The sequence below is a fragment of the Chelmon rostratus genome, chromosome 12, assembly GCF_017976325.1.
Source record: "Chelmon rostratus isolate fCheRos1 chromosome 12, fCheRos1.pri, whole genome shotgun sequence".
Classification (NCBI taxonomy): Eukaryota; Metazoa; Chordata; class Actinopteri; order Chaetodontiformes; family Chaetodontidae; genus Chelmon; species Chelmon rostratus.
Window position 1 is genome coordinate 1,308,562 of NC_055669.1, and position 144,179 is coordinate 1,452,740.

At 41.2% G+C, this 144,179-nt stretch overlaps 3 protein-coding genes across 3 annotated transcripts; all 3 read left to right on the forward strand.

Annotated features, from left to right (window-relative positions):
• Positions 1-25,164: 25,164 nt before the first annotated feature.
• Positions 25,165-109,363, forward strand: LOC121614794 (disks large-associated protein 1-like). Its single transcript, XM_041948869.1, has 16 exons — positions 25,165-25,918; positions 25,955-26,288; positions 26,355-26,574; positions 37,181-37,395; positions 56,293-56,488; positions 61,901-62,183; positions 88,813-88,937; positions 91,617-91,742; positions 94,926-95,084; positions 95,422-95,504; positions 97,977-98,022; positions 99,310-99,561; positions 100,490-100,622; positions 101,105-101,196; positions 101,554-101,706; positions 109,139-109,363. Exons 1-16 carry the CDS (start codon positions 25,165-25,167, stop codon positions 109,361-109,363), a joined length of 3,396 nt encoding a protein of 1,131 aa, XP_041804803.1.
• LOC121614792 lies at positions 38,507-46,156 on the forward strand. Its single transcript, XM_041948867.1, has 6 exons — positions 38,507-38,580; positions 39,386-39,442; positions 42,228-43,269; positions 43,414-43,569; positions 44,182-44,271; positions 45,278-46,156. Exons 3-6 carry the CDS (start codon positions 42,256-42,258, stop codon positions 45,587-45,589), a joined length of 1,572 nt encoding a protein of 523 aa, XP_041804801.1. The 5' UTR covers positions 38,507-38,580; positions 39,386-39,442; positions 42,228-42,255; the 3' UTR covers positions 45,590-46,156.
• Positions 109,364-131,206: 21,843 nt separating the features above from the next.
• Positions 131,207-132,241, forward strand: ptf1a (pancreas associated transcription factor 1a). The gene is made up of 2 exons (XM_041949953.1): positions 131,207-131,825; positions 132,039-132,241. Exons 1-2 carry the CDS (start codon positions 131,207-131,209, stop codon positions 132,239-132,241), a joined length of 822 nt encoding a protein of 273 aa, XP_041805887.1.
• Positions 132,242-144,179: the final 11,938 nt, after the last annotated feature.

A 144,179-nucleotide genomic window follows, 5' to 3' on the forward strand; every position in this document is an offset into this window, starting at 1 on the left:
TGCATTGCAACCCCCGTGTTAGAAACAAGATAATAATAAAGATAAGAAAGATTAGAAAGAATAAAATTAAGATACTAGAATAAAATAAGCCAACATGCAGTAAAAATATGGGTAAATGCAATAAAAATATACCAGACATAAAAATATAATCAGACAATAAATATATACTAAAACAATTAACAATAAAAAGTACAAACAGCAGCTGAAATATACTAAAATGTATATACTGAATGCAAATGGCTGAACATTTAGTGTGTGTGCACTTAAATGTTAAGTACACAGAAGGTCCAGGTAGAGGTGTAATAGTGCAGTGTGCAGTGGTTCACAGTTCTCACAGTCTCTCACTCCAGTGAGGGGCTGCTGGGGGTCACCTGTCACCTGGTGCTGCTGCAGGACTAGGGGCTGGTGCTGCTCCTCCAGCCGGTGTAGGTGTGTAGCTTTTCTGCTGCCTGATGTGTCGAAGCGGGCAAAGAAGCTGTTTAAGGTGTCAGGCAGGGTGGGGTCGTGGCTGGCGAGCTGAGTGTTAGGCTTGTAGTCCGTCATGGTTCTGATGCCTCTCCACATGTTCTGGGGGTTGTTGTTATTGAAGTGATCTTCAGTTTTGTTTTTGTACAGGAGCTTGGCCTGCTTAATTCCCTTCTTCAGCTCTGCTCAAGCCCTGCTATAAGCCAGCCTGTCTCCAGATCTGTAGGCAGTCTCCCGGGCTTTCAGCAGGGACCGCACTGTGCTGTCCAGCCATGGTTTCTGGTTGGGAAACACTGTGATGGTGTTTAACGGGGAGGACAGCATCAGTGCAGAACTGAACATAGGACAATACAGATGATGTGTACTCCTCAAGGTCTGCCTCTTCTCTAAACACAGTCCAGTCTGTCAGCTCGAAGCAGTCCTGGAGTGCAGAGGAGGCCTCCTCAGTCCATATCTGTACTGTCCTGGTGGTCGGTGTTCTGCAGGCCAGAGGCTTGTAGGCAGGAATAAGTTTCACTGGGATGTCAAGGCATTTAAGTATGTCCAGTAGGTTTCTGATGGGAATGCATAGGGTATTTTTCACACAAACCTGGAGACTTTAAGTGTCTTTGTGATTTCTGGTTTTGGGATTATATGTCACATAATCAAAAACAGAATGTGTCGAGATGTTTGCTCCAATGGCCAAAAATCCTATAAAAATCCAGAACTGCCAATAAACAGTCCTTCTCAGTGATTTATAACACTGCCCCAAAGGGCCTAATTGCACCAGCAATATTGGGAGATATTAAACAGAGAGTTACCACAGTATGAACAGAAGTCTGATGGCTGAAAAACTCACATCCACTCACTCTGTCGTCATTTTACAAAAAAGGAAAAGAGAGCTGTCATGGTGTGGTCCTCCAGTAGCAGTGTTCTGCACTAGTCGAGTCCACATGATACACACAGCACTGTCCAGAAAATCTCAGCGTATCAGTGAAACAGTGACCTTGGCTCCAGTAGAAGTTGCTGTGTTGTACGTCTGAGGCGTGTTATGGTGTAGCAGAGGGGAATCTGCCTCAGACAGCCAACAGGGGGGTTGTGTTATTTATGAGTAGGTGCACGCTTTTGGGAGCTAATCATCTCAGTGGTTTAATATGATAATCCATTAAACCGTTTTAATCCCTGCCCTCAGCCAAAACATCTCAACAAACAGAAGATTCTGCTCAACAGCCTGAAACACAAAACAGCCAAAACACTGTCGACTTGTGACTTAAAAGAGGTCATCACTGTGGCGACTTGAAAAGCTACACAAAAACAGCATTGAAGAACTTGTATCCTGCAGGTTACGCAAGATCCTACATTTTTTTCTGTCATGCTGAGGAATGCACACAAGAACAACCACACATGCCAAATACTACTGAACGCAGCAGCTAGTTTCCAGTGGTCATCTTCTGTGGTGTATAGTCCACAGCCTGCAGGAGTAGTAGGCATCGACTAGCCACTGTTTTTGGCTTTCATGTAATCTTCCTTACATAAAACTTTTGCATTGGTAATTGCATTCAAAATAAGTATGGCTGCGTATTAAAGGCCAGTATTTTCTTGGTGCCAACCAAAGTGTGGGAGTCTGCATATCACAGACTCTCTGTTGAAAAACTGTTCAGTCCTTGATGCTGGTATTAAAAGCTTCAACAGATACTACTCTTTACTTAGTCTTTGATCAGATTCGTCCGGATTTACATGTTTTTTTTGGCCTTTTGGAACCGTATCATCGTATTTATCAAGCAGAAACTTCAGCCACTCTGGCTGGTGAGTGAGAGGATTTTCTATCATCGTAAAATGATTATCTTTGTGTGTTAGACTGCTCAGATAAAAACAAAATGTGGGTTCGGTGGTTTGTTCACATCATCCTGGTAGTGGTGCAGCGCTGCTTTCCTCAAGACAGCCAGGCCCTAATGTGCAGCGTTCTGCTTCATGGGGTGTCCAATTGAAAATTAGAGTGTGTGGAAGTGAAAAATGAATTGACCACACTGGTGAGTGACTCTGAGCTCCGGCACTGAGGCTGACAAAACACTTGGTTTGGCCATGAGCTCCAATGCTTAAGAATCCATTATCTCCCCTCTGTCTTTCTCTTAGAAAAGAGCTAAACATTCGAAACAGGTAGAAGTATTCATCCTCTTCTAAAATGACAAACACCGCTGGTGGCAGGTCATATCAGCTAAATAGCTATTAAATAACTGTCTGTGCAGCCAGTGTCTGTGTGTGCGTCTGTACTCAGCCAAAGATTGTTTGTGAGGGAAGAAAGTCCACTCTGTAACTCTACCGTACGACCATGAGTGGAGTGTTTCTGTACTTCCAACTATAACAGAGTGATACTCGTGTTAGTTTCAAGAGTCCCATTCTCAAAGTTCATCTTTCATTTTAACCTTAATATCAACTTAATATTTTTAAACCTGGATCTGAAAAATAATGTGTGTCAGATTTAGTGTGGAGTGATGGGCAGCACAGTTCCTTTCAGCGTACTGAATCATTAGAGTCAGTTCATTAAAATGATTTGTTCAAAAGATTCATTCACTGAATTGTTCGGTGCTTGACCACGGCTCGGACACATAGTCCCAGTCACTGATCCGTTCAGCTCAGCTCGCTAACTGCTGAAGTGAGAACAGTCGCTCGTGAAGGATAAACCAGTCAGCTGAGAATTAGGTTGGATAAAGATGTAAAAAATGTTTGCAAACTGAAAGCTGCCTGAACAAAGTCCTACCCAAATTATGTTTAGCATGCATATTTTCACGACATCTTATTACGAACAAAATACTAGGTGCTACTACGTAAAGAGCTGAGGACAGTGGAGGGAAAGGGGCGGGCTCGAGCAGCTCAGTACGTTCAGTCAGCCAATCCCTGGACATGTACGCCGCCTGGCAGTAATCCACTGTTGACTCTGATGTTGCAGAAGAGTTCTGAACACCAAATATAATTTCTTTTGGAAGATTAACTTTGGTCTCAGAGTTCAGGTCAATTCAATGAGTCAATATAATCAGTCTAGTAAAAAAGTCTTGTTTGCCAGATAGAAAAAAAACACACTGACACAGTAAGAGACACACTTTCCAAGCAGATTTAGACAGAAAAGCACAAAAGCAAAATAGAAAAGAGTGAGAATTTAAAAATGATTCAATTTGTTTCTGCCAACTTGGGTTGTCTGAAGGTTCATGTTTGAATGTTTAACGTTGAATAACAGCGCTGCCTCTGCGGACTTTTGGGTCTTGTTGGGCTGCAATTAACAATTATTTCATTATCGATTAATCCACTGACCACTTTCACGATAAATCAATCAATCGTTCAGCCTATAAGATGTCAAAAAAATGTGAAAACTGTTCAAGACAATTTACCAAGTGGCATCTTGCTTCTTTTGTCTACAGTGAGTTTATCATGTGTATCTTTTACTGCATCTCACCTTCGATGCCAATGAAAACTAAAAAGTGTTGAGAGACACAACTGGTTTCAACTCTAATCACCGGAGCCCAGCTGAGCTGCTGATGTCAGCCAGGATAATGCAGTCCCAGTTGCATCCCGATCTCAACTTCCCAGCTTTAAACTCCCTGAGTGCTGGTTGAAACTCCATGTTTCAGGTTGTATTGTCTTATCGTCAGACTGCGGCTCATATTTCTGTCCTACATTGCAGTAAATAGAAGCTTCATGAAACCCAATGTATCTTAAAATAGCAAAGCATGGTTTTAATATGTAAATCTGCGTGTGGCGGAGCGTGCTTCCAGTCAGCTGTTTGAAGTGCAGCAGCTCTCTGATCCTTTTATCACACACAGTATAGGCGAGAATAGGCTAAACACACGTCTGCATGTTTTAATGAGCTTGTTTCCAGGCAACAACTTCATCAGGTTTCCGCCAGAGTAAAGACAAAAAAAAAACTTAATAGGGGCCCCTGGGTGTCATTTCCTGTCATCAGCTGTGGGACAAATCTGAGACGGTTAACAAATTAATCTGTGAGACACAGGAGCTAGAAATTGCTTATTTGTAGACAATTAGACACCTGCTGTTGCTGTGTGTGTCTCTGTGTGTGTGTGTCTGTGTTTAAACACAATGCTGCTGCCACCACAGCTGATGGCCAATGGAGAAGAGCCTGAAGAAGCACAGCCTCTGAAAATTTGTGATCATGTAAAATCCACGCATTCAAAAAGCCTTGACTACTCTGAGAAATTCACACGCAGGTTTCCACTGCACTGGGCTTGACTGAATCCAAATGGAATGATTATTGTTTTGAAACATGAAGAAAAGACTTCAGAGTTGCGTGCATAGCGTCATAAAGATCTGCATAGGCCTGTCCTGCATCCACTCTTACCTGCAGGGTTTATGGGATGGTCCTGTCAGTGGGAACATTGTGGCGGTGCTAAACACAGGAGTGGACACAGTGTCAAAGCAGTGAGACCTAATTTGACTCAGCAATGGTAGATTACAAATGGAAATCACCTGTGAAGGCTTGTCTGTTCCCATGTGACATGAAATGGCCAATGAATGATGAGATTTGTTTTTTGAAAAGCCAACTGTTTCACTCAGTCCCTTTTTCACAATGGTGAAGACGAAGAGCTTCTGAAGAAACAAGAAATGCCGTTGTTTACAAACTTAAGAGCTCCAAAGGATAGAAAACCATTTCCAAAGAGCTTGGCATCCCTGTGTCAACAGTGCGTAATGTTATGAAGAAATATTTGAAGCATGGAACTGTCAAGAACATCCCTGGGCGAAAGGCTAAGAGAAATATCAATGAGAGAAGTCGTCGGAGGTTGTTGCAATTGGTGGCAGAATCACCTCAGGTAACATCTAGAGAGCTGCAGGCCCACCTCGAACAGTCTGGGGTAACTGTTTCAAGAAGCACCGTCAGGCGCACACTCAACACTGCAGGGCTATTTGGGCGGAGGCCAAGGAAGACCCCATTGTTGAAAACAAGACACAAAAGGGAGCGTCTGGATTTTGCGAAAGAGAACCTGGACCAGCCACAGTCCTTCTGGGAGAATGTGCTGTGGACAGATGAGACAAAAGTAGAACTTTTTGGCAATTCTTACAAGCAGTATGTTTACAGGCGCCGCAATGAAGCATTCAAAGAAAAGAACACCATACCAACAGTCAAGCATGGTGGAGGATCCATTATGCTGTGGGGCTGCTTTGCTGCGTCTGGGACTGGAGGCCTTGCCCGTATCACAGGGATTATGAACTCTGAAGATTATCAGCAGATTTTGGAACAAAATGTCCTGCCCAGTGTAAGAAAGCTTGGGTTGAGGCGAACATCTTAGGTACTCCAGCAAGACAAAGACCCCAAACAGACATCTAAAAGCACACAAAATGGATTGAAAACACAAAATGGACTGTTTTGAAATGGCCAGCAATGAGTCCTGATCTCAACCCAATTGAGAATCTTTGGGGGGAGCTGAAATCTGCCATTGACAAAAGAAACCCTTCAAATATCCAGGACCTAGAACACATAGTGAAGGAGGAGTGGGAGAAAATACCACAAGACAAATGCAAGAAGCTCATTGATGGCTACAGGAGACGTTTGGAGGCCGTCATCGCTGCCAAAGGGTGTGCAACCAAATACTAAGGAGGGGTGCCAATACTCATCCACCTGCTGTATTTCTGTTTTTTTGTTGTCTTTGAAATTCCAATGCCTATTTTGAGGGAAAACAACTTTTCAGTTGCTTTGGACCTTCATTTAAACAATCTTGGTATTGCAAATTGTGTCCGTTTCCATTTATTTATGGAGAAATTAGAAAGATTGTGAAAAAAATTAAGGGGTGCCAATACTAACAGGCGGCGCTGTACCTCGGGCTGCACTGCTCATTATTGTCATTCATGATTAATATTTGATTGATCAGTTATTTTTGAATGGATGGCTCAGTCTATAAAGTGTAAAAACATAGAAGGAAATGCTCATCATAATGTCCCAAAGCACAATGTGGCCAGAGACATTCAATTCTATGTCACTCACAATGTATACACAAAACAAAGTCCTGCATCAAACTGGAACCAACATGTTTTACATTTTGTGTTAACAAACGACTATTGAATTATCTGAATATTAACTGAATTAATAGTTTCAAAATCAGCACCAGTTTGAAATATGTAGTAAACCTTGTTGGTTGATAGCTCCTTGGGCACTGTAAAGTGGGGTTCAGGGGGTAGTATTCACCACAGAGTAAGGTCTGACAGTGATAATGATTTTAATCTTGATTCAAACAGAATAAATCCACTTCAATCTGCCTGAAAGCTAGGTAGGTGATTGTATGTATGTTGTTTAGCTGCATGAACAATAATACCAATACTCATACATTATTATATAGTATTTTCATTTGCTAGACTCGAGGGAGCTAACAGCTATCTTAACCTGTTCCCACTGCATGGACACTAATTAACAGGAATCTCAGTTCAAACTCTGAGATAATGTAGTTTCTCTCTTTGTTTTCAATGCTGTGCAAAAACTGCAAAGGCAGAACAGGCACTGGATGTCCGTGAACTAACAGAGCCCTGGTACCCTGGCTGTCGGCCTGCTCTTAGCAGTATATCGCAAGCCATATAAAATCTGATGGAACTGAAACCATTTTCTCTATAACTGTAACCTAAACTAAGATGGTGAGCATGGTAAACAGTGCTTGCTAATCATCACCATGTCAGCATTGTGAGCATGTTAGTGTGAGAATGTTAGCATTCCACCATCCATGAATGGCATGGAACTTTGCACTGACATTACACACACTGTACATAGCCTACTCCTGGGTATGGATATACGTATATACGTATGTGTATGTATAGAAGTAACTCTACATGCTTTATTTTGTTTTATTCTATTCTAATTGTGTTTAGCATGAAGCGGCTACAAATTCCATTTCATTGTGCAACCCTGAGTAATAAATGAACCTTCATAACTTGATTTAGCTTAAAGTGCAGATGTGCCGAAGTACAACCTGCAGGCTAGTTCTGCTAGTTTGGCTTTGACTCAGACTTGTTAACATACAGCTGTGGTTATTTATAGCACTTGTGTTATAGAATAAACACATGTACATCATCTTCAAACTCAATTGTTATAGTGTTCATATTCAGTTTATGCATTGCTGTGTGTAGCATCAAAAGGCCATAAACACAGTGAAATGAAGTGATACATTCAGTGTAAATGAAAAGAAAAATATTGAATACAACAAGTACAGCACACTAACTCAGCACACCAATGGTGTACACAAATAACATAATTAAAGATCAGTAACATATGGTTTACTGAAGGACAATCTTATCTTATATTTTCACATATGATGTGCTGATCACGTCTTGTCTTGTAGACCTGTTGGAGGTTTAGCTGTGCCACTGACTGATGCAACGATCCCTCAGTGGAAATCAGAGTCAAAGTCATCTGGAATGCAGTCTATTTGCCAACAGGAGAAACACTTTTGGAATATAGCTGAAATACTTGGGAATAGCTTGTGCACATACTGTAAAATACTTATATTAGCTGTTTTCTTGCTGTGTTTAATTCCTTACATAGTAAAAATCTTATGCTGCAACCACTCACAACATCACATTTACATGTTTAACATTCTGTTGTCATCCCTCTTTCAACTAGTAACAGTTAAACATCACACAGTCCGTTCACAAACGTGGCAATGCAAATACATACAGGACAGCTGAGCACATTTGATGTCGGGAGAGCGCAGGCTGCTGTATGTGAACAGTAACCAGCAACACAGTTGTGGTGTGTTTCCTTTGAAATGGGAAGTCAGAATTTTGGAGTTACCAGTCAGAAATTTAAAGTGAAATGGCCCCTGAAGTCTGATTTTTTGAACAGTAGTATTATTTGTTAGACAACTGAATTTGTCTATTACTAAGATGTGTTGAAAAGGCACTACAGGTCACACCATAACCAATCAAATGGCTGCCAGAGGAATATGAAGGACTTGATATCCTGATATTTCATTATCCTGATGTTTTCTTTACACTTGTGTGAGCTTTGACCAGACAAAGATCTGATTATGTCATGGTAAAGGGACTCAATATTTCACATATGTAACTGTGGTACCTGTGTGTCTATGTCTGTCTGTGTTTGTGCTGTTTTACGTCGTGTGTGTGTGTATGTGTGCACATTGTGTCTCCTCCTAGACAACTGGAGTGAATGTGAGACCAGATATACAGAGATGTCAATCCCTTCCAGTTAGCAACAGCTCTACAATGATGGGGATTTAAAGGAGGTGAGTGAGCATGGACATAAACTCATTATCTAACTCTCATATATACATTTTTTTTTCATTGTCGCTACCTTCATGATCTTCTTGATCCGTAATTTGCTGTTTGGACTCACATAGTCAGCTTTACTTTTAGTTTGCTTCCATTGGTCTGGACATGAGTTTCACTCTCTATTTTTAACAGGCAAATGTAACCCAGAATACTGAAGGGCTTCACACTGGTGAATCTGCTGGTTAGACTTTTGTTTGCAGAATAGTAGCCCCCTTCATACACCTGAGTGCAGTAGCACTCTCAGTTGTCTCCATTTGGCTGAAATGTGCACTGGCAGGCAACGGTTCAAACTCAGAGAAGAGTTGTAGCATCTTTTCCTCATCTATTTTTGGTTGATTTTGTGTTGATGATATTAAACACATCACTTTGTGTCAGAGAATAATATAGATTTTTAAATGAAGTATTATATTTGCCTTAATTCAAGAGACTTTCTTTTTTTGATCGAAATTCCATTTGAAAAAGAGATGGCTATCTCGAGGACAGAAAGCGTTGTGTGTTGTTTTTAGTTTTAATGTTGCAAGTGTCGTCTTTAATGTGAGCCCTTTAGAGTTTGTGAGTCCCCAAAGTGTTATGTTAGCCAAGATTAACCTGCAGGAGCTTCTGAGGGGTCATGCAACTTTGCTGCTAAAGAGAAGAGGAAATCAATTCATGATGAGTGAAAACAAGTCAGAGGTGCAGGAGCTGACCGTGGGCTATTGGACCAATCCGTTTCGGCTAGCTGGTTGTGAGGGCACTGTGAATCATCAGGACTTTCAAACTGTCTGACTGAGGCCACTGACTGACCAAGCCAAATTCAAGGCTGGTTGGAAGGCTCATTATTATTATGAGTATGTGCTAGTTCACTGTGTGCCAGCACTGGGCCGAAGCTGAAGCCAACATGTAGTTTGTCAGTAAGATCACAATCCGCCATAACAGCTTCAGTGCTGTTGGTGCAGCAGTTCTGCATTCTTTATGCTTATACACTCAGTTATTCCATTTTTTTCTTTTAATTTGTCACCAGTCCATACATGGGCCAGTGCTGTCTTACAATTTGGATGTGGATTCAAGAATTTAAAGTTATTAGTTAACTCTCCAGTTCATCTGAGACACACAACTAGCTCGAGTATAAATTATCTAATGATGCACAAATACTGTAAAAATAACCCTAAGACGTGCAGTCTAAAGTAATCAGTCTATCAGAGTTTGTGAGGAATATGACAGGAGAAGATAGGCGTTAAAGATATGATTCACGCTTCTTTCACAGTCATCTGGTCGTTTTGGTCCCCACCTCCTTCACACATCCCACCACTGAGCTGTTCCTTTCTATCTGTCTGTATATTGTAGGCTTCACAGGCATGCACAAACCCAGGATTTAATTTCTGAGTAGCAGAGAGCAGCTCTGCATCTCTGTGCAGAAGGGGAGCAGGTACTGAGAGAGAGAGAGAGACAGGGAGAAGCAGGTTAAGCCCACGCTCTTCTCGTCTCTTCTCAACCCTGTTCTAAAGGCTGAGTTGAATCATAACAGTCAGTGGGCGAAAAGGAAGAGAAAAAAGATCCTTTCCACACAGATTCTGACGTACATCTCTAGTCGGTTGGGGGTCGTATGGATGGGATGATGGGAGAAAAGGGAAGAGAGGTAAAAATGAATAGGGAGTTGTTGATAGCCTCCAGCAGTGTCTCTCCCTCCCTCCATGGGATTTTAATGGCTGTTTTGTTTCTGCGTAAAATCTATTCAGTTGGATGTAGTCCTCACAGCTTTCTTCAGTGCAGCACTAAAGTTTGGTCAGAAATACTTACATCAATTGACTGTATATAGCAAATTGCTCTACAGGTCGATTTGCCATTAAAGGCTCTTCTCTGGGAGGGAGCTCTCAAAGAATGCAAGCAGCAGAAGGGAAAAACTAATCCCAGAGCATTAACACAGAATTCAGACATAACACTGAACACTGAGTCAAAGCAGTCAGTTGACATTCACTGATAACACCATGGCATTCTGCAAACTTGTCTACTGCTACGCTGTATGATAATCTCTCTACATGTGACAAGAACAGTGTGTCAGGTCACTGTAAATTGTGTTGCATTTAATTCCAGTCGTAAGGTACATCTGAAACTAGTCTTCCCCTGAACTGTTGAAGTAAACCTCTCCTGTGATCTGCTGTTGTGGTTGTTCCCTTTGAACTCCACTGAGAATGTTAAATAGCTCAATAACTTAGAAAACAAAAAGACAAAAATGTCATTATAAGTGGAAATACGTGCAATGATTCCTTGCTTGTGTCATATCAGTTACTGTAATTATGAGTCTCTGGGTTTTAAATAGTGTTCACGTCAACATCTTGTAATTATGACTTGGCACTTAATAATAAAAACATGAATGTCGTACATTAGCCAGAGATGGTTGGTCAATAATGAAATAATATAATGAAAGCCAAATTCAACTGATGTAGTGTTATATTGTAATTGTATTGATGACATGAACACTCATTGACGTCAGAGTCTTTCTAACCTCTACCATCCATCCCATACAATATGAGACATGGCCTTCCAGGTGTCTCTGATCTTTTCATATAAATTGCAATGGTTGGTGCAATAGTATCTTGAATGGCAATCCACTGGGTTAAAGATCTAACAAGTCCAACCAATTAAGGTTGGTAAATGGACTGTAGCCTGCATTCACCCATTCACACGTGGTAGCTAGGCCATCTGCTTATTACGAGCATTAACACATTCACACAACTTGGGGTTCAGTATCTTGACTGCTGAGGCCAGGGATCGAACCCAAACCTTCGCCACAGTCGCCCCCAAGTCAGCAGATATTTTTCAGCAATCCCTTTCTGTCCATCTTCTCTTTATGACCGGTACTGCATTGTTTACATTTTGGATTGAGCCCTCACTGACCCTTTCAACAGAAATTACATGACGTCACAGTCATAATAACATTGTGCCATTGGACCTTTAAGAATAATGACAGCAGCATGAGCATACAAGATATCCAGTCAAATTTAGGTAGTTCAAATGATCAGCAGGTAGCCATTCGCTCAGGGCATGGATTTGTGTGGGAACATTAGAACAAGCTTTAAGTTAATAAAAAAAAAAAAAAAATGGTGATAATCAAAAGCACACTGCTGGACAAACCTGAATCATAAACTTTTGTTTGTGGTGGGTGAAATGGTTTACCAGACAGTATCCTCAACATCAAAGTGGACATTGCAGTGCTCAGTTAAAAAATCAGCATTGGGTGGATTGCATAGATTAGCGTTATTTCACAAATTTTAATAAAAAGATACTTTTGATAGGATTCGTTGTCAGTAAATTGGGTTCATATATTCATGCTCCTCTCAGAACTCTGGCTATCCTATTGCTTTTCCTCATTTCATCATTATAGGACCAAATTTCAGTCCATCCAGTACTTTATGTCCAAATATCTGTAAAACTAAGGACATTACCATTAGCCTCAGCAGTACTTGGGCTAAAACAGACTCATGTAGGCTGCTAGGTGAGTTGATTGTGGTGCACAACTGAAAAAAAAAAAATCTTCAGTCTGGTACCGCCTTTGATTATACAGTATATAAAAGATGGGTTTATAGACTGCCAATGACTACCAGTCTGGCTTCAAGCCAAAGAACTGGACAGAACTGTTTCCTGCCTCTTGGTATTTGAACAGTGAGCTTGAGTTTCCTTTATGAAGATTTGCTTCTGAGTGGCCAAGAATCAATTCTTTATCTGTTGGTGGCATTGAGGAAAACTGTTGTGCACCCATTTGCAAAAACTGTGGAGAAGCTGTTGTAATCTGATCCTGTAAATCTATAATACTGAAGTTCACACAAAGACAGATGAAACACTCAGTGCTAAGCTTTGCAGGGTTTGCAATGTACAGCATCTATTTTGACATCCCAACCATTAAGAAATCCCTCCCCCTTGACTCTAGTGTGTAACATGTGCTCTACAGACTGACATATAATATACTTGGCAGCTGACACATTGTTCTCAGCTGATTAATAATTGTTCATCCCATGGAAATTATGAATATCTACAAAAAATGCTGTCCAAACATCTAATAATCTGGACTAAGGGTGGTGTGACAAGACAATCATGTTACTCTCTTCTTTAATGTCATTTTTCTTTTCAGCAAAGCCCATTATTCTTCCCTCTCCTCATCCTGAGAGTGGTGGCTGTTTCATTTTTCAACTTATCAGTTAAAATATATGGCAAAAATATCTGTGATAAAACAATTATATTGGCTATATCAAATAATTTTATGTCCTATCTTTGAGTCAGTGACTTTTCACACTGGAAAAGTGACACACATATGTTCAAAAATGTTAGTATGCATACAAAGTCTGCTTAGATCTGAGTGTGCTGTTACTGATTGATATATCAAGGTGTGCCTCACCATCTGTTTTAGGATCACTGATGTTCTTACTATGAATTAATAATAGATGTTCCTCTGTCAAACACCCAGCATATAATTTCTGTGTAGATGATACAACTATTTATATAGTCGCTACCCTTGTGCACTTAGGCAACAATTGATTCAGTCTACAGTCTTGTCAGTGCTGGACTATGTTGGATATTATTTACATACATAAGGGTAACATGTGGATGATGTTACTCTTCAGATGTTCTTCATCAAATCGCTCTGTGATTTATATCAGGAGATGGCTTTCACTGTGGTTGGTAGGGGAATGTAAGTTGGCCTTCCCTGTCAGTTAAAAGAGGCTTGTACTTCTGAGTATGGATTTATAAAGCCCTTTTGGAAAACAGTCCATTTATCTTGAGTTTATTCGACAATATAGAGAAATTCAGCATTCTGGGGCTCCAAAATACAAAACAGAGCGCAGTAAAAAGTTGTTTAAATGTTTTGATCCACTCAGGTAGAATAAGATTAAGCAGGATTTTGTCAGGCCGATACTGGAATGAGGACTCAGATGCAGAGATAGCAAAATCCACAGATTTATTTAAACTGGGTTCAGAGATCTCTTCGCAGAGTGAAACCAAAATGGCTATGAAATTACTCTAGGTAAATTCTAACAAGATATATCATGAAAAAACAATAAAGTAACAAAAAACGCTCCACAAGGAGGATAAGGAAAGAACGACTATAAATGTATTAAACAAAGAACAAAAAATGCTCCACAAGGAGGAAGAAACAGACGGCTATGAAAGACCTAAAGAACTTAACTAACAGAACAGAAACAAAAGATCACTCCTGAAAACACGGAGGAAAATATCACGACTATGAAATACAAACAAAACAAAAGAACAATCTAACAAAGAACTGAAAATCGGCTATAAACTAGCGATAACAAAACAACAAAACTATAGAAATTACAACAAAATCGAAGAGGATCAAATGACATGAAGGCCATAATTCTGTGGCTGTGAACAAAGGAAGCACAAGTGAATCGACCAAAGGACAAAGACACACTGACACAAGACAAGGGAGACGCCGACTATTTAACACGTGGAGGGTAATCAGGAACAGGTGGAGACAACAGGTGATCGGGGCGGACACACAGGTGACACATGAGGAGGGGCGAGTGCTCTGAAACAAGAGGAGAGTTAGACCTTCAAAATAAAACAGGAAATGATGAGACAAAAAACCCAAGACGAGACAAACCTCTCCACGGTGCGACAGATTTAATGGTGGACCACTGGATTTCTTTGGCAGATTTTAAAATTTTAATTGATTGTCCAATATTGACTATTCCTGCACCTGCAATAGTGATATCTTAGTGTGGTAACAACTTGGCTTTTGTTCCTTATTGTTGTAATTCGGTGATGATTTAATGCTTTTTTAATGCCCTTACTTTTATCCTGATCCTTATTTTGCAGTCTTGTAAATTTTATTGTTGGATTTTTGTATGCTTTTGTTGTCATGTGTACACAGGGTACCCATGCTTAAAGAGAGTGAACTGCTCACTCTGCACACAAAGGAAATGGAAGTGATATTCACACCTGTAAAAATGCAAGATAAATTCCTTGTGGTGGTGAGACAGCTCCAGGAAATTCCAGAAAGATGTAGAATGTGTGTCTACTTACAGTAGCTGACAGCTATATGACATAAGACAAAAAAAAAAAAAAGCATTGTATCATGGCTCATGTTCAGACACATCCAGTCTGTGTTAGAAAAAGCCACATGCCTGTGCTGTTAATAGACAGTGGTTTCTATGGTACCAGCTGAATATATATTTTTAGCATCCAAAGGACAATACATTCAATGTGTGTGTTTGTGTATTCATGTAGGTGTAACTGGAAGGGCAGCACCAAATTTTGTGGAATGCAGGACGTATAAAGAGTGTTTGCCATTTTAAATTTCTGTTCACTCATGTCTGTTTCACATACTGCTGTGGTTACCATGGTGACACATCCTTTCTCTTTTTGGTAATGTGCAAGGCAAGGAGAGACAGAAAGAGAGACGTGAAAGTGAAAGCGAGAGAAAAATTCTGGAAAAGACACACATACGTGCGGGCGCGCACGCACACACACACACACACACACACACACACACAGACAAACACACACACACACACACACACACACACACACACACACAGTTGCATGTTGTTTTAATGTTTTTCCTTCCCAGTGGACGTCACATGGTGGCCATGTTTGATTTATGATGCAACTGCAGTGGGAAACCCTGAAGATGACAAATTTGATTCAAAATCAGTCCAATAAGACCAGATATTTAAATTATTTTGATGAATTACTATTCGCTATAAAATCGTTCTTTGACTGGACAAATGGGATGGAGCAGCTCAACATTTCAACCTGTAGGATAGTGTACGGTATACTGGTGTCAATCTTGCGCTGCAAACAGCAGGGGCAAAAAAAGGCAACGTCGGTCAGTTAGTCTGCAAGAATTTCTCCATCACCAACACTTTTTATCACATTTTATCCATTAATTTGTTTTGCATTCATCAACCCAAATCTATTTGGTGACCCCTACCTTTCCTGTAGGACTACCATCAAAAATATCCTTTATTATATAAGGAGTATTGGTCATTAAAATCACTGACAGTATTGAGGCTCTCCAGAGCATGAACCTTTTCCTCTCGCACCATCCTTATTACAGCCCTACTGCTGATTAGTCTACAGTTACTTCCAACACATATTTTGTATTGTGGGCTGCAATGCCCACAGTGCTGGGCAGCGGAGAGGCTGAGGAGCCTCTGGTGGGTTTCCCAGACGGTAGCTCCAGGACAGGATCAGCCTGGGAACTGGCTGTCCAGAGCAAGGTCCAGCAGAAACAAGACCAGGGAGCTAGACAACAGGGAGTCAGATGACAGGGAAGAGAGGAACTGGCTGGAGGCTAGCAGGCTACTGTCTAGCTGACTCAGGAGTTGGAGCTGGCAGGAGGCTAGTGGGCTGGATGCTAGCATGCCCAGATGGAGACTGGTCGGTAGCAGGCTGGACGCTTGCAGTCCAAAGTGCAGACTGGAGGCTATCTGAAAAGATTATTAGTACCCGATAACAATTTATCCATGTCTGGAATTTCCAAAAACCAGGGCTCAGAGTTGATTGTGTTTTTAAAAGAAGTTATGACCCTCAGCTTATCCCCAATGTCCACGACACTGTTCAAACAAAAGGAGAAATTATCCATGGTGGATTTCACCTCCTCAGGTTTCTAGGGAGGGAAGCTGATGACCACTGGGTCCATTTTTGGCTCGATCATTCTGTCACAGTTTTGCAATGAGGACCCAAATGCAGACTATGATGAATGAAGCAGATTTGTTTTATAGGATAGCAAGGAAATGGTGGTGGAATGAAAGAGGAGGTAGATGGCTGAAGCAGAGGGCAGGAGGGTGAAGAGGCAGGACTGACTGGGCAGGGTGGCAGACAGGCAAATGAATGATGATACTAAAGCAAACAGGAAAACATTATGGTTAGCTTACAACACAAGAAAATTATAAACTAAGAATAATAGAGACTCCTCAAGAGTCAATTACGTAGTGACTGAAACAATGATCTGGACACACACACACACACAGGTGAAAACAGGAGACACAGGAAGAGAAGACCACAGGAAAACACTGGAAGGAAATAACCAGAGGCATGGTCATGGCCATGGCAGCCTGGCCTGTAGTATCACAGTGTTGTACTGCAGGATTTGATTTGATGTCACTTTAAATACTGAGTTGTGTGGGTTGTCCCTCTACCGCAGGCATCTCAAACCGGTTCCATAAAGGGCCGCGTGGCTGCAGGTTTTCATTCCAACCCAGGAGGAGCACATCAGGCCAACCAATCAACATCAAGGGATCACTTAGTTATCAACTGAAGACTGAGATCAGCTGATTAATTGATTCCAGCCAGGTGTGCTCCTCCTTGGTTGGAATGAAAACTTGCAGCCACGCGGCCCTTTATGGAACCGGTTTGAGATGCCTGCTCTACCGGCTATCTCAGCTACAAATATCATGAACCTCATCACGGGTTCACAGAAACTTATATGGAAGGTTTCAGTTCACCACTGAGATCCATCAGCCTCCACTCAAACAAAATTACCTGAGGTCCTCTGAGGTAAAACACTTTTTTCAGTCATCTTAATATCAGTCTTCACTTACATACTATGTAGGTGGTTAAGCCAATTGCGAGGTTGCACACAAAATAACAATTAGCCTAAATGTGGAATTCGTTAATAATTATTCTACTTGTCTATCATGAGGGCAGTAGGAGAGCCAAACTGCATGAAAAATTAAAGTAGCATGTCGTTAGAAAATGCCATCAACAAGTTCTGAAACATTAAAATAAAAGCACTAATTGACTTGTTTATCATTTCAAGCACTATGTAGTAATCCTATAATATCAATGCCATATCCTATACATAACAGTGTACATAGCTTGTAACTTACAACTGCCGCTGTTGTTCAATTCAGATGATAGCTGCCAAATTTATTCTTATCTTTTGGGCTTAATGATCTCACCACAGAGTAATGTTAACTTGATACCAGCATCTTAAACGTAGATACAAAGCTAGTATAAAAAGACGATACTTGATACTACGGCAAAAAGAAAAAAATATATACAATTGTAATAATCTTAATTATTAAACACATTACATTACTGTAATGTTGCTTCACTTGTCGACTCAGTACAGTGTTAACAGTGACAGGTCACTCACTGGCTGTTCTGGCATGCTTAGTGCCACTTCTTATGCCTCTGCCTCCAGTCATGTCGTGGGATTGTTGCTGAATAGAGGACTGAAACAGTCACAGGATGAGGACCATTTGATTTTCCTCCCTTTTGTTTCATCCGTGCAGCCTTGGGTTGATTGTAGACCTGATTTCCAAACAGTGTCAAGTTAAAGATTGCACACTTTATTATTTCAAGAAAGATTACTTTTTTATTTCCATATTTTACAGTTTTACAATAAAAAAAAAATAATAATAAATTGAAAAGGACCCAAAGCAAAAGTTTGGGCACCCTGCATGGTTGGTACTTAGTAATACCACTTTGGCAAAGATCACAGCTTGTAAATGCTTTTTGGCGCCAGCTAAGAGTCTTTCAGTTCTTCTCTAGGGGATTTCAGCCCATTCTTTCTTACAAAGGTCAAAGTTCTGTGACATTCTGTGAGGTTCTTGAGGCAGTCTTGATCTCTTTTGAGATCTACAGAGCTACAGATTTTTGATGGTGTGATTTTGAACAAACCATAGTCATAACAAGCTGATCATGGTCTGAGACCTGGGTGAAACTTATGAGAGCTCAAATCTTTTGGGGTGCCCAAACTTTTGTATGGTCCTCCTTTCCTTCATTTTAGTTTATAATTGTACAAAAAAAATATAAATAAATAAAATAAACTTTGTTTATTATTGTTTAAATTAAATAGGCCCCTAGGTCTTAGGCCCCTAAATGCGAATAAATGTTGTTAACCCCCCACCCCCCATAAAATTAGTACTGAACTTTGTTAATGAGGTAGATCCCTTGTGTGTGTGCCGCCGTATGGAAGAAAATGCCCATCAGGCTACATTAAACGCGTATCCTGTCTGCCTCCAGTGCTGGTATCCACCCTCAGAGGGTGACTCAAAGGCTTTTTGTTCGCCTGCTTCCATTTAGCCCAAAATAACTTGATCTCAGCCCTATTTTCATTTCTCCTTCCACCTACACACACAGCATCAACCCAGCCTGCTGGGCACATACGGCTCTTTGAAAAATACAGGAGGTGATGGTAAAAGATGGGTGGGGGTGGGGGCTTCTGCTGTCAATCTCTCATCTGTTTTTATCTCTTCCATGTAATGTTATAGAGTTCTTTTCCTCCATTCCTCTTCTTCTCACATAGCTTCCCCCTTTTTTCCCTCCCTCCTAGAAATTTGCATTCAAGTTGTATAAATAGCTGTTCTCCAATGCAGAGCATGATGTGTTCTTGCTCTTCCTAATGTATTTTGATTATAGGAAAGCATATTGGGAGCTCTCTGCGGAACTGATAAGTAAATGTTAGCCTACATTCAGTCAGAAATAATAAAAATCATTACAACAGTAATCAGGTTTTGAGGACACCAATTGACACCCTGGTAGTGGTTTTTGTTGTCTTCTTTTTGTAGCTCTGTCTGTTTCTGAATGCCATGATTCCTCACCAGCTTCCCACTCACCAATGCTGCCAGTTGTGCTTAGAATTTAACATGAGTTTCTATGGGCAGCACTTTGATCAGGGCTTTGGATTGGCATAGATAAACATTTTTTTGTTCAATTAGAGAAGCCTCTCCACATGGACTACATGTGCTGTTATGTGCTGTCCCTAGCTGAGGAAGCAGAAACATATTCCAATGTTTGGATTACATATAGTCTTGATCTGGGAATCATGACTGATTGGACCAAGTTCAACCAAGTCAGTTCTAGTTTTGGCCAGTTGGTGTTGTTGCAAACTATACCTTAAAGCAGGCATGTCCAAACCATTCCATAAAGGGCCGTGTGGCTGCAGGTTTTCGTTCCAACCAAGGAGGAGCACACCAGGCCAACCAATCAACATCAAGGGTTCCCTTAGTTATCAGCTGAAAAGTGAGATCAGCTGATTAAATGAGTCCAGCCTGGTGCGCTCCTCCTTGTTTGGAACGAAAACCTGCAGCCACACGGCCCTTTATGGAATAGTTTGGACATGGCTGCCTTAAAGGATACAAAGGATACTGCTGACAGTGCATGAACTTCTGGCAAAAATGTTAGGACATTAAAAGTACTTAGTGGAAATTGCTGTGAGTGAACACCAGGGAGTTGCTCATTAGCCACATTCATGCTAAGACAGTTAAATCTGTAAACGTTTCACTATCTATAAAAATGCTGCTACATAACAAGTTTTCTCCATTGAGGCCTCCTTAGCAGAACAACTACATGTATGTATGTAGCAATACAAATGCACAGAAATCCTATCATCTCAGCAGCTGATAAAAATCCTAATCGTGAAGTCAGGAGGACTAACATGTATTGGTGTAATACTGTACTCTGAGCCATGTAGAAAGTGTTAACTAAAGTGTTAGCCAGAATCCTCTGTGTTGTATGCCAAAAGATACGCACAGCACTTTGAACAAATCTTAGTCCACGTTAAACCAGCATTTTTCTACGCGAGAGAGATTTTCATCCACAGCGTCCAGATTGGATTAATCTCTTAACTGTGTTGTATGCCTGCACAGTCAGGGCCGAGGGCCTGTGTAGGAACTGTGGCACCCAGTGCATACCGGACCCCAGCCGCTCCGTCCTCATACCACTTCACCCTCCTCCAATCCACGTCACAGACTTCGGACCCAGCCCGCCTCCTCACCCAACAGGTGAGGAGGCGGGTTTTCAACACAAGCCTGTTTTCAACACAAGCCAGCCATCACTGCTGAGGGGGAAGCTGGAAGGAGCTGGAGTAGACTGTCACCTGGCTGCCTGGACCATCGACTACCTCACCAACAGACCCCAGTATGTGAGGCTTCGCGACTGTGTGTCGGATGTGGCAGTTTGCAGCACCGGGGCTCTGCAGGGTACTGTGCTCTCTCCTTTCCTCTTCACCCTCTACACATCGAACTTCAGACACAACACAACCAGCTGCCACCTCCAGAAGTTCTCCGATGATACAGCCATCGTTGGATGTGTATCACAGGGGAACGATTTGGAGTACAGGGAAGTCATCGCTAACTTTGCCAACTGGTGTGGACTAAACCACCTGCACATCAACGCTAGCAAAACCAAGGAGATGGTGATAGACTTCCACAGGAAAGCACCACACCACTAAAGCCACTTGTTTGGAGTATGTAGGACATTATTGAGGACTTTTTATGACTCTGTGGTCGCATCTACAGTCTTTTACGCAGTGGTCTGCTGGGGCTGTGGAAGCTCTGAGAGGGACAGAAAGAGACTCAATAAACTGTACAGCTGGCTATGTCCTGGACTGCCCTCTGGACACCACTGAGGATGTAGGTGAGAGAAGGATGTTAGCCAAGCCGACATCAATCATGGACAACCCCTCCCAACCCCTTCATGACATAGTGAGGGCCCTTAGCAGCTCCTTTAGTAATAGAGTGATGCATCCACTGACGGGGATCTCCTACTGCCTCGCCAAGGACCAGATACTGACTGGATCAGGGTCACATTATGATTTTTTTGCCTAATTCTTAACTCTTAATAATATCACCAGAAGAGTTGAGTCCAGGGAGCTTTATTCTCTTCACAGATCAAAAAGCCCAGGCAAGTCCTGCCAAACAATGCCCAAATTCTGTTCTGCGCATCACCTTTTATACTATTGTCAGGGGGCTTGGCCATACAGTTTGGCCACATCCTTTTTATCAAGTTACATCTTTACTCTGATTTTATTGGTGTTTTCATAGAGGGGGGTCTTCCCCTTTAATGCATAATGAATAATCTCTTACCTAATTTCTACTGGTAATTTTCCACTGTAGCTTTTGGAGATTTTCCACTGAGATCCCTTTGGCATCAGTATCTATTGGGATCTTAGGAACTTTCCAGATCGCTGCTTTGTACTTGGTTAAGCAAGTTATCGCCACTCTTGTGTTTTTATTGGTGTCCAGCCAACTCTGAGGACATTTAAAAAAAAAAAAAAGATTTATACAACAGAACATAGGCCAAGCAAAACAGAGATAGTACTAACTAAACAGACATATGACTCACTTAGTAAACAGAAATTTCACTAAATAAACAGAGATGTGATTTCTTAAGTATACAGAGTTAAGAGTAAGTTTGACTCCAGTAGATAACATGTACTGAGGTCCTCTTCATGTGCCTGCCTCCCCCATGTCCCTGAGCACAGAGTGAGCACATAGTGGAGTGGCACAATCTTGTCTTTTAACCGTCAGATCTGACACTACACCACCCTGTAACAAGGAACCCTACCGCAGGTCCTTCAGTCCATCAGCTGTCAGAGTGTTTTCAACTCCAGCGTTGCTTAATGTAGCACTGGGTCCATATTCTGACTGTCTTTTGCAGTGATGTATGCTTTATCATACACAAATTACATTGCAATAATTACTTTCTTTGTTCACCCTCATTCTTTATTCACTCTCATTGAGTACTCTACCTGTCAGTACATACTGGTACTACTGTGATATATATATTTGTTACTGTGCAATATCATAAATGCTGTAGTCACCTTATCCACCGTGCAGATGTCCTTTATCCCACTGGATGAATGAGAATTTCCACAGACAGATTACTATGGGATCGATATGTCACACACTTTTTAATGGACTTAAGTGCACAGAGAATAAAAGTCCAGCAGACCACAGTTTTAACTGTTTTTGACTGCCTGCTTGATTAGGGAAAATCCCTGCAAATCTGTTAACTTGATTGTAAGATTGCTTCCTGAACGGTTTATGAATAAGAGATGGATTTAATAGTAGTTTAGCTTTGAGTAGTTGAAGCTTGAAATCATGCTAGTATTTCATGTCTGCTATCAAATAGTCCTGTTGTAGGCCCATTTGCTTTTACACATCAAGTTGGATTGTGGGCTGTACTGAACTCAGTTACTGTGTGTGTGTGTGTGTGTGTGTGTGCATGTGTGTGTGTGTGTGTGTGTGTGAGAGAGAGAGAGAGAGAGAGAGAGAGAGTTACTGGGAGTTACTCTAGCTTGTTATCAGCGCCTCTACCAGTGGAGCTGTCAGGTTATGTTAAGCAGTTGTGTTATGGGCCAAGTAGGACAGAGGAAACTCACACTCGCTCATACAGTATATACACACGTACCTATCCCACAGCTCCACCACAAATGCAAGAGCATTAAGCAAGTACACACACAACCATGGATGTTGCATACACACCAATACTGTGGCCCTGCATGGCTGTTCATCTGTAATAAAACTGCCTTGCGAGCAGTCTGATCCCCGGAGCCTTTTCCCAAAGTCGCCTGGGATGTGAACTCGCTGTTATATAAGGTCAGAGAGAGGGGACTTCTTCCAGTACTGTTACCTGCACTAATGGGTGCAGGCTGAATGGATGTGTTTGTCTCGTACACTTTGTAGAAATGAAAAGACAGGCCTTGAACTGAAAAAAGCCATCCACTTTTAATCCTTATCATCCCTCTGTTTCCTGTGTTTATGTTTAGATTTATTGGACTGAAACCAAATCTGTTTGGCTTGTTCTTGGTTACCAGCTGAGCCACTCAGGGCCTTTGTGTGTGGGACTAAAGTTGATGATGAGCGGGCTTGCAGGTCAGAGTTCACCTTCATGCAACTTTGACCATGTGGATGTGCACGATCAGCCAGTAGAAACACTTATGCCCCACAGTATGTTTGAAAAATGGAGAAGTCATTACTCTGGTGTGTTATAACCCTGATAGTAATACATTACACTACTAGGCTACATTCTGCAGCATTGTTTTTATAAGCTGTTTTAAGTCTGTGATCACTTTGCTGGATATTTATTTATTTATAACCTCCACAGGAATCATGGCATCACAATCATGTTTCAACACGAGTATAGATCAGTTTCTTTCAGTGGAAGGGTAAATTCACTGTACCTTTAAGCCTTCCCCAAGCAGTGACTTCTTCTCTATTAACAGTTAAGCTAATCACAGCCTTTATGGGTAGGACTAAAATTGAATGCTGTTAGGTAACACCTTTTTCATGGTTACCAACGAGGAACTCAGGGCCGTTGTGGGAGGGAATAAAGGCAATGACATTATCAAGCCATTTCAGAGTTACACAGATCAGGATATCTGAAGTGAATTTATCTTATAGTATTAGCAGGCTGTTATAAACACTTTGTCATTCTAGCTATTTTATTAACATTCAGCTCCTACATGCCACATGTTGTATGGAAGTTGGCTCAAGCAAACATGCAAGTTTGCATGAGAAAGTGAAGAAAATGTGTGGATAACAGGTAGGTCTCCACAACCAAAAACACAAACGTTTGAAGCTTTTGAAATTTAATCCACTCATCAACATTTGTCTAGCATCAGTCTGGTTTTCAGACTAATCAAGTTGCTGCAAGCACTCCTGTTTTCTATCCGGCAAAAAAACCCCAAAAAAACCAAACCAAAACAAAACAAAAAAAAACATTATTTAAGTTGTACAGGTTATACACCTGTGTCCATTCCAAAAGAAAGTCTTAGACTGGCAGCTTCCACCACACAGCAGCTGGAACCACTGTGTATTTTGTTTTTGGTAACATAATGTAGAACAACAATTTTATTTCAACTCATGATAGGGTGGCTCATGAGTTTGCACTGTTGCCACATCGCAAGCAAATTCTGGGTTTGAATCCCGAAGCTGTTCTGTGTGAAGGTTGCATGTTGTCTGCGTGTCTTTTTGGATTGGCTCTGGTAGCTCAGCCAAAAGACATGCAGCTTAGGTGAACTGGAGAATCTAAATTACCATTAAGTGTGAATATGTTATTATATCTATGTGTGATAGCCTGGCAGCCTGTTTAAGGTCTACCTTGGATGACAGCCTAATGTATTCTGGGGCAGGTTCCAGTTTCCCGAATTCTACACACAATTAACAGCTAGAACGGAATAATGACACTAAAAAGCTAAACTGATTACTTGAAACACAAACACGTTTGTTCCTCCTTGCTGGTTTTCTTTAGGTATGCACTTCATATCTCCAGGTTTTTCCCAGTTTACGAATGGCTTGCGTATCTTTAGTTGATTGTGATGTTTTGATGATCATCAAACTCTGAAGGAGGCCATGGGACAAGATCTTGGTCCCATTAAACATGACTGTGGGGCACATGTGGATGCTATAATGAAAGGTCAAGAGCTGAAACATCTAAAACACTCTTATAATTGAGTTGAACCCAGAAGGTTGTGTCTTGTTACATGTAATTTGGCCCTATATCATTCCCATGTTATCACTTTTTTTTTTTTTTTTTGGATTTATTGCCTTGTATTAACTGTTTATCTTATGGCTCCTCTCTCTTCCCTGTCTTCCAGAGTCTGCATCTCTCCTCTCAGGGACAGTCTTCTGCAGCCCTTCTCTGGTCACAGGCCTGCCTGGCATCTCTCATCCATATCATTCCTCTTTCCATCCACCCATTCTTTCCCCTGTCATGAAAGGCCTGTCCAGTAGTCGGAGTCACCATCATGTGGTCTCCTACGAACCATCGTATGATCCACTGGGTCACCATGTTGACTGCAAGCCATATTTGATCAGTCAGAATGACATGCCTGTACCCATTCCCATGCCGCATCCAGCTGAGCTGCCCTACTACAATGCTCAGCGTACCTCGTACCCCTCTGACAGCAACAGCATCGTCCCATACGGAACCTTCCCAAGGAGGTGCCACTCCACCTCCTCATCTCACCATCCTGAGGTAAAGGATGAGTGTATGGCCATGGTACCATATGTAGGAGGAGGAGGGGGAGGAGGAGGTGGAGGGGGCTATGGAGGTAAAACGCCCACCCGGGTACCAGCAAACTTTGCAGACCCGTTTGAGCATCAGCCATCATTTTCCAGAGATGGTTACCATACACTGCAGTACAAACGAGGAGTGTTGGCCAACAGTGGGGGGATGGGGGCCAACAACAACAACAGTGACAGCCCAGGGAGAATTCGCCACCTGGTCCACTCAGTCCAAAAACTCTTCACCAAGTCACATTCATTGGAGGGGCCACACCACACACAGTCCACCAAGGGGGCCAATAATGGGAGCGTTAATGGTGGTGGTGGTGGTGGTGGTGTAGGAGGTGGTGGTGGTGGTTCAAGGGCCAGCCCAGAAGGTGAAACTCCACCAGTGGGAGTGCGCCACCGGAAGCGCAGCAAGAGTCGTGAACGCTGTCGATCAGCGGAGCCCAAGCATCGAAGCCACCACCACCACCACCACCAGCTCCACGGCTCAGCATCTGCTCCGGGCTCCGGATATTGGAGCTCAGATGACAACCTGGAACGGGAGCTGTGTCTCTACCACCCTCACCACCACCAACCTCCACCCTCACCCTCCATTTCCCCCTCGCCCATTGCCATGACAATGGGCCGGTACCCCGGCAATAATCCTGACAAGTTCCCCCAGACACCCCTCCCCAGTCTCTCCTCCTCACAGTCCCAGCAGTACTTCATGATGGACCCTTACGCCACACTCAACGAGCACACACACGCCCACACTCACCATGTCCACACACACCACCATTCTGCACTCAAAGCCTCCCGGAGCAACAACGATGTGAAGTATGCAGCGTCGTCGGCATGTGTGCCAGTTAGTGGTAGCAGCAATAACAGCGGTGGCGGTATCGGTGGAGGAAGTGGCCCCTTGCTGCCACTGGGCCTTGTGGACGGGCCCCTTGTGAAGAAAGGGGCATGGTCGTCGAGCCTAACGGTGAGCAGGGCCCGAGAGGTCTACACCAACAACAGCAGCCACAACCAGCTACGGTCCAGCGCAGGAGCCGGTAACCTAAACCTAGATAGAGCTCTAGTCAAATCTAAGGGCAGTCAGCAGCAGGAGCGCTCTTGCCATTTCTTACAGGTAAATAATTCCTCCCCAACTCCCATCCAAAACCAGTCGATTCACCCTTCTCCCCTCTGTTGCATTCCTTTTCTCCACAACTTACTTTCTTCACCAATGTTTCCTCTAAGTCAGTGGTGTCCAGTCCCATGAGACATCAGGTTTTCAGTCCTACCAAATGCTACACTCTGACTTTCCTGACGGACACCTTCAGTTAGTTGGAATCCATTACTTGAACAGACAGGTGGCCATTCTACAATTTACAGCTGAAAAAAGGAAAAGTCTGCCAACGGGGGTCAGAGAACCGTAACCAGCTGCTGGTCATCCAGCGCCATCTTAAATTATGTTTGAGTTGTGTAGGTCATGAAGTGCTAGTTTTGCAGGAATGTCCTGTCAAATTTTTTGATTACTATATTGCCAGAATAATTTCAGGGAACTGGATGTTAGCTTCTTTGAAAGTTCCCAGAAGGATCTGTAATAAATAGATATTACATGTCTTAGTACAGTGAAAATACAAGTAATACTGACATTAATCACTGCTATAGATTAGATTGGACTTTATTGATCTCACAATGGAGACCATAATATACATCAGAGATATCATTTAAACACCAATTGGGGAAGTTAACAAACACAAAATATTGCAATGCATGAATTTAAAATTAGACGTGCAGAGAAAGGTGACATATTATAAAGAGTGAAAAAGTCCACGTAGGGAGGAGGTCAAGGTGGATGGATGAGTGAAACACAGTACTTATGTATTTAACTTATGTAACATCACTTATGTAACCTCCTTTTCCTTTCATCATGTACATGACCTATTTAACATACTGAACTTTCCTACCAAATAGTTTTGGTGCCCAAACCTAAGCAAACTGTGGCTTTTTCACAACGTAAACCATCCATTAGAAAGGTTCTGTGGCAGAGCATCTCCTACACAAGCTAAAGCAGGGGTGGGAACCTTTTCTCTATCAGGCGCTGTTTCAATTTCAATTCAGGCTTATCATGCAGATGCAGGAGCAGAAATTGTATTGGGTTGCCCTCTCCAATTAATATTTTGTGATTTTGTGCATCTAGCCAGAAGCACAGTCCCCTGTATTGTAACTAACTATATGCTGAACTGGAGCAATCTAAAACTCTACAGTCCCCTATAGTCAGTGAGTAGAGTAATCAAATATGTGTGTTGTTTCTTATAATGTGTTGTGGGAATTTTCAGGGCAGCTCATATCAGAATGCATCTCGTCATGGCTCCATGTTCACCAAAACTTTTAGGGCATGCATTTCATGCTGTTCTAAATCAGCTATTTTGATAAATGCAACTTTATATGACAGCCCTGCCGGGGATCAGTGGATGCATCCCAGTTTGGGCACCAAAGTACCTGCATTGCTTTAGTGTTTGGTTGGAATGATGAGTCAGATTTACATGGCGAGCAATCATGACTGGATATCACTGGCTAAGGCTGGGGAGACACTAGAGCTCTTAAGATGAGGGCTTTCTTTGGACAGAGGGGTTTGAATTGTTCTAGATGACATTAAAAACACATACCGTAGTTCCTCAACCAAATGCTGGTAGTCAAAGAGCCAGCTCTCGATTAATGGCCAGGGGTATGGTCAACACAGACAAATGAAAGCAGCCCCTAATGGCCAGGGAAAAAAAGGAAGGCACATCACGTTAGTTTAATAAATTCAACAGCAAGATGGATTACTCATCTCAAGTGTTTTTGCCCAATTTCAGTCGCTGCAGGTGTATGTGTGTTAATGTCTGGGCCAAACTGTATTTTGTAGTAACATGCAAGTGCCATGAGAAGTGGAAACCTTGCCCATATTTTCACAGCACATTCCTGCAAATGTTTCACAAAAAAGCTTTGTTAAAAAAATAATTGTTTATTTCCACTAAAATGCTATTTTTTTTTATTTTGGAATAAGCACAGCAAGAGTTTGTATTAACAGCTTAATGCAGTAAGTACTTATCAGACAGAGGGCATTAGAAATAAAGGCCTGTCTCTAATATAAGCCTGCTTCAAATAAAGGCCTGTTACGGTCTGCAGTGGAGGTAACTAAAGGGTCCCATCACTATTTGAGGACATATGGCATAACAGTAAATTTATACCATCCAGTCATTCACTGCTGTGTCTATGCCTGGGATCACTGACTGCCAATGGACACTTTGATCTTAGAAATGTTTCAGTAAATGGATTTAAATCATTCAATCTATTCAAATAATTTGATCAATATAAATCATTTAATTTAAAATGATCTAGCTAGTAAGTCATATTAAGAATTAAGAGAATATAAGAATTATTGTCATTATTGCTTAATCACTTGGTTTAAGTAATGTCAGAACACAAGAATTGCCCTTCACAATTTCTGAATCCCAAATGATGTCATCAAATTACTTCTTTTGTCCAACCAACAGTCCAAAACCCAAAGAAGATAAGACAAGAAAAACTTATCAGCTATTAAAATAGTTAGGTGAGTTAGTTAAGAAAAAGCCATGTGGAAGCTATAATTGATGGCTAGAAAATTACCTTTATCTTATTAAAAAAGTAACCAAACCCAAATCTGTGTCTACTGGTGAAAAGCAGCTACTGAACTGTACTTCCTCTACCATCTGCTGTGTTGCTTTGGACAGAGCAAGGCAAAAGTCTCTGTCCAGATTGGTTCACATAGCCTGCTATACAAGTTTATGAAAAAGCCATATAAACCGACATCACCACATTCGTCGTGGATGTTGGATTAAAAAGACAATTTCCAAGCGCTGCGATGGTAATCTATCAGTATGATGATGCATATTAAATTAATATCATTATATTTTCATTCTTCACAAACAATTACTATACCAGATGTTTTTACTTAGTTGATCTGGTCTGATTTACTAAAATGAAAAAAATATTTTATTGACACTATTATTTGGAAGAATTAACTTGTAATTAATAGTGAACCCATGTCATGGGAAACTGGACTGTGCCATGTAAATATTGGTCAATGTTTGGTGGACTGCTGTAGAACAAATTCAGTGAAGTCATTTTCTTCCAGCTCTGTCAGGCCTTCACACTGTACAATAGTTTTAAAACAGATATGTGATTAAATGCAGGCCTGTGGTGATCACAAGCAGCAGATGCCAATTTATAAAATGTAACACACTCACAATTCTGGAGGACAGGAATTAGAACTAAAAAATACTAAAAAAGACCTGCAGCTTTGTGATGCTTCAGCACTTGGTGAGGCTGGCAGAAGGAAAGGTGGCAGAACAAAGTCATTCTTGGTTGTTGTTTTGTTTTTTTTGTTTTTTTGTTTTTTTTTTACAGTTGTCAATTTTATGATACTATGACTACTTACTTGATACTTGACTTGTTCAAACCAAACACCAGACCAAATACTATGAAGTCTAACATCTGGTGGTGAAAAGCAGGTACTGAAGTGACCCTCCATTATTGGTTGGTGTTGGTGCCATCCACTATTCTTGTCAGCAGGAAGTAGGTGTGAGTTCTGTGGATAGAATCTATCATGTAATTTACTCTGGATAACATTATGGAGTGCATTTTGTGTTAACTTTGTGTAAACTGCTTACAAATAGATAAATCTAGTGAAATAAATACCTGACAACTCAAAGCATCAATGTAAAAATCCTGCTTATAAAGTATTGCCATGAAGTAGTCATGCTTAGGAGTTTTGGAACATTGCCAGCAATGGTCCAACACAGTCAGATATATCAAAGGGATAGAGACATCGAGGCAGCCTCATCCTGGCACAAAAGACCGGTCAAGAGCAGATAACTGGTTTAGTGTTTGGTTTCACCACCAGTCAGGAGTTTTCACACAGATACAATTACACGGTTTTGGTTACTTTTCTCACAGAATAACAGACCAGAACATAATCAGCAGTAGTGTTAAACATCCCAGAATTGATCCTAACTAGAGTTAATTTGCGCTCCAACCTATTGTTAACTGTTTCATGTGTATTCAGTGTCAGATAATAAAATGTTGTAGTGCATCCACAGCCTTAGAGGGAACATTGCCTACCACCAGTCTATTACTCTGATCTCCCAAAGAATCCCACTGCCTCCTCCTCCTCTTCTGCACTACTCCCCCCCTCCTGCCTTTCCTCCACTCACCTGACATACTCCCACATTTCTTATCCACTCAACCCCCTGCCACCCACCAACCCACTTCCACCTCCTTTACTTCCTCTTGGTTTGGAGAGCCTTCCTCTTCCTTCTCCTCTTCCTCCTCTTTCCTCCTTTTGAGTTGAAGAGAGAAGTAAGTGCAGAGCCAGTAGCAGCCTTACTCTCTGAATGCTAGGTAATGACTCATGAATGAACTCATGAAACACAAAATCCTTTCCTGTTTGTAGACCTCATTTTTAATTTAGTAGTGATTCCCTTCCTGCCTCTTTACCAGTTATCTTGCCTTTCCTCACAGATATTGTCTTGATGACTTGTTGTGTTGTGCTATGCCGTGCTGTTTTTTGAAGTACTGTGTTGAGCTGTGTTGGGGAGGTATTTAACTACGTATAAAGTAGTAGAGTTAAAGTATTTTTGGTATTTACCCAGTAGCAGTTCAACTAAATTTGAATAGGATTAGAGTTTACCAATTTTTGCTTAGCTTTTTTGAGGAGCCAAAATTCCGTTGTGATGTCAACAAGATGGTCTAATTAAATTATGAAGGACCATAGCAAAGGTTTTACATGTTTAAAGATCCTCTGTGGAGTTATTGACCTCTGTAGAGGTGCTGCAGAGCTGTTTTTCTATAAGTGGATCTCTGTGTTCTTTATCTTGTGCTTGTGCATGAGGATGCACATGCATGTGCAAGTGTGTGATGCCAATAGTCTCACACTATCACTGATGAACAGGTGGCAGTAACATGCCAAGATATGCAGCAATGCACCAGCAAAGGTTGGGAGGAAGAAGACTGCAGCTAGAAATGTAAAAATGTTAGATATAAAATACTTGCATGAGGAAGGAAATGTATTCAACACATTTGTGCTGACCTCAACAATATACTCGGTTTATTTTGGTGAGAAACACTGAATGTAAACATAACTTTTGTTTGTTAACAAGAAAACTCCACAGGGGACCTTTGAACATGGAAAACCTTTGCTATGGTCCTTCATAATTTATTTTGAACATTGTGTTGACATACTTAACATACTTAAGTTACGACACATACGCAACAGTAATTTACTCCTTTCTATACTGTTGACTGAAAGAACAAAGAAAAATCTGTTTTGGTGACACCCCTAAATAAATTCTGTATCTGGGAAATACTGAGAAGTCAAATGATAGATGTAGTTCAGCTCCAAGTTCCAGTGTGTAGTCACAAGTACTTGAAAAAGTTAAATGGCCTCCCCAGCACCTGCTGGTGTTGTTTGTTTGTGACCTGTACTGTGGTGTGTGGGATAATCATGTGTCTGAATGTGTGCGGATGGTTGTTCTGATACATTTCAAACAATGTTAAATCAGTACAAGTCCTGTCATACTCACCAGTCTGCGGTTCTGACTTTCTCTGTCTAATGATGCTTAATCACCATTAAGCTCCTGTCAATAAATGTCTGCACAGATGTCACAATAAAAGCCTACTGCCACCTCAAAGGACAAAAAAACAAACAAAAAACCTGCAAAGATGAGTGAAACCAGCACTGGTGAAGATGACTCTGTTGTGCTGATGGAATTTCTTCACTATGTGAGCCACAGCGTATTATACCATAGGCAATTCCAGTGCCCTGGACGTTTTGTACATGTTTGTCATACAAACATATTTAGTTCTTTTAACTGAACTGTAATTAACCAGTTATGTTTGAAAATCCCAAAAGCTTATTTGAAAAAAAAGTCCCAATGTTCCGACAGTATTTCCAAAAATCACCCGAAGACTCCTGTAAACACAAAAATATTCTGTACACTGCATGATTTTAACCCTTTTTGTGTTTTTCAAACACCACTAGTTAATTATCATTGAGAGGATCCAATGGTTACTTTTGTGGCCCAAATGTATGCTAATACATGCATGGCACAAACTGGGGCTACTCTGGTGGAATGGATCATCAGAAGTGCTGTGTATTTCAGGATCATGTAGACCTGAGTGGGTAGGAGTCAGAGAGATCATTTAGTGGCTCAGACATGTTTCACAGCCTCTCTCTCTCTCGCTCTCTCTTTGCCGTCTGTCAGTCTCAACAAGCAGCAGTGTGACTCATTTATTAACTGTGATACAGACATTTATTCCAAAATACTGACAGACAGTGAAAGCACACTTTTTGTTTAGTTGTCAGTGTCTTTTGTAAACAATGCACCATGTAGGAAATGAGGGCATATGCCGTGTTCTGGCCAGTTTTGTGTTCATTGCCTCTGCTGGTAAAATTAAAGGCAGGAACAACAATAGAGAACAGACTGCTCATTCCAAACATTGTTAAAAGGTGAAAGTATTCATGAATGTACACTAATGTTAATACATTTAAGAAGCTGTCCATGAATAAAATAACCAGTCAGGAATGTCTGTTTGTAGTGTAATTAAATACCTGAAAGATCAAGGCGCTTCATCAAATTGATGCAGAAATCATATGAAATCCAATATTGTCATAAATCAGTCCAGCTCATTGATTGCCCACAACTGTCTAACATACCCAGAGATATGAAAGGGAGCGATACCTCAGTATAAATGGCATGTCAACATCTGACAGCTGACAAATTAATATCCTCACATAGCACTTATTGTATGCTGGAATAACCTACACCCTGGTTTTGATTAATGAAAATACATGATTTACATACACATGATATTTTGAGACAAATTGCATTTGTAAAAAAAAAAAGAAAAAGAAAATCTGTTGTCCCTACATTAGAGGTTATTACCTGAATGAGCTTTAGTTTAGACATTGCTTTTTGACTGACAGTACTGAGTCAGTTACAGCTCTAATTGTGCTACTGTTCCACTATGTTTAAGCATTCAAAATGATGTCATAGTTTTCATTTGTTGCCACAGTGACTGCTGTACAGGAAAACGACAGGCACAGGTATGGTTAGGGAAAGATTGTGATCATAGTTAAAAACAAAGCAAAACTTTGTGGGCCAAACCTCCTGTTCTGATGTCCTTCAAAGTGGACAGGGATTGGACGATAGGGCAGGGCATTCATTTGCTATTGGGCTCGAAAGTGTGAAACAGCCCAATGAGTTTCATTCAAATACCACCCAGATCATGATTTTGTAGAGATTGTTGATTGAACTGCAGATCAGACATCTAGTGAAACTGATTTAAGTAAACAGCACTGAAGTACTTACAGAGAGAGAGTTTCAGGATTCTTCTAGTCTAAAACACAGGCTAAAAAAAGAATACAAATTCAAAAGCTCCACATGAAAAGGACAGCTGAGGAAAAAACTACGTTTCCCTTTCAAACAATACTGTCATCTTTGATTGTGGCAAACATCAGCTCCAAGCAACACATCAGTGTTAAGAGAACACATTAAAGCTGTCCCTTTGGCTATGAATGTTCAACCTGCAAATTATTGTCTTCTGCATCTCAACAGCACAGCTTCTGGCTGCACTGTTACCGTACCTGTTATTTCTAATGCTGCTGCCTTAAGCTACCAAAACAGCCAAGTGTTGCCAGGGAAACAATTTACAGCTATAATAAAAAATACACACTAAATGCTCTGGACATACTGCATACACACTGAGGCACTGTGCATATCACATGCACACTGGCTTATTTCTTAACACATGGACAGCGTATCGGTTGTATTGTTAAACTGCAAAAAAATACATGAAATCTCCAACAAACAGCATCTGCACTAATGACAGTGTAACCCAGAGAAAGCAGTGCTCCACTGTTCCTCAGCCATTACAGTAGGATGAGTGTTGAGCTGCAGTGGAAGTGCGTGGGTGAGAGGCGCTGCTGATGCTACTGCAGCTGGTCCTTTCCCCGCATTCTCTTTTTATAGCCAAACTGCTCATTTGTGTCTCTTTGACGTCACACACACACACACACATACACTGCGCACGGGCACACACACACACACACACACACACACACACACACACACACACAGCCTCTTTCCCCTGGTGATTCATATATAATTAGTCAGAGTTGCGGTGCAATTCTCCTGCTGTCTGTCTTGGTTATTATCTGACAAATTCTCACACCCTGGCCTCTAGTTTGAAGACAGTAAATGCTCATAAGTTTGACACACGGTGCTGGAATTGCTCCAGCTGGCACAAACATACAAAGAAGGTGTTGCTGATTAAAAATAATGAGCTGTGTTGGCCTCTATATGCACCAACTATAGACTATACACTACATACAGGATATTGACATCATGCTAAACATACAATTATTACCGGTATAGTTTCAGTTTAGGAGGCTTGCTGAGACCCAGCAGTCAGCAAACCAAAGACATCTGTTCACATTTACTGTAGCCCATGTATTGGCTTCAAGAAGATCTAAGGACAAACAATAATGAGAATAATAAACAAAACTAACAATTTTAGTATCAACATGCCCCCTTAATATATTGTAAAACCACTACCCACAGCCACTGATACTCCCAAAGCTGGGACAGATTTTTCTAGCATCCCTTCATCTTTACCCCGACGACAGAACTCAGTCTTCAGACGCACTTCTGCATTGTAGACAAAGATGACGTTGCTTTGCACTGCAGGGTGCATGGAGCAAAAGATAAGATCAGTGATTTTTTACAGATTTCCTGGAGGATGTAGAGGGCAGCATAGCTTGATTTTCCCTTTGAGGAGCTGCTCTTGCAATGAACACTATTGATTGGGACCAGAATCAATCAACAGTATAAGAGTGTACATATAAATAAATCACTTCAAATTATGAAATTTATTAAAGATTATTATAGTTCAGCCTTATGAAGACAGCACGTGCTATAGACCCTTGTCTCACCTGACATTTAGACACACACAGGTGTATCTACAGTGATAATATTAATAACAGCTGTATTCCAATACAGGTGTACCATTTCCAGGGTCCTGGTGTTGTGCCTGCTGGCTGTCTGTCATGACTTAGTGGCACAGCTAAATGGAGTGGAGCCTCATGACTGTTATTAGTTCCACCAGTGCGTCTCCTTCATTAAGTCAACATGTCCACTGTGAGAGAGGGCTATACAACCTGTAGTTTTATTAGCCAGCTCTGTTGTTTGGATGTCTTTATTATCCATAACGGTGGAAGCAAAGAAGCTCTTAATAAATGATTCTTAATGTTTGCTGGCTCAGTTTGTTGTTAGGAGAAACGTTGGCAGCGCAGGGCCATAAAATGGGCTTATTATTATCACTTGCATAATTTGATGATCACTTCCATTCCCGTCTCCTGTGTAATATTCCTGTCTCACGTCCATTGCATTTTAACAGGACATTTCATTGGTGCCAATGTCAAACTCAGAGAACACAGTTATTATAAGTAAGTAGTTATTAGCCAGTTGCACCAATTAACCACCCTCAAACTACAGGCCTCTGCTGTTTCTCTTTATTGATTCCTTTAATTTGCGGTATTCTCTGTATTGTCTTTGTATTACTTCTCTGTTTCTCTGAGAAATACCACCCGTAAAGGCTGAAACAGTCTACATATAGTATTGTTGTCTAGTAGTTGTAGCACTAGTACTGCTTTATTTTAAGGTTTTAAAATAGCATTTCTAAATATAACCTTAAACATTTACACAGTATTACCTCAGATTGTTGGACAGTATTATTAATGTGAAGAAACAGATTTCACAATTTAAAAAGGAACTAGATCTGTAGCAAGTAGTTTATCAAATTGTTTAAATGCCACAGTGAGCAGCCCAAACTGATTTCCATTCACTTGTATTGGGGTAGAAAGCTCAGAGACAGATACCTCACAGCTGAATAATAGAACTATCTGACAGGGTAGATGCCACAGAGGGAAGTGAGAAAAAAAGTTTTCTGTGATTGGGTGACCCACCTCTTTAAGAGTCTTCTGAAAAAACAAATATCCTCTTTTATCTCTTTACCTCCACGTTTTTCTTCTCAAAGCTAAAACTTTGGTGCTGCATCTTTCTGATCATTTGCAAATTTTGATCAGTTCATTTACTTACCTTTGTGCAGTTGTTGTCAGTACACCAAATCTCACCCCACATAAAAAGTTTTTCTGTAGTAACAACCCTCATGTTAGTTCAGTGCAGCAATGTGTGTGTGTGTGTGTGTGTGTGTAAACACACGCACATGAATGCACGTACACCAATTATACACTCCCCTGTGCTTACGTATGGACACAGTTTGTGAACTGAGCTGACTCCTGGAAAGCAGATGTATGAATTAGCCGTAGAGAATATTCAGACTAACCCACGTAGACCCATACACATTACTTACACTAATTAGCCAACAGACTTTACCACAGTAGTGTGTGAACTGTGTATGGGTGCATGTGTGTAAGAGAGTGATGGATTGAGAAAACGTCACTGTGTTGTAGTCTTAGTCCAGTCTGTGTTTTTGGATGCAATAATCTCTGTATTGTGATTATCGTTGTTCTGCATGCTAGCTCTGTTTTTAGAGGCTCCATGTACCATCAGGACAGTTTAGTTAGCCAGTTTGGTGGCTGGGACTCAGACAGCAGTGAGGCGGATCGTCCTGACACTGTTTCTCTGTCCTCTCCGCCCGGTCATCAGGTACCTCAGGATGAGTGGAGCGGCTTCTCTCCGTTGGGGAAGGAGGACGACATCCCCTGTCGGAGGATGAGGAGCGGCAGCTATGTCAAAGCCATGGCGGAGGACGACAGTGGAGACTCTGATGGGAGTCCTAAACCCTCTCCCAAGATCCAGGCACGCCGGGCCAGCTACCTGAAAGCCACACAGCCATCACTGACTGAGATGACCACTCTGCAGTAAGATCACCTCTGTCTTCCTTTCCTAACATTGTACTGTATATTAATGTCAGACCTGAATCTCAACCACTCACAAGGTTCAGTTTCTTTTCGACTTTTTTTTACTCCATGTATAAATATGGCTGAAAAGTCATAATTAAGACAACGTAAAACTTTATGAAAATGGTGTATAGAAGTTTTCAAAGACCAAACAGTTATATTTCATTGTAGTCCTCCATAAACATCATAGACAGTTGTGGATATCTGGAATCAAAAGTAGAAAGAAGAAACTATAGTTGTGGATAAATGTGCCCCTGGAGTTTAAGGTCTTGCAGTGATCATGTTATAATCATCACATATTTTTAAATTTAACTGTAGCAATTCTTTGAGCAACAGCATTTGGTACAGTGTGGTAGGAAACAGACGCTTCTCAGAAACATACTATTGTTACCTGACTTCATGAATTAAATAAAATCTTTTTTTTTTTTTGAAGTTTACTTCACACTGTGCTCCTTATCCATGATGAAGAGTGCATTTGGTGTCCTTGTCACTGAAGCCATGTCACAGTCATGTGAAGCCTGCAGTAGGATGTGGTGTTTGCCTTAACATCAGTAACTCGAGCTCGTTGGCATGAGCCTGAACTCATATCAGTAAGAACCAGAGGTGGACACGACAGTAGCTGCACATTATAGCAATTGATCTGTTTTTCATTACCTTGGCAGTGAACTTTCAGAGAGGATTTGTCTACCAGGTCACTAATGGAAATAATTTGTGAAATGATTATGCTACCTTCATAAATACATTTGAATAGTCCAATAGAAGCATACACTGAAAAAAGTGATTTTTTGGTCCTGTAATTATTACTTCAATTATGTATATAATTCTACAAAAAAATATCATTTCAGTGCTTCTACTTTAAAATATCAGATTTCATGCTGTGTGTTACTTGGTGATTGTTTGTAACAATGTATCCTCAATTTTGTATATACATTTTACCCTTTATTCCAAGTAATATTGACTAAACATTACATTAACTTTATTAGTTGATATGTGCAAGTAAAATGTACTTGGGTGATATCAGTGAACCTGGCAACCTTCTTTGCGGAGCGTGACGTCAGCTGAATGGTTCCGCTTGCGGACATGTGCGGACATGAACCAGGATAGCTCGGTCACCATTGGGATTTTCAGCTACATATAACCACGGAGGTAAGTCTTAAACTTAACAAACTGTCTACGTCCCGTTCGCCGCGTTCCTTATTTGCGTACGTCCCTGCTCCAGCACTGAAAACAGTGCGCTAGCATCTTTTTTTCTTTTTTCCGCTAGCTAACAAGTTAGCTAAGGTTAGCGCAAGTGTCGTCCTTTTTGCCCGGAGAGGTACCATAGAGGATGCCATGGTTTTATCAGTACCGCCCGCACCCGCAACATGTGTATTACACTCCCGCCCGCACCAGCAAAACACTGAGAATTTATGCCCGCACAATAATAGAAGTGAATTGATTGTGTGTCTTCTCCTGTCCCGCAGGAGAAAACACGTCATTTTATAGGCTATTAATCGATACTCATGGGGATGTTTGATTCGTTTCCCAGGGCTGCGTGTCTTTGACGCACTGGTAGAGACCTTGTTTTAGCTTTATTTCGATTTCAGTTGTTGACTCCATCATCGTGTCACTCCCGCAGTGTTTTTTTTTTTAGCCGCCCGTTCCCGCCCGCAGCAACATTCAAACCGCCTGCTCCCGCGAGATTTGTATAATAACTTTGCTCTAAGGAGCTGTAGTGTAACAATAGTGTCATGTCATATATCAGTAGTTTCCTGCTGGTTAGACTCCCAACTAGCGAGAGTCTACAACCATGTGACATATCTTTTCTCTTTTTTTCTGTAATTAAATTATTAGAAAATGAAATGTATGAAATATTGTAGCAGATTTTAAAGTTCCAATATGCATCCTAAAGCATGAGTTAATAGAAATTAGTTTAAAAAGCACATAGATAACACTTTTTTCCCCTTTACAGAACCTAGAAGGACATATGCTCATCACTCTGCAACTTTGAGTCCACAGCTGATAGGAGGTAAGATCAAAGTGGTAATGAATAGGAACACAGAACACAAGTTCAGTTTTAATATATTGAATTTGTATGTTTCAGGTGCAATGAGATGGGTGTGTAAGATGTGTAGGTTTGAATCAGAGAAGAGGGGAGCATTGTTAAAACACTACAGACTAAAGCATGGACATGGCGGTCGCAGCCAGTCAGTTCCTTGTCTCCACACTGATTGCCCCTGCTCATTTAAAACATTCAATGCCCTTCGGACCCATTTGTCTCGGCAACATGCACAGATGACACCGCAAAGTGGACCTCTTTTATTTTCTTGTCTACTTTGCTCCTCTGGTTTTTTTAATTCAGAGAAGCAGTATTTTGAGCATCTTGGCAGCCATTTGAGAAAGTTTGAACTCGTAGCATGTGTCTTCAAAAACTGCAACTTCAGCACAAACATTTATTCAACATTCGCTACCCATAGACACAGAAAGCACCATTCACACTCCCCTGATGATTTTAAAACGGAAGTCTTAAAACAACCCTCTGAATCCATTTCGGCTCAGGAAGAGACCTGTGTGGAAGAAAGCTCGGAGCTTTTGGGTGAGGAACCACAGGAGTTGACCAAAGATATAAAAGAGAGGTTTGGTCATCTCTTTTTGAAGTTGGAGAGTACTTTCAATGTCCCAAACAAATGTATTGATGAAATAGTAGATGAACTTCAGTTTATATCTACATGTGCGTCTGGTCCACTTTTAAAAGAGGTGGTTGTGTCCACTTTGATAAATGTGCATAAATGTGATCTGGATCCAGCTGTTGTTTCAGATTTGGTAAAAAATCTTTGTGACTCACACCCTATAAGCACTACCTTGGGGACAGATGGGCCTTTCGCAACACAGTACAAGAGGAGAGAATTCTTGAAAAAACATTTCTCAGTTGTTGAACCCGAAGAACACATACTTGACAAAAAGGAGGGCAAAACCTTCCAATATGTTCCAATATTGCCCTCCTTGATGCAGGTCCTAAGCAAAACTTTTCAAGAAAAGACATTTGAATGTGGAAAAAATTCTGAAAATAAGTACCAGACATTTCGTGATGGATCTCACTACCAGAAAAATGATTTTTTTTCTGTGAAAGAGGACAGAGTCAGTCTAATACTCTATATCGATGACTTTGAGGTATGCAATCCTCTCGGGACATCACGAAAAAAACACAAAGTCACCACTGTATATTGGGTGTTGGGAAACATTCCAGTGCACTTGCGGTCCACATTGGCTTCTATCTATCTGGCAATTCTGTGTAAGGCTGAAGATACCAAGCAGTTTGGATTCCACAGAATTTTAGAGCCACTCTTAATAGATATTCAAAGCTTGGAGGAAGATGGTCTCTTTATTCCAGAGTTAGGCAAAGCCATTAAAGGAACTGTGGTCAGTGTGGTGGCAGATAATTTGGGGGCCCACTCCGTGGCAGGATTTGTGGAGAGCTTCACAGGATCTTACGTCTGCCGATTTTGTGTTGGGGAACGATCAACATTTCAGTCCAGTGAAGTGAGATCTGGGTCTTTTCAACAAAGAACTGAAGATCAACATGCACTGCATGTACAGACAGCTGTGTCTAGTCCAAGTCACACACCTTGCTATGGTGTGAAAAAACAGTGTGCATTGTCACAAAAACTTAAACATTTTCATGTGACATCTGGTTACCCTCCAGATGTTTTACATGACACTCTGGAGGGCATTGTTCCTGTGGAACTGGCTTTGTCATTTGATATCCTGATCAAGAAAAAATACTTTTCTCTCATGGAACTCAATAATGCCATTCGTGATTTCCCATATAAGTGGAGTGATAAAACCAATCGCCCTCATCTCATTCCTGCTAACTTTACCACTCGAAAATCAGTGGGCGGAAATGCACATGAAAATTGGTGCTTATTGCGACTGCTGCCTCTGATAATAGGTTTAAAAGTACCTGAACATGAGCCTGTATGGGAGATGTTGATGACATTGAAAGACATCGTGGACCTTGTCATGTCTCCAGTCCACACAGAAGAAAGCATCTGCTATCTTGACAGTATGATTGCAGAACACCGAAGCAGATTCCTTGATGTTTTTCCCCAAGAGACACTCAAACCCAAGCACCATTTCCTGGAACACTATCCTCAGCTCATTCGGGAATTTGGCCCTGTTGCTGCCCTTTGGACAATGAGATTTGAGGCCAAACACAGCTTTTTTAAGAGAATCGTCAGGCACACAGGTTGTTTCAGGAATATCTTGCTGTCCCTTGCAAATAAGCACCAGCTCATGGTTGCTTACCATCAGTCACATGCTGTCAAACCATCACTTGCAGTCACAAAAACAACAGAGGTCTCTTTAGATGTACTTAAGGATGATCTAAAAGACCTGGTGAAATGCAGATTCCCATCTGTTACAGCTGTGCACATTGCAAATAATGTGTTCTTTTTAGGCACCAACTATGCAGTGGGAATGTTATTGTGTTGTGGCTCCACTGTAGGATTGCCTGATTTTTCTGAAGTGTTGCAGATAATGGTGATTTGTGACAAACTGACTTTTTTTGTGAGACAACAAAACACATGGTACAACGAACACCTCAGGAGTTACGAACTGGAGAACACAGCCAGTGTGCAGCTACTTGAGCAAAGAGAGCTTAAAGATTTTTATCCCTTGGCTGCTTATACTCTTGCTGGAAAACGACTGACAACTTTGAAGCACCACATTTGCCTCTCCTTTTAAGTAAGACTTGAGTAGCTAGAACTAGAGAAGGTTGTTGTACCAATTAATGTCTCTGTGTCTTTTTTTCTCAGTTTTTTGAAGCACCTTCTTCCATTTGAGATGGCCACCCCAGTGAAGCTGCGGATCATCTTTGGCGAGGATGACATTCGCAAACTAGTTCTGCCTTCAGGCATCCCAGGCACAATTCAGGACCTCACTGATGTTATTCAAGAGACATTTCGCATTACAGGATCATTCACTGTACTGTATCAGGACATGGATTTTGGTGGTCAGTTTTTCACTTTGACCTCAATTGAGGAAGTACAAGATAAGGCTACCCTCAAACTTGTAATGGCTGAATCAGTAGTCTTAACTCTCAGCCCTGTAGAATCCCTAGTACCCCAGTCTTCTGATGCAAGCTCTTGCCATTCATCTGGATCTCAGGACACAATCCTGCTTTCCCACCAAGATGAAAGTGGAACATCTTACAGATCTAAGCCATGGCCAACTAATTTTGAAATACCACCTTTTTCTTATGATGTTGAACTTGTACTGGAAGCTGGAAACCAGGCTTATGAAAAGGAAGGCACACTGTTGATCAACCCGAGAGTAACAAGTAGCATACTTGACAAGCTATCAGAGAAAATATTTTGCTTCACAGCATACCCAACTGGTGTCCAGATTTTAGCTGTAGCTAAAGCCTTGGTAGAAAAGTACCCATGCCTCAAAGAGCCAGGGTCTTTTAATGGCTTATATGGCTGGCAACAGAGGATCAAGTATAAAATGGGCAATTACCGGGCAAAGTTAAGAAGTTGCCAGCTAGCTTTTCCAGAACTGGAGGTTAACACACTGAAGAGACGATGCGCCAATGAAGAAGGTTCCTCTAAAGGCATCAAAAGGCCAAAGAAAGCTGAAGTGAACTACCTGCCACCACTGCCATTAGGTGAGACAGAGGAAACTGTAGAGAAGGAGAGACTAGATTTGCTCAAGGAAATAAAGAAGAAGAACAATGGGAAGATAATTAATGAGAAAATGGAGAAGTCTTTTGCAGTCAGAAGAATAGAGGTTGTAAATCACTGCCCCACCGTTCAAGACCTCATGGAACGATGGCCTTCTCTGTTCAGTGAAACTCAGGTAACTCCAGTTCTTTCTTTTAGTTACTGTATATCACACTACATTTGTTTTTTCTGATGGCGACTTGTTCATGCAACAGCTAAGTGTACTTAGGGTTTGTTGAGTCATCTTGATATGATTTTGTGTTTATATCTCTCGTTTCAGATCAAAGAAGAGTTCAAAAGAATAACCACAATTCATCTGGAGCGAACCTTTTTGTCCAAACTGGACAGGCACACCACCAAACTCGTGGAGATATTTCGGAAGAAGGGCGGGATTGCAGGAATGAAGATTCGACCAATGTTGAACTCACTGAGTGAGGTAAATATTTTAATTAATTTAATTGCATCATCTAATGTTGACATCGTACACACTGAGAATGTGTTGCTGATTTTTATTTTGATCAGTGTTTAATTATTTGGATGCACTGACGGGACTGCATTTTTAATTTCGTTGTACTGGTTACAATGACAATAAAGTTCTATTCTATTCTGTTGGCCTCAAACTTTTCTCTTTATCTCATCACTGTGGCCACAATTTACCGCATGATTTCTCCCATAAATGTAGACAAACTTGTCCTCTCTCATAGTATGTGCTCCAAAAACCAGAGACATTTACATAATTTTCATCATGAGTCTTTGAGTGCGTCCAGATTTGTTTCTGCTGCTCCTAGACTCTAATACTAAATTTTCAGACAGAGACAATCAGAAGGGGCTCCAGTGTGATACTGGCTGTCACAACAGCAGCCCTGAGGGACATAACTTTTGTTTTGTTTGGTGTGTTTATCACCTACTTTAGTGTCAAAGTTCAACACACATGCACATGTAGAACGCTGTTGCAAGTTTATATTCCCTATAGGTAACTCTCTGTTTACATTTATATGTGCTGTTTTGTTTTGTTCTCTGTAATAAATGTTCTTATCTTTTTTAACAGCAACACGTCGAAGGCAGAAGAGACATCATCATCCGTTGCTTGGTTGAGTTCCTTGGAGAGTCTGCAGAGGAGCTGATCAAAGACTACCAGGTAAATTTTATGATTTTTGGATGAGGTCGTCTGGCCTTATAATCTGATGTTTACTTCTGATATTATCTTTCGCGGTAAAACTTGTTTATTCTGATAATAAATAAGGGCATAGACATGAACTGGCAATTTTTGACCTTTATTTAACCAGGTAAATCAACTGAGAACTAGTTCTCATTTACAATGATGGCCTGGGCCAAAGGCAACAACATAGCAAATACAGATGCAAAACTACAATACAATACAATATTAATGGCAGTGTGTCCCATTTTTGACTGATATGGCATCTGACATTTTTCTAAGAATTTTTTTTATGAATTTGTTTTGAAGATCAAAGCCACAAGGCTTAGTCCATGGTTCTCTGCACTGAATTGTGGTTCACTGTTGTTTATTTATATTTTCATGCATTTCTTTACACTAACCTCCAACAATCCCCAGACCGACCTGCAGTTCTAGACGCCTTCTTTTTCTCGACAGTGTAACCTACTGGACAGCAGCAAAACTACAACTAAATCAGCCTCTCACAAAAATATCACTTATTGAAACAAGTTACATTTTTAAAGTTTTATTGCACCCCCATAAAAATACAAAGATGTAAGTGTTGATGAAGCATGACACTTCATGGATTAGTGTGATTCTGATGAAGCTAAAAAAAAGTCTCAACAACAGTTTTGTCAGTCGGCATCTAAACACGTCACTCTGCCAGTAGTGTGGTGTTTAGACCAGAGGGAAAACAAATGTGCGAACACAAACTGCACAGCCTTGGTCCACACTCTCACCTCTGGTCGTCTGGCCATAGTCTTGTCCCTCGTGAAAATCAAGGTGTCTAGAACTGTGCGTCCAGAACAGCAGGTCTGAGTCTGCAGTCTCTGAGTCTGCAGATACACCGTACTCAACAATCCACACATTTTTTAACTGTTTCATGTCATTCAACCTCCCTTTCACAAACTGTATTTGAAATCTAGTCTCAGCCACTGATTTGTAGTTGTGGCTGTATGTCTTTTTACAGAATGTCAGCCAAGAAGCAGTGAAAGAGGACTGCAGTCAACACATCATGAAGATCATTGTCATCCATCCGAACGGGGCACAGGAAAATCAAGATTCCAGCTATGTGTCGGTAATCGTAGAGGGGAAAGAGGTTCTGGAGGACTGCAGAAGTGTGGCAAATGCTTGCCTGCTGCTCATGGGTGTCATCTATGCAGTCAATTTAAGTTACCCACTGAAACTGAAATACACATTTGAAGTATTTCAGAAACTGTTTCTTGAGCTTGACATCCTTAAAATGTCTTCAAAAGTCCAGGCTCTCCACAAGAAACTCTGAGCATGAGTGTTTGCAGTGTTGCAGTGTTTCGAGTCTTTGTGCTTATGTCCCATAAAGGAAAGTTGTTGTTTTTTTCTTTCCCCGCATTTCCTGTCAGTGATCACAGCGATCCACTACCAGACAGTGTTGATAGACACATTATACATGTGCTGTTCTCTGTTCTGAGATTTAAAAGCAAGCAAATCATTACAGTACATGGACTCTAAATCATCAACATGTTTACAGTATGTTGCAGTTATGATAATGTTTTCTATTCAGTCAATTTAAGGTTCCCATTGAAACTGAATACACACTTGAAGTGTTCACAAGTGTGAGTGTTTGCACAAGTGTCCCACATAAGAAATGTGGATTTTTTTGTTTTTGTTCACCTTTCCTGTCAGCAATCACACCAATCTACCACCAAACATTGTTGATAGAAAGTAAGACGTTACATGGACTCTTTAAATCGTTAACATCTTTATGTTTGCAGTTATGATAATGTTATGTAGATATTTTAAATATCTATGCCAATTTAAATGGTAAATAAAGAGTGCATTTGAATTATTGGAAAATGTTTCTTTACTCTGTTTCACAGAAATAGCAAAAAATGTTTATTGTAATGTCAAGTAGTAAATTAGATTTAAATCAAGTAAATATTACTTAATCATTTTGTAGAATAAAACAAAGAAAAGTTTAGTTAAATAAGAATAAGAAACGCCCAGAATATTTAACTGGATTTTGCAATTAGATGCAATGGTAATTGAGTAAAATTTACTATCAATAGGTGAGTACTTGTTGTGGACATTGCTTGTGAGGTTTACTTGAGTATTTCTTGTAAAAACAATATGTTACTAGGAAGTAAATGCTACTTAAAATATCCTGAGTAAAAATTACAAGGCCTTTCTGTGTGGAAAACGTTGCCTAGCTTTTTTTAAGTAAATGCCACCCCAAATTTGTTTCAGTGTATGTTACTGTAGGCCTGACTTTCTCTGGGATGGTCATTCAGTTTAGAAGAAAATCTTGTGTGTTTACCACATTGAGGATTTCTTCAACTTCTTCGATTTTTAATCTGACAGGTTTAGTTTGTTAACATGGAGTCTGGAAACCTCTATTAGGCAGAATTTAAATTTAACCCGCTTGTTTTCATTGGCTGAAACTAATATTCATTTGATGAATCAACTTCAGAGGATTAAGGGTCTGAAGGAACTAAACCCAATCATACTCTTAAAAGCACATTTTTTGGATGAAGCAGCGTAGCCCTGATACGGCCGCTAGAAGTAGGCTTGTTTGTCCCGTCAATCGTAACGATAGTGATATAAGTCTGTCCATTCAACTCCGTGGTCCACAGCAGCACATGATCAGACAGACCTGAAGGGTCAGGTGGTGCTGTCCCGCCTAGGGCATAAATTTAGACAGCATCCAGACAGTGACGGTCTTCATGGACTAACTTTGTGCATCTTAAAATATACACTTGTCATTTGTGAACATTTCTACTGCCAGAGTAACACAACCTCTGTGTGTGGTGTATATGTCGTAGTGGAATATATCAGGCCCATTAGACATCCTTGTGTTGTGTGTGTTTTTTTTTTTTTTTTTTTTATTTGTCAGTTTTTTAAGTTATATTTTATATTTTTTTATTGTTGTATCTAAATCAACACTCTACACTTAATCATTTCCACGTGGCTACACTCTGCAGCCTAGTATGAATTATGTAGACCATTGTAGACCATTACTGTGTTGTCTTTATGTTGTTGTTTTCTCAGAAAGTACCCAAATTAAAGCTTAAAAGTTTTCAGCTCTTAACCAGACCTGATTAACACCATCACACCATTAGTTTTAAGTTTTGATCAGAAGTTGCATCCACATTTCTCACGGTAAATACTACTATAAACACATTTCCTTCATATCCAATGCAATATTTACTTATGATGGCAGCAGCCTACTATTTTAGGCTGCACCATTTAATGCTACAAGTAAGAAAAGAGAGCATACCCACAGAGTCAGTGACAGCAAGAAGATGACTCACAGGCCGGACCCCACAATGGAATTGAAAATGAGCAGGGAGAGCACTTCAGTGGAAGCCACAATGTCAGAGGTAGAAGAAAGTTAACTGTGGATATGCCCTGATGGCTGGAAGAAGGTCACTGACAGCAAGGGCCTTAAAACACAATGGAAAGAAAGATGCTTGGGAGCAGGTGAAGAGGGTGGGCCAGGGACACCACACCGATTAGTATTTATTAAGAAGTCAATCAAATGAGTCAGGTGAAGTCAAACAATTAGCTCATTCAGCTAGTAGCTAGTAGAAGTTTGCAGGGCAAAGCCAGGTTAGTGGTGAGAGTAGGCAGCCAAGGAAAGAGGTGAGCAATGGACAGAACCCCAAAGTGAACTGGCCTTGGTCTAGTAAGAAAGGGCACATGGGCAATTGCTTATTCAGATCTGGGACTGCTGAAAGGGATGATGTGAAGTTTGAAAATTAGAAAAGATGGGAGCTTTGATTCATGTATATGGCATGACAGTGTTAGTCAAGGAGGCAACAGTAGAATGATAGGCTTGACCAAGAGCAAAGGCAACTTAAAAGGCAGTGGAGGAACAGTACAGGTAGTGAGAAAGAAGGCTTTAATGTGCTGCAGAATGACCTCAAATCGAGGTTGACAGCTGCTGTAGCTGCGTGTCTGATCAACTGCTCTGGATTTCAAAATTGATATCACTCTTGTTGGCTTCCATTTACTGGGACAATTCCACTGGTAATGGAAAGGTTGATGATACAAAAGTTTGACAAAAAGGCTGCCCTTGGACTGCCCCTGACAGGCTTTTTGTCCATTGCTTTAACTGCCTGATTGAATAAGGATGTGGGGTGTCTGAGTGTAGATGGTGATACTTGAACCCATGCTGTCATACAATATGAAAAATGAGAGAAAATCACTGAGTGCTTGAATAGCTGGGCTGCCTGAGTGGGTATATTGTGCCTGATTATTTTGAAACTATTGGGTCTTGGTTGGGTCTTACTGTTTTTGAAATTCTCCATCAAATTTGAGTTGTCGATTTAAGATTATTTCTAAAAACTTCAATCATTCACATCCTCTATTTTTTCATTCCATATTTTGTTTTTGAAATTTTTTATGTCAGCCCTAATTTCCGGTGGAGAAATATATAGAAACTACAAGATTATGTTGCACTCACTGTTGGACATCATCCAAGTATGCAGTGAGGAACTCCACGGTTTTGCAGGGTGACTTAGCTGCTGCATACATGACCGTGCCATCTGCTTAAAGCTGGCAACCAGTTTCTGTAAGTAGGCCATTTCTAAACAGGCTGGAAAGCAGCAGACCAAGAATTGAACCTTGAGGAATACCCATTCTTTTGTTAAAAGGGATGACTTTTCTTGATCAACTTTCACACATTGCTCTCTAGTTTGAAGATATGACTCAAACCAATCACCTGCTTGTTTAAATGATGACTGTAATCACTACAGTCATCATTTTACAGCCATATTATCCATATCATGGCAGAAAACGTTCAGCTGAGTTAAGATAAATGATAGCCCTTCTTTACTTTAGGACATGTAGGTCAGTCACTCCAGCAAATTTCAAGAACTTTGTCTGTATCTTCAAGTGCAAAACCCATCAAATGCTAGGATGAAACTGGCTCTCAGGAGGAAGGGAAAACCAAGAGTTACATCTGCTGCAGAGGATAACTTCATTACCGTTGGTGTGTTTCCACAAATGTATTTTTATATGTGTTTTTTAATATCTCATTAGACAAGGTTGATAGAAAACATTTGAAAAGACTTGCTCAATTTTGCAAAAATGCTTTAACACTCATCTGTTGATGGAAACACCCCCAAACAGCACTTTCTTTTTTCCCCTTTTTTGCAACATTTCACACGTTTGCTTCAAATTAGCTTGACAATTGAATGGAAACATGGCTCCTTACCAGCCTATTTTCTGACAGTGATTTAGCCTCTAGGACAAAGGGTAATGTTTCGGGGTTTCTGGTGTACTCAGCAGATCCAAATACCGGATATCCGGGCAAGACTTCATCTTCCGTGCGCTGGTCGTTGTTCTATTGGCTATTCCATTAACAGTCACATTAGCAGTTTGACTTTCAAATTCAACAACAGCTTGACATTTTGGATAATCTCTGTAAACAGATGTATGCATATTGATGCAGATCAATAAATAAAAAATAGCTAATACAAAGCTAAATCATTACAATAGGCGATGGATTCCGAGACTCCATTTCAGCCAATGCATTACACTCCTTTGCTTTAAGCATCGACTATTTACCTGCATGCAATTAAAGCCAACTCAAAGGTGACTGTGCAATACTACTGGGACCACAATGGAAATCATAACTGAGTGGCTACCTCCATGGCTGAAAGATGATGGCAATGCAGAAATGCCAAAAAGTGCAGTTCTTCAAATGACTCCTTGATGCTTGCTCCAAAAACAAGTCTATCTCATAGATCCAAAAATGAAATAACCAAATGAATCAAATTATTATTAAAGCTTAAAGTTCTGCATAATTACGGTCATGGCTGCTTTGAGTGACAGCTAGCTGCCAGGTTTCAGCAACCAGGCTTCATTTGGCCCACCTCAGCTCCCGTCATGCTCCACGTCTTACCCAATTTTTGGATTAACCTGGAGTTTGGTGGAGTAAGGCTCTGCCAAGATGGTGATGGCTGGAGCTACTGTTGTGGTAGAATTTGTTTATTATGCAATATGCACCGCTAATTCTTGGAAGTGGAACAATGAACTTCACAATGAAACCTATGGGTGACATCACAGAGACTACGTCCATATTATATACAGTCTATGACCAGAACCCCTATGTCCCTTACCCACAGTTTCTGCATGCAAATGCTGATATCTGTTTAAGAGAGTCCACATAAGTGCTTCACAGACTTCAAATAGCAGACAAATCTGAGAGAAGACTGCTTTAATCAGGCCTTTTTGGTTGGATTGCTGCAAATAAAGCATGTTATTGTGGCCGCTTACATCCCACCGCGGGCTAATGCTAAGTTAGCATTAGAGGAGCTGTACTGCCTGATCAGCGGGCAGATGAACGACAACCCGGAGGCGGCCGTGATTGTGGCGGGGGACTTTAATCACGTTGAACTGAAGGCGGTGTTTCCCAAATTTCATAAGTACATAAAGTTTCCTACCAGAGACAGTAACATTTTGGATCAAGTTTACTGCAACATCCCTGCTGCTTACAAGGCTGCAGCAGCTCCACACCTGGGCATGTCAGACCACATCTCCGTGAAACTCATTCCTGCCTACAAGCCTCTGGCCTGCAGAACAAAGCCGACCACCAGGACAGTACAGATATGGACTGAGGAGGCCTCCTCTGCACTTCAGGACTGCTTCGAACTGACAGACTGGACTGTGTTCAGAGAAGAGGCAGACCTTGAGGAGTACACATCATCTGTATTGTCTTATGTTCAGTTCTGCACTGATGCTGTCCTCCCTGTTAAGACCATCACAGTGTTTCCCAACCAGAAACCATGGCTGGACAGCACAGTGCGGTCCCTGCTGAAAGCCCGGGATACTGCCTACAGATCTGGAGACAGGCTGGCTTACAGCAGGGCTCGAGCAGAGCTGAAGAAAGGAATCAAGCAGGCCAAGCTCCAGTACAAAAACAAAATTGAAGATCACTTCAAGAACAACAACCCACAGAGCATGTGGAGAGGCATCAGAACCATAACGGACTACAAGCCGAACACACAGCTCACCAGCCACGACCCCGCCCTGCCTGACACCTTGAACAGCTTCTTTGCCCGCTTCGACACATCAGGCAGCAGAGAAGTCACACACCTACCCCGGCTGGAGGAGCAGCACCAGCCCCTCGTCCTGCAGCAGCACCAGGTGTCATCCACCCTGAGGAGGATCAACACCCGCAGAGCTGCAGGACCGGATAAGGTGTCAGGCAAGACTTTGAGGACATGCGCTGACCAGCTAGCAGGAGTGTTCCTGGACATTTTCAACCTGTCCCTGCAGCTGTCCACGGTTCCTGAGTGCCTCAAGTCCTCCACCATCATTCCGGTACCGAAGAAGACATCCATCACCTGCCTGAATGACTACCGGCCTGTTGCACTGACCCCGGTAATCATGAAGTGCTTTGAGCGGATTATTCTCAGGTACATCAGAGACTTCATCCCCTCGGACCTAGACAGCCTTCAGTTTGCTTACAGAGGGAATCGGTCCACAGAGGATGCTGTCTCCATCACCCTGCACACAGCCCTGACCCACCTGCAGCAGCCCAACACCTACGTCAGGATGCTATTTGTAGACTTTAGCTCAGCTTTTAACACCGTCATCCCAGACAAGCTGGCGCTGAAGCTACACACGGTGGGTCTGCCTGCGTCTCTGTGCCACTGGATCAGAGACTTTCTCACCAACAGGCCTCAGGTGGTGAGAATAGGGAACATCACATCATCCCCTCTGGTCCTCAGCACGGGCACGCCACAGGGTTGTGTGCTCAGCCCAGCCCTCTTCACCCTGTTCACTCACGACTGTGCTGCCATCCACCCCACCAACACAGTCGTGAAGTTTGCGGACGACACTACAGTAGTGGGTCTCATCTCAGATAACAACGAGACCCACTACAGAGAGGAGATACACCAGCTCACCCAGTGGTGTTCAGCCAACAACCTGGTGCTGAACACAGGAAAAACCAAGGAGGTCATTGTGGACTTCAGGAGGTCCAGGAAGACGGATCACGCCCCCCTCCTCATGGACGGAGAAGTGGTGGAGCGTGTGGACAACATCAGGTTCCTGGGCCTCCACATCGCATCTGACCTCTCCTGGTCCATGAACACCTCCCGCCTGGTGAAGAAGGCACAACAAAGGCTCTTCTTCCTCAGGAAGCTGAAACGGGCTGGACTCTCCTCTCGGTTGCTCGTTAACTTCTACAGGGCCACAATTGAAAGCATCCTCTGCCTCAGTGTGACAGTGTGGTATGGCAGCTGCACGGCACAGGAGAGGAAACAACTGGCACGGGTGGTTAAAACTGCACAGGGCATCGTGGGCTGCCCCCTCCCTGACCTAGACTCTATATATGAAGGTCGGGTCAGAAAGAGGGCGAGATCCATCGCCACGGACCCCAGCCACCCGGGCCACAGACTGTTTGTACCGCTTCCATCAGGAAAGCGGTACAGGAACATCCGCACCACCACTAACAGACTGAGGGACAGCTTCTTCCCCAGAGCTGTTAGAGCTGTCACCCCCAGCAGCCCCTCACTGCAGTGAGAGACTGTGTGAACTGTGAACACTGCACACCGCACTTTACACCTACACCTACACCTCTACCTCCACCTGCACCTTCTGTGTACTTGACTTTTATGTACACACATATACTATAATTATATACATTTTAGTATATCAGCACATTTCAGTTTCATTGGCATATTTTATTCTGTCGGAACATTTCACTGTGTATATTTTATATTTTATTCTGCTTGTATATTTTATTCTGTTTGCACATTTCACTTCCATATTTTATTGTTTATTGTTTAGTATATTTTATTGCCTAAGTATATTTTCATTCTGTTATATTTTTAATTGCTTCACGAATATTTTTTTTTTATTGCATGTTGGTTTATTTTATTTTATTGTAGTTATCTTAATTTTATTCACTCTTTCTAGCCTTATCTTTCTTACCATCTAACATGGGGGTTGCAATGAAAATTTCATTGACATGTGCAATGACAATAAAGACTCTTGAATCTTAAAGCACTACTGAGGGACACCAAGAAGAAGAAGAGAATTGCTTGGGCCAAGAAACACCAAAAATGGACATTAGACCAACTGAAGTCTGTATTTTGGACTGATGAGTCAAAATTTGAGTCAATTTTTGGTCCCAAATGCTGTGTCTTTGTGAGATGCAGAGACGGTGAACGGATGGTAGGAGGAGGAGGAGGTGTGATGGTGTGGTGGTGCTTTGCTGATGACACTGCTTGCGATTTACTCAAAATTCAAGGCACACTTAACCAGCATGGCTATAATAGCATTCTACAGTGACATGCCATCCTCTCTGTCTGTGCTTAGTGGACCATCATTTGTTTTTCATCATGACAATAATCTAAAACACACCTTCAGGCTGTGTAACCCCACCTAAACCAAACTGAGATGAGCTGAACCACAGAGCTTACTGTGAACAGCTAAGCGACTAAAAGAAGAAATAATTTCCAAGCACAATGTTAAAGTTGACACATTTCTTCAATAGATTACTTTTGTATTTCTGTCTTTAACGGTTTCAAAATAACATAAAAGGAAAGGCGCCTGAAGCAAACGTTTTGGCACCCTGCATGGTCAGTACTTAGTAACACCCTCTTTGGCAAGTGTCACAGCTTGTGAAGGCTTTCTGTAGCCAGCTAAGAGTCCTTCACACCCTCCCTCCAGGATTGTCACCCATTCTTCCTTTGAAAAGGGTCTCTAGTTCTGTGAGATTCTTGGGCCGTCTTGCGTGCTCAGCTCATTTGAGATCTATCCACAGATATTCGGACAGGACTCGTTTCCAAATTGCATCAGGCTTGTTTCAGTGTTCCTTTGCAAACCTCTGACTGTGGATTTTATGGCGAGGACACAGGATAGGTTGTCTTCTGATGATCTTCCATGAAGGTCATATTTGCTCAGGTGTTGCTGCACAGTGGACAAGTACAACACCACAAGAGTCTGCCAAATTTTCATGAAGGTCTTTTTTTGATTTGCCATTTCAGCAATCTCATGAGTTATCTTGGAAAGTTTTCTTGGTCTTCCAGACCTCAGCTTGATCTTCAATGTTTCTGTTAACTGTCTTTTCTTAATTACATTATGAACTGAGACTACCTGAAAATGCCTTGTTATTTTCTTATTATTTTGCTTTTTTAATTGCTGGGCACCTGCTTAGGGGAGCATGCCTGCTTGGCCTTTCCTGAAAAGTTGTCTGAGAGCTCAGACGTCTTAGCAAAACAAAAATAATGCACACCTGCTTAAAATGTGGAAGAGGATGTTTCATCTTTAACTCTCAGTAGATCTTGTGCTCACTTCACCATTCACAGTAACAGAAATTTTGACCAGGTGTGCTCAAACTTGTGCATGCCACCGCAACGGGTACTCCTGTAGAAAGCACATTCCAGGTGAAACTAAACTATAAAACATATCTTGCTTGACACTGTTTTTGTTTGCCACATGGGCTTTAAAACATGTTTACACATGCTACGATGTTTAATACTTTACCCTGTTAGCAATATTTTCATTTGAAATGGTCTTTACTTAAGTGGACGAAATCTAAATTGTAACATATCATCATGTTGTTGATGCTTAGAGAGACTACGGTGATAGAAACTACATGCCTGTCACACTGGGGTGAGGTTTGTCTCATCTTTGGTTTTCTTTCTTGTCATTTCCTGTTTTATTTTGAAGGCCTAACTCTCCTCTCGTTTCAGAGCTTTCAGAGTTTTGTTGTTTTGTTATCGATGGTTTATAGCCAATTTTCAGTTCTTTGTTAGATTTTTCCTCTGTTTCGTTTGTATTTCATAGTCATGTTATTTTCCTCCGCGTTTTCAGGAGTGATCTTTTATTTCTGTTCTGTTAGTTAAGTTCTTTAGGTCTTTCATAGCCGTTTGTTTCTTCCTCCTTGTGGAGCGTTTTTTGTTACTTTATTATTTTTTCATGATATATCTTGTTAGAATTTACCTAGAGTAATTTCATAGCCATTTTGGTTTCACTCTGCGAAGAGATCTCTGAACCCAGTTTAAATAAATCTGTGGATTTTGCTATCTCTGCATCTGAGTCCTCATTCCAGTATCGGCCTGACAGTAAAAACACTCATGAAGAGTATAATGACACGAAGGCAATAATTCTGTGGCTGTGAACAAGGGAAGCAAGGGTGAATCGACCAAGGGACAAAGACACACTGACACAAGACAAGCGAGACGCCGACTATTTAACACTGAAACGAGAGGAGAGTTAGGCCTTCAAAATAAAACAGGAAATGACAAGACACAAAACCCAAGACGAGACAAACCACACCATGGTGTGACAATACGTAATACTGTGGTCAAAAATGACCATAAAATGACTTTGAACAGCTCCTCATTATAGAAGTGTGTGTTTGATAAGGTTCCAAACCTGTGAAGAAGAAAATAGGTGTTTATCATATGTTGCATGGCAATGGCATGTCTTAGATTAGTCATATATGGTAAACAGAGTCCCTTTAAATGAACAAGAAGGATATTATGACAAGCAGCTGCTACAGTTATAGAAAGAAAATCTTATATGTATCATTTTGGAACTTTCATAAGTTAGATGCTTCTAACTTTCTTATGTCAGATTTAGTCTGGCTCTGCCAGCTACAGTGGTGATACAAACTCTGAGCAATGCAGTGGTGGGGGAAATAGAGAGGAGGTGTTCAGAGCCAATGTTGACATTTGGAAAAAAACAGCTGAGATCAATTTTTATTTTAAACAACTCAGTTCTACTGTAATATTTAAGTGGCCAGCATTATTAGTATTTATCCTGGCTAATCCACTGTTGGCCTGTAAATGGGTCAAATATCTTGACAGTTATTAAAAATATTTCTGATATGTTTAGGGTGCTAGATATTTAAATATTATTTTGATGGATTTCTATTTTTCATTTTGTCATTTTCTACACTGCCACATGCTCTAACTGAAGTAGAGTATTACAAAGTTCAGGGATAACCTTGTGTGTAACTCTGCATCTCTGTCGTCCCTGTGTCAGGATTTCGACAGAGCACTCCCCCAAACTTCAGATCCGGAGCCACAGTTACCTGCGTGCGGTGAGTGAGGTTTCAATCAATAGAAGCCTGGATACCCTGGACCCCAAAACCCTCCTCGACCCCAAATCGCTGCTGTCCTCACCCCAATACCGCTCTCGAAATGAAAGCTACATGAGGGCCATGAGCACCATCAGTCAGGTTGGTTGCCAACACTGCTGCCTTTATATTTAAAGTATGCCTCACCCAGTCATTTCACCACAGATACACACTGGCTTGGATGGACGTAATAGTGTTTGAACACATTTTCATGCACTCTGCTGTAAATTGTAATGTGTGGAGAGTTATCTATACCAGATTGAGAAAACCCTTGACTTTCACTTACTGGCATTATTTTTACAGATTTGTGTTGATTTGTTCATCTGGGAGATGACTCCAAGCACATGCAACCTATTGAGAGTTTGGGCTGGTTTTATACACAGAATTACTAGTTGTATATATTTCATGTCTTTGAAGAACAGGTTCACTGTTTTCCAACACAGGCCTCAATACAATATGCACCATCATTAATAACCATGCATAACACAATTTACCTATACCTTCATTGTTGAAACACTCACCATTGTCGTGCAGCTTTGCTTTGGGCCAAATGAGGAACTGCTTTGGAAATCTGGGTTGTTTCAAGATCCACTTACTCGATTGTTCTGGAGCTTCTGGTTGTATCACATGGTCGTCGTCACGTGCTTGGTTTGAAGGTTGAAAGGATTGAGATAAGATGCTTCAGAGGGCTGAGTTTTAGAAAATGAAGCTATTAGTAAGGCTCTGTTATGCCCAGAGGTGTAGTGGTGCTTATGCACAAGTATGGTGTCTACTCAACTGTGGGCAGGGGAATTTACCAAACACCCACCTAAAAATAGCCTGAGATGAGTATCAGTGTCCATCTTGCAATACAAGGCTACAGCTAGTCATGTTACACTCTTTCATGCTATTTGGTAGGCTTTGTTGTTCCCTGACTTTAGCCTCCAGGGAAAATGTTCTATTAGGCAACTGAGATCTTGTTCTAAGCAGGTGCTCAGTCAGAATACTGCATTTATGTTGGAATGTCGTTTTAAATACTGGTGATGGGATGAAATATTATCTAAGGAGGTCTAGTTTGAGTTCCATGAGACAGGATTGTGGCTTGTGGAAAGTTATTTCATACTATTCATCATGACAGTTGTGAAGTAAACGTCAGAAAATGGCCATTCACATTAAAGTCATTCACCAGCATGCATTTGATTGACCCGCACAGTGCCTTGCCAGATAACATTGCACTGGCTCCTTGGCTGTATTCAACTGAGGACTGTGTTGCTTTTTATGTAGCGCTGATCTCCTCCCACCTTCCAAGCCCCCACTACACCACTGGTTATGTCTATCATAAATGACAGGACTCAGTGCAGTCCTGGTTGAAAAACAGTGGACCTGTCCTTGTTTGAAAATGGTTTCAAATACTGTCTGAGCCCATATCTGTGCACAGTGCACCACCAGCATTTCTGCACAGCAAGGTCTAGGCTGAGGAGACTGAAAGTCATGTTTCCAACTCCACAAACCATTCATCATTTTTCCTAAAGGTTATATATGGTAATATTCTAGATTTTTCTTCTTGTCAACAAATGTGCAGAGCCAAACCAACAATGAATGTATCCTACTAACAAGTATTCTGTGTGTATCCAATGCCTGATGTATGTTATTCCTCTGTGCCATAGGACTCCACTGTTACCCAGAAACTATGAAAAACACACCCAGCAACACTGTTACACTGGTGACATGTTCCTTCATTACCATAAACACACACTTTAGTTTATTTTGCCCCAAATACTCACTCGAGCACCAGATGTGGATTAATTCACCGCTGAAAATAGTCCAAATGAAACAAATGCATTATTTCCTTGCGTTTGACAAACATTGGCTTCCACTTCCACATTGGGCTATCCACCTGTCTTAGGAAATTAGTGGTCTTGTTTTAGAAATTAGTGTGAGCCACGAACCGGTAAAGATTTACATCTTCAGTAGGAACCAATGAACCATGCGCAGAGAAGTCAAAAAGTGTAGAGGTAGGGACTAAAACATTGTTGGTTTTGGTCATGTTTTTATTGATAATAAGAAAAATACAGAATTAAACTAGAAAAGGAGAGAGTGCAGCATTCCCTTTTATTCCTCTGAATATCTATCTAACTTGATATTAGTTATGTAGGGGATAATGTATGGCCCATGATCAAATAAGTCCTCGTCAACATATTTTGAGGTAATATGCTCTTAAAATGGAAACTTTGTGTTGGCACCATTTTTAGAAATTTGAATTTTACTAAATAACCCCACTGCAGCAGTTGTAAATGGCTGCGCTCTACTGCACCCAGAATGAATTTCACTCTGCACTTCTTCCTGGCAAAGCTACTGCACATGGAATGAAGCTGTGCCCACTAAGCCTTCATTTGCCCCACCTTAACCTCACCTTGAACCTCCACTTACATTACTCATCCTGAATGTGATGCTAATTCCCATTACTGTACTGAATTGCCTCTATTAACTTTTTTTAATGTCCTCCTTTGCATGGATCTAACCATAAACTCCCCTTAAAGGACTTGCCTCTGTATGCTCATGTCTTGCAATTGAGATTTATTCAATTAAATGAAAAAAATGACATATAGAATCCCAATAATGGGATATTGCAGCAGTCACCCTGTCTGCATGTGTCAGAAAGCAAGACGGCAACAATGTACCTATGTGAAATTGAAAGGGAATAGGTTTTCCACCATAGTCGAAATACCTCAGAGTAGAAATTTTATCTTGAGCTGAAAATCCTGGCTGGATGGTGGCTATAGAACAATACTTTGCTGCCAGCGTAAAGGGAAATGCAGCTTTTATTTATAGTTTTCCTCTGACACTTTTTTTTTTCACATCTATGACTGTTAATTTCCTGACACTAAATGATAAACATGCTTGTACTGAGGTGGGAGGAGAGGGGAAGCTGAGGGTGCTGGTTAGGAGGCATAGTGCAATTTTGGTGGTCATTTTGGCATGAAATACATTTAAATGTATGTTAAAACCTGCTCAGACCTCAACCTCTAAACAAAGTGCACACTCACAGGCCTCTCCAGAAACACAAAACACCTATCGTGTATGTTAAGTTTGGCCTCCCTGTTCGCTCCAGGTTAGTGCTGGGTCTTTGGCGAACATTTCATACAAAAGAATGAATCTTTTGGGTGAATGAACTGAACCGAATCATTTCTGAAACAATCCGTTCATTTCTCAGTTCAGCTGCGAGTGAACGTGCAGGGCTGCACTGAGTCAGTGATTCAAATCATTCGTTCAAAGGAGGAATTGGGATGTGTTCAAGACCGCATATACAGCTGATTCTGGATGAGCTGCTAACATTTAGCCACAACAACATTGTGTGTGTGTGTGTCACTGCTATGCTGTACATAATAAACAAAAAATGTAAACAATATGGGATATTTTCAGAAAACAAGGCAGACTTGAACTTGGAGGTATGCCACTAGCCAGTTTCACCACAGTCATTTTTCTGCTTTAGGCTACAGAAATTTATCACACTCATGTTGATTCCTCTTGGGTCACATCAGTCATTTACGATCGCAGAAACACTCAATTCATACTTGTAACGGATGTATGTAGCGGCTTACTTTAAAAACTGTCCTGCGTCTCTGCCTGGCGCACCGTTCAGCCTGCAGTTGATCCTATAATCCGTCCAGGCGCTTGGTAATCCATGAAGGAGACACTGTGTAATTTCAGACTTTATTGTAAAAGTACTTCCACCAATGATCATATTCAAGCCTTATGCTGAATGTCCTATCCTGTCACAGCACTGCAACTGCACCCACAGATGCTGGTTGTGTTTGAAGTTACCAAACATTAGCCCTGACCTTTGCCAGCATCTAAAGTATAGCTGCTAATCACATAAAAAAACTCTCTTACCTGAGCTAAATGATCTCAGGTGAGATATCTTGTACACATACTTTCAAGAGGCCCACAAACTTTACATTTGTGGATATGACTTCACACAACTCAAATAAAAAATACATATTTGTGGATCTTTCTTACAGATCTGCTGTGGTACAAATTGGATTTTGCGTGGATTTGTTGTGGTGAAACTATTTTTACTTTTTATTTATGCTGATTTTTACATTGGAAATGTGAAATATTTGGAGATGATGGTACACATGTGGATTGTCTTCTTTGGGTTAGTCCAGTCTAACCTTCCTTAAATATTGAAGGGTGCTGTCCCTCAGACAGGCAGAGAGGAACACACTCGGAGACTGGAGCGGCTCCTGTGACGAGCAGAGCTGTGTTTCGAGGTTGAAGCAGCAAATATTGCTGAAGTTTCGAAAACATCACAATTTTATGGTCTTTTTATGATGACAAGCTTGCCCACTTTCCCAGTCACGCCAGTGTAAAAGTCCAAAAACCACAGCCTGCAGGATTTCTTTCAATGGAGGAAAAGTGACGGCTTTTAAATCAGTCACTCTTCAGAGTCTCCGAGTCATGAAAAGAGTTTCTTTGCTCACCACTCTCGTCCATTCTGAGTGAGAGCTTTTTCAGTGAAGCCTCCGGACTTCAAGAGGACTCAAATTACAGTACTTTTTTTTTTCTAATTATATGTTTTTATTTTATTTACTTTATAAAACCTTGAAATGCTGTTGGGGGGCTCCCTTCCTGCACTTTCTTGTGTAGTTTTTGAAAAGTTCTCTTTTGCAGCATTTCATTGAACATGTGCTTGAAGGAATTTGAGTTCTTTCAAACTTTAAACACCAAGATTTTCAATTTTACTGCAAATGTGTATTGGTCTTGGTATCGGCCCTGTGTAGGAGGCCGGTCACTTCCTTCCCCACACAGTCAAATTTCCGTCTGACTGCGGCTTCACTCAGAGCTGCACCTTGTTTGCCTGTGGTCACCAAAATTTCTAAATGTGCTGGTCACCCCGACATGTGCTCCAAATGTAAGGCCAAAGCTTTGGTTAAGGACAGATTTTATTGATTCTATTGTTATGCTGGGTTTCACTCTGAGGCAGCTGGAGGCACAAGCCACCATTTTCATTAAGAGAAATGGAAAGTGACAGCCCTCACTACGACAATAATTGCTATGTCAGTCCCATAGACATGCATCTTGATGGTCAGTGTGTACGGTGTACTGGCAGTTCGATGGTGCAGGGGTTAACACTTCCACTGGCACACCTTGATTTCCACCATGTGCACCATTTCAGTAAATTGAGGTGCTGAGTAAACAAGGTCATCCATGAGTGTGACAAACTTTGAGTTATACCCAATCTCCTTCAGAGGTCACATCCCTGCCCCCCAGCAACAGGAGCTTCATCTAAATGGTAAATTGAGTGCAATTATATGCAGTTGCCAGCAAACAAGCCATTATTATGCCCTTGTGACCTGCACACCTAAAGTATCTCTTACAACAATAATTGTAACAACAATAGTGTGCGATTTTTAAGAATGTGGAATGTTTTAAATGATGAAATAATTAGTCTGGAAGTTTCCCCTGTCCCCCCTCTTTAATGTTCCCCTCTTCTCTTTCTGCCTGCTCCTCCTTTGATGTCTCCGCCTCCAGTTAAGCGAGGTGGAGGTGAACGGGCAGATTGAGCAGGTGTGTGAGCAGGTCTACAGCGAGATGCAAGCCCAGGCCATGGAGGCTGCCATGGACAGCATGGATACCATGGACACCTTGCCAATGCCAGGATGCTTCCGGATGCGAAGCCACAGCTACGTGAGGGCGATCGACCAGGGCTGTGCTGGGGAGGAGGAGGGAGAAGGAGGGAGGCCGTTGCTCCTGCTGCCATCCTCCCCACCACGCACATCTGCCACCACTGTAAGAACCATCCAGAGCAGCACAGGTAGGGCACTCTGAGACCAGCATGGGTGATCAGTCTGAATGTTATGTGTCTTTTTTCCACTGGTGTGTCCAAACATTTCAGGGGCCACATAGAGAAAAAAGTATAGTCCTGGGCCATGAGCCTTTTGATTTAAGGGGCTCTGAGAGAGGTTGAGCACTTACATTAACATTATTTATTATTATTTTAGTTTAAGCACTAGTAAGGTTATTTTAGCACTATTAACTTTAACTGTCCTGTAAATATCACTCGTAATGAGAAGAGTGATGTTGGGCCTTGGACTGAGCTGCTGCCAGGTAGGGTGTAAGTCTTGTAGTGGGGGTCCCTGCATCAGGGAGGTGACTGTCAGTCATCTTGGACCTCAAGTCGAACACAGCTACAAATTTTCACACTTACACACACATAGAAACGTTGACACTTGGAAAACTGGAGATTATTTCTCTCAGAGTTGGAGAAGTGTGCCGTCACTGAAAAAGTCAGAGCTTCACCACAAATGAATGGTTGCGTGTGTGCATACATTTACTGCACCAGCCCATCTTTTCCTTGCAAGGTTTTGTTCAATATGGCCAGCGAGATCAACCGCTCAGTGCTGTTCAGTTCAACGCTGTGACCTTTTCCTTTCAAAAAAGCTCAACTTCAGAACCACTCCGGAACTGTCCCTTGACTTCCTCAATGCACATCTGAGTGGTAGTCTGCATCCCTGTATTGTGTATCAATGTTGGTGTTTAAGTGTTCCTGACCAGATGAGATTCATATTTTTCACCATGGTACTCATCACATTACCCAGCTGCGTGGCTCTCTGGCACAGAGTGCTTTCTGATGTATGATAAAGTACATTTTCATGGCCTCCCCTCCAGACTGCTTCAGTTTACTGCACATGAGGGATTCCATCTCATTCTGTTCACCTGTCGTGGCCTGAGCAGCATCAGTTGTTACCCCACACAGTTTCTCCCAGGGAAGATTGACTTTGTTACTGGTGTAGAAAGACCACAATCTTCAAGCAATCTACACATATGGTGACACCTAGTGCTCGTAATAGGAACTGCATTGTAATATAATATTTAAAAACCAATAAGTTAAATTGTGCAAAAATATAAAATAAACAATATATGCAAAGAATGATGCAGCAATAAACAATATATACAATGAAATGTACAATGTGTGTAGACAGTGGCAGTGAGTGGTGAATGTACATGTTAAAAACTGTGCATTAATGGGTTAGAAGTGGCCAATCAGTGGACGTTTTGTTCGTGACACTGTATGACTGCTGACTGTTCTTCAGGGGCGGCTTGTAGGAAGAAATTGTTTTTGTGTGTGGTTGTTTTGGCATTCAGTGATCTGTAGCGCCTACGAGAGGGGAGAAGTTGGAACAGGTTGTAATGGGTTTGCAGTGATACTTTCTGCCTGTTTCCTCAGTCTGAAAGTGTGTAAGTCCTAAACGGAGGGCATGTTGGCACCAAAGATTTTCTCAGCAGTCCTTCTAGTCCGTTGCTGTCTGTTCTTGTCCTGTTCAGTGGCAGACCCAAACAGGATGATGATGGATGTGCTTACAACAGACTGGATTATTCCAGTTTAGAACACAGCACTCTTAAACACTCAATTCTGGTCAATCGCCAAAATTTAGCAGTGTTTATTTCTTGACAGACGACCGCCTGCTCAGGAATTCCTAACTGTCATTGGCTAAAGGGGCAATCCCTTAATGTACCAAGCTCAATAAGAAATCACCAGCTGATTTGAGAGTCAACATATGGAGCGTTTCCAGACATTACTTTTAACTTGTTTGGAGAGGACAAAACACTTGACGTGTGGCTGGAGAATGACATGTCCTCAGCAACAAAGACAAGGAAAGTAAAGAACAACGCTGGACCGACAGGAGAAGCGATATTAAGACACAGGAGACTTGAGGACAAATTGAAGCAGACAGACACAGAAAAATCAAAGAGAAAAACAGCATGAGCGATCGACCTGCTAAAAGACTGCTTAGTGGAGACAAAACTGGAGACAGATTTTTAATGTCTGATGCTGAACGTCAAAATCAGCTGCTGCGGGACTTTTATCCATCAGTACAAAATAATAGCGGTAAACCAACCAGTACATCCTCTGATGCACCTTCTTGATTATTGAGGCTAAGTGTTAGGTCCACCTTTGGTCCTGGGAGATAGTAGATATACACAAAATGACTTGTCTCTGTATTCTGATAGAAGATGAGAAGTGGGCGTGGTTTATAGTGCCAGTCATGTTAAATCAGGCAACAAATGACCAACAATAAATAATAAGAGCTATGGACACTGTGGCTTGGTACAACAAGCAACATAAATAACTGCCACTTTAACAGCAGAAAAACCACAGCAGACAACCAGTAAACTCAGCCTCTCTGTCCCACTATAACCAGCACCTTAGCGTGCTTGCTGGGTGGTGCATTAAATCACACAGGTTTTTCCAGTACGTCAGGTCCGACTGCAGGGAGGGAGGGTTGAGAATGGGCATTTTTATCTTTTGGCCATCAAAATAATGTATTAGATTTGGGGACATTCCTACTGTATCTCCTGTGAGAATACGCAGATGAAACACCTATATCTTATTTCTTGTAACCTACTGTATGTAAAGACAAATTGAAGACCTTGATTAATGAATGAATGAGGAAACATAATGAAAGCTGATGCTTCCATACAGGTATGACACAATTCAGCAAGTAACATCAATCCCTGCAACATGTCTAAAAATGGTGGGCAGGCCCAGCTGCCCTAGCTTTTACGCCAAGATGGCAAGAGGAAGAGACTGAGGTATGTGACTCATGAAGACAAATGCACACTGGGAATTCAGTGGTGAAAAAAAACAAAAGAACATAGGCACTGCTCTACAGAAATGTGGGAAAAAAATGATATCGTCAGATGAGTCATCCTTCACCATATTCTCAACAAGTGGGTGGGTGCATGTGTGATGCACAGCAGCAGTACAGGGTGGAATGTTTGACCCCTTCAGTGGAGGGCTCTGGGAGCTCTGTTACAATATGGGGGGCCACTTCTATCCTGATGGATACACTCTCTTCCAGGATGACAGTACCTCCATCTGCAGGTCATGGGGCTCACTGAAAGGTTTGAAGGTTGAAGATGAACATTTTATGAATCATATTCTATCATGAACTCATCTCAGCCTAGTTGAACTATTGGAGATTTTAGAGCTGGATGTTAGCCATTGCTCTCCACCACCATCACCAAAGTGCCAATGAGGGAATATCTCGGGAAGAATGCTGATCATCCCTCCAGTAAAGCTCCACACACTCTGAGAATCTAATGACAAGGAGCACTGAAACTGTTCTGTAGGCTCAAGGTGGAATAGCACCATATTAACCCATTGCTGGCTGGGTTTTATGTTCATTTGTCATCCATTGAATTGCACTCAGTGCTGCCAATTGTCCCCAAACAGATTTCTGCCTGTGTTATTATTTCACACACCAGTGCAATCCTAAATCTTATTAATCGGATGGACAATGTGAAGAATTTAGGCATTTTTTCATTTCCAGTGTCGCCAGCGAGTGCAACACTCCAGAGCAGCACCCCAGTTGGTCAGAGAGGAAGAAATGATTCATCTGTGTGAAAATATGCACTCAATCACTGCATGTGACGGATTTCTTACACTTTTATATGACTGACATCAACATGAAACTGACAGGGCTGTTGCTGAGGAGGTCCTTTACGTTGGGGGAGGTCCACGTATATGAGATTCACCCAATGTTGTATGTGGAACTGACTGTGCTTTAAATACCACATATGGCTTCTTTTGATTGGTCTAACAGGACTATGGCAGTCTTCATTCAGGGACACCTTCAATCAGTTGATAAAATAATCATTTTCTTTAATTTACTCTTTAAGCCTTATTATAATCGCTTATTAATTTGACTTAGTCACTTTAATTTTTTGCCTGTTCTTGCTCACTGGCAAATCATTGTGCCTAACAAGCACACTGCATCTTTAGTCTGGGAACAGTGTTCAGATCTGTGATAATATAATGAGCCAAATTAATCAGCTCCCCAGTTCTCTCAAGAGAGCTGACAATTATCTGGCCTGAATTTCCAAATGACTTCTTTCTGTGGAGTCTCATGAGGTAGAATGTTAGTCACATTTATCACCTGCCTAATTCCAAACATGGTGGTTCTAGTACTTTTTAGATATAATGTAATATTTGTTAGATCCACGTGCAAATGGATTTCACTCTGCATGAAGGAGCTGCAAAAATACTTGTTTCATAGCCTCTGGCGTGCAAATAAGTATCAATACAGAAACACTGACAACTTCTGTAGGTCTGACCCTGCATGCAGTAGTACTGAAGCCAAGTTCCACCGATGTGATGAAAAAAACGATCTTTCATTATATTAGTCATTATAATGAGAAACTTTGTTGAAATAATGACTAAGTCACATTCGTCGTCATTATTTTGAGATACTGACTCATCAATTTGAGAAAGTTTTTCATTATTTTGAGATGCTAAGTCATTAGTTTGAGATCAATAAGTCATTGTTTTGATAAAATGTCTCATTATGTTAAGATATTAACTCATTAGTTTGCTATACTAAGTCATTATTTTGGGAGTCTCAGTTTAACAACAAACATTATTCCATATGAAACATGTATGTGTACAAAAAACAGGAACTGTGGTTGACAAAGACAACCAGGGTTCCTGTTGAAACAATGTAGGTCAGTGGTTCATAACACGGATCAGCTCAAACCTCATTTTGTTCTTTTCTTTGTTTTAATCTGGACTACACTTTCATAGATTGCATGACTGCTCACTGCAGAGATCCCTTTAGGATCGCCTCTTTAAATGTCAAAGTTCTGTCATCCCACAACATGCTCGTGTCCACATGGTCATTTATGAATGTCTTCAGTTACCAACACTCTCATGGCACTGCTGTGTGCTCAGAGGCAGCCCGACACAACATCCTGCAGATACGCACATAACGAGAGAAGAATTATTAAACGCTTCTGTTTCCAGTCACACACATAACTGCACTCTGTTGTACACTGCAACAATGAACAAGAATCTCACAAAGATAATCTTTTAAAAAGCCAAAACAGGCTGCCTTCATGCATGGATTCAGAAGAGAACATGCCAGAGTGGATGCCACGGGGGACTTGTAGTGTTGTCAGTTTGGTATTAGGATAGTCTTTAAGTGCTCAACTGGAGGTGACCTACATTTGCTGCTCCCCCGGGAATTCTTATGTAGTTAAAGGTGTGCTGTGCAGGGTTTCCTCAGACACATAGACTCACATGAAAGGAATCCCTCTCAATCATCACGTATGACCCACTGGAGGTGTCTGGTGGTATACTCATCTGCAGAGACCCTGCCCTCGGCCTGTATTCTCTTATTAGGTGTGAGAGCTGGAACACAGCTCTCACACTTCTCTTCACAGTTATCTTCCCTCTTTAGTGTGAATGCTTATCCAGCAGTACAGCATATGCTCTTCTATGCACAGAATTCTTTATTATTATTATCATTGTTATTATTCTGCTGTGTTTTTTGGCACTTAACTCGTTCCACATTTTTCAGTGTAAAAACTTTATTCAAATATTTAATTATTCAGCACAATTAGGATATGATAAATTTCATATTTTGTGAAATATTCAACGTTTTCCAGGATTTTTCTCTTTGAAAATAATGGAGCAAATGCTCAAAGGTATATACTGTATTTATACAACTCTTCAACTCTTATCTACTCATCTCCTGTCAGCTAGAAACTTTATTCAAACTTTTAAATGTTCCACATCTGTCCTACATTTTGTTATTGTTCAATTTTCAAGCTTTTCAAAATATTCTGTTTTCTTTGAAGGTCAGCTACAATGGAAGTCAGTTAGAAAATCCTTCAAAGCCACTCATCTTCAACCCCTTCCCATTCATTCATACATTCACATTCAAACTCCGTTTAAACTTTAAAACACTCACAACACTTCAGGACTTCATCACATCAATTCAACATTTTCATATCATTAATACTTATTACACTAAGTTTTTTATTACACAATCAAAGTTTCATGCAATTTTCAGCCCTTTTCAGATTTTACTTATAGGGCAGAACATTCAAAGCTAGAGTGGGGGATGTGTCGGAGAGAGGAACTGTAAAATCGTCAAAGTGATTTGTGATCTGTGCGGATCACAGATATGTAACTACAGAAGCAAGCGGATGTGCACTTTTGAATCCCCGAGCTTCCAAGGGACACATTAGAGATATTGACTGTCATATAAACTGAGAGCACACATTTCAGAGGGAAGCAGAAACAGCCATGTTTAATAACTGCTTCTGATCTGACATTTTTGACACGACACACACAGATTTCACACAGTATGCTCAGCAGGGTCTCCTATGTCTTATGATATCACCATTTAGGTGATAGGAGTTACTGTCTTTGAGGTAAAAGCATGCGTATGACAGGTGTGCCACAAGTAATCATGAGTATCATGGTAACCTTTGCAGTTAGTAGAGCTAATTAGTGCAGATATGCACAAGTGCACACACACTCACACACTCTCTCACACACACATATATACAGGACTCAGACATCCTCACACCTCAAGCATTTTCCAGTCTTATCTGCTTGTTCTTACTTTCAGGGAGAACCTCCACTGAAACCATCAGACCATGAGATCAGTTCATACTTATTAGACCTTTTTCCCACTTTTTCAACTCCCTCCTCTTTCCCTACTCTACTTTTTCAGCCAGTTCTTCATACAAAGTTAAGGCAACTATGCAGATTAGCTCCCAGCCAGTTGGTCAACCAATGCAATCAAACAGTTGATACTGTCTTTCATCCTTTCTCACTTTCCCAACTATTCATGCTATGATCAGCTTTTATCTATTCATTCATACTTTAGCAAATGTTCCACACATTTCATACACTGTGATCTATTGAGTTTTTTCTCTCCCATTTATAGTACTCACTCTTTTTTACTTCTTCAACTATTCATACTCTTTTAACTGCTAGTTTAGGAGCCAATAGTCAAGTAATACAGTTTAGCTCCCAGCTGTTTTGCATCTTTCATCCCTCCCTCCCACATTTCCAACTATTTGAACTCTTTTCAGCTCTTGTCTACTCGTCTATACTGTAAGAGTTTAAGTTTAAAATTCACTTTAACATTTCATTCAAACCTTAAAATGTTCCACTAGTACGCCATTACTACAGTTAGTACTTTAGTGCAGTTTACCTAGTTTGCTTCCTAATCCCATTCCCACTTCTCCAACTATTCATTCTCTTTTCACCTTTAAGCCAGAAACTCCTTTTAAACTTAACGATGTGCCAGATCTTTCATACACTGAGTTTTATTCAAGTTTAAAATCCCATTCATACTAATACAGTCATACATTCTCTTCCCTACATTTCCAGCTCTTCATACTGCTTCAGCTGAAGCCAGCCATTCAGTTTTGCTCCAGCTTCTAAACAAACAATATTCTACATCTATCATATATCCTTTCTATTATTCACCTGTTCGATACCCAGCATTCACACCACAATGTCTTCAAAAGTATTTTTAAAATTTAAAAATTTACACAATTCACAGTTTTCACTCCAAATACACAATTTATACATCAAAACGTAGGAAAATTTACACAAACGTGTAACTACAGCAGACTACCAAGCAGATTTGCAATTTTGCCTTCCTAAGCTTCAAAGGTCCCAACCATCTGCAACACTGACTCCCACATAGGGAAGGAGAAACAGCCACTTTTCTAAACTGCTCCAATTCACACATTTGTACACACACAAATTTCACACAGTGTGCTCAGCACGGCCTCTGATTTCTGTTCCACCTTTTAGGGGATAGGAGTTACTGTCTTTGAGGTAACAGCAGGAGTGTGAGAGGTGCACCTCAGTTAAAATCCATGAATTGAACTCTCATGACAACCTTTGACTGCAGTTGGGAACACAGAGCTGATTGAGATGAGCTGATTAGTGCAGACTGACACACATACAGCCACCTAGAATCGCCGACTGGTTGCTGACAGGGCCTGCACAGATCTGAAGCAGATCCACTCTGGGTCTCCACTGTGTCATGAGAGCCCATGTAATGAGAGCCCCCTGGACGACAAAGTGAACGCAGCCCCGGCTCATAATGCTCCCAAGCACCATGTGTGGAAACCAGTTGCTATGTTTTATCTACCCACAAGGAGGAGCAGGGATTAGTTCAAATGGTTTACTGCCATGAGACTGCTGTAGTTCACCCAGTGAATTTAAAGTGATTTTGAAACTTTGTAAGACATTGATCCAGATATTTGTTTTTAGTTAACATAAAATAGTTTGTTGATCAAATTGAGCAAGTAAGCAAGGAGGTGGAAAACACTTCTGCAGTAATTTCTGATAATTATCCATCTACTTTGTCCTGATAGTGCCAAAATATGTGTCATTCAACAGAACTTTGTGAAAAATGAGTGCAATATGGGTGGGAAATTAATGATATAGCATAAGAAATAACATCCCAAACCAACTTTTATTTTCTTCTTTTACTTTTTTATATGATTGTATCTATAACATAATCTACTGAAATGTCCATCAAAATACAGCTATTAATGTTTATCAATGTACAGTCTGAAATATGTTGGATTAGTGTCTAAAGTCACTGGATGAATCTGGGATTTCACAGAAACTTCAGAGCTGTTGTTCTTTTTGTTGTCCACGGCTGGCTGTCAGATTATTTCCTTTGAGTTTATTAAGCACCTGCAGCATCACACAGCAGCTGAAACAATAAGCCTGTCTTTAAATTGAAAAAATGATTTGCAATGATTTATGCATGTGGCCCAGCAGCCCTAACGTTGGCCAAGAACTGCGTTATTCAACGTGAGTGCGTGAAAAATGAAAGCAAATGGGAAACTCATGATATACATTAAGAAATGATGGTGTACACAGACAAAAAAATCAGTTGCAGTCAATTGTGCAGCCATCACTCTGTTTAAACAGACAGTGTGACAACAAACATGTCCTGTGATTCTTGGAAGGTAAGAAAGCCAAATTAATTTATAAAAACACACTTTCTTTTGGTCAATCACACAATACTTACACTGTGAACAAGCATAACAGCACAAGCACCAGCAAGTGAAGAGTCGTTGCCATGGAAATGATACCGTTTCATCTAGTTGTGTTCTTGTAAACTGGCAGGTTTTAGTATATTGCGGAACACGTTCTTTTGCAAGTGAATCTTTAGTGTAAACTCAGTGAATAAAACTTCCTCTTTCACTTTGTAATTTGGTCATACAAAACATTGCACTAAAGTAGGCTGAAAAAGTAATCTGACTTTATGATTTATTTGCATGTTCCCAAACATGAAAGCATTTGAGTGTGCCTTTTTCTTCACACCTGATGCGTCATTGTTGTGTCATCCAACTCTTAGTCCCAACAGATACAAACACAAACCCACTTCAGAAAAAATGTGTTTTGTGAATAGGGACTATATTAAAATGAATGCAAACTTGAAAATGACCTGATGAATGGAACTTGGATGCATGGCCTCTATGCAGCCCAGGACGCGATTTATACTCACTAGACAACAACTACCAAGTAGACTAATAATAATGCTAGACTAGCACTGTGCCATCGATTCACCTCACACACAAGCAAGCACACAAACCCTAACCCCGGACAATACTGAAATGATAAACAAACTTGAAAATGTCATTCCACAATAGCATTATAATTTTCCATTTATGTATTCTTTATTTGGGTAAAAATTAAAAGAAAAATGCAGTAATCCAATTTGCATTCTCATTTTCACATACTTCTTAGGGCGTCCAATGACCATATTAAAATGAAAATCAAGAAGAGGCTTGACATTTGATTTTCAAGACTTAAACTGCTCTGAAGTGGACAATATTCAAATGTGTATATGTAATATTGACCAATTTATTGCAGGTTCAGTCTTTAAGAATCAAATGCCGTTTTCATTTTCAAGTTGTTGTAGCATTTGATGGCATGTCAGTGTACAGATATGTTGTGCAATAGAATAAGATAAAACTTGACTAATCCCACAGCTGGGAAATTAAATTGCTACATGCAGCAAACAGTAATTTAATTTCCCTATCATGAGATTAATAAAGTTTTTGTTGTCAGGAAAGCTGGGTTTAAGGGGAACTGAACCCAAATGCAGACACACAAGGGGGCGCTAGGTTCAACTAATAAATTTATTAAGCTCAGAGAACACACAAGACAACCAAAACTCAGGGAACTAATGCCTAACGACACACAAGGGTAACTGAATTAACAGGGAAAGACAACACATTAACACAAGACACATGAAAGCAAGGGACGAGACTATGAATAAAAATAAAGAACAGAAGACGCTCCCGAAGGAGGAAAACACAAAGGGGTGTGAACAACGCGGCTGACTAACTAAAAGAACTTGGTAAGAGAAACTAACAACTCAAAATGCACTCCTAGCAAATTGAGGAACAAGAATCTGAATAACAAAAGTAAATAAGCAGAAAATCGCTCTTAAACGAGGAGAATAAATCGGCTAAACTATAACTTAAGACAAGAACACAGAAACTAGATTATAATGTAACAAACAAATAACACTATGAAAAGAACATGGCAGGGAACGAAAACTAACGAGGGAAACGCAGACAACTATAAGGACGGGGACTCTACATAAGACAAGACATGAACAAAGACAAGAACAAGGCGATAAACAAACCAGAACTGTGGCAACTAAAGACAAAGTCGAAACAAGGAACAACTCAAACCTTAAACGAAACACGGACAGGAACAAAGGAAACGCAACATGAAACAAGACAACACTCACTAAGGAACTAGGGTAGAACTATGACTATGGTGAAGCTTGTTGGCAGCAAGGTTACACAGACAATGACCCGACAAAGACTGGGGAAAAGACACGGACTTAAATACACAAGGGATGAACACTAATGACACACAGGTGGAAATAATCAGACAATCACACGGGAGGGAAAACACAGGAAGTAAAGCAACACAAAGACACATGACATGAACCTTCAAAATAAAACAGGAAGTAACAAAACCCAGGCAAAGATGAGACACAATGGGGAACTTAACAACTTACAAACAAGACAGGGCAAGGGTAGAGACTAAGACAATACAGAACTTTAACATAAAACATGGCATGACTGAGACAATGGCAAGGATCAACAAGAGAAAACTAAACAAAACTGCCGTGCATGGCACGGGTCATGACATTTGTATGTAATGTTTGTATATAAATGCTGTTTCACTTAATGTGTTTGAATACTTTAGATCAGGTTCAGTCTTTGAAAATGAGATGTCAAACAGTTTTTTTCATTTTCATTTCAATATGGTCATTAAACACATATGACTTTGTGAAAATGAAAATGCTAATTGGCTTGCTGCATTTGTGTTTTCTTCTCCATAAAAACTAAATCCAGCAGTTCAGTTTAGCGCCAGCTAAAGCTTGTTTTCAAAGATCTGTGGTCTTTGGTCTTTGGAAGCAGGTGCAGATGTTTTTCATCACATCTGGTTTGTGGCAGTTGGCAGCTGTCAGTCCTGCTGGTGGTGAAATGTAACAAAGTACATTTACTCAACTGTACTTAAGTATGATTTTGAGGTACATGTACTTTACTTGAGTATTTCCATTTTAGGGAAATATTTATATACACTTTAACTCATACCGATTAGATTTGAAAGGGAATTTTTTGGCGCCCTGCCCTGGACCTTCCCTCCACCCTGACCACTGTCCACATACCCCTCACATTCAGACAAAGCTACACACGGTGAATCCTAAAAGCTCCACTGAGGAACCACTTGCTTTAAAATGTCAACAAGGACTTACAATAAGTAAGTGACTACAGTCAGGTGGTCAGAATCAGACACCTGGTTGAAAATGAAATGTTGTGAATATTCCTGCATGATATCAATGAAAGCACAAAGAGCGTATACATTCAGCACTTAGTTTGTGTATTAATTAAAAGATATGTACACATCACCTGCACATTATGCTTCAGTTGTGATTTTTTTGAAGCTACTGGTGAATGAGACAGTTGGTAGGAGACGGTGTTTATGAAAATGGATGAGACAGACAGTATAAATGCAGTCACTGGTGGAGCATGTTTCCCATGCTTGACGTATTTGTTGGATTTTCTTTCCGTGTGACACGAAAATCTGTGTGCCATATTTTACAAAGATTCAAGATTCAAGATTCTTTATTGTCATTGAGCATGACATGTCAATGAAATTTGCATTGCAACCCCCATGTTAGAAACAAGATAATAAGAAGATAAGAAAGATCAGAAAGAATAAAATTAAGATAACTACAATAAAATAAACCAACATGCAATAAAAATATCCGTAAATGCAATTAAAAATATACCAGAATGAAAATATACTAAGGCAATAAAATATACTAAACAATAAACAATAAAATATACCAGTGAAATGTGCCAACAGAAAAAAAAGAAAAAAAAAGCATGACTTTGACCAATGTTGCTCTTCATTAAGCACAGGTAAGCCTCCTCCCATTTGGTGAGATACACAAGCTTTTAGCCTTTATAGCAGGTACTCCATCCATCCATATTCATTCATTCATTCATTCATTCATTCATTCATTCATTCATTCATTCATCTTCTTCTTGTTTTATTGGTGGGAGCTGTTTCAGCGAATGACTTCTCATCAAGAGATGTTACAGCTAATGTTCTACATAATGCCACCTGCATTAGTGGAGGGTAATATAGCTCGTAGCTGCTCATGCTTCCCATCAACATTACCTCCAACCTTTTGTTGTTTAGAAAGGTTAAAAAAATTGGAAGCGGGAGGACAGCGGGAGAGAAGAGTAAAATACAGGAGAATCCTGGGTTGACAGCTCTGCTTTAATTTGCTGTTTATGACATTCAGCTGCATTCTCTGTCTCTCCCTGTGTGTGTGTGAGAGTGCCTAAACCTAACATTGTCCCAAGTATTCACTGCAAAATTCAATGATTTATGTTATGGGGACTTGTGATTTGTTCACATAAGGAGGGCGAGTCCCCGCAATGTGACTGTGTAAACAGATTTATGTCCCCACAACATGAGTTATACCCATCAACACACACACACAGACACACACACACACGCACACACACACACACACACACACAATGACATTTACACATATATACGCACATTACACATAGAGACACACACACACATGCAGAAATACATACTGACATACACGCATATACTGGGAGATGCAGCAGCAGTAGCTGAAAGCTTCAATTTCTCACATGCATTTTCTTCAGAACAATCTAGTTTCTTTGAATTTTGCTTTGGTCACAACATTTCTGGGCTGCCACCTTTGGGCAGTAAATGTGTGTCCTGCAGCCAAAAACAGCAGACAGGTGAAGTCGGGACTAATAGTAATATTTACATTATTACTATGAAATGTAATTATTGTCTATTATTATGCTTATTAGCTAAACCTGCTGGCCAATGAGAGCCAACAATCCATCTATTAGCATAGACGTTCATTCATAAACACAAACAATGCCATGAACACACAATAAACATTATTGTATCAAATATTTGCAAGATACCTCATAAGTCATTTACCCGCTGGCTGTCAGGTGTGTGATGCTGCAGGTAGTACTCTAGGCTGTGTTTGTTCTGGAAACTGTGGTCAGGTGCAGGAGGCATGTCTGCTGGGGAGAGTTTGAATGTTGCTAAATAAACGACAGTTCCTGCATAGCATGCATTTAACCAGGAGGATGCATACACATGCAGAAAGGCGCAAATGTGTATTTATATATTATTCAGTCATGCACACTGTCACACATTTTTCTGCTGTCACCGAGTACAGTAAAGGGTCGGCTCCACTTCCACATGACTGGACATTGTGCTGATAAATGTTGGTCCAATGCCCACTGAACTGAATTTTTCACTCAGGCTTATTGTGCAACTGAATTATCACCACAGGACTTTTACAGCTTCATTTGGCATTTTTCTGTTTTGACTCATCTACAGTGTAGTATATTTGATCAAACATGAGGTCTAACCCACAAGGCATGGAGACTCAAGAGGAAATATGCTGCCTCTCTGAAATGATAACCCACCAGGTGACAGAACAGCCAGTGTGGCATTTGGATAGCTGCCTCAGCTCTTGCTGTTGCTACCAAGATAAAATGTCATCAACCAAGCAGCATTTAGGCTGCTGCAAAATCAGATACTGTGCAATAACATCACTGACACATTATGTGCAATTTGTGGCCATTTTCATAGGTACTTTGTGCTGAACTGTTTCTTTGCAGTGAGCCTTAACTTATTGTCCCTGCTGGCCTGGCAACAAAATAGTAGTCTGGCATCAATGGCAACAATGTTGAGTGCATATATGCAATGACTGCAAGTTCATATCCAAAATTACTAAATAGACAAAACGACTTAAAGAAACTGGAGGTGGGAGAAAGCTCCGTTGAAACATCGGAATACATTCAGCTGAGACACCTGGTCCTACCTTCTGTGGCAAAATTGAAGCTAAAATTTCTATTAAATGGGATGATTTGACTTGGGTGTTGACAGAGCAGTCCATTAGAGCTGAAACAGTGGAGCCTGTATTTTAAAGAAAGGTTTCCTGCTGATATTAGTAGTTAGTGATAGCGTAGCAACTGAAGTGTGTTTTATGTGGTTAATAGAGGGATTGAATAAGATCAACCTTAGAATAAAGACAGACAGAAGGTATGCAGCAGAAGGCCTAAACACCAGTGATAAAAAAAAAGATCAGCATAAAAAATACATATAAAGATTAGAGTCCACCAGAGGAAAACAAAGACTTAATACCAACATGACAGGAAGAGTGAGACAGGCAGAGTCAGAGGTTTCCATAGTAAAAAGCATCTTAAATGAGGTCAGTCTGAGTTAAGAAGCAGAGCAGGCTGATGAGCCGTGTAAGCCCACTTAATCACCTCTTGTCTTTGTGCTTCCTCACACATCCAACTTTCCCACCAGCCCTCTCTGTGTTCTCCATTGAGCTGCTGAGGGCACACTCGACACCGGCCATCTAACTTTCTCCATGCTCACATGAAGAAACGACTCTGAGAGATTAGCCTGCATGTAATAGCCTTTGAAAAGCCTTCACTCAGTATGATGTTTGACCTTTGTTCCATGTGATTCATACTGGCCCTCAGTCCCTCTAGTCACTCTCCATTGTACACTGACAGATTAAAACAAAAAGAGCACAAGTATCTACTCTATAGTTTTAGCAGGCTATTCTCGAGAGCTGTTGATTCAGTAGTTTGTGCTATTGTTGAACTATATTTTACTTTACTGCTGTTTTTTATAGTCTGTCCACCTAAGATGACTAAAAAAACAACTAAATATGCATCAGTTGTATCTCAGTGTATCTATGAAACAGGCAACTGAGTGTAGATGTTTGTGTTTTCTTTCTGTGGTTGCCATGGCCATAAGATTAGGATTAAGATTAGGTCCAAATGCAGTCGTCTCCATTTCATGTTAAGTTAATTGATATAACCACAAAGCAGTTGCTGCACAGTGAACTTAGTGTGTTAGGAGCCTTGAGAGTGATTTTCTGGGGCTCTGGGGACATTTCCCCATTGTGTCTGCTTTAGGTTGTTGGTAATCCAGCCTGAGTGGCTTGGTTTCACTGTTTTGAATGTGCAGAGTTGTTTGGGAAAGTCTTCATACATGCCACCCTCCCTCAGCAAAAGTCCAGCACTGATAGTGGACCGCTAAAGCTGACACAGATTTTGGATTTTAAGACTTAAAAAATATCTGCAACACATTAGCAAGTACTCAATTTTTTACATGAACCCATGAGAGTGAGAAAGCTGAAAAATGTCACATGCAAAAATGCACTGCAACAAAAAGGAAAAATAAAAACAACACAAATACAACAAAAATAACAGAATGTTGGATGAGAAGCCTTTTTTAATTCAGAGCTATGATAAACTGAATTGAACAGAGTGTTAAAGTGGACTCTTTGTTTTTATAGACATTAAGTCAAAAGCATAAATGACATATTTAACATTCAACTTACAGAAAACATATGCAGTACAATGACATTGGGGAGAGGAATATAATATCCAAAGCCCTCTTTCTTAATCCAATGATGTATTCTTTATGTCCATTACCACAGCTCTGTCTCCTTAAGTGAAGTTATCCATTATTAGCCAAAAAAGTATGAACAGCAGTGGGCAGCCACTGAGCAGCACTCTGTGACCATTTCTAAGCCTGAACCTGAGCATCTGGGAGAAACCCATGCTACCTGTAATTTATCAGAGTCCATACATTATTTGAGCCAGTTATCAACACTGAGTTTTCCAATTCATTAAGACTGTCCATTTCACTGTCAGAAATGCAGATCATCCACTGAGCTGTGGTTAGCAGCATACCCACATCATGTTCCCAGCATGTTTTAAGTGACCCAGTGGCTGTTGTAGTGGTCTGTCTGAGCATCATATACAGTGCAGAGACTGCTCCCCTTCCTCAGACCAGCTCTTTAAGGTCATGATATCATGTTTAGCTATAATTAAAGTGTTTATAATACCATCCTTTACAATGTGCATATATATTGTTTTACATTTAAACCGTGAGCAGTATTCATCTATACTGATGTCCTGCTCCACAGGTCTTTGGGGCTGAACACTTGAGTTAGATGCCCTCTTCTGGTTGTAAAATTAGCCACTGCTGCAAAGATGACTCTGCCCACTTTTATGAAATCACACGGCCGATTTCAGTGGAGTCTGACCTAAGCCTGAACTAGCCTTGCACTGAGCCATGGCCCCTGACACCCACCCATGCCCCCAGCCCACTTTGATTGACTTTCAAATGTGTGTAGAAGTTGGAGAAGGAATTGAATTTCGGTGTTTCATTACTCTTTAACACCAGCTGTGCTGGTGAATGACAGTAAGGTTGTGCAGGACATGTTGGCATGTCAGTGTTGAAGCTATGAATATAAAACCAGATATTGCTGGATTGTTGACCAAGGTCATTCAGATTTTATTGGAAAAATATTTAAAAAGCTTTGAAAGCCTTCCTTCATCTCCACTCAACTACAGAGAATAGAGCCTCAAAAACCATATTATCACTGCCAGTTCCTACGCGGATCTGCTTTTCAACTCTGAACACGGAGCATTACATTTCATTGCTGGTTAGTGATAGCTACTTACCTGTAAATGGATGTGGCAGAACAGCTGACATTGACCTGACCTTGGTGCTGGTGGTCATGCAGGCCAGTTGAGCTAATGGCTTTTGGCCAAGTTTGAGATAAATGTATCAGAGCAGTGGAGAGGCCAGGAAGTGTAGCTCTTACAGATGCCTACTGTTCAAGGGCGTGCCCCATGCTGGGAGACTCAAGCAAGTCAGAAAATTGATGATTGTTAGTAAAATAGATGTAAAGTAGATTCTCTGTGCATTGGAGTTAAGAAAAACACATGCAACCAAATACGGAATGTGCTGCAAATACAGACAACACAAACAAATACACACAAAGGCTGCATATTCACAAACCAATATCCTGTCTGACCAGAGAGTGGTTCACCTGGCTAGCTGGATAGTAGAGCAGGACACACTCTCGTACAGCCACATCTCAGTGAAGATAAGGGCACAGCAGTTAGCCATTTGTCTCTGGGAGGTCAGAAGCAGTTCTCAGATACTGTAGTGCATGTGTTTTCTTAAGGGGCAATGCATTGACTGTGTCCTTTGAACTCACCAAGTTCACTCCATCATTTGTGGGAGTCTGGCAAAAGTTTTCACACGCTGAGGGCTTAAGAGAAGAGAAGTGATACTTTAAGTATACAGGCTTAAGGAAATTAGGAGGTGGGGAGAAGCTGCAACTATGAGCTCAGAATACGCCATCTAACTCAGAGACCAAGTCCAACAGTTAGCTCTGGAAACGCAGTATTGTTTTATAAAGCCAAATTGAAGCATATTCTCATTTAAGATAGGACAATTCAACCTGCGTGTTGACGAGTTGAACATTTCAGTTGTATCAGCTGAGGTGTGTCACCCGGTGCATGTATGCTGTTTGAGGACCAAGATTTTGACTCAGTGAGCTGATCTCAGGATTTCATGTAGCTGAGATGAGTCAGCATCTCTAAGTCAGAGGTCATGCTTCCTATCAGAAAACACTAACTGCCCTCTTCGGCCTGACAGTAAGGTCTTGGGGTCTTGTTCATGTTTGAGGGTATGGTGGGATGCTATATTGACTGTTGGATCATCTGTGTCACTGCTGAAACTATGTCTTTCCTCTGACCTCAAGCAGAGATGAGGACCAGGCTGCGTAGGTCTGGTAGGCTCGTTTCTGACTAACTCCATATCCTCAGATTTTTGGAATTTTCCAATTTTTGGTCGCATTTGGTCACATTTGAGGACACAGCTCCCTCTGGAGACACTAAAGGCTTTATACAACTTTTTTCACACATGCGGTAATATTGGCCAAGAGCTGGAAACATACGGTTGCGTGGAAAATCTGTGGAATTACCCTTTAAGACAAACTATAAAAATTTGGGCCTATCTTTTGTACAATAAACCAGCTAAGCAGTTTTTATACACATAACATGTCAGTCACAGGAGCTGACTTCCAAGAGAAAGAGGCTAAAGATGCCTCTTTCAAAAGCCCAAGTGAACCTTTAGCATTTTGCTGATGCATCAAACCCGAGCGATGAGCTGCCCTGACCCTGTCCAAAAGCAACCTGAATATTCTGCTGAAACACTTGAATTACGACAAGACGAGCAGAGAGAGAAAGGATGGGTTCACCACTGTGGAAGACTGGGTTAACAGACAGGGAGGAGGAAGAAGGCCTTCCTCCCTGCAAATGTAGACGGTAAAAACCTCCATCTATGAGAATTATCCTCAAATTCCCTGTTTAGCCCTTAGGCACCCTTACAGCCAACACTCAAAGTTTCTTTCTAAGTCTCAGTATTACAGAGATAGAGAGGGAGGAGGCTGAAGACAGATGAGCAATGACAACTTTAATGTATCTGTAACCACAGAGAAGGGGGACAATCTAATCCTGTCTCCTAGAAATAACATTTATATCCTACTAATATGTTTTGACGGACACGTAAAGCTGACGGGATTATGTTTTCTAACAACATAATGAGGAAATGTTGTTTTAATTAACAGACGGTACCTAGTCCCAAAGATGTTGATACTAAACCTATCAGTGAAATGTTCACTGGCAATGTATTTAATTTGTACAGCATTAATAAACTGTTTGTAGGTATGTTACTGGCAGGTTCTCCCTGTGCAGCGTGGGTTTTCACCGGGCTCTCCGGCTTCCTCCCACAGTCCAAAAACATGCTGAGGTTAATTGATAATTCTAAATTGTCCGTAGGTGTGAATGAGTGGTGTGTGTGGTTGTGGGTCTGTATATGTAGCCCTGTGGTAGGCTGGCGACCTGCCCAGGGTGTCCCCTGCCTTCGCCCGAGAGACGGCTGGGATAGGCTCCAGCCCCCCCGTGACCCTGCAAAGGATTCAGCAGTGTATAGATAATGGATGGATGGATGGATGTTACTGGCAGCTCTTGGCTAAGGTTTGAGAGAGACCGTGGTCTGCTCGTCACCACAGCATAACTGGAGAAACAGACAGCTGTCACTGTTAGCAGTCTTAATTCTTATTATACTTCTGGTTTTCTGATCAGTGGCACGGCACATAGATCTGGGTCTCATACATATGTGTTTCCAGTGGGCCCCTTTCTCCTGTTGGGAAATTGATTGTCACTCCCATACAACTAACGTAATCAACAGGTAAATGTGTGCATCTGCAGTGGTTATTAGGACAATCATAATCGGTACACAAACAAAATTGAAGATCACTTCAAGAACAACAACCCACAGAGCATGTGGAGAGGCATCAGAACCATAACGGACTACAAGCCGAACACTCAGCTCACCAGCCACGACCCCGCCCTGCCTGACACCTTGAACAGCTTCTTTGCCCGCTTCGACACATCAGGCAGCAGAGAAGTCACACACCTACCCCGGCTGGAGGAGCAGCACCAGCCCCTTGTCCTGCAGCAGCACCAGGTGTCATCCACCCTGAGGAGGATCAACACCCGCAGAGCTGCAGGACCGGATAAGGTGTCAGGCAAGACTTTGAGGACATGCGCTGACCAGCTAGCAGGAGTGTTCCTGGACATTTTCAACCTGTCCCTGCAGCTGTCCACGGTTCCTGAGTGCCTCAAGTCCTCCACCATCATTCCGGTACCGAAGAAGACATCCATCACCTGCCTGAATGACTACCGGCCTGTTGCACTGACCCCGGTAATCATGAAGTGCTTTGACTTTAGCTCAGCTTTTAACACCGTCATCCCAGACAAGCTGGCGCTGAAGCTACACACGGTGGGTCTGCCTGCGTCTCTGTGCCACTGGATCAGAGACTTTCTCACCAACAGGCCTCAGGTGGTGAGAATTGGGAACATCACATCATCCCCTCTGGTCCTCAGCACGGGCACGCCACAGGGTTGTGTGCTCAGCCCAGCCCTCTTCACCCTGTTTACTCACGACTGTGCTGCCATCCACCCCACCAACACAGTCGTGAAGTTTGCGGACGACACTACAGTAGTGGGTCTCATCTCAGATAACAACGAGACCCACTACAGAGAGGAGATACACCAGCTCACCCAGTGGTGTTCAGCCAACAACCTGGTGCTGAACACAGGGAAAACCAAGGAGGTCATTGTGGACTTCAGGAGGTCCAGGAAGACGGATCACGCCCCCCTCCTCATGGACGGAGAAGTGGTGGAGCGTGTGGACAACATCAGGTTCCTGGGCCTCCACATCACATCTGACCTCTCCTGGTCCATGAACACCTCCCGCCTGGTGAAGAAGGCACAACAAAGGCTCTTCTTCCTCAGGAAACTGAAACGGGCTGGACTCTCCTCTCGGTTGCTCGTTAACTTCTACAGGGCCACAATTGAAAGCATCCTCTGCCTCAGTGTGACAGTGTGGTATGGCAGCTGCACGGCACAGGAGAGGAAACAACTGGCACGGGTGGTTAAAACTGCACAGGGCATCGTGGGCTGCCCCCTCCCTGACCTAGACTCTATATATGAAGGTCGGGTCAGAAAGAGGGCGAGATCCATCGCCACGGACCCCAGCCACCCGGGCCACAGACTGTTTGTACCTCTTCCATCAGGAAAGCGGTACAGGAACATCCGCACCACCACTAACAGACTGAGGGACAGCTTCTTCCCCAGAGCTGTTAGAGCTATCACCCCCAGCAGCCCCTCACTGCAGTGAGAGACTGTGTGAACTGTGAACACTGCACACCGCACTTTACACCTACACCTACACCTCTACCTCCACCTGCACCTTCTGTGTACTTGACTTTTATGTACACACATATACTATAATTATATGCATTTTAGTATATCAGCACATTTCAGTTTCATTGGCATATTTTATTCTGTCGGAACATTTCACTGTGTATATTTATATTTTATTCTGCTTGTATTTTTATTCTGTTTGCACATTTCACTTCCATATTTTATTGTTTATTGTTTAGTATATTTATTGCCTAAGTATATTTTCATTCTGTTATATTTTTAATTGCTTCACGAATATTTTTTTTTTATTTATGTTGGTTTATTTTATTTTATTGTAGTTATCTTAATTTTATTCACTCTTTCTAGTCTTATCTTTCTTACCATCTAACATGGGGGTTGCAATGAAAATTTCATTGACATGTGCAATGACAATAAAGACTCTTGAATCTTGAATCTACTCTCTACCTCTGTTTGGCTTACCCTGATATTCTTACCCTAATGCTAACCGATCATCATTCCTCAAGCCTAAACCTAACCAACCCAACCATAAAGTCAATGAAAGATAGCCAGTCAAAGGCAGGCCATTCCTTTGTCTTCCTAGGAAAAAAAAAAAACATTGGTATCCTTTCTGATGCTGCATGTCGGCCACAGACATCACTTGTGCTAGACAGCCTCAGTGGTGGGGAGAAATAGGGATTGGGCAGTTTCAGCCTCACTCTGCAGTGCTTTTAGGTCCAAACAGAGCAGTTGCCATACCATACTGTGTCACAGTTGGTAAGGATGCTCTGCGTGGTGCAGCAGTAGAAGAAGAATCTGAGGAGACAGATGGACTTCAGTCTCCTCAAAAAGTCAAACACTGGTTTGCCTGCTTGACCAGGGTTGAGGGTGGGGGTGGGGGGTGTCTTTACGAAGTCCACACTGTCTGTATTCACAGTGGATTGGGCCTGATAAACATCCCTGCCCGAATGAGGAGTGTGTGTCAGTCAGCCAGTTGCTTTTATTACTGGTATTTTTAACATCTCATTCATGGGACAGTGTTCCCACCTGCTTCAAGACAGCCACCATCATCCCTGTTCCCAAAAAGTTTGTAGTGTCTAGTCTAAATGACTGCCGCCCTGTGGCACACCCTGTGTGCTTTAAAACACTGCTTCTCCAGCACATCAAAGACAGCATCGCAACCAGTTTGGACTCTCATCACTTTGCATTCAGAATCAACAGAGGCTGCCTCTCTACACTGCCCTCCCCTCAGTCTTCACACACCTTGAAAATTACAACGCCTACATCAGAATGCGGCTTGTTGATTTCAGCTCAGCATTTAACACATCCCTGCATGAAACTGATGCTGCTCATGCTGACTGTTGTAAATCTCTGGACTTATGTACCCACTCTGCAACTGAATATTGCAAGTGAATACTGCGACTGGACAGTCTCATCTCATCCACTCTAGTGCCCCCCTGATCACGTTGTACAGCCGTGTTTCCCAGACATGGAGAGAACTTTGTTGTGAAGTTTGCTGGTGACACAGCCATCATCGTCGTATTTCAAACAACAATGAGAATTCATAATGGTTGGAAACAATCTTGCAGTGATGCATAAAGAATAACCTAATGCTCACTGTCAACCAAAGAGCTGATTGTTGATTTTAGAAAACAGGAGGCAAAGACACACACACCCTGTCTACATCAGTGGAGCTGAGTTTAAACAGGTGAACAGTTTCAGGTCGCAGGGGATCAGCATCAGAGAGAACCTTTTATGGACATCCCACATCTCCAGCCTGGTTAAAGAAAGCTCAGAAACGACTCTATTTCTTAAACTGAAACTTACAGATGATGCATATTAGTGCTCTTCAACATACATTAAAAGGAAGTTGCTGAACCAATTGAAGACAGAATAGAAACATGAACAAAGGTCTGCACACTGTAATGCAGACCTTTTGTAATGATCTTTTCAGTAGTGACTGTTAAAGGGATATCTGTGCATGAGAAAGCTATAGACAGTGTTATGGCACTACATTATGTGGCTGTGTCTTGTTTTTCATGCCTTTTCCTCCTAACGGGGCATTGATTTAGAAATATCAGCAGCTAGCTGCATAGTTTATAAGCTGGCGTATTCCTCCCTCAGGCTGTATATTGTTTATGAACACACAAGCATGAATAAATGTCATTTTATGTCTATTTTGGGATTTTCTGGAGCCACTGGCTAAATAAGAAGCATGGCTACAGATTGTCAAACAATGCAGATATGGATAAAATTAAATTGCTTTATTCCACTGGAGCATGGAATTAGAAAGAAATGGATGTTCTGTAGGTGGTGTCAAGCGTAGTGACAGCGCCACCAGTGGGTCTTTAAAGGACAGACTCGTTTCAAAGCGACTGTAATCCAACAAGGCTTTCACTCATCCACACTACAAAATGGATTACAGTTCAATTGAGTGAGGACTATTATGATGAATTAAATGTTTCCCTCCTCCATAATCTCTGCCACTGCGATATGGAAATAGGAAATCAATTAAAGTAAATTAAATTCTAAGACATTTATTAAAATCAAATTTAGACCTTTGGCCGAATTAAAGAAAGTAGGACATAAGGATTTTAGCATGTTGCTCTCTTCATCTTTACAGCAAGCAGGAAAATTCTTTAAGAGAAAGAGTTTAGAAAGAGAGGAATTAATGAGTAGACAAAAAAGAGCTGAGGAAGAGGAAAGAATAAGAGGATTTTGTTTTTTTATGTTATATTGTGATATATATACCAATAAGACAAATACCAACCAAATGACAAAAAAATGCACTATGCACTTTCGGCAAAATCTGAACATTTGTTGAAACACCCGTTAGAAAAAGCGTGCTTCACATTGCACGAAAAGTTCACTGAAAGGGAAAGGAACCAGAAAAAAAAAGGCAAATCAATGTGGTGGCGAGCTCGTTTGAAGTCTTTTTACATGAGATCCCAGTATGCACTGCTGAAGCTCGGCCCACGACACGGCATTTCACATCTGACCGAATCTTCAAATGAAATACAGTTGTATGAAAATACTGGTTTGATATCAAAGTTACAGTTAAACAAGAAACAATGGGCCACATGTAAAGTCTGATTGGTCAAATTTGTTCAAAAGACCTCAGGAGCCAACTGAGCCACCAGCATTCTGAATCAACTATAGATGTCTGATTGGCTCTACACTGTAAAGACAGTGTTATGGTAGTCAAGCCTACTGAAGATAAACACTGTGACAGGTTTTTACAAATCCTGCTGCAACATAAATCCTCTAATCGTTGATATATTCTTAAAGTGATATTGCACTGATTTATCCTAATGTGACTTTTGAAATTTAACTCTGAGTCCAAGACTATATCGAGAGTTCTGCAAAGTATTTGTCAGTGAGCCTGGTACTCATTATTACTTAGGATATGCAGCTACCACCAGTAATTACAGGTGTTGCCAAATCAGCCAAGACTAAACTCTTCAACACTGCCACTTTAGGTTTTTCACAGACTTCCTAGTTAATCCAGTGCTCCTAATGTGGTCATGTTCCTCCAGTACTCACTGTCACAACGCCATTAGTGCTGTAACTGATGTAGCCAGTGACCATGTTCATGTATGTCGGCTGTCTGGTCCTGGCAATGGAAGGACATCCGTTTTTAGGACAGTAGCTGAGTTAAGGATTGAATGGTCGAGCCAACATGTTGTGAAAAAGACAAGATAAATAAAATAATAGACAGATAAATAACAAAAATAAAACAAAGAAGGAGCTTGAGACATCCACAGCGCCATCAGCTAGAGACCGTCCAGTGAGTCTTGGGAAAGTTAATGTGTCATTTGGAACTAGCTGTCCATTTAAATCTTGTTGAGCTGAGCTCTGTTGAATGAACTCACCAGGAGGACACGGCGGAATAGTGCTGCGGTGTTCAGAAGGCTTCTCCAGTGTGAATATCCTTGTCTCGAGTACAGCAATCTTCTATAACAATTTATGACTGTCTGTCGTAAATCTATGCCTTTGCACCATGCAGAGGGTCAGTGCAGTTCCAGACACACTTCTGCCTGTTGCTGTTTGGGCCGCATTAATGTTGTGGGTAACAGAAAGCAGCTAGGAGATGGTTACAACTAAGAGTTGTCATGAATTATCCTCCCTATGATTGGCAAAAATAACAGTTAAGCAGAGAGCAAGCAAGCAGAGCTTCTGCATTGTAGCGAAGCAGAAATTCAGTGTCCTTGTCTCATGATGAGATGTGTAGTAGGCCGCAGAGGTCTGCTGAGTTCACTTTTTCGAACTCCACACCCCCAGATTTTTTTTGCCGTTTTCTAATTTATTCATTTCCATTTTTTAATACACTGCGTTCAGTTAAGTCAAGCATGATTTCCAATCTGCTGAACACAGACATTAACAAGTAATTTATAGTCACATGTTCAGTACACCTTTCAGTCATGTCTGTACTGTATGATTCTCTCACAAAACCCATTTCAAAATCTGGAGCTCACTCAATCTGCATAAAGCAATGCTGAGCTTTGTTGTATTATTACTATTGTGTGTGTTCATGTTCACTAAATGTTGACTCAGGCTCTGATTGGATTTGTTCCAGAACATCACATGAGCAGAGTCACGCCACCAAAGTAAAAGATATATTGCTGCAATAAATGGTTAAGCCTTGATGAATGTCCCGATTGAAAGGAAGAATTACTATGTTTAACATATCAGAGGACAATACAGATGCAGTTATTACCAAGCTCACTATTGAGTTACTCTGTGTCCAGAGGTCAAAGAAAATATTCCCCTTCCTGTCTGATTTCTGAGTGTAACTGTGAGCCTGTAAACCTTGTTTAGTTCATGAGAACAAACTAAGAAATAAAAATCACAGCATGGCTGGAGTCAGAGCCACTTATTCTGTATACAAGGAGTGTGTCTGCAGTCCATATGCAGCTTGTATTGCTTGCATCCCAAGCACAAATATAGTCTTGAAAAGTCTTGAGCTTTACCAACACCTGGAATAAAAAAAAAAGTTGTTGAGGTTGTTGGAGAGGTTGACGTTAGAGCTGTTCTTTGTACATCTGGCTGCTGCCTCAGGTCGTTCAGCTACAGTATTTAGTTTTTTAAATTTTATTCACTTTATTGATCCCAAACTGGGAAATTCTTCTCTGCATTTCATCCATCACTGTAAACACACACATGCACATGCAACATGCAGTGAACACACAGGAGCAGTGGGCTGCCGCATCAGGCGCCCGGGGAGCATATGGGGGGGTTAAGTGCCTTGCTCAAGGGCACATCAGCCGGCTAATGGAGGGGGGAGGGGATACTCCACCACACCCAAGTTTCTCTGCCAGTCCGACCCTCCGGTCACAAGCTGCTTCTCCAACCTCTCGTAACATATCTTATTTCCTCTCCTTATATATATATTTTTTTCTCATGCTTTGCAGTTTCATCTTGCATCACCACCTATAAGAAGACCCCTCCACCAGTGCCGCCCAGAACCTCGACCTGCTCCACAGCCTCCAAACCCTACATCTCCATCACAGCCCAGAGCAGCACAGAGTCCGCACAGGTACCGCATGAAGACTATGCACTATTTGAATCTATGCCAGCACATTCTGGGTAAAGGTGAAACTACCCTCAGGGCTTATTCACACATGGCACATATTGAACACTCTTTAAAATGTGGAGAGTTTCCCTCTGTGGCTGATGATGTTTGGACAGGAAAGAAGAACACTCACCCTCACCTCTGGAGGTGCAGACACATGCACCCTGATACTTGACCTATTCCAAGAAAACCAGCACCAGGAAACAACCCACAACACAAGGTCATGTTAATAGACCAAGACAGATGTTGACAGATTTCCTGAGATCATCAGCCCATCATTCTCTCTCCCAAAATTCACTCTCACTCAGTTTGATCCATGGTGGCTGACTTTCTGACTCTTCTCTGTGGCCACTGCAGCAAAAGTCACAATGTCTCACTTTAGATTCAATGAAATGGAGCTGCAGTGGAGTTGAAATTGTATCTCAGACAAGTGCCTCATGTTTAGGAATAATATTGGAACGGTAACTCTGCTGTGAATCTGTTGCTGCTAAAATATCTAAGTGTGCCAACAAACTAAAGTTCTGGTATCAAAGAACAAGGCTTTTTGACTTTTCTGTTCAGAAACTCCTTGTGTCATCATTCATATTGTGCCAGAAACATGTTGGAAGTAAGTGTTTTCCCTTTCACATGTTATCCTTTGGATTTTGGGGGGGTTTATTGTGTGACTGGTGATCTATAAATAAATTCAATCAGTCAATCACTTATCAGGAATGTTTTGAGCCCCATGCCTGTGAATGCACAGTACATATCCTTCCTTTATAGAGTAGTAAGTAAGTAAGTAAGTAAATATTCAATATGTACAAACCAATCAGTAAATCTTTTATCGCACCTTTTACTAGGCTTCCTAGTTCACTGGCTACAGCTGAAATGTCAAGGCGGAATATGTCATAACAGGACAAAAAGGCCAACGTGCAGCTTCTTTTTCCTGCTTTTGCGGATCATGCTCCCTTTTAGCTGTCAGTTTCCAAATCTACTGAGCTTCACTCACTTGTTTAGTGATATGTTCAGGAAACCCTTGCTAGTAAAGATAAGAACAAATCATGTCTACCTGGTAGGTGGTGGTCAAGTGAAGTGAACTGTTTTATTTATATAGTCCAGAATCACACAATTGTTCCACAATTTGTTCTCTATAAACTATATAAAGTACAACACCCTTTTTGCCACTGCCTGTACTGAGGGAAAACTAAAAAGAAAAAAAAAACAGGTGAAAGATTCCTCTTCCACCATCAATCACTGATCAGTTACTTTAGTGAACAAGACCAACAAAAAGAAACCGCAGGGTGTAAAGAATAGAAGCACCCCTTATTTACCTGACACCTTGCCAACTATCCATCATATGATTTTTTTTGTTTGTTTTCTTTATTGATCCCAAACTGGGAAATTACTTCTCTGAATTTAACCCATCACTGGTTAAAACACACACATGCAACATAGAAGCAGTGGGCTGCTGCATCAGGCGCCTGGGGAGCATATAGAGGGGTTAAGTGCCTTGCTCACCATCAGCTGGCTAATGGAGGGGGAGGGGATACTCCACCATACCCCAATTTTTCTGCCAGTCCAGTGTGGGAATCGAACCGGCGACCTTCCGATCACAAGCCTTCCTCCAACCTCTAGACCACGGCTGCCAGAAGTGGGATTTCAAACCCACGCCTCCAGGGGAGACTGCAACTTGGAACGTAGCGCCTTAGACCGCTCGGCCATCCTGACATAATTAGAGTAAAACATCCCGACTCCTCACCAGTTACCACTGGTATTGTTGGTTACATTGTTCAAGATGAGATTGGGCAGCTAAGAGTAGCAGTGGAAGTAGTAGTCCAAATACTGTAGTAGTAGATGTGTTCCTACTTCCAGACAAGCTTGCATTCTGCCTACACCTCATTCACCTGCTCTGTAGTGGCACAGTGGCACTGCCTGCCTGCTGGGCTAACACGCTCTGAGCCACTGTTTGGGCCATCATTAAAGGTAGAGACACTGTGACACTGAGCAACTATTTGCTGTTACTAACTAACTAAAATAACTTCTGTTGAAATTAACCCGAAAAAAATGGGGCCAGGATCAACTGATCAAATCAATTGAGAGTAATACGATAGAGATACGATAAATATGTTGATTAGTGTTAAGTCTCTATTTAAAGGATGCAAATTTTGCTCCAGCATTATTCATCTATTCATATATTTAGACTGTAGACGATTTTTGTACTATTTCAATTTAACATGTTCAACTTTAAAGCAGGTCCCATGCGTGTCATTTACTTTATTCACACGGGGGCCATACACATCGTTGTCATACAGCAGCTGGTGTGGCAAATGATATGAGGATGACAGCAAAGCAGATTATAATAGAGGACACAAGAGGTGTCAGCCAACAGATAAATAAATGGATGAGCGATGAAAATGAGCTATTTGCTATTGTTGAGGTTCTCTCTGCTTCTTATGTCTTCTGAATGTGTTTCATACCGCAACTATGATGCATCTGAACACTATATCGTCAGTTCCTACTGGGCTAGGGGCCATGCATCAATCATGGGGCTGCAAGGTTGTCCTTTATTTTCATCTAAAATGTCAATTTCATGAATGGTGCTATATGATATTAATGCTCACCTCATGTTGAAAACAATGTTCCATGTTTTCTTAAACTAACCAGGATGCATACATGGAAGAGGAGGGACCCAGAGGTGACATGACCATCCAATCAGGGCTCAGTAACTCAACAGAAAGCATTGACAGCATGAAGGCCTTGACAGCTGCCATAGAAGCTGCTAATGCACAGGTCAGTGCTTTTGCATTGTTTGTTTTTGTTATGTGTATTGTTCATGTACAAATCAACATTTACATCATTTGAATATCTTGATCTTTAGTTTAAAGTAGAATATTAATTATTATTAATATTATTAACGATTATCATGAAACTGTATTGGCCACCTGGATATTCATCAGTGTTCATGCAGGTATTCTCAGAGCTGATGGCGCTTGGCATCACTAGATATGACAGATGAATATTCATGTCAACAAACAGAATGACTCCCAAGCTATGGAACGTGTGAATTTACTGGACAGCTTTGAACTTATCCAACATATAAATGAAGCCACTTGTCAACACGGTAACAGTCTGGACTTGGTAATAACAACAGGATTAAACATGTAATGTAATGCTATGAGATCATTTGAGTGGCACAGCAATGACTGCTCTTTAAATGACATGGTTGAACATTTCAATAATACCTGGTCATCTGTTTTGAAGAGGCCATATTGTGCTCATTTTCAATTAATTCTTTGATTTTAGGTATCTACCAGAATAGGTTTACATGCTTCAGTACATTATTTTTCTCATGCTGTTCACTGCTTTTGAATGCTATATGTGCGTTGCGTTCGATTGATTTCTGTCTTGTCTGAAATGCACTTTTTAGCTCCAGTCCTCCTCCTTAAGGGCCCCTGCCTGAAAAGCGTAGTCTGCTCTGATTGGTTATTTGGCAAAGGTCTCAGCAGGCAACGCTGACTGTGTTTCCCATTATCTCTGCCGGTGTATTTAGCTTAGCTGGCTTCACTTCTACCATAAATATCACGACAGTAACCGACTCTAGAATAAAAACTTCACCACCGCACATGTTCCAGCATGAACCTGATCCACATCAACCTCGGCCTCACTGCCCAGCAGGCTGCTAATATTACAGCTATGTGCAAATCGGTTACACAGTGTTGCAAACCAAATTAATTCCTCCAGTTTGACCCTTTCTTTTTCATGTAGCTATATCCTTACCTTCAGAGTGTTTCTGTCAAGTAGATTTACATGCTAGCCGAGCTAGCGCTGCAATATAAAAACAATACAGACAACCTTCTACTCTCATTATTTAGCTGGCTTCAAATAAGGCTCAATGTTCACACAGTTTCTCTTGACTGTCTCTCAATATTACAAAATTAGCCCAACATTGCTCCCAGTCTGAGGAAGACGTACTAGCTCCAGCAAAGTAGGTGGAGGATGCTTACCGAGCTGGAGGTGATGCTGTGTTGCACAGTGATGTAGACAAGTAACTGAAGAAAAGGCTGGACTACTGACAAGGCGTTTCTGGCAGCTCAGGAGCAGTGTTTCCTTTTCTGAGAGAATAGCCCTCTTTGACATGGACTTTGTAGCTTTGCAACATTTTATATTAAGTGTTGGGATCTGGTTGGAGCACTTCTCACTATTAGCAGGTAATAAGCATTGGTATTGATACCAATAACTGTACTGATATTAATAAATGTAGAAAGAAGAATTAATGATAATGCTGAGATCAGGGACCAATAACTTGGATTTAAACCAAATCTTACACTCAGGGCTCACAGTTCACTGTAATTTCTCCAAAAAGCCATGACTGTCTAAAACAGAATTACTTTTCCAAGATTATGACACAGCATGTTATTCTTCACTATTGACCTGCTACTCAACATTGACCCCACCCATCTGCAGTTCTCTATATCACATTGTGAAGAATTTGGATTGTTCTTTCAACAACGAAATCACTAATAAATCCTGTAAACAGATGTAACCACAGGAAAATTCACCTGTATTACATTCACTGAGCTCTGCAAGACTGTCACTACGTCATCCACCTCCTGTGTTGACCCTGAACCCACAGCTTTTGTAAAGCAGGTGTTTGACAGTGTTTCAAGTCATGTCCTGAAGGATATAAATACAGATCTACCAGCAAGGACCTAGATGCCTTCAAAACAGTTATAGAACCCATACAAAAAAAAACTTAACCTAGATGGTAATATTCTCAGCAAGACAGAGAAGATTCAGTGGAAATTAACTAATTTCTTAATGAAAGTAACATCCTGGAGGAACTTCAGTCAGGCTTTAGAACACACCACAGCGGCTAAATTCTGATGAAAATAAGCTCTCACTTCTTGTTGTCTTAGACCTACTGACCATGATATCTTAATCAGTCATCTTGTACAGTTGGTCGGTCTTTCTGACCGTGTTTTAAATTTAAAACAAAGGGATAAAGGTTTACATCAGTCTAGGAGGTCATGAGTCTGAGAAACACAACATCTGTTTTGGGATTGCATGAGGCAGCTGTCTCATTATACATGCTGCCACTTGGTGACATCATTAGAGAGCACGATGCTTCCATAGTTATGTAGATGACTCACGACTGTACATCTGTGCTGAACCAAACGATGCAGCTATAGACTCCATTACTGTGTGCCTTTTGACAATAAATAAATGGATGAGCAATAATTTCTTGAAGTTAAATGAGGACAAAACTAAAATCCAACTAGACAGCCCTAAAACCAAAAGAGATACGATGTTTAATAATCTTGGGAAATTAACTCTCTGGATTAAATCTGAGGCTACAAATCTTGGTGTTACCCTACATTCAAATCTTATAAATCAAAACGATAACGCAAAACACTGACTCATGCCATTATTTCAAGATGACCCCCCCCCCCCCCCAGAAAAAAACACTAACAGACTTCAGCTTGTTCAAAACTCTGTAAACTCTGTTTACTTGATTTTATGTATTCCTTCATTTTATTTTGTTGTTATTATTCAGTGGGTTTTACTTTTCATTCTATGTCATGCATTAACTTTATTCTATTTTCATCCTTATTGTATCTCACTATTCCTATGAAGTGGCTTATATTCTCCTTGTTATTTCAAATTAATTTTCTATTGCTGCTTTTATGTTTATTTTAAGATTTTTTTTTAATGTCAAGCATAAGAAAGAGCATGTAATGCCATTGTTGTAAAGCAATTTTGAGAGCATTTCCTGTATGGAAGGTGCTATAAAAACTGTTCATTATTGTTATTAGTTTATTATTGTGCAGTAAACAGGTTGTAACTTTGTAACAGCCACCCAAAAAATCTTTCCCAATTTTGTGAAGCCACCATTTGTAAAGACATATTTTTATTGCTTTTCTTAATATCTTATTTACAATAAACTTAATGTCTGGTCTCATTATACCTGTGTAGGTCCATGGACCAGCCAGTCAACATGTCAGTAACAGCACCATGACAGTCAGCAACCCCACTCCCTCAATCTTGTGCAGGAGGCCAGTTGTTGAAGACCACCACGTTGACTACAGAAAAGACGCACTCAGGAAGGGCAAATGTCTCTCCATAGGCATCCAGGTATTTGTGCGACAGCAGTGGGGGTGAAGAGATATAAAGGAGAATGCCAGAGGAAATGATTGACGATGCCATCGTTTACTTATGTAGAGCCTGTGTATCTGTTTTTCTGCAAAATCATTTCCACTGACAAGTCACTATTACATCCCCAAATCAAGAACGCTTTGGGCAGACATCAGCCCACATCTCCATAACTCAGCACCAAAATAGTTTAGATGGGTAAATAACAGGACAGGGAAGAGGACAATGATGTTTTTTTTAATTATGTTGGGCAGAACTATCCCTTTAATTTTATCATTAGTTATGATTATTGTGGGTTTATCCTGTCTGTCTCCTGTAGGTGGATGGACCAGAGGAGATTCCGGATCCAGAAGACCCCTCAAAGTTCACCTCTGTGGGGGTGCAAGTGGAGGATGACAGAGGGTGAGGCACACTTTTTTCTTTACTCATCTTTTCTGTTTCTTTCGTCAACATTTATGCAGTTTATGCTTGACCATTTAATATCTACAGTACATGAGGACAAGTCTGGACATCTGCTTTCACAGTAATCAAGGAAAACACGTTTATCTATGAATGTCAATGAATGTTAAAGCAATAGACAGGTGCCCATATGAAAACTGTGTGCACTGAAATCATTCCCCCTGTTAATACTTTCCATTAAAATATACTTTTCTAATTGTTTCCAATGTAAGTGATGGGGACAATATCCTCAGAAATCCAAAGAAGCTTTTCAGCATTCTGATTATTTAAATCAGTTCTCTGGATCCAAACAGGTATCCAGTATAACAGGTGAAAACAAACATTAGCCAAAATCCACTTCTCTGCCTTTATCTATGTTGTGAAATGTTTGGTTAAAAACATATGAATAATTGATTTTATGTTGAATTAATGTTTACTTTAAAATCAGCTAAAAGAGAGATAAATATATATACTTTAAGTTAAAAACCTGCTATTTATCATTTGCAGTGACAGTAAGAATTACGCAGTTAAGTATTCTTAACACTATTTCCTGTTAGCAGTTCATTATTTGCTGGAATTGATTTGACAGGAAATGCTTTTATTTTGAAGTGAAACAGGGTAAGCTGTGTGTTTTCTTCCTGCTAGTTTTTGGATAGTTTTGAAGACAAGTTTGATGAGATGCAACATGGCTGCCATGTCTTTTGTTTATTGTTGTACTGCAACATTTTAATCAGTAAATGTTCATACTGAAGAGCAAGCGTCCTGGTTGTCATTACGAAGCTTTCACTACCCTACAATCTAACCTATTCTGGTCGTACATTTGAATGCATGGTTTTTGTGTTTAGAAATGTTGAGGCTGTCATTAAAAGAAAACCTTAACCTGGCAACTGACAGTGAGGAAAATGCTTCCAGACAAGTCTCACTGCACTGAGGTCGGGTTGATGCAGGAGTGAATGGACGGCCGGTGCAGTGGTCATAAGACAAACTTACTCTGAGTCGAGGCCAGACAAAAGTAAAACTATGTACAAAATGGTTGCCATGGTACATGCATGTCGTGTTACATGCAGTGCTGAATTTTACACTAGTAAGCACACTGCACACTGTCACTGGCTTGTATTATTATAATTAGGAGGTTTTTTTGTTACACATTTTTTTTATATCTGATTAGGTGATGTATTCGTTAAGTCCTGTTACATGTGGTGTGTTTTCCTTCAGACTTTGATTTGAGAATTGTATTGATTTGAAAGCCTAGCTGAGTCATTTCTGTCTGTTGAATAATTATTTCTCTCTCTCGTCCCAAACAAACACCCGCCCACTCATCTGCCAAGGTTATTCTCCGCTATAAACTGTAATAACTGTGGCTGGGGACCACTGTCACTGACTTCTAGACTTAATCCAGTTTTCTTCAGACATCTGTCTGTTCGAGCTTCTCTATAATTATGTTAAAGAATTTAATGAAAACAAATTATAAAAGATGATAAAGGTGATGTATTAGTATACGTGATTTGTAGTGACATCTGTCGTGTTGATGCAGTATACTCCAGACTAAATATGAGGAGGAAATGGAATGATGTGGCATTATTCCTATAACTCTGCAATTAACTTTGACCCAGTGTAGGGAAAATTTAACTCAGTTTGGGGAAATAAGATAATTCTTTATCAGTTCTTTATATGGTTATTCAGAATTATTATATCAAGCATCCACTTTAATTATTCATCCCACGATGTCATTGTTTGCATTATAATACTATTCTCTTGATGATTGGGAAAGAGTGTCTCGTGTACAAATTAACTTTGAAGACAAATCAAACTGAATTCAGGTAGAACAAAGAAAATGAAATTGGCATATATGAAGGCACTGAATGTACAGTGAGGTACAGAAGGCAAGACAACCGACTGCAGAGACAGACATTTATTACTCACATTTAGTGCTCATGAATCTATAGCATCAATGTCCCTATCACAGGAAAAGTTCAAGAAAAGTTGCTCTGGAAAGAGAGGGAGCCGCAGCATTGATTTTCCTGTAGGCCTCACTGGAGCTCTCAAGCATCTTTGCTCCCACATGGCAGGCTGGCTGGAGTGGGTTGGTCTTGATGTCACTCTCTCCCTTTCTACCTGTGGCAGCAAACAGATCTCAGAAATCTGCAGCCCAAAAGGGTTGACTCAAAGAGAGGGGAGTACAAAATGTATATATATATATATATATATACATAGCCACAGAAAAACTTCTGACTTCTGACAACTGTGAGCAGCCACCACAATGGGGGCTTTGAACATGGCCCACTCAGATTCTATTTCCCCAATCTCCTGTGTGATGTCAGAGGGCCCAGCCAGGAGCCAATGAGGCTGGATTAACATATTATTATCATACCTTGAAATTGTTGCCTTGAAGAAGAAAATTCTTGGTGTTTAGTTACTGTTTGTCTTCCTCCTCAGGTATCGTCGATTCCAGCGCTCCAACAGTGTGACAGCAGCTGTACAGGTAAGATTCTGTTATTTAGCTGTTTATTTATCAAATCATTAACTCCTCTCTGTCTTTCCACTGCTTATTAATTAAAAAAAATAACTCCTAAGAGATTTTTAATGAAATTGAAATGAAATTAGGCCATCGGAACAAGGGGTTAGTTTATGGTGTGGATCCAGATCAGAGATCTATCTTTTAAAGGATATATTAACATTGCAAGATTGGGCCTCTTTTAACACTATTTTATTTTGAGCAACAGTATTTATTTCAGTGCAAAAAGAATGAGGTGCATGTGTCCTGTGATTGTGCACTCTCTGATCACTCTGTGTAAAATATCTTTCCAATATATAGTTTTATGAATTCTGCATTTTTTTGTGTGTCTGTATGGGTCAATTTACTTGTTAGGACTTCACCACATGGTGAACAAAGAGAGGTCCACCTGTAACAGCAAAAGCAATGAACAATGAAACGGTGCCAAAATGCTGTCAGGCCTGAATCTCTCACTTTGAGTGTGAGATTCAGATTGATTCCAAATCCTGGCTTGGACATTACCTATCGGAACTCAGACTCCTCTGCTTTGCTTTGAGCGCCTTTCCCTTTCTCTTTTAGTAACCCACACACACACACACACACATCCATGTGCCTTTACACATATTCACACATACACACTTTAAATGCACAGACAGCGTGGTAGCATAACTCAGCTTGGCTCTATGCCGTCTTGTTGTCAGAAACATGTTCCCCATCTTGCATCTCATTTCTCAGCTCAACTCTCGTTGTCCCACCTTCTCATGTGATGTGGGCCACCATCTTGCCTTCCCCTCTCTCTCCTCCCCGACTTTGAGAGATCACATAGTTGTCAAGAATGAATGTTCTAATTCATGTCTATGTGGAGCGAGGCCAAAAACCAGTAACTCACTTTGTTTAGTCGTAGAAAGTAGAAAGTCACTCACTCACTTGCTGTGTCTTTTGCTGAGAGGAGAGGCACTGACAGATGTTGTTAACTCTTGACATCGAGAAATTTTGGATGAAATCTGTTTCTGTGCAGCCATTCACTTCACAATTCCACCACTCCTGGCTCCGACCCCACACACTCCTCCCTACAAAAGTAGCCATTGCTTCAGAGAGCCGTAGTTCAAAATGTGGCACTCTTTCTCTTAATCCTCATCATCATCTGCTCACGAATTTGTTGGCTTCCACTGCATATCCATCTAGTAGTAGTCAGACATAAACTTAACAAACCTGCACCACTCAACCATTTGCTCATTCAGTCAGTTATTTACATTTATTCATTATTTTATCTAGGCAGATCTGGACATGCCGGACCTGCTGGACACCCCTCTAGACTCCCCTGACACTGACATGGAAGTCCTGTCATCTGGTGCCATATCACGACAATACTCTCGTGATGCCGCCACCTCCACTGTCAGCATCCAGGGCTCAGGGAACCACTACCACGCCTGTGCCTCTGATGACTATGACGATGTGGGCTTTGACCCATCCATCCTCCCCCCTCCAGACCCTTGGATAGACAGTGTTACAGATGACCCACTTGATGTCAGCTTCAACAGCTCTGCTATTCTGGAGGTATGTAGGGGCTTACACAATTCCAGGGACGTTCAACAGCATTCATTTATTACAAATGCAGCTGTCATGCCAAAAATCATGTTCTCACTCACAAATTAATTATAGTCAGTTACTACTTTTTCATGCTTTCATAATGCTCAGCGGTTGGTAAAGCTGCACTAATGAATATTTTTATTTTAAAAATGGAAGAAACAACTCAACAAGGAGTTGCTGGTAAAGCAGAGAATTACCATAGCTCTGCAGGTTCCCTTATCTCTATGGAGCGTTTTAGCCTCAGGAGCAGGCAGCTGTTTTCAGTGTAGAACCTCTGATTAACCCAGTGCTCTCCAGCTGCCCAGCACAAAACAGCTGTCAGACAAGATTAGAGGGTAGCTGGTATTTTTTGTAGGAGTTGGTGGAGACCCAACTAGAGCTAAAAGGAGAATGACACAACACCAAATGAATGTTAATGTTGCTTCATATCTGCTGCATATGTAAATAAGCAGCTGTTTGCGAACACATTCACCTTATCAACTACATCAGGTGATGATATGCTAATTTGATTACAGTCTCTACATGCTTGTTCAGCTTTGGTGGCAAAGAAGGTGGAACAGTAGAGAAACATGACAAAATTTAAGACTGTATACCTGCATTTCAACATAGATAATCTCTATGTCCTTTCAGTTATTTTTCCCCCTTAACTGTAAGAGTTGAATTGTAATGTCATCAAGTAAGTGCCTTAATAAAAGCCAAAATTCTTAGGAAATGGCAAATATGCATTATTTTATTCTTGAACTTCTATTTCATTATACTTAATTTATCTCCAAAGGAACATTGATCTTAAATTGAAGTGAGTATACAAATTGCCTCTGCAGGTGTGTTTCTAAATGTTGTGACAGTCTGAACATCTGAATGGCAGGTGGTGCAGAGGTCAGTATGTCAGAGAGATGGACGCTGGTTTCTGAAACTGCTGCAGGCAGAGACTGACCGCATGGAGGGCTGGTGTCGACAGATGGAGCTCGACCAACGAGAGAATGCCCTGCCTGAAGATAGTATGTCTTTGTTTGTGTTCGTCATGTCTAGGTTCCAAGTGTGCATGTCACTATGAAGGAATGACATCATTTCACAAGAGCAAAGCAGAGGAGGCAATGAGAGAGAAATAAATAAATAAATAAATAAATAAATCCACAGAATTTGACAAACGTTGTGTTTGCTTTGAGACAGGATTTAAAGCCCACTGCATATCCATATTCACATAAAGTACCTGGTTCCAAGGCTTCTAAAAAAAAAAACCTGAAGTCAAAAAGGGATAAATGTGATATCAACTCTTTTTGTCAGTTCCCTAGCAGTGGTGTTGTCATGGGTTAAACACAAATAATTGCACCAAGAGCAACCGTAATTGATGTATCATACATCAGCACCTGGAGATGCTGTGTCCTGGGTAAGCAGCTGGGTATGTGCATCTTCTCAAGAGCAGGCTGTAACAGATGCATGTAGGTTAGTTTCTTTCTAAACTCTGTGTCTGTGCTCATAGTCCTCGGAAAGATGAGGAGCGCTGTAGGAAGTGCTCAGCTTCTCATATCCCAGAAGTTCCAGCAGTTCAGGGAGCTGTGTGAGGAGAATCTGGTGAGTCTGGTGATTTACAACCATATTCTGTTTCTTGGATGAGCTTTTATGTCCTTTACCCATTCATTTTTTCCTGCATGCTCCTCCGGTTATTCTATTCTCTGTCACTTCCTTTTTTATTTGTTCCTTTACCCTCAACCTCATTACATACCTTCCTTGATTTCTCAATGACCTGCCACCTAAAAGTAATCTTAAACTTTCAGCTGTGTGTGTGTTCAGTATTCTATATTTTTAGCTGCTCTACAAAGTTGAAGATGATCTAATATGTAAAACTACTTTTGTTCATCTTCCTCTTCCCTGGCTCTCATCTTTCATACTATTCCTTCTCCAACTCCTCCATCGTTTCTTTTGTCACAGAACCCCAACGCCCACCCTCGACCTGTGGCCTCAGACCTGGCTGGTTTCTGGGATATGCTTCAGCTATCAATCGAGAACATTAGCCTCAAGTTTGATGAGCTTCACCAGCTCAGAGCAAACAACTGGAGACCCTTGGATCCCCCTGAGAGAAAGGTAAACACACAAGCTGTCAGTATGCCACTTGGTCGACTGGTCAAGTCGACAATTAAATGTCTGGTGCCACATCTGAACAAGCACTGAGGTCACTTTCACGTAAGTCACTTTACACACAGTATGTGAGCAAATAGGAATTAAGCAAGACTCCCAACTTAATGTCCTCACCGCAAGATGTTTGACTGATGCTTTATGTCATGGCATTGTCTCTTTTTCTCCTGCAATGGTTTAATGGCACCTGACTGCAGAATTAGCGCCACCACCTGTTTATCTCAAGACACTTACCTTCTGATATTCACATAGCGGAAGTGGATGGAAATACAGGTTTTTTGGTGCTCATTGTCTGTGAATTCAGTTAAAGTTTGCATTACATTCAGGTGGAAGCCTGGCTTGTGATGTAGCTTTACAGACACTCATGTTCCTCCTTCCTCTGTCTGTCTCTCTTGCCTCTCCCTCGCTCTCTCTTTCTTTCTATAAATGAAACTGACTGAAGCCATGAGGAATGTCTGAATGACAAAAAGCCACCACCTAAACAGACAGATGAGGCCAGCAATTTTACATATTACATGTCTGAAAAAGGCTGTAGACTAAAGTTAGCAGCCACGAGGGAACTGTAGTGAGATCTTTTGTAATCAAAAAATTTCTCATTCACCTATAGCTCATTTTGAGCCTTTGAGACTGAAAACAGCCTGCATCAAAATGTCACAAATTTAGCATTAAATTCTCACAGTATGCTGTGACTGCTCCTATGTCTGAATACAGCTTTAAATGACAGAATACATACTATACTATAAGAGTGCACCTGGCATCTTAAGGACACTATGGAGATACCTGAGAATAGTTTGGGAGAAACAAAGTATTCCAAGAGCATGGCGCAGGGCAGGAGGTGTCTTCATCCCTAAGGAGAAGGAGTCATCGGACCTTAGCCAGTTTCGGATGATTTCTCTCCTAAATGTTGAGGGAAAGATTTTCTTTAGTATCGTAGCACAGAGGCTGGCTAAATACTTAGAAAGGAATGGTATGATAGATACGACAGTGCAAAAAGCAGGGATACCAGGATTTGCGGGATGCTTAGAGCATACTAGCATGATTTGGCATCAGATTCAGACAGCTAAGAGGGAGAAAAGAGACTTGAATGTTGTATTTTTAGATCTGGCTAATGCGTTTGGGTCAGTGCCACATAACCTTATTTGGAGTTCCTTTGACTACTTTAAAGTGCCGGAGATAGTTGTTAACTTGGTGAAAGCATATTTCCAAGACATCAGACTGTGTGCAAGTATCGCAGAGCTCACAACAGGCTGGCAAAGATTGGAGGTTGGTATTATGGCAGGATGTACAGTGTCCCCGCTAGCTTTCACAATGGCTATGGAGGTAATTATTAGGGCTTCCAAGTGGGTCGTAGGTGGAGAGAGACGGCAGAATGGAATGCGTCTTCCACCAATTAGGGCTTATATGGATGATATGACACTGCTAACTTCAACAGTGCCATGTACAAGGAGGTTGTTAGATAAAGTCAATCAGAATCTCAAGTGGGCTAGTATGAAGATTAAGCCTAGTAAGTCAAGGAGTATTTCAATATACAGAGGGAAAGTAAGTGATAGAAAGTTTGCTATAGATGGTGAGGAAATCCCAACAATTAGGGAGAAATCAGTTAAGAGTCTAGGACGGTGGTACAATGTGGACCTGAATGATGTTGAACAGGTTGTGCAATTTAGAAAGGATGTTGCAGAAGGGCTGGAGAGAATAGATAAATCAGGGCTCCCAGGAAAACTGAGGTTGTGGTGCTTGCAGTTTGGCTTGTATCCTAGGTTAATGTGGCCAATGTCAGTATATGAAGTCCCATTATCTGTAGCAGAGAGAATGGAAAGGCTAGTTAGCTCTTATATTAGAAAATGGTTGGGTGCTCCCAGGTGCTTAAGCAATGTAGCTTTGTATGGGAAAGGAATGCTTCAGCTGCCAGTATCCAGTCTAACAGAGGAGTTTAAATGCACTAAGGTTAGGACAGAACTTTTATTATCTGGGAGTAAGGACATGTTAGTTAGCAATGTGGTTCCGAATCCTTCTGGGGGAGGAAATGGAACCCAAGGGCAGCAGTGCAGGAGGCAGAGGCAGCTCTTAGGCATGCAGAAATAGTAGGAAATGTTCAATTTGGCCGGGGAGGCTTGGGGCTTGGCCCAGGCAAACCAGTGTGGAATAAAGCAGGTCTAAAGGAGAAAAGAAAGCTTGTAGTGGAACAGGTGCGTAGGCAGGAGGAGTTGTTAAGAGGGGCAAAAGCAGTTGGTCAAGCCAAACAGGGACAATGGTTGAATTGGGAAGGTGTTGAGAAGAGGAAACTTAGTTGGAGGGACCTGTGGAATATGGAGGAAGGCCGTATTAAATTTCTGATAGGGGCGACATACGATGTGTTGCCAACCCCGCAGAACCTAAGTCTCTGGGTACAGGGCGATCAATCGTGCCCACTCTGCTCAGGTACAGCAAGTTTAAAGCACATTTTGTCAGGTTGTAGAATTAGCTTATCACAAGGCCGGTATACATGGCGGCATAATCAGGTGCTGAGAAGCTTAGCCGCAGGCATTGAGGAGAGAAGGAAGCAGGTGAATTCTGGAAGTTCTAGAAAGGAGAGGTTAGATGTGCAGTTTGTTCGAGAGGGGGAGAAAAATAAAGCTGCTAAGTCAGGGAGAAAGCAGGGAGGTGGCTGCCTGGTAGGGGCTGATGATTGGCAAATGCAGGTCGACTTGGGAGGACAGCTAGTTGTGCCCCAGGAAATAGTTTATAGTAATCTGAGGCCAGACATTGTCTTATGGTCCATGAGTAAAAAGACTGTGTATTTTATTGAGTTAACAGTCCCTTGGGAAAATTCAGTGGAGGCAGCTTATGAAAGGAAGAAGACTAAGTATGCAGATTTAAAGACAGAATCTGAGCAGAGGGGATGGAAGACCAGGGTCTGTCCGGTTGAAGTGGGGTGTAGAGGTTTTGTTGCAGGGTCAGCTGTTTCACTGTTGAGGGAGCTGGGAGTGCATGGGCAAAATTTAAGAAAGACAGTGAGGGAGATGTCAGATGAGGCTGCTAGGTCTAGTCAGTGGATATGGATCAGGAGAAATAATAGTAGTTGGGGGGTGAAATAGGGACAGTGGGGGGGCAGGCAGAGGACATGCATGCCTAACCCGGCAAGAGAAGAGGTTAAAGTCTGAACAAGACACCTCTCCTCTGCTCTGCTTTCCCCGCCCCATCTTCTCGCTCTGCCAATAGGAAGAGAACCAGGAAGTTTAGATAAGGTGGGGGTGTGGCCAGCTAGAGTCTCTCTTTGGGACCATGCGGCCTGTTCAGGTGAGTTTGCGTGGTAAGACACAGAGTTGGCTTGTTTTTTGATCTTTTTGGTTGTTTTCCTGTTTTTGTCTGCTTCTTGAAGGAAATGTTAGGGTTTGTTTTCCTGCTCTGTTTGCTTTTTGAAGGAAATGGTAGGGTTTGCTGCTTCTTGAAGGAAATGTTAGAAGAGGCTGTTAAATCTAGTCTGTGGTTTAGGCCTCCACCTTCAGCACCTTCTAAATTTTCCACCCCCTACCCGAACAAGGGTCTGTATCCAATCCCTACTTTCATCTTTTGACTCTACCTCTTTATTTTCTATCCCCTACCCGAACCAGGGTTTGTATTCCCACCCCGCTTTTTCTTGGTGCAGTTGGTGAGAGGCAGGGGTAGATGATGGTAGTGTGGCAATCGGCAGTTACATGTGGCATCTAGGCCTGTGGTAGCATTGTAGCAGCTAACAATAGCTAAAGCGGTGAGAGTATGATAGTATCTTAGCAGTTAGTATTGGTAGCTAGCAATTAACATTAACAGTATAGGTGAATCTAGCGTTATTGTCTTCTTCTGTTCCTCTTAGCAGGTAGCGGTTAGCACATAACATTAGCTAAATGGTAGCATCGGAACTGTATTGTCTTCTTCTGTTCTTCCTAGCGGTTAGCAGTAGCATTAGCAATAGTTAAATGGTAGCATCGGTACTGGCCACTACCTGGAGCATCTCTGGGTCAGTTGAACGTGGCGGTGCTGTTTGGATTGTGTAGGAGCAGTGTGAACTGGCACTAGGGGGGGTGACTCTGGGACGCCGGAGTTCACTGCCTAACCTCCTGGAGGTGTAGTGGGACTAAGTAGGCGAAACACTGTTGAAGGGAGGTTTCCACCTGATGACCCCCAGAGACGTGTTAGGAATCACTGCTCTTTGGCAGGTATAGAGGCAGATTAGAGCTCCAAGGTTCTTCACTGAGAATGAATCCTCTTTTTGAGCACAAGTATCTTGTGTTTAAATTAACAAAATATAGTTCATGCAGATAACACACTACCACACTGCCAGCTCTGTGGCCATGGCTTGCTTTTTGTTTTATTTTCAATGCCTGAGAGTGATTTAGATGGATGATGCAAGTTTATCCTACCATTCGTTTTTTTTTTTTTTTTTTTTTTTTCAGTGTTGATCATTGATGAGCAGTCTCACATGTCTCTATGAAGAGATCATAGTCTGAAACTTTGATTTTATTGCATGTCACACTGTGTGACATGACATAGACCTGTAAGACTGCTGTTATCATATATTGTGTAGGGGCCTTTGTATGCAGACCATGTTGTTGCTTAAGTTTTTAATTAAATATTTCCTCTCACAGCCAACTTTACAAGCTCCAGTTCTTTAACTTCAGGTCACCTTTTACAACCTAAAGCTCTTTATTAGCTCATGATTAGAGTGTACTCACACTGGAGGTTCCTGGATGGAAGCCTGTCATACTTGGTTGACATTGAGGTGATAATGCCCAATCTTAAAAAAAATGAAAGCTGTCATTCAGAATGATAGAAAAGATGATAGAATCATTTTTAATCAATTTCCTTACACTGCCTTTAAAGAGGCCATACTATGCTCATTTTCAGGTTCATATTTTCTTTCATATTTATTTATTTTGGGTGTTTACTAGAATAGTTTTACATGCTTTAATGTTCGAAAAACGCATTATTTATCTCATACTGTACATTGCTGCAGCACCACTCTTCTCTCTGTTTGAAATGCTCTGTTTTAGCTCCAGTCCTCGTTAAAGCCTGAGGAGCCCTGTCTGCTCTGATTGGTCAGCTCATACAGGCAGGCAGAGCTCGCCGTCAGCTCTACCAGTGATTTTAATTTTCCAGCAATAACTGCCTGTAAGATAAAAACTGCACATGTTTGAGTAGGAACTTTATCCATTTTAGCCTCGGCATCACTGCTCACTGCCACTAATGTTACAGCTTCCTAACAGTCTTTGTATGGTCTGAGCAAGCCAGCTGCTGGGTGCTAATTAAAGTTACACAATGTTGCCAAGAAAATGAATTCCTGCAGTTTGACCATTTTTTTTGTCATGTGGCAGTGAGCATGATTTCCCCTAAACTGGGTTGGTAAAATGATGCCTTCCAGAGTAGCCATATTAGCCATGTAGCGTGCATGTGTGAAGTTAAACAGTCCACCAACAAAATGAACAGTAAAACAAGTTAGAGCCTCCAAGTTTGAAGAAGGTTCATGGACAGTTGGCACTGAACCTTCCTTGAACTCGTACCATTACCGGTCCTCGTTGACCAAGCATTAAAATGCACACACACACACACACTTTTCCAGTTGCTATGGGGACATTTCTGTCACATTTCCATCAAAAATAAAGTTATTCAACTGCGTCTATCTTCAGACGACGGGAGTAGACAGACTTTTCTGTTGGTTCTTGCAGCCAACAACAGAGAAATTGGCTGCTTTGCTCATAGCATTACCTTCCACATCTTTTCCTAACAATAGTAGATAGCAAGGTGGACCGGACAGCCACCTCGGTGGAGGATGGTCACCAAGCTGAAGGTGGTGCAGGGTTACATATTGACGTAGACAAGCAACAGAAGAAAAGGCTGGAGTACTGACAAGGCATTTCAGACAGTTCAGGAGCAGTGTTTTTCTGGGTGTGGACTTTGGGCTTTGTTACTTTTTTCCATGCACACAAAAGCTATATAACAGCCTAAAGGAAAGGGAAAACCCCTAAAGCATAATAAGGCCTCTTTAAATGGGGGTTTGGTGGTTATTTAGTTAGTGCATGATTGTTTTATTTGGTTCTAAGTTGATACAGGTACACTTCCTCCTCCATATCTTCAGGTGTACAATGTCTGTAAATTGCTTTCAGGTGTCTGCCTGCTCTCTTGATCTCTTCCAGCAGTATCTGTTGTGGCTTTGCATCACTGTGAATACATTGTGACTGTGCTGCTTCCTCATTTGCTCTCATTGTCTTTTTCTTTCTTGTGCTTTTTTGTGTTGACAGTGAAGGCGCTTGCAAACAGCCACGCATCTATCAGCATAACTGCAATGCCAACAACACCTCAGGGCCTTGACACCTCTGGGCCTCCGTAGATCTATCATGTCTGTCTCTCCATCCATCTCGCCATGCTTCCCTCCTTCCTTCCTTCCTTCCTGCAGCCGCCTCACCATGTGTGGCTTTTTGTTGTGTGTGTTGTAGCTGTCAGTGTGAAAATAGACGGACAGGAGATAGTGTGGCTAATGTTCCTTCTCCACAAATAGATTTTACAGTAGGCTATTGAGCACACTGTTTACACAGAAGTTTCAGAGATGAAATTAGAAAGACACACATGAACTCCAACCATAAAACACGAAAAGAACTGGTAATTAAGAGGCACATAAAACTGATTCAGCAACATCTGTAAAACAGCAGTGAAATACAGGATATATGCAATGTTGCATTTATTACAAGGGATTTTTTTTTACAAGATAGGAATGCTGGTTGCTGCATTCGGGAAATGATGAGAAAAATGGTGAAAATAAAACCCAATAATCCAGAATAATCTTTTAAGAACATTTGTGGAGTCTGCAGAAGTCTTCAATGCAGTGAGACTGATGCCATGTGCAGGAACACATGCTGTCAAGACTGGCACATAATTAACTAAATGTACCTATGTAACACTAAAATATCTACTTTAAATGCATGTGAAAGCCTCAGACGATATAAGATCATGTCACACACAAACACATTTGACACTAATGTACACTGGGTAAGATTTTAGCTGCCCCCATGCAGAAAGCTTGTCATACACAAAGAAAAAATTCTATAGTACAGTATGTGTGAATCAACACATGTTACAACAAGTTAAAATTCCAAAATTAGAGCCTGTAAATAGCTGCATTATCACTGAGCTAGTGTGTGATGCAGCACGTTAAAAACATGTCGAGGATGATCAAACACAAATTATGGAGAACAGTAAACATGGTCACATACAGACGCACAGGCATACATAAAACCAAAGGCCTACTGTATCAAAGGTCACAGTTACAATGGGCATGACAAGCATATACACACATGCAAACACACACACAAATACACTCGTGTCTTTTTCCTGAAATGTTTTCCCCTCGCCCCTTACCATCCTCTCCCACCAGGAGAGGCGACTCCCACCTCCAGTGCCAAAAAAGCCACCCAAGGGCCCCCACCACCACCCCCCTCTGGCCAGAGATCGCTCACTGGAGAGCTCAGAGAAGCAGCGGCAGGAGGCCAGGAAGCGCCTGATGGCGGCCAAGAGAGCTGCATCCGTACGGCAAAACTCTGCTACGGAGAGTGCTGACAGCATCGAGATCTACATACCTGAGGCTCAAACAAGGCTATGAGGACACTACCAGGGACACATACAGGGTTGTCATGCAGTACACACACACACACACACACACACAAAAATGAATATGGTTGTCCACACCAAGGTACAGTATATGGATGTAACCGAACATAAATACATTATTTATTATTTATACACAGGTCATGTGCTCTGAACAGACACAAAAAAAATGTCTGAGTCATAGTTCATAAATGCACAGTCATCATACACAACTTGATTCAATCTGCGGGATTCATGCTTTATCCACCAAGGATAGACGGCCATAAATGCTTTTAGAAATCATATTAAAAAGGCGCTCCTTATAACTTCATCAGATCTTTTTTTCTTCAGCGGCTTTCACCAGATTAGTTGTGCAGTGCAGAAAAAGTCTGACTGATCTTCCATAGGTGTTATCTTTACCGCATAATCAGATATTGAAGTTTGAGGCTATGTGCAACTTGACAGGAGACAGGATACTGAACAGCTGGAGTTAGGGACCTGAGACGTGAATACTAAAAGGAAATTTATTACCCTCTGTTTAACTATTGGGACCTTAAGGACCATTTATTTAGACTCACTTTGGACTTACTTTTCTCCTTTTTGATGGTAGAACTCATATGCAAATCATGTTTTTATTATTTGATCAATGCAGGCACATCATCTAAGATTTTGACTTTTTGGTTTGACTTTTGGGAGAGGGTTTTGTCTACGGGTCATGTGATATCACACAAACATGTATATGTACAGTGGTGATGGACAACACACACACGCACACACACAAACAGTAATAAACACACAATCATTAACTTGTGTCATATGAAAACACTTCACATGCACACTCTCACTGAACACATCAGCACTCATGTAATTCTTTCAGGTCTTGTGGCTGTATGAGCACTGCAGGCTGTTGTAATATAAAAACAGTGTATTTCTCTTCCATCTGGAGAAGAGAACGCCATGATCACTGTTTATCTTTCATCTTCCACTCCATCATCAGTTCTTTATTGAACAAAGGAACTCCATGTATGATCATGTATGTTCTTCTCTTAAAAATGGGGACAATAGTTTAGGAAAATTCTGTTATTTTACAAACTTTGATGTATTTTCATAGTTTTGGACATCGTATTATTTCCATATTATTGGCTCACAGGGACTACGCAGTGCACAAACAGGAGCCATCAGACAGGTCTCAACCAAGTTTTTTATACTTATTCAGAATCAAAATGGGATTTGTTTCCAAGCTGTCCCATGGCTTGTGTGGTTGCACCGTCTGTATTTTAGCAAGTCAGCTTTTGATGACCAAAACTACAAAAATAAAAGTTAAGTTGTAAATAAACAGAATTTTATTTTAACCCTGCTTGCGGAACATACAAAGCCATTAAGTGAATTATGAAGTGCTGATACTGTCAGACATTCTATGATATTGGGGAAACAATAATAATAATGCTGAGAAGTGAATTAATTTGGATGTTTGTATGATCAGCACCTGTGCACAGGTCACATATTTTCTCTCTCTTGGGTTTGATCTTCATGTCCCTTCTTCTTCTTGAATTTCAAGGTTATTTGTCTTTTACAGGGTACATTTACACTTAAGCAATACTTATTGGAAATAGTGACGTTTATGGAAGGGCTCAGAGATTTATTGTGTAACACAAGACACTATAATTAAGACGGAATGAGGCTGAATCAAACATGCAGTGTTGTATTAATGTCATGGCATCTCAAAAGTAGCTACTCCAGTTATGCTGTTGAAAAATGCAATTGATCTTTCAATTTTTAAGATGTTCTTCATTAGAAAAATCGATGTTAAGATGAGCCTTACCATGATCTGTTTGATTTAAATGGGTTGTAAAAATATACAGTAATTTGAAAACTGGTGGTAACATGGATTTGATATTCTGGCTGTTTAAAAAGATACAAAAAGGATGTAAATCCAGCCATTAGTAGTAATCCAGTCATTGTCAAACAAGAGCTCACAGGGACCTGGAGATAATTCAAGGTCACTTAACAAAATGACAAAAACACAATATGTTGACAGTTGAATATAGCCTTGTCTTGTCTGATATGATTATGTTTGAGATGGCCTGACACTACTATCTGCTGTGTATCACTTCTTCTACACTGGTATCATGGTTTTAGCTTCAGGAAGCAGTGTTGAGTATAATATTCTGCTCCAAATGCCATTGAGAGGTAACTGAATTCTGATGACTGGGGGCCTGGTCACATCAAACATTTGGAAGTTGACATTCCTTCAGACAGAGGGAAAGGTTCACCATCAGTTAAGATAGCAAGCGGGCTATCTCATCAACTAACACCCCAACCATGAACTGTATAGAACCTGCTGAACTAAGAAGATGGCCTCCTGACCTTCATCCTGCATGCTGCAGCATCCTCCTCAGAGGTCAGGAGACTCAGTTCATCTTTGCTGCTGGGTTACTGAGCTATTACACATTTTTAAATTCACCAAGGAATTAAACGTGAAAACGGTGAACAAGTACATTTTGTGACCACAACTATACCCATGGCTCACAATAATTCACTTTAGATGAAATACATTTAGTGGAAGACATCACTTAGAAATGTGCTGTCATAAATGTTAGAATGACCAGGCTCTCAAACACATAGAAATCCTGTGAATGGTGATATAAGTAAACTTCTCAGTGTGTTCAGATGATTTACCGTTACTGGTTTCTGTCTACTATTTTAGACTACACTCCAAATGGAATTGTGATCAAGGAGAATTATCATTTTATCTTACTTACCCAGAGTCCTTTTTTTCCCGTGCATGCTGTCTGAAAGAATCCAAACCAAGCTCAATCAGCAGCTCCATCCATGACATTTATTGACCTTCTCCAATGATGAGAGGTTTATAATTGGAATTAAGAAATAGTTGATCATTACATTTCTGTTGCTGTGTGTGTGGTTTTCATGTATCAGAGTGTTCGTCTGACTCTGGATAAGTAGGAAGAATAGATAACTCCAAAACTGTTCCTGCACTACTTTATTGTTTTGTGTATTAGTCACAAGAAATGACAATATGGCTGGATGACAAAAATACAACGTGATATTCTATTCTATTCTTTTCACAAAAGTAAAATTTATCTGTGGTTTCTGAGTTTTGAAGACGTGCGTTCAGTCATCTAGAGTTGCAAATATGATATTAGGTCTGTTCTAATTCGGACATCTAACCTTAAAAATGAAAACCAATATTGACTGCTACAGATACCTTCAAACTGTTACAAGCAGTTGACTGGCACTATATTTAGCATCAAATACTCTTTGACCCAACTAATGAATTTCACTGTATTTTGACCAACATTATGGAACATTACCTCTCTAAAAAAGAAAAAGAATTTCTTAAACACTACACAAGCAAAGATACAGTACCAATGCTCTATGTATTTCTTTAAAATATGCTATTTATTAGTTAAATTCCTCAACCATACAGACCTGTAATATATGCCTCTACATATTCATATGATCATGTTAACACACATTGTGATGTGAATATTTTATTAATATTCTTACAGTGAATATTAATTAATATTAATCATAGCTCTCTGTATGTGACATTCCAGTACACATTCAAATGTATTTTTCCTGAACATTTAACTTGAACTTCTGTGCTTTTATTTTCACTTTTGGTGCTTAGTCAACCAAGCCAGACATGTTATTTTTATATTGCTGTGGCCATCTTAGCTATCTTAATATATCAAAGCATTTATTTTGTTACTGTAAATCAAACAAAGTTATAAATAATGGATTCTGTGTCTTTTTTTTTTAAAACCAGCCTTATCGTCATTTCTGCTACTATCACTTTAATGGGGCACTGCAGTGACTTTACCCATGAAGGCAGTTTACTCATCTTTTTGAGTCCCCCTTATCCTGTGAAAACTGTTGTGTCTTTGGAGGAGCTTTGTTAAACCTCAGAAAATAATCTCGATGCCATCACAGTGATTATCTCCATTTGAGCTTGGAGACTTCACAGTTATAACAGAAGGCCTGTGTTACAGAGAGTTTGAAGGTATGTGTGTCAATCTGGCAGGAAGGATCCTCCAAAGAGACACTCTGAGGTTGCTTCATGGGAAATGTACGATCCAACATTTTCAGAGCTCCTCACTAAGAACTAAAAGTCAGGCTATCTCAGCCTCTGCAGCTTTGGTTTTGATCATTTTTCATCTCTCTCAAGTGAGTTCCCCACCTTTAAGCAAGTGCTTATTTAATGCAACCTCCACTGCCCCATCCCACCCCCACAAAACAAACATACAAACTAAAAACAAGATGTCTGTGGAGACTCTCAGTCTCCAGGTCATGGCTGTCTAACGAGGGTTGAATCAAGGGCAACTTGGTTGTGGAAACTCAAAAATGTTTTGCCTCTCACCCAAGGGGCTTCTTCAGTTCTAACTGGCTGGTGGGCGGTCCCTGGTATTTAACCTCTGTAGTGTCGTTGTCATGGTCATTTAAACCACTTGTGTTTGGCTGGCTGTGTGATAGACATTTGTTAAGGTTGTGAAATGAGATCAGCTGTGGAAAGTTGTTACATCTCCTGGGAAGGGCTCAAAAGACAGCGTTGTAGGTGGGGGATAAGGGGTATGTTAGACCTCCTCCTCTGATGATGGATGTTTTTTTATATTTTTACATAAATCTTTCTCCTTCAAACCATTTGTCCTGAGCACGGACCTAAACATCACTAACCTACCAGCTGATAAAGGAAGGTGCACACAGCAGACTACCATGCCAGGGTCACCACACTACTCAGCGACACTGAAACATATGAAACGCTGAAACGAGATCCCACCAGTGGATACAAGAAAAAGCCCATAGAATGTCTATAACGGCACCAGTAGGAGAAAAAACATCATTCGTCAATAACATAATTACCTGTATCCTGCAGAGGCCATCCCTTGCATGTATGGACACCCCAAAAGGTGTCAGGTCCATTGTCAGCAGCATCAACTCAGATACTTACAGCATTGACAAACATACTTGGTTGGCAACACGCCTCACCATATTCAAAACTTCATGGACTTTGTGAACAAGATTAGACGACTGCAACTAGACCCAGATGAAACCATAGTATCCCGTGATGTGACACTATGGAAGCGCTTGAAACTGTAAGAAAAAGTCTGCCGCAAGACAATGCCCTCAACGACATAACCAAAGTCAGTATCTCCCATTGTGGCTAATCTCTACATGGAAGAAGTAGAGGGCAGATCCCTGAACTCCTTCAGAGGAACAGCACCACAGGTTTAGACATGTGGACAATATATGGGTCAAAATCAAAACTCAGGAAGAACACATTAACATTAAGTTTACATGAGAGGACGTCAGGAACAACAGTTTGACCTTTTTTTAACTGTACTGTTCACACTGAAGAGGTCAGGAACCTCCATATTGGAGTATACAGGAAAACCAAACACGCAGACCAATGCTCACTCTTTGACTCTCGCTATCCAGTGGAGCATAAGTTAGGAGTTATCAGAACCTTGCAACACCGATCTGATCGTGTGCCCATGCCCAAGAGAAGGAGCACAAAGATCAAATGTAACAACGTTGTCATTCATCGTGTCTGGAGGTTTTTCAAGAAACACTGCATCCCTGTGTTTTTCAAACCCAGCAACTCTCTAAGACAGAAACTATTCGACCTGAAAGACCACACACCCAAACACAAGAAAAGCAATGCTCTGTGTGCAGGTTGATGCAGTGAGGAATGCACAGACTTGTACAGCAGGGAAACTAAACAACCATGGCACAACACAGGAGGGTCATCTTCCCAGGTCAGGGCTACAGCTGAAATATAGGGACACTCATTCGAGGACAACATTGTACATACTTTGGACAGGGAGGACGGATGGCTTGAAAGGAGAGTGAAGCAAGCTATTCATGTAAAAAAGAGAAACCGTCCCTCAACAGAGGAGGACATCTACGATACAATCACTGTCAATCAAACAGCCAGCCACGCCCAAGTGGTTTAAATGACCATGATAATGACCCCACAGAGGTTAAACCCGGGACTGCCCACCAACCAGTTAGAACTGAAGAGGCCCTTTGGATAAGAGTCAAAATGTTTTCAAGTTTCTACGACCAAGTCCAGTTTCCCTTGATACAATCCTCCTTGGGAAACAAAAATAACAGGCAATTGAAAAGCACACCAAACATATTTTTGTCGTGTGAACTCACCGCTTTCTGTACAGAGACATCTCCTACAGTGAACATACCAACAGCTGAAGTGAATTTGGTCACAGAGGTGGATCAACACCCGCTTAGCACAGATGTGCAGCTGCTGTCTGTTCCTGCTACACTTTTTGAGACTTTGTGACCAGAGTGCTGAAGTGCCATAAGAAGACATTCCAGATCCATATAAATTTCATGTTCCACATTTCATCTCCACACCCGGACCAGACCTGGTTTCACCAGTGCCATAGAAAACATCTTTAGGGCCGAGATGATTTTCTTAGAGCCATTTCATTTTAGCTGTGATAATACCATTTATACTACTACTACTTATGCCAACATTTATTGTGGTGACCTCTTATATAACTGCCATTCATTTCTCTAGAGCAACACTCTGGAAAAAAGTAGGATTCACAGGATTCTACAGATTATTCTATGATGATGATGATGATGATGAAGATGTGTTGTTGATGAAAATATTCTGTATTTATTTTCTTCTTTTGTAAAGATTAGTTGTGCCTGTGTGTGGGGAGGGGATGTAATTTTGTACAGGAGCAGATTACCTCTGTGTTTAAATGATAATGACCGTGACAATGACAGTGAGCCATATTTAATGTGAAATACCCTTCTTATCAAGAGGAAATGGCCATACAGACTCTGAAAGGTTTTTTTTCTTTTACCATTTATGGAATATTCTTCTTCTTTTTTCTTTTTTTTTTTTTGTTTTAGTGTTCCAGTAGCAAGCTTACTGTCTGTGTGTTTGGGAGGAACAGTAGAGCAGGAACATCATAATAGGAATGTGAACTGTGGGAAACAGGAAGATATGCACATAGGGAATTTTTAGTGTTCTATATTATGGTCTTTAAGCTTCTCAAATGAAAACCTTCTGATGTCTTCAGACATGATCACTCACATTAAAATAGAACCCCTGGCTTCGAGTTGGAAATGCAAAATAGCTGGCAGAGAATGGCAAAACTTGGAAGCTGTAGGGTCAACAATGACAAATGTGAGACATAACCTCAAAAAGGGTTCAGGGTTGCCAATATTGAAACAAAGTCTTTATCAAACTGAAATTTTATTTTGTTTCATCTATTGTATTTGTTTGCATATGATCTGTGACAAAATTTAAATTGCTATAACGCATTGAAACGTCATGTTTGAAAATGCATAATTACCACCAAAATTCAAGCTAAAGCTAATCTAAAGCCTCAAACGGCTATCATGAATACAAAATAAAATGTGAAATGGATTTTACATTTTGAAATTGTTTTGAAAGTGTGCCACCAAAACTTGAAAATGAAAACTACTACACTACACTATAAAAAATCTCATTTTAGATTTGCACTGCATCAGGTTCGTTTCAAATGAACTTTGCCTTTGTAATGGCAATTAGGCGAAAGGACACATTTCAATTTTAAAAGTCCCAGGATGCAATTTAGATTAGTTCTGTATAGGAGCAGGTACAGAGCAGGCACAGACCAAAATCTACAAAGACACAACAATTCCCTCATGAGCGAGCACTTGGCGACAGTGGCGAGGAAAAACTGTTATGCCTGACAGTTATTTGTCAATAGAATTCTTAACTCATTTGGGCACTAATTACACAGTTTAAAGCATGAAATGGATTTTTGATTGATTGATTTAACTTGAACTTGATGATTGATGATTTTTAAATTACATTCGAGTTTTGTCATATATTATGCACACACAAATGCAATTTTCCGTAATCATTTCATTTTTTAAAATTGACAGTCCTGGAATTTCATTGAGGACAACATTGGATGTAACGCTGCTGAAAACCCATGTAATTCCAACCAATGATGTGTTTGAGCTGACTTTGTGTGCTTTTTTTCTCAGGAAGAGAGAGGAACTGTAGTCCATAAAATCAGGGTCTCCCAGACATGGTTGTCTGTTACTCAAATGTGTGTGTGTGTGCGAGAGTCTATGTGTTATAAAGTGTGTATGTGTTTCATATGTATATATCACCATAAAGGAAGATGCACTGTGGGTGTGTGATGTCTCTATAAAGTGCTTCCTGAGTCCCTTGTTTTCTATGTCGGGCCTTTCCTCAGTACGGTCGAGTAGCCTCATAGAGTCATTCTGTATACATATTAACGCTCCACTCATACCTGCGACATACAGTACATATCTCTTGTGTTTGTACAGAAGATGGTTGAGGGTGTTTCATGACGCATGCAGACACAATATTAGTACTTATAAATCTATATCTCAGTTGAAAACATGTATTTGGTTTATTTATGCTCTTATTTATTGATTTTTTAAAAAACTATGAGATTCTGTTGAAGTGATCTGTCATGCTCTTCTGATCTTATGTTGTATTGTAAAGAGATGATTATTATATATCCATAACTATTGACGAGCCCTGAATAAAATTAACTATCAACTCTTCTTCCATGACTGATGTGTACAGCTGTTTGCAACATATTACATTAATTGAGTCTTATGGTTGCCATGTATTAGATTAGTTTCCATGGTGGAGTAGGTAATGGATTGAAGCATCAAGGACAGGCAGGTTTATCCGTGCACAGTTTCAGAAGTCATTGCTATCACCACACATTTTGTTACCACTTAGCCTCTGGGGACATGGCCAGTGTTTCAGGGCATCTGGTTTAGCCAGTGGATCCAGATCCAGATAACTGATGTCCGGGCCAAAACTTCCTTTTCCATGGGCCGGTCATTGTTTACAGTCCAATTAGTAATTTGACTTTCAGACTTGGCAGCAAATCAACATTTTTTCAGATCTCTATTAAGAAAAGTTAAATTGCCGTCAGACAATGGATTCCAAGACTGCATTCAGCCGATGCATCCCATCACTTTTGCACTCCATGTGGACTGTTTACTTGCATGAAATCAAAGCCCTGTCAAATGTGATTGGTCAGCGCTACTGGGACTACAAATGGAAACCAGAATGCTTCCCATACCAAAATCTTGTCCCTTGCCTACAGGTTGTGCATTCATATGCAGATATCTGTTTTTAGAGATTCATTTGTACAGTACGTCTACCTGCTTTACATATGATGAATAAATGTATGAAAACACTGAAGACCATGTTGAACAAGGGTCAGAAAATCAGTGAAAGTAAAATGTTAAAAAAATATGACTACACATAAGATGATCAGCTGTTTCAGTGTGGTGATAAGATGCCCCCCCAAAAAACAACAGAACTCTTCAAGAAGCTTATTTTGCATTCACAACATTTACTCAATCAGCATATCAAGCTAATGTTCACATGTTTATGCTCATACATTATGACAAATGAGAACCTATACCCAGCGACCACAGTAGTAGCATAGGACATCATGCTGCTATTTAGGTTCAACAATGTTTTGAATACCAAAGTGTTCAAGTCATTGAGCTCCACCAGCATAAGTCATACTGGATATGCAAGTATTGTTCCCAACCGATCCAGAAAACAATAAATACTTCTTTTTTCCAAAGATGGCATTGTCTGTAGGTAAGTCTGTCTATCCAACACTCCAGAGCAAGATATCTCAACAGTTTGTCTTCAGATTTTCTTTGGACATGCAGAGAAGTACTTCTCACTGCTTTAAAAGTTACCTGTTAAAACCAGTGGGTTGGATACAATATCCAGTTGACTGAAATACCCCAGTCAGAGTTTGCACCATTCCACTGTTTGTTTCCACAGGTGTCAGTTGTAAAGGGATTTGGGATAGTGAGGGATTGAATCCAAGCACTGACCATCACAACCAGCTGTTATCACAATGCATAAAGATGCACAAATAATCAACTGCTCAACAGAGACAATGGACAACAGAGTTTATTTAACTTTAGTAGCACTGAAAAATAATCAATAATGTTTCAATAAATAAACATCCACTGTCCAACTACAATAGCAAGCAGCTATAGGCACGAGCAGCTACAATACAAAGCATGAAAAACAGCAGTGAGTCTAGTGCAATGGGGAAACAGGATTCGGATTAAACCCTAATCCCACACTCAGGTGACATTCACAAGGCCTGACCAGGTTTTTGTACTGTTTAATTGTGCAGTTTTTGTTTTTACATGTGGACCTCTCTTTGTTCACCCACACAGTGAAGTCCCAACTCAGTCACCTGGTTGCTACGTAGTCCTATCTTCATCCTATGCTATCTCTGGCCTTGTTTTTGTCTCTTTGAATAATACCTACGTAGCGGACACAGCTCAGCATTGTTGATGTACCACTGAGGAGTTCATGGTCCTAGGGTACATTTAGTTTGTTTATGGCCTCAAGGATCTCCTTTGAGTGCCCTCACAACAAAACAGAGGAGTCATCCAATCACAGGAAAAGACCAGCTTTTAGCAAGAAAGAGAGATTTACAACAGAAGTCTAAACAGAAGAACATCTGAGAGAGCAAAATATTATTAGTAGTAGTACTAGTAGTAGTTGAAGTAATGTGAAAATGAGAGTGCATTGTCAGTTTGAAAAAAAAATATTTGAATCAATTCTTTTAATTGGAAATTTAATTTAAACAACAAATGCCAACTGATACTGATATTTATTAAATCATTTAATTTTTGTATTGTTACATTATCTCTACTGCCCCTCTGGCCAAAAGGTCAACTTTGACAAATGCTATGTTGTAATCTCATAGGAAGATATCCATGAATTTTATTGAACACATCATTTTGTTCTTTTAATTACTCAAATGCATTTCCTCCACCAGCAATATAACCACAAAGTTTACATTTTCAGCTCTAAGAATATCAAAATGTTGTGCATTCCTGCCAGCACTGTAATGATAATTGCAGCTTCTATATTGAATTTCATTTCTGCGACATACAATTAAACATTTACAATAAAATGTCATGTCGATGTTTGTGCCTTACAACAGTTCAAACACTAACATGGTGACAAGCTGTATCATAGACACCTTTTGGCAAACACAAGGAAAGTGTATATCAATTTATTTGACTCTGAATTTGTGAGATTATTAAATTAGAAAGTTTTCTTAGTAGGACTACTGAAAGGTGGGTGTCAAAATATCAGTATGGAGTTGGTGTGGTCAGAGTGGTGGGCTCAGATGCGTTGTGCGATGTGTTCTCCCCTAAAGCCACATGATGGCGGTAGCGCACTGAGGAGTAAATGTAGCCACTGCAGGCTACACTGATTGTCCTCAAGACCCCCCCAAAATACAGACACAATGTTTGATACATAGCTTTTCTGTTTGAAGTGAATGTTCGGTTATTTTTCGGTGTCTTATCTTTTTCAGCCATGTTAGAGATTTAACTGACAATATTTCATTTTCACAGCAGATGATTGAAATTGCTCTTTTTTTCTTATGTTTGTATTATAAAATGCCATAAAACTGAACTTTATTTCAGAGACAGCTAAGAGAATTAAGACAAATCTTACCTTCATACCAGCAGTTGCTGTCTCACCGTACATATACCTGGCTCTGAAAGCTTTGTTCACATTTTTTCATCTTAAACTGGAGATATTTTAATAGATTTGTGTTTTTTTATTTGCATACTAGACAATACTGTATGTAAACATGTGTGTACAGTGTTGCTGGTGCATAGACATGTTTTTAATACAGCTTTTAAATGCGTTGTACCCTAAAAGATGACTTCACAGCATCCCATTTTCACTTTGTCTTCTGTATTCATCTGAAGGTCATTCAGTTGGAAGTGTACATTACAAACCTTCAAACCCAAAGATAAAATTTAATGCATACCATTATCCCATGGGCACACTGAAAAGCAGCTTTGGTCTGTATACTGGGATAAGGACAGAAAGAAAAAAATCAGCTAGCTTCAGGTGAGATTTAAATGTCTGAACACTATGTGTAATAGCAACGTCACCCAGTGGCCAAAAAGACATAATCATCATAACACTGAAACTGGATTTTCTTGCTGTAATTATTCCTCCTCCACTTGTATTGTAAGCACATTTAGGAGGAAATCTCTTGGCCAATATGAACAGCTCTGTAATCAACAGAGGAATGATTACCACAAGCAAAACAGTTTCAATGTTAATAAGGGCACATGACAGTTGTTTGAAAACACACTTGAAAATTTGTGAACTTATCATCTGGACTCCCTCTCAGCATGATGTGTGCCCTTCAGTGAAAGCTGGGAATTTGTTACTCTGCAGAAAGTACTGTGGTGCATACTCAACATCTGTTGAAAGTATTCAGGTGTCTGGTGGTCCTGGTGCTGATGGAGCTGAACCTGCGGCCGGATGGAATCTTTCTGAAGAGGCAGTGAGCCGGGGGTGTGATGCGTCTGCAGCTATCCTACTGGCCCAGTGATGGAGAGGTGAGGACACGCTCACGGATGGGTCTGTAGAAGGGGTGTGTACTGCAGGGAGATTTCATCTGAGGAAGACCATCCTCTGGTGAGCTCGCTTGATGACAAGAGATGAGTGTCTCTGTCCTTTCAAGTCATTGGTGATTAGAGTACCCAGAAACTCAACAGACTCCCTCTTTACAGTTGTGTTGTTGAAGAGTAGTGAGGGGTGTAAAGGTGAAAGTCCATGACCATCTCATGACACTGAGCTCCAGTTTTTTATCTCCACACCATGCTGCCTACTGTGACACCGTGTTCCTGCAGGTGACTTATCATGTGGACTATCAGTGTGTGTGTGTTGGAGGGAGGGGCCATCATTTTGTAGTAATTTGTGGTAAACAGTCTCCTTCATACAGGAACCAGTCGCTGGTTATTACACTCAAATCACACAAACAAACAAAGACTATCTTTATTGTGATCGATTAGAGCTGTTTAAGAGTACGCCACAGATTTACAGCAGGAGAAATAAGCTATCAACAGGTCAACATTTTTTTCATGCAGCATATTTCCAATGCAGCTATTCACATGAAATTTAGGCCAGATAGTTATTATTAACTCAATAAAACTACACAGATAAATAAAGCAGAACATTTCATTCCATAAAAAAAACTGAAACTGATCTCTCACAGTGTTCAGTTACTGTGAGAGATTAGATCAGAGATCAGAGAGGGCCCATTCCTCCACACATGGTATTTAATTGTTGAAGATTCTTGAGGGTGAATCTTGATCTTCAGTTCCTCTCACAGTTGTTGTGTTGGGTTTAAATCTGGCCATTGACTGGGCCATTTCAATGTCTTTTTTCACCTTTGGTACCACCTGATGGTCTATTTTGTAGTATGTTTTTGATCGTTGTCCACTACATTCTCCCAGTAATCTGCAGGCTTCTCCAAATGTTCCAGGTCATCCAGGTGATCAAGGAGTGTATTGCCTATTGTTTTTTCTGTGATGGCTGTAGCTGCAGCTTCCAAGTCTTCCTGGAACTCTTTTTGAATGATTCTTGCCTTTCAGTTACTCTACTGACTACTCTCTGACTGCCCAGTAGGAAATCCTGTGAGGAGCTCCGGGTCCTCGGTCAGTCGATGATGGGCTGCTGTTCCTTTTACTTGTCGATAATGGCCCCAATGGTGGTTAAAGGAACATTTATGGGTTGAGAAATCTGTCAGTAACCAGTGCCAGTGCCAACAACAATGTTGTTGAGAAGGTGTTGGAAAACTCTTTGCCTCTACCCATCATGAGATTTGTCTTGCAAGACACCTTGCTAGCAAATGATTTGTTTACTTGCATTCTGAGGTGGGCATCCATTTTTCAAAGAGTGGAAGTACTAACCTACCAACAAACACTAACCAGCTGACTCTGATGTGGAGTGCTAATTAGTGGAATCAGTTGGTTTAGCGCTTTCTCTTACTGTCTTTGACAGCGTTTCCTGTGCCATTCCTCTTCATTGCACGTAACCTTTTGTATGGATTGAAATGTTACAATTTCTTTATCTGTGTAGCTTTACTGAGTTAATGCCATTGTCTCAATTTCAAGCGAATAGCTAGTAACCGTTTCAGAGTCATGGTGGACAATTTAAAAAAAGATCAAGATCAATGAGTCAGAACCAGAGATATCAACTTTTTTACAGCGTGCATTCTTCATTGTTGACGCTGACTCAAGTGACACTTGAGGACATTTATGAGGATACACGACAGGACCTCTAGAACATAGACAAGATCTCTTATCCCAGTCAAAACTATTAGATGCCAGGACTCTTAAAAACCTGCCCTATACCTACAAAATAAAGTCAAGGACCCTAGATCCCAGTTAAGGACCAAGGACCCTTATGGAACCCAGTGAAGGACTTCCAGCATGTCCTCACTGACACCTGGGAGCACTTCAGGGCCCAGCAAGTTTCCTGGAAGCCCACAGTTTCCCCAAAACACTGTCAACAACACAACACTGTCTTTAATGTAATTGTATCCACATTTGCATGCAGGACTTTCCCCAGACCATGACCCCGTCTTGTTGCTTCAACAGAAAAGCAGACAAACAGGTCATCTGAGTTGCTCCTGCAGGACGCTCAGAAATCTCTGTTAATCTTCTCCAATCCTCCCTGCAGCCGTCAACAGCCCCCGGGCAGAGCTGGACTCTCTCCAGTCTCCTCACATATTAGCCTGGTTCTTAGTCTGGAGCCACCAGATTAACGCCCAAATCAATTAGAGTCAGCAGCAGATGAGTCAATTACCCCCCACTCCACGACACTGACCCCCCACCCCACCCAGCTAGCACCCTCAAGGACTATTGAGGATTATAATCTTCAGTGGTGTTTATGGTTGACATCTTGTAGGGGAAAGGAAATTGGAGGGGTGTTTTGCTCTCTTTACGGGGGTAGTGTTTGTTTTGAGGTTAAAGAGGTGGAATAGAGACTCTGAATCCCAGAATTGCCTGAAAGTGTCTGGGTGGGGAAGGAAGGTAATATGACCCCCCTACTGTCAAAGTGTCCTTGAGCAAGGCAATGAACCTCCAACTGGGCAAGAAAAGCTGTTTAGTTTTTAGAAATGTGAGATAAAGCAAAAATGTTTTCACTCAATTTTACATCTTATTTCAGTTTTGGGCCGTTAAGGAGGTTAAGTCAAATTATCTAAATTAAGTTTAGGTAACATTTGGTCCTGAATTTATGTACTATTAATGTACAGATTTGCCATTTTGTCATGTCATTTTAGACAATGAGAAATCATTTTGTACAAATTAATCAGCATTACCTGTGAGACCAATGAAACTGTTAAGTCACTGTCTGTAAATGATGCTGTCAGTTATTCAGTACAGTTCAGTCAAAGGTTTATGACACAACAATTTGTTTAATGGTTCAGTATGTAGGATTTCATTATCATGTCTTAAATATTAGAGTATTATCACCTGACAATAAGAATCACTGTGTTTTCATTGCCTTAGAATAAACCCTTTATATCTACAGAGGGAGCGGGTCAATTTTTCAGTGCCAGCGTGGGTTCTCCTACATGCTTGGAAGGGGAGGGTGAGGCGAGGGGATATCAGTTGGTTGCAGTCTGCAACCTCACCACTAGATGCCACTAATCCTACACACTGGACCTTTCATGGATTGAAAGGCTGAAGAAACTCACTTACAGTCTTCCTCTCAGTCTGACACTGACTCTAATTTTCACATACAAACTACTAGGTGAAGAGAATAATACACCTGCCATTTTTTTCCATTTTAGCCACCTTGTCAACTCGTCATTGGTAATCCTAAAACACAGAAAGCACATTCATTAGAGTATATATGCTTGGTCTGCTCTGATGAAGTAAGCCAAATTTGTTTTTTTATGTATTTTTTTTATTTCTGATTCCTTACTTATTAAACATTTTTTTGCAGTTCTGTTCTGGTGTAGTTTCCTTCCTCCTTGTTCACTGGTTGTTTAAATTGTTATTCATGTTGTATACTGAATTTTATCTTCCTTTGTTTTGCTCCAAAATGACCATGAAGTTGAACTGACACCACTCAAAAACAGTCTGAACAAAGAGTCAACATTAAAACCTTCATGAGGGGAGGATTTGTGTGTGTGTGTGTGTGTGTGTGTGTGTGTGTGTGTGTGTGTGTGTGTGTGTTGTGTCTGCTACTTCGGTCAGCTTCCATGTCTGTCCATCCTGGAAGAGGGGTCCCTCCTTTGTTGCTCTTCCCGAGTTTTCATCCCTTGATGAAGTCTTTATGTGAATATGTATTTTTCTGTCACTCGGGGTCTTAGTATGGTAACAAGAAGGGGATTAGTATGGTAAGTGGGACAAGAAGTCTTCAACTTGACTTGACTATTTAAAGTATGTTTTGTTCAGAAGTGCAGTATCAGTATGTGCTTACACCATGGTGTGTGCCATAAAAGTCTACCTATCAGACCTGATGATCAGTAAAGTTGACCTCTATCTCTAATGCTGCGCCCTTGACATGAACGACCAGTGCACACTCATTATCCTCCACAGAGAGCTCTATAATTTGTCTGTCAGTCTGCAGAGCGAGCGCCCTCCTGACGTCTGTCCGTGCGTCCGCATCGTGCCTGCATGTGGCGGGATTCCCAGGGCTCCCTCGTGATAACGCAGCAGCTTGCATGCTGACACCCTGTGACCTGTTTTCATCGATGTTTGGATGTATGTGTCTGTTTGAGTGTGGGACGGGGACGCAGAGAGAGGGTGGAGGTTTATGAGTGTGCACCTATGTTCAGTTAACAGGTGTTCAACAATGATGCTGGTGGCAGCTTCACTGTTTCGGGTTTAGTGCCGTTTCCTGTTCAAAGTCCAGCAGTTATCAGTTCAAAAGTGAAGGTAGCTTCCCTTTATCTCCGTCATTAGGCTGCAGAGGACAGAGCAACCCACAAGAGACTGTCCTCGCTGGAAGAATGACCAGTTTAAAACCACATATGTTTATGTTGAGTTTCTAAACAAGAAGCAGTAAACATTAATATATATATTCCAAAAATATATTTGAATCATTATAAATACAATAATAATGCATTTAATAATTCTTTATATTACAGCACACATATCCACCATTAACTAGTTGCTTGTCAGCATGCTTTCAGTCTTGTATTGGCTCTACCAGTCATTATAAAGCACTTATTAATATCCTATTCTGCATGACTATATTGTACAACTACAAGACCATTAACCAGTTTTCCCTCAATAACCTCCTAATTACTGCTTATTGATCGGTAGTAAGGAAGCTGTTTTACATGAATTACCCACAGAATGTGACCATACATTCTTCCATAATGCAATGGGGTGTACAATGTCTTGGGGTTCATGTCCAATCTCTGATCACCAGTCAATCTCTTTCTCCATGACAGTGATCATAAATAGCCTCAATAAGCCTCTCGCTTATTCTAAGAGTAGAGAATTTGCAACAAAATAATCATCACACAAGAGTGTCAATATAGGATGACTGTTCAAAACCTCAGATTATGTTTCATGATCATAATTTTAAAATGACTTCTTTCTACAATATCTGCCCGTAACAAATTTGGCACAGTTAGAGTTAGGAAAGGATTGTGGTCATGGCAAAGAAACTGTTGATTAAGATCATGGTTAGGGTCTAAAAAATGTAAATATTAATTCCTGGACAGTGACAAGATGCAGTCTCTGTATGCTTGGTCATGTGGCATACTGGCATTTTATTTTTATTTATTCCATGTTGAAATGTCATGTGTTAAAATGTCAGAATCAGTATTTAAAAACCCCTCATGTGGAATCATAGAAGAGTGAAAACTCCTTCTTTAGATTTAGAACATAGAACATAAATGTCAGAAAACTAAACTTTGCATGTGATATATTCATACAGGAGGGTAGAGAATACAGTTAATGTGTACAATGTTGGCATCTTGCACCCTCTCAGGTACAAAAGCTCCTTGACTACACATTTACAAATGACGATGATGTTATGAATTAAAGAAAAAGTTTTCAAAAAACATTGAAGGCAAAAATCAACAACCTTCAAGCTGCCATCAAGCAAAGGTTACAGTGAGGGTTGAAGATGCTGTCTTCTGATAATTACTGACAATTACTGTTCAGTGAATCCCTTTAATTTGTTTTAGTGATCCAGATGGATAATCCCCTGTAGCCAGAGATTAAAGAGATTACCACTGAATCACTGTGTGGGAGGATTAGCTTCAGCGCTAATTCCACACATTTGTCTCCCATAGTTCACTTTCTGAATTTCCTTTTGCAGTTCCTGACAGCAATGTGGCAGCACCACTGAGGAAACATTTATGTATAGCTTGTGATAAAACAGATGAGGAAAATGTATCCCATTTTAATCTTTTGGTTTAAACTCACGGCTACTTTAGGGAACTGTGATGAAGACAAACTTCTCTTATGGTGCTGTGGATCAGGAACAATAACACATTTCATTCATTCATTTCATTCTCATTTCCTGACTGGATATGAAATTTCACACTTATAGAGAAAATCATGTTCAAATGTATTATTTTTGCACAGCCAAATGGAATTTCTGTGTGGGCAAGCAATTCAACATATATTGTATATGAAGTGTAATAGAAATGTACATTTGAAATAATAAATGAATAATGAATGAATATTTAAATTATGACATTCTTTCAAGGAAATTGCCAGTTTTCACAATTAGTACCAAATTACTTTCTTGGAAATTTAAAGGAAATTATTAGAAAATAATATGGAAATTATGGACACTCAAAAAGTGTTTCTTAGAATAGTAGCAAAGCCCATTTCCATCTTTATATGAAATAAATAAATGAAAATTCATGAATGATGAGAAAAGCATTTGTTGAGTGCTTCATAAGATTTAGGTAACAATTAAAAAACCATATTATATTTGTATGTTTTTTAAGACTACTTTTAGTCTTGTGTTTTATTTTAAGCATTGCCTGTCCACTCATTAGTTACCTTTAATGTTTAATGGTTGTTAGTAGAAGTCGATGGGAAGTATTAGTAAGCAAAATATTTCCTTTCATTTTTCCTTTGTTTGAATGGGGCTTAAAAAGCTGTGCATGTTAATGAGTATGACATCTCAGAATAAAGACCATCAAAATGACACCTCATACCTGTGTGGTATTACATCTTATTGATATTAGAATCTCGTGATAAATATTTAGTCAAATGGTGTCATAAAAGGAGAAAATTTTACCTACTTCTGGTATTGTTGATAAAAGTACTGGCCATATTGTTTGAAAGTAATGTCTGTCTGTCCTGTTTTTTCTGAGGTACAGGGCAAGAACAAAAATATAATCCAATCAACAGGCAACTGTGCTATGTGTTGTTGGTATTGTTGTTGTTGGTGTGTGTGTGTGTGTGTGTGTGTGTGTGTGTGTGTGTGTGTGTGTGTGTGTGTGTGTGTGTGTGCGTGCCCCCCTCCACACCCTCCACCACCACCCCTGTCGTGCACTGTGACCGGTGTGGCCGGTTTTAATGCACCATCCAGCCTGCTGCATGCTGCAGACCGAGGCACTGCATGGGAACCCGAACACTTGCTCCGCTCGCGCAGGTCGGCCCGTTCAGAATGACAGCACGTTCATCAATGACACGGCGTGGAGCGCGCGGTCACGGCACGTTAAAAACCTGCACGGTTCGAATTATCATCTGGTTTTCAGCAAAGGGAGGGGTGGGACACACACACTTTTCTAACATGTCAGTGCAAAACGCACACGCATACACACACTGTTGCTATGGTGATAAAGTTTTAATAAAAGAGGACCCCGAGGGTCCCAATTTGAGTGCGCTGCAACAGAGCAACGTCAAAAACAGTGACGCTTTTAGAAATAACTGCAAATTGTTCCCAGTTTTATCACCTTGACATGTTTGGTTACAACTTCATCAGGAAAAATTGTAAAAAATTCATTGCAGTGTGTGAGGACTCAGCCCAGTCCGGGACTCGGTTCCGTGGATTCAGTTGGGATTAATGGTCCATGAGTTTCAGCCACTGTCACAAATGTATGTAAGCACAAAGGAAGAAGAGTAGTCCGCCGCATTTCCATGATCCTGACAGGAGACTGTGATATATCCTGATGGATGTAGCTTTTTATTCTTATGGTGGACACAGTGCGGGTTCCGCCAGGGTCCTGTCACTGTTTGGTGTTGTGTTCAGCACCTGGTTGGTGCCAGGATGTGCGTGTATTGTGCGTCTTGTTTGAGGCAAGCGGGCTCCCAGCTACAGCTTCATTATGTAGACAGCAGCACAAGCCTCATTTATAACACGAGATGTTGCATTGACTGGCGATAGGGTCGCAAATGGCCTTCTTCCCACGGCCACGGCCCGTGTTGCAGCTTTCTATCGCACCACCACAGTGTACACACGCGCGATGCGCGCGCACCCGGCCTGCCCCTGCGAAAGGTCCGTTTACTCTGCAGAACAAAGTGAGCCCTTTCACTGAATGGTCTGAATAGATGCATACTTATAGACCCCAGACCGGTGGGCAGTCTCTTTTCGGTACCAAGGAGCGTTAATATGTCGCGTGAGGTGTCAGAGAGGCGCGCGCTCCGGGGCCCACCACTGTGCTTTTATTTGTCAACCAGTTCTCCCAATCAAAACCGCTTCGGCTGGCACAAGTGGCGCATCGACCACTCTACTGGTGCATGTATTTATGGCAACAGCGCTGCCCACTTACTGCTTAACAAATGACCGAGCTGAGGGCTCTTCTGCAGATCAGGCGGACTGGTTTTATGTCCTTCAGGCTGGAGAGGAAGAGCAGCCACTCAGCTTTGGCTGCTGACCGCTTTTCTCTCCTGTCTGCATTGTTTCGCGTTTAATATCAACAAAAAAATTTGTTTCCTGTCAAGAAAATGCTATACAATACAATGTTGTTTTTTATTCCTTTACATCACTGAGTGAAGTAATTGTTCATTACCCTAAGATTACCCTAGATTTAACGTACACATAAATAACCTAATATAGTTTAAAATAATAATAACAATAACAACAATAATAACTACATTATTATTGTTGTTCTTGTTATTATTACTATTATTAGTAATAGTAGTAGTATAAATATATATGAATAATATAAAATATATTATTATTTCACATCCCAGTGAAATTGTGGTTATCGTACTACACAGCTATAGCGACAACTGTTGCTTTAATCACAAGGAATACCAGCATTATTCACGCTACACTATTATAGTCTATTAATATATTATAGTCTGTTACAGGCATTTTAAAGGCTGACCTGAGGGTTGCCTGGTCTTTATATATATAAAAAACATTTTTAATTAAGGTATATGAATAAAATCTTATTTTAAAAAGTCTTAGATTGGAATTATCGGTGAAAAACCCACTCAGTTTATGAAACCGTTGCTGCATATAGTGTCTTGAGCATTTCAACGAACATGTCGTGCATCATTTTATCCTACAAGCCACCTGTGAAGAGAAACTGTGGTGTGACATGATTGATTGGCCGGTAGCCTTTAGGTTGTCCCAGTATTCCAGTAGTTCGGTCAAAAAGCCAGTTTCACGACGGTGTGAAATAGAATGTGATCCATGCCTTCACGTCAGGGAGATGATTTCAAACCTGTCAGAGAAAACATTAGAGGAAATCTTAATTGACTGATTTGTGAACGGAGTCTGGTGGAGGAGAAGAGCCGGTGTCAGTGCGGAGTTGAGATGTTAGTTCAAGCCCGGACACTGGAGGACAGGAGGCGTGGCGTTCTGGGGGATTATCTCGAGGTGCGCCTCGCGGACCGAGCTGTGATTGGTTGGCGCTCCTGGCAAACGGCACGCGACTATGGATGTCGCTATAAAGAACTCTCGCGTGCCGGCTCCTCAACTAAAACTAACTGTTGACCGTGAGCAGCTCGCAGAGCACCGAGTTCATAAAAAAGAGACGAGGTGTCATCGCTACCGCAGCAGCAGGAGAAAGAAATGATGGACAGTGTGCTGGACCCTTTCTCCGGACTCGACTCTTTCTCTTCCCCTCCTTATTTCGACGATGACGACTTTTTCACCGACCACTCCTCAAGGGACGGACATTTGGACACTGATGACTTCTTGGATGACGACGTCGACTTCCTCACAAGCCATTTCCAAGACTATTACAGCAAAGACGGCGGCAGCAGAGCAGCGCCGCACGATGGAGACTACGACATCGGCAACCTGTCCTTCTCCTCCTCGTCCTCCACCTTCTCGTACGGCTGCGCCGACAGCACCCCAGACCTGTCTCCTCAGATGGGCCATCACGGCGGGCCGTTACTGAAGCGGAGGAGGCGGATGAGATCTGAGATGGAGATGCAGCAGCTGAGGCAGGCGGCCAACGTCAGGGAGCGGCGGAGGATGCAGTCCATCAATGACGCGTTCGAGGGGCTCCGCTCACACATCCCGACCCTGCCTTACGAGAAAAGACTTTCCAAAGTGGACACTCTGCGGCTCGCCATTGGCTACATCAATTTCCTCGCCGAGCTCGTGCAGTCTGACCTGCCCATTAGAAACTCAAGCAGCGAGACGCACGCGCAACCCAAGAAGGTCATCATCTGTCACAGAGGAACAAGTAGGTGCATTTGCAGATAGTTATTTTTCTTTTTGAGAAATTACGCATTGGTCATGATAAGGCTTGGAGAGAAAATAGTAGCCCACAGTTTGTGCATTTACCGTGTCTCTCTAAACAAGCATACAGGACATTGTGATTTATGAAAGCCTCTGTACTCTGAGCATGTTGGCGGAGATGATGTTAATCTTCTCGGTCTCTTGTTTCTTTCTTTAGGATCTCCCTCCCCCAGCGACCCGGACTACGGTCTTCCTCCCCTGGCCGGTCACTCTCTGTCCTGGTCGGATGAAAAGCAACTCCGGGAGCAGAACATCATCCGCACCGCCAAAGTCTGGACGCCGGAGGACCCCCGAAAGCTGCACAACAAACCGGGCCTGACAGACATTGAAAACGAGCCTCCTTTCGGCCTTGTGGCCTAAACAAAAACACCAGAGTCCCTCTGACTCGTCCTGTGAAACGCACATTGTAAATGTGAACAAAGTGGATTATGTTAATGTCTGTTAATGCGCAATTGAAGGCGCATTGTAAAAATGTGAACACCATGTGAGCTCACTGTACAGTTCCCGATATTGTATTCAATGTTGTAAATAGTTTTATCACGTTGATAATTTTATTTTTGTAATTCAGGCAACAGGCAATCATGTATTTATTTTTTTACACAAGTGATAATTTATGTTTAATTTAACTGTAATGAATAAAAAACAAAATATTTTGTTGTACGATGATTTATATTTATATTCACTCTGCGAATAAAAGCACTTACTGATTAAAAAATGATGTTTCTTTTTTATTCTAAATATAAACTTTGTTTCGCTCAAACACGAATGTTAGTCGAGTAAACCTTCATTACATGAGTCTGTCTAACAACTGTTGAGCTTCAGGCTTCATTGCTGACCCTGGCACAAGGCTCACTCGCTGGAGGTTGTTGTATGCGTCGCTGGAAGTTTTCCAGTGAGTAGGCTGAGAGCTCGGGACCATTTCGTTAAACAAATAACAAGTGTTATTTCCGGAGATGAAGAAAGGTTTCCATTCTGAAACTAAACATGATACTGACTTCCACAAATTGCATTTATGCTGCTTCTTTTGACAAACGGTGTTTATCACGCAGCTTATCATCGGCTCATTTGATCACCAGCTCTTTAACATTATCATGAGGAGATCACATCCAATCCTGATGTGGTTTTATATCAGTGCAAATACTGGACCTTCAAATAATTACTGTGTCTGAAATACACATATAATGGCTGGCAGATGAATGAATGTAGCACCTTCGTATTATAATCATAATATTATTAGAATTAGTATATGCCTGGTACTGTAAGGCGCAACCCAGGCAGCCAATGAATAGATCAACTTTTAACTAAAAGTCTGATTGAGTGAGAATTACAAGGGGGAGCTGACAGTTAACTCAACCTAACAGAGCCCAATATTGTGACATAAATATGCTAATAGTATGCTAATGAGAAGACACTGTATACCCACAACAGCTGAAGGTGTTTAAAGCGCACGCAGGCGTGCAGCAGTGTGGTGGGAGGCTGTTGAATGCTGCCTTGTGCTGCCAGGTGCTGCCGGGACAGATTTTCCCGTGGTAGCGGCATCCCTCCAACATGTGTCCCCACGGCCTCCTCTGCGGCCGCCCCCGCACCACTAAACACACTGCCGCATATATGAGCCATGCTGGCCCCAAAGCTGCAAACACAAGGCTGAGGGGACATGCAAAGCTCAGCTGCGGGGCCGTTTTTAGGACGGCTACAGTTTGGATTTTAAAAACCTCCAGCACAACAGGTGGGTTATCCTCTGTGTCTGTTTACCATGAGTACGTGATTCTGATGTGTTTTAACTTTCTTTTTTTAACAGCCAAAGCTCTTCTCGGGTGTTTTTCTTCTTTTTAGTATGCCAGATATTTCTGCGTTTTAACCTCGCTTATTTGAAGGTTAAGGGAGCTCCAGTCTGTCTGTCTGTCTGTCTGTCTGTCTCTCTCTCTCTCTCTCTCTCTCTCTCTCTCTCTCTCTCTCTCCTCTGCAGACTCGCCGGGTCCTCTGTGAGTCCGTCCGCTCCTCATTATCAGCGCGACAGGAGCATGTAATCCCATTACAGCCATTAGAAAGTCAAATGTTGTCGAGTCAATGCTGGGCAGCTTCATCTCTTTGGCGGGTTCCACTTTGATTGTGCGGCAGCAGAGCCGGGGTTAAAACAGTGGTAGCATTGTGGTTTCTCGCACCTTATCGCCTTTTGTGCCGCTGACGGTTTTTAGTGTGCGCAGCGCAGAGCGCCTCTCAGCATCCTTTGGTGCGGTCGCAGCCAAGCGGAAGGGACAGGCTGAAATACTCCCGGCTATCTTGTCACTCCGGCTACGATCTTGGCAAGACTTAAAAGGACAGGACCATTTTACTGTCTGACAGGTTTTATTTCCTTTAGTTCTCAGCAGGCCTGGACACTAGAGGACCACGCCAAGCAGTAATTTTGTTGAGAAAGGCTCGGCGCTGAGCCCAAAGGCCGCTGATTCACCATGTAGACAGCGTGCTGTCCACTGTGAGAGCAGAGCTGTTCACCAACCACACTGCTGTGACACACTCAGGACGGAAAATGTCGTCAAAATATCTGAGATTTTCTCTGAGGTTGAGTGTCTGAGGACACGTTCTGATTTCTGAAAGCAGAACAAATTATCGCGTTAATGAAATTAAGAACTGAGTGACATATTTCGGAGAGGAAAAACAATTCAGAAATGAAAGTCTGTTTGAAAGCCAGTAAGAACTTCTTCCGCAGGGTTAACTTCCAGGTACCGATGTTACAGAGCTCATAGAAACCTTTTCACGCTCTAAATGTGCGCAACTACAGTCTTGTATCGCCTTTCCTTAATAGTGAGCAGAGTATAATGTCTGTGCTAGATCTAAACTTTTGAGAATGTGCTCCAGCATGCAAATAAAATGCATTCGACGTAATTTAGTGACTTTTATTCTGCAACCTCTATTTTACTACTTAAAGAGCTCAAAGGCTACTGAAATACACAATTAATTAAGTCTGACAACGTGTTCAAGTTTTCACTGACCCGCTGATTAAACATCAAACTTGAACCCTTCCAATAAATTTTACCTGATGTAGACATTCGAAGGTTTATTGCGTTAAATGAATATTTTTCCCCGGAGTTCCGCGTGTTATAGGTAATTATAATATTATAGTATAATAAATGACGTATGGCATAATCTCCACCTCTGAACCAGCAACCGCCCAAATCCCAAATTTTCCTCACAGCCCACTTTTGAGGACTTTTGTGCGTATTAATGGACACAATACCAGGAAATATACATGGGGACATTTGTTGGTTTTTGGCTTTAAATGACGATTCAGTCATTCTGTTGACATCTTAATAGCATGAAGGTGCCACTGATTGGCACTTTTACGCACCGGTGGCTGTGAATATGTGTGCTGGTTTGCATCAGAACGAATTAACAGGAAGGAAAATGGTCTAAACTTGCGGTGATTTGAAAAGCTTGGGTGAAGGTGCGAAGCTTTAGTTAAACTGTTTTGACTAATACATTAATCAGAAGAAAGTCGCCTCTAATGCTGCCAAATCCGCTTTAAGCCCGTATGTTAGCGCGCTGGGAGAGACACCCAACGACAGCCACAAATCGGCTTGATTTGCAGATTATCTCGTTACGGCCCCCGGAGTCGTTATTAATACCTCTCACTGCAGCTCTTTTTTTTCTTTTTTTTTTTGCCTCACCTGACCTGGTCAGACTCTCAGCTTCATGCCATGCACGCGTTTGGACGGTCGGATTTGCTTTGAAGGGTGGCTGAGCTGCACGGTGAGCCGCTGGTGACCAACAGGTGCCTGCTGGATTCACACTGACAGAGGTGGAAGCAGGGTGAGATGTGTGGAGAGGAGGGAGGTAGCTGGGATCATTCTCCCTTCCCGTGCGCTCTTTTCTTTTAGACGTGACCTTCCAATCTAAATTACATCTTTATGAGCGCTTCCTTGTCCCGCTGGAACAGATCGGTCCCTGCCGTGGTCTCCGGGGATGCACCTGGTAGTTCAAACTTTGTCTCTTTTCATGTCCTTGCGCCTGAGTCCCTGGACAGCAGCTGCCTAAGAGCAAGCAAAGAGAGAGGCCCTTGCAGTGTCTACAAGACGGGTTGGCACGGGTTTCCACGTCTTGAATGTTCCATCAGGCTTTGTGAAGGACACAATATGGCAACTGTAAAGCATGAGGTTTTGCAATAATAAAACACATTTTCAATGATGTGACACCGGGCTGAAAGCGCAGCGCCGGCCAGCCAGGCTCAACATGTCTGCGTTTGTTTTGTGCGCCTCAGCCAATTAACGCCGAGGTCCTTTCGCCGCGCCTTGATAAGCCAATTAAATTTATGTCTTCTTTTTTTTTTCAAGGAGAGAAAGGAGGTGGATTTGGTTTATTTTGGAACGGCGATTTTCTTGCCATCACCTGGCGCTTTCTCCACAAGAGAGCAAACTGTCCCGGGTGCCCCCGGAACCATACGGCTCTCACTATCCCGCACTATTGTTTCCCGCGTTGATCACTCATTACCGGGATTTAACAAATCCTCTATTAGCTATGTTTTGTGTCATATTTTCATCCGCAAGATTAAGCAGATGCTGCGATTGTAAAATCCAAACTGTAGGGCTACTCAAGGATGAAAGAGAGACGAGCACTCGGTTGCGAGCGAGGGAGAGAAAAAAGCTTTGGGCACATCTTCAGAGGAATAAAACATTTAGGAGCCATAAACAGACTTCAACCTGCTCTATTTCAGCCTTTGTGTTGTTTGTGAATAATTAATGTTAATAGGGACAGGTTTGTATACTTTGAATGCGGGGCCACAGGTGCGGAGTGACAGGATGAATAACCGGCCCTGATTTTTGCCAAAGCTCGAGGGCTCTTGTCCAGGGTCTCCAAGCTGATGGAAAATATTGTCATCTCTTTGATTCGCAGCATTACTTTCACCGAGAACAAAGCCGGGTGATGAAAAGCTTATGTTGGAGTGAAACGGGCGATGACGGTGGCCGCTTCAGACTCCTGAAAGAAAGAGAAAGGGGGCGAGTCAATGGCAATGCGCGCTTCTGGTTTTGTGCGCAAGTGCTCCATCTAACTCAAATAAAGGAGCCTTTCCAACTTTTAAAGGACCACTTTTTGCCTTTAATAAAGACTGGACGGCTGTATCCATTAAGCATATGGTGCTAAGGCGCTGGTCTTTTGTCCCTCTGAAGCCCTTGAGATACTAACTTGTGTTCTTTCCGGGATATTTAACTTCTCAAAAGCTCCAACTTCATGCGCAGGCAACAAGTGGCTCCGGGGCGCACAGCAGCCTTCCCAACTGAGAAAAGCAGGGTGGCTGAGACAGAAGAATTAGTGGGTAAATAATTAACAGCAGGTCTTATTTATTTAAATCACGCACTGTCTTACATTTTAGGGAAATTACTTGATATTTAAGACCATGGAGAGAGACTTGCCTTGGATTTGTTCCAAAGGACTGTTCTTTTGGCGCATGGATATCCATGGCAACGTAAGGACAGACTGGGACTGAAGCGATTGCGCATGGAGTCAGTTTTAACTCTCTCAGAATGCTAGAATAAAATACGCTCAGTTTCTCAGTAATTCCTTTTTTGTAGTGCCCCACTGTAGAATGAGTTTAAAAATAAAAATAATGTGTCAGTTGGTAATGTAGTGTACATATAAAATGTGAATTTCAGCGAGAGAGGATGCCTAAGAATATGTCACATCAAAATGTTGCCTTGGAACGACCCACACAAATCTTATTCTCCGTATTAACACTGATTTCGGGTGCAGTGCACTCATGCGTAAAGGCTGAAGGCGTCTTTCCAGTTTCGCCTTGTTGCGTAATGATGCGTCTGCTGCGCGCTGGGATGATGCACCTAGACCTGGCCCCTGGTCTTCCTCCCCCACGAGAGCACATGTGATGTGCTACATCGACAAATATGTTCAGTTCTTTCTCCCATGCATGCCTTTCAGCAGAGGATTTAAATATGAAACGGTGATCAGCCTAATGAAAAGCTCGGCTTTTGACATTTTCTCGATGGGATTTCAGCAATCATTCCATTAGCGTGGCCTGATATCACGCTTCCACTGACACATTTAAGATATGAATAAAGAATAAAGTTACAAGCAGTTGAACATAACAGATAAAAAGCGGATGTGATGAGAAAACTTCTTTGGCTGGAACTTGTAGATGCGTCCTTTTCAACACCTTCGTGCCGAATCACACAACACGGTAAAATAGTTTTCCAACACAGCATATTAAACCAAAATTATATTGATACATGTTGGAATGTTACAAGTAAAACGTATACGTCAGCCTACCGAAATTAAATGACTTCAACACCCTTTAAATTCTTTTTTTTTTTTTTTTTTTTTTTTGCAAATAGACGTATTCTGTCTCTGGTCTAATAAGAAAAATGTTTGATTTGTTAAATGAGTTTTGGACATTTCAGTGAAATTTTCTATTTTCTCAAACCTCACATACCATTAGTGTGTGTGTGTGTGTGTGTGTGTGTGTGTGTGTGTGTGTGTGTGTGTGTGTGTCGTGTGACGGAGCCAGTTGGCCGCCTCTGGCCTCTGAAAACCCCCCTGGTGGACGGAACACGGCGGGCTGACCTCCGCGCCAGAGGACGGGAGATGCGCCTTTGACTGAATTAGCCATAAAGACGTCTTGCTATGATCTTTGTTGCGGCTGAAAGCAGGGTGGATATGAGAGTCATTGTGCACAGCTTTTGCGTGCCCCATCATGAAATATTACAGTCTATTCACGAGGAAGCTCCTTTGAAAAGATATGGAAATGAAGCAGACTGAGCTTATTCCAGAGCGGATTTCAATGCAGAAGACAAAAAGCAATAAACAAACGTAATAAATAAGTCGGTAGCAGCTTCTTGCATGTTACAGGAAAGCAGAAATGCTATCAGGCCTTTAGCAGTGATTCATGAACTGTTGAATGTTCTGCAGAAAAGCGCTGCCTCAGCGAGTAACCTGCACGCGTTGACAAATGATCCATTTTCTTTTTTTAACCCACAAAAAAGTGATAAATTACAAATATGCTAATTTCAGTCACGGCCGTTTGTACGTGTGCGTCTCCATCCATCTCCTACATTCTGCGCTGCTGATCCCCGTCGTGCGCAAGAGGACACTCAACCCGTTTAGACGGGGGCTCTTTGTTCGCCTCCAACACTGACTTCAGCCTCCAGGGACGGAAAAGAGTTTTTTTTATAACCCCCCACCCCCACGCCCATCCCTTGCTCTGTCAGTTGCCAGGATTCAGAGGTGTAAAAGCATGCATCATTTTTCACCAGCTCTCCGTTTTGATATCGACAAAAGCGGCTGCTATGGAACAGCCTCTCCGCTTGTTCGCTGGCTTGAACTTCACTGATGTCCGACTGCTCTCTTTTCCTCGTCTGAACGCGGCGCAGCAGGGATGGATTTGCAAGACAAATGCAGCTGTGTGTGTGTGAGGGAGTCAAGTGGCACAAAAAGGCCGTTTCAGTCAGCCGATGGGATGGAGAAAGTCAGCATTATGCGGACGTCAAATCAATCAAAAACAAAAGCCCGCATGCAGAAAATACAGAGTTTTATGGTGTTGAAATTGCAGCTTATTTTTTGCCACACTGGAAAGACTGCAAAGCAAACGTAGTTTTGGTGTAGATGAGATAGTTTAAGAAAATTGTCAAAATACACGAAGGACGGGCAGACAGGCCTGCGCCGCTCTGTGGGCGCTTTTTACTCAGAGTAAATCCGGATTCAGCCTCGTCCTCTTCAGAAAGACACGCAAAAGGTTTCTCAGAGTTAACAAGGGGCATTTTTCCAGTGGCACTCGTCTACTTTAAACTGAGGAGAACAGTTTTTCAGGTTATGTGTATGTTTTCTAAAGAAGGAGGAGATATTGATCATTGAACATTTTTGTGGGATTTGAACAAAATCTGTCAAAATGTAGTTTGTGTCTTGAAAAATTAAAGCGGTGGTGGTAAACTGGGGATACTTCTTAAAAGCAGAAATAAAAGTCCTGCACTGAAATGTTTTGACCTAAATAAGCAGTGTTGCTGGTTTGTAATTAAGCACTGAAAGTAAAAGTTCCCATAATGAAGAGTTGTAAATGATTAGTGTGTTAACACAGAGGCGTAATGTTTATGATTTTGTCACTTGTTTAGCAAGTGGCTTCATATGCAGAGTGACTAGAATCAGAGCAATGCTCAGATCACTGAAGAATACGACCCTGATCAATCCATAATTCAATGCTTTGAACTGGACATGTGGACTGAAAGAACTGCACTCAGACCTCAGGATTACAGGATTGTGGTTTACATTATTCTACAATGTTGGAATCAGCATACCAGTAGTTTTAAGGAGGCCTCGTTGCACAAACTTCCCTACAAACTACCAAAATGTTGATTCCAATGAGATTTTTAATTCATGGCTAACTAAATTTAATCCAGGTGAATATTAACACTGGGGTCAGACTTCAAGAAACAATACATCATTTTTGACTGCAACTGTAAAATGTGCACTGACTGAGCGGCACGGCTAAACTGTTTTCAGTGAAAATGGAAATACAAAAGTTCCTTTTGAAAGACAATAGTCTCATAAAACAGAAATAGTCAAGTACAAAGTGTATTTAAATACAGCACGGCACCTCCTACATGTGTTTTAAAGTGATGCCATTGGTGTAAGTATAACAGGAGGAATGACACATTTTGTCATCATCACTAGTTTAAAAAGTCTAACAGCTCCTTCTTCTCACCCTGCAGCTGAACCCCAGCCGGCTGTGCTGTAAGTCAGAGCTTTTAGTGGCTGGTGGCCAGAGCTGACTGGGAAAACTTCCAGCATCAGAAGGACTGTGATTAACCCAGGAGCGGTCAAACTCGGCAGGAAGCCCTCCACAACCAGCCACCGCTATTTATCCACTTTCCAATGAAACCAATTACTTTTACAGCAAGCCTCGGTGCCGACACTATATGTGTTGTTCTTGCAGACCAATAGAGTATGGCTGTGAAAGGAGAGGCAGACGTGAAGTGGGAAACCCTCCTGAGCTGCTTCAACAGACTGTAAAATATACCTAAAGTCAGTACCCATGGAGACTTACTGTGAGAGAAGCCTGAAGGACACATAAAGCCTTTTATAAAACTCAAACATATTATTATTATTATTCTGATATCAAAGCAGTTTTACGGTTGTCAGGGGTTGACGAGCTGTAGCCAAGGATGAATACACATTTAAACAAAAACCCAGTTTATACATCTTTTATTTTTCATCTATTGATTGTACGACTGCAGACCATCAATGAGCTCTTTATTGATCCAGATGTTTGAGTGTTTTTATTGAGCTAAAGTATGTTAACACTAGTGGCCATAGACATATAAGACACTGAACATGTAGTAGACAGAAAGCACCCATGTAGCAGGGGTGAAAGCCTAATCTTCTCTGGACAGCGGAGACAATTTTGCATTCCCATTTCCCTCAATACCATCTCTTTATTCTGCCTCAATACAAACAATCATCTAGGCCACATCAACATCTTAGATAGAGATTAGGGTATTCCTGAGCATTAGGTATTCTGCGTAACCATTACCAAATGCTTGGTGTATATCTAAAGGTAATATTATAGTAAAGGAATTCACAAAAGTCTACTTGATACACAGGAGCATTTCCTTTTACCACCACAGGATGCTCACAATGGAAGAAATAAAAAACAGACTTGGTTGACCTTATCACCTCAAATAAGATGGAAGAAAACGAAGTTGTCAATGCAGATTTGACTGCTGATAAAACAAGTGAAAGGCCAGAAGGTGCTCATCTACATTAGAATCCATAAGTCAAGGCATGTCAAGGCACCATCATGTTGGGCCGAGAGTTAGACAGGAGGCATCTGTCCAATAAATGTCAAGAAAGTGTTGTTATTTGGTTACTAGTTGTAAGTAATGTAGCCAGCAGACGAGGAGGGCAGCTGGCTCAGCTAGTAAAGCAGTCATATCCCCAATCAGCCAGTCTAATTGACAGCCACATGAAGAGAGAACAGCTAATTGATTATAGGCTTGTCCTATTCAAACCCACTGGGGGACTGATGGAAATGAGCTGAGGGAAATTTTGTGTCTGTCTGTGAGTGTGTGCACTTGAAATTCTCTTCTCAGGAAACACTCTGGTGTATATTTCTTTAACTGAGTGCCATTTGCAAGTCCTCTGCTGTCGTTGTGTGTCTTGCCAGTTTGTAATAGAGGAGTCCTACTATATAGCAGACTCAGACTTCCATACAGTTCCACAGTGGCGGCATCCAATTAAAGAAGTGAGGGATCATCTGGTTATTGCTTCTCCTGTTTTAAACAGGGCTAAATGTAAAGAAAGGTCTGCAGTGTGCCCTCCTCCCTGCCCGTCACTGTGTGTCTGTGAGCTGTTACTGTCAGAGGAAATTCCATTAAACAGCCTTATTGGCATTCCTCTGTGTTTTGTGTGCAACAAAGGCATGAAAGCTACAGGTTATTCTTCATTGTACTAATCAACCACTGCAGAAGTAGCACAGGAAGGAGGCAGGGAGTTCACTATTCACTTGACTAATTGTCTGGTGCAGCCTTTGGGTAATGAATTGGTTCATTATAGTGAATGAACTGTGCTTCGCAAGTTTTTGACATAACAATGCAGATGTCTTTTTCGGCTATGTGCTGCTGAACAGGCCAGCATCCTGTCCCCAGAACTGTGGCAGCAAGAGTCTGTGAATAAGTCAGTGAATAAGTAAACTAGATAGTGCTGGACTGAGCAGCGTTACATCTGTTTCAGAAAAAGACTGGTCCAAAGCCTTGTTATTTTCAGCAATGTTTATTACAGCCAGAACGAAACAGTGCTGGATGTAACAAACATACTGGTGATTTTGCAGCACTGAGCATGGCCACTGTTTTTTTTTTTTTTTTTTTTTTCTGATAAGAACAGAATTCCTAGAGAAACTAGGCTGCTTGCTACAGAGTTAATACTTCAAGCTTGACACTGACAGCTGATGATGATGATGATTGATGATGATGATCAATACATTTAATGGCCAACTGCCTATTATATTTGGCTATTTTATGCATAATCTAATGAAAAAGCTTTAAAAAAAATCACCTAATGGTTGCAGTAGACAAGAGGTCAGAGATTACTAAAACATTACACCTCCTCTCCTGGATACTACATTCTTCATGGCGATCTTCTGTGGACTTGAGTGTTGGACAGATGGACCAGCAAATAGACAGGATAACCATTCTTAAACCCTGACTTTCTCATTATAAATAGAACCTATTTTGTGACATGGAGAGGGAGAGAGAGAGCACTGCAGGCAACTCATTATCAGCAAATTCATCTTCCAAGACATCATCTGAGACTATAAAGAGTAAAGCTAAATTACTTCACCAGCAGCTACTGTCACAAGTGTTTTTCGCATCTTGATGTAAACCCCCGAGGCTCTCTCTGTGGACCTGAACTGACTTTTCCCTGAGTTTTCACTGACTTTCATTGACTTCCTGGTTGATTAACATTGTTTTTCCACTCCAGTTGAGCTGAAAACATCCAGTGCAAAGGATGTGTGAAACAGCTTTCTGCTGAACTCCTGGCAAATAGCAAAGAACTTGTTTGTGAAACACAGATATCTCTCTGACCTCCAAAAATTTGTCTAATTCTGAAACTTCTGGAATTCCAAGATGTTTCAGGATGGTCTGTCACCAGCTGTGTGTCACATTGTTACAGTAGCGAAGTAAAAGGCATCATTTTCTAACTTGAAAGAAGGCCCTTTTATTATTTTTTATACATGAAGTACTTTTTTGCCATTGCTTTAAGAACCGCTTGACACAACATAACTGAAATATTGTTACAGACGCTGTAGAAGTCACTGATGTATTTTTTTTCACATGAAAATAAGGTAAATAGAAATAAAGGACTTTATTTGCAGTGTATCCTTAGTGTGTACCTCCAGTGAAAAATGACTGAGTGTTATGTTTAATGTATGTAAAGCATTATATCTGCTTATTCTTAATAAAAAAAAATCAAACATTTCCTATTTGTGCTATAAACCATTTCTTTATTAACTGAGAAGATTTAACTTTTCACCAATGCTCATCCCATCATCTGTGAATCACCACATCCCCCACTTCAAAGTCCTACATCCTACACATCCTACAAAGAGCCAGTGGTTTCATCCCATCCCAAGTCATTTTTTTGTTACCTATCAAAGTGAATGTCGGGTCCGGCCCATGGGAGGGGCAACATGACATTTCCACGGCAGCTTCTAAACAGGTCAGCCAAGGGAACCATGGAGTCCAAAGCGGTGGGAGGGGGACACTTTCAACCAAAACCGTGTAACTGAATCTAAACCAGTGGTTAA

Coding starts and splice junctions, on each gene's coding strand:
- LOC121614794 (XM_041948869.1), top strand. CDS start 25,165: ATGAAAGGCCTGTCCAGTAGTCGGAGTCACCATCATGTGGTCTCCTAC. Junction 26,575..37,180: donor GCTCTTGCCATTTCTTACAG/GTAAATAATTCC, acceptor CCCGGTCATCAG/GTACCTCAGGATGAGTGGAG. Junction 101,197..101,553: donor AGCTGTGTGAGGAGAATCTG/GTGAGTCTGGTG, acceptor CTTTTGTCACAG/AACCCCAACGCCCACCCTCG.
- LOC121614792 (XM_041948867.1), top strand. CDS start 42,256: ATGGCCACCCCAGTGAAGCTGCGGATCATCTTTGGCGAGGATGACATT. Junction 43,570..44,181: donor TGTTGAACTCACTGAGTGAG/GTAAATATTTTA, acceptor CTTTTTTAACAG/CAACACGTCGAAGGCAGAAG. Junction 44,272..45,277: donor AGCTGATCAAAGACTACCAG/GTAAATTTTATG, acceptor GTCTTTTTACAG/AATGTCAGCCAAGAAGCAGT.
- ptf1a (XM_041949953.1), top strand. CDS start 131,207: ATGGACAGTGTGCTGGACCCTTTCTCCGGACTCGACTCTTTCTCTTCC. Junction 131,826..132,038: donor CATCTGTCACAGAGGAACAA/GTAGGTGCATTT, acceptor TTCTTTCTTTAG/GATCTCCCTCCCCCAGCGAC.